General features: G+C 41.5%; 11 protein-coding genes, 1 long non-coding RNA gene and 5 pseudogenes across 12 annotated transcripts; all 17 read left to right on the forward strand.

The window, feature by feature from the left end:
- Nucleotides 1–2,526: 2,526 nt before the first annotated feature.
- On the forward strand, nt 2,527–4,561 carry LOC147157987 (uncharacterized). Its single transcript, XR_015091438.1, has 4 exons — nt 2,527–2,680; nt 2,786–2,874; nt 3,028–3,128; nt 3,296–4,561. It is a non-coding gene; the product is annotated as an uncharacterized LOC147157987 (long non-coding RNA).
- Nucleotides 4,562–9,615: 5,054 nt separating this feature from the next.
- Nucleotides 9,616–12,753, forward strand: LOC147157988 (uncharacterized). Its single transcript, XM_086063420.1, has 2 exons — nt 9,616–10,211; nt 10,597–12,753. Exons 1-2 carry the CDS (start codon nt 10,088–10,090, stop codon nt 12,531–12,533), a joined length of 2,061 nt encoding a protein of 686 aa, XP_085919546.1. The 5' UTR covers nt 9,616–10,087; the 3' UTR covers nt 12,534–12,753.
- A 7,244-nt stretch (nt 12,754–19,997) lies between these two features.
- On the forward strand, nt 19,998–22,992 carry LOC147157989 (uncharacterized; annotated as a pseudogene).
- LOC147157990 (uncharacterized) lies at nt 22,922–26,029 on the forward strand. Its single transcript, XM_086063424.1, has 2 exons — nt 22,922–23,418; nt 23,771–26,029. Exons 1-2 carry the CDS (start codon nt 23,295–23,297, stop codon nt 25,795–25,797), a joined length of 2,151 nt encoding a protein of 716 aa, XP_085919550.1. The 5' UTR covers nt 22,922–23,294; the 3' UTR covers nt 25,798–26,029.
- An 892-nt stretch (nt 26,030–26,921) lies between these two features.
- LOC147157991 (uncharacterized) lies at nt 26,922–37,818 on the forward strand. The gene is made up of 3 exons (XM_086063333.1): nt 26,922–26,991; nt 36,491–37,602; nt 37,672–37,818. The coding sequence occupies exons 1-3, from the start codon at nt 26,922–26,924 to the stop codon at nt 37,759–37,761; spliced, it is 1,272 nt and encodes a 423-aa protein (XP_085919459.1). The 3' UTR covers nt 37,762–37,818.
- Nucleotides 37,819–39,387: 1,569 nt separating this feature from the next.
- Nucleotides 39,388–54,123, forward strand: LOC147157992 (uncharacterized). Its single transcript, XM_086063334.1, has 4 exons — nt 39,388–39,511; nt 40,421–40,426; nt 40,534–41,032; nt 53,754–54,123. The coding sequence occupies exons 1-4, from the start codon at nt 39,388–39,390 to the stop codon at nt 54,121–54,123; spliced, it is 999 nt and encodes a 332-aa protein (XP_085919460.1).
- LOC147157993 (uncharacterized) lies at nt 50,456–53,276 on the forward strand (annotated as a pseudogene).
- A 725-nt stretch (nt 54,124–54,848) lies between the features above and the next one.
- On the forward strand, nt 54,849–58,799 carry LOC147157994 (uncharacterized; annotated as a pseudogene).
- A 1,598-nt stretch (nt 58,800–60,397) lies between these two features.
- Nucleotides 60,398–62,527, forward strand: LOC147157995 (uncharacterized). Its single transcript, XM_086063425.1, has 2 exons — nt 60,398–60,533; nt 60,932–62,527. Exons 1-2 carry the CDS (start codon nt 60,398–60,400, stop codon nt 62,353–62,355), a joined length of 1,560 nt encoding a protein of 519 aa, XP_085919551.1. The 3' UTR covers nt 62,356–62,527.
- A 25,549-nt stretch (nt 62,528–88,076) lies between these two features.
- On the forward strand, nt 88,077–89,710 carry LOC147157996 (uncharacterized; annotated as a pseudogene).
- A 633-nt stretch (nt 89,711–90,343) lies between these two features.
- On the forward strand, nt 90,344–91,870 carry LOC147157997 (uncharacterized). The gene is made up of 2 exons (XM_086063423.1): nt 90,344–90,476; nt 90,886–91,870. The coding sequence occupies exons 1-2, from the start codon at nt 90,353–90,355 to the stop codon at nt 91,857–91,859; spliced, it is 1,098 nt and encodes a 365-aa protein (XP_085919549.1). The 5' UTR covers nt 90,344–90,352; the 3' UTR covers nt 91,860–91,870.
- Nucleotides 91,871–93,200: 1,330 nt separating this feature from the next.
- LOC147157998 (uncharacterized) lies at nt 93,201–101,643 on the forward strand. Its single transcript, XM_086063335.1, has 4 exons — nt 93,201–93,242; nt 99,085–99,226; nt 99,626–100,521; nt 100,942–101,643. The coding sequence occupies exons 1-4, from the start codon at nt 93,201–93,203 to the stop codon at nt 101,641–101,643; spliced, it is 1,782 nt and encodes a 593-aa protein (XP_085919461.1).
- A 3,664-nt stretch (nt 101,644–105,307) lies between these two features.
- On the forward strand, nt 105,308–107,499 carry LOC147157999 (uncharacterized). Its single transcript, XM_086063427.1, has 2 exons — nt 105,308–105,757; nt 106,144–107,499. The coding sequence occupies exons 1-2, from the start codon at nt 105,634–105,636 to the stop codon at nt 107,334–107,336; spliced, it is 1,317 nt and encodes a 438-aa protein (XP_085919553.1). The 5' UTR covers nt 105,308–105,633; the 3' UTR covers nt 107,337–107,499.
- Nucleotides 107,500–109,249: 1,750 nt separating this feature from the next.
- LOC147158000 (uncharacterized) lies at nt 109,250–110,670 on the forward strand (annotated as a pseudogene).
- An 8,543-nt stretch (nt 110,671–119,213) lies between these two features.
- On the forward strand, nt 119,214–121,854 carry LOC147158001 (uncharacterized). The gene is made up of 2 exons (XM_086063336.1): nt 119,214–119,337; nt 121,088–121,854. Exons 1-2 carry the CDS (start codon nt 119,214–119,216, stop codon nt 121,852–121,854), a joined length of 891 nt encoding a protein of 296 aa, XP_085919462.1.
- A 1,688-nt stretch (nt 121,855–123,542) lies between these two features.
- Nucleotides 123,543–127,109, forward strand: LOC147158002 (uncharacterized). Its single transcript, XM_086063337.1, has 3 exons — nt 123,543–123,666; nt 125,479–126,086; nt 127,080–127,109. The coding sequence occupies exons 1-3, from the start codon at nt 123,543–123,545 to the stop codon at nt 127,107–127,109; spliced, it is 762 nt and encodes a 253-aa protein (XP_085919463.1).
- Nucleotides 127,055–130,104, forward strand: LOC147158003 (uncharacterized). The gene is given in 3 exon segments (XM_086063417.1): nt 127,055–127,493; nt 127,875–129,874; nt 129,876–130,104. Coding segments are annotated over 3 exon segments (2,205 nt in total). The 5' UTR covers nt 127,055–127,369; the 3' UTR covers nt 129,957–130,104.
- Nucleotides 130,105–142,796: the final 12,692 nt, after the last annotated feature.

Genomic DNA, 142,796 nt, shown 5'->3' on the forward strand with positions numbered 1-142,796 from the left:
GGCAAGGGGCCCCACGAAGGAAACGAAGCAGCAAAAGGCGAAGGCGTCCCTCAGGGAAGAAGCGCGTCGCAGCTTTTTAACAGCTTGATCTTAAAGCACCTCGCTCTGTCTGGCCTAGGTCCAGCTTACGGCTGGCTTTGTCTTCCCCTGGCTTCGCTCAGCCACTTTGCCCGAGTGGCAAAAAGTCATTGTCTGCAAATCCTCCTCCTGAAGCCTTTAGCGCTTCCCATCGCATCTCTCCACTGAGATGTACTTATGTGAGGCGGCGTGGCTTCAGTCTGACAAAATCTCAACTTCCCACTGAGCCAAGATTAAACTCTAAAGTGACCACACTGACAACTTCTCTCTCTCTCTCTCTCTCTCGTTCGTCCCAAAGCAACATTTAACTGGCATCCCGACGTGCCATCAAGTGGTACAGAGACAGCAAGAGGACGTTTAGGCAGCGCCACAGTGCCACCTAGTGGACGTTTAAAGAAGTACAACACATGAATAGAATCATATTTCAACGTCGTACGTTCAAAAGGAAAACTTACTGTTTAGTGCATAAAACTCGAACAATCATGTCATATTGTTTGAAGTTTTGGGAAATGTACCTATATTAAAAAATAAAATAAAAAGATAGAAACCCAAGTATTAAATTCCAGGGGGGAAACGATTAGAATAATTAATAAGGCTGCCTACAGAGAATCAACTAATCAATGATTTATAGGAATACATTTGTCATTCATCAAATGTATTATAATTATAATATGACTGTATTTATTTTTGCTATGTTCTAATTCTGACTGTATTGGATAGGCAATAATAAGTCTGGTGCTTCAGACTATTCCCTTGTCGGTTAATTGATTTGTTGAAAGGGATATGTTTGTGTTGTCTTTTCTGCACAACATGTATGAGAGCAAAATAAACCATTCATTCATTCATAAGTAACACTTGCATAATACAATAAGACCGTAATAAAAATTACTGTATTACTTGGATCCGGGCATCAGAGAGGGCAGGCTCGTACTGCTGCCGCCATCTTGTGGCCAGTAAGAGAAGTTCTGTTGGTGACAACTTCCGGGAATTCAAAACAAATAACTTTAGGATATGTGTCTCGTGCTATTCTATTTTCTTTTTGGAAATGAAAACGTCAAATCAAACTGTTCTTCGGCTTTTCCTTACTTGTTCCATTCAGCCATCAAACTATATAATGGAGCTGCATTTCAATTATTGTGTTTCTATCGTAAAACGGAAATCAAATAACGAAAGTTTTTGTCTTTTTCTATTTTTTATATATGTTATCAAACGTAATATATATTTAACGGAAGGCACGTCACGCGGGTCAGTGTCTCCTTTGATTATTGGATATAACGTTTGGAAACAGATATTAAAAATACCAAAACGACTCATTAGATAGTCGTTTTAAAATAGAAACACAAAAGATTGTTGTCTGGAACGAGTAAGAAAAAGTCTAATAAACAGGTAGATTTTCAAGGTTTATTTTTTATTATTTTAAACGAAAATAGGAACTAACACGAGGCGCAAACAGAAACGCGGTTCGTTGATTTGTTTAGGATTCCCAGAAGTAGCTTACCTCCGACAGCATTTCTCATACTGACCAGAAGATGGCGACAACGTGTAGGCTGAAGACCATCTCGTCTTCTGGAATGATCAGACTCCAGCCCACAGTCGCTAACTGCAAAACAGGAGAAAATTGTTGCTACCGCTCTGATAAAGAAAGAAAAAAATAAAAGTAATAATGAATCTAACAAAAAATGAAATCGAATTTGACTTTTGGAGACAAATTACATTAATTATTATTATTCTAGAGTTGGGGGCGGTGCATGTCAGGTGACCCGCAACCATCAGAACCTTAAAGTAGAACTCAACACGAAGTCAGACTCTTGCTCCACCCCTCACTAAGATTTGAAATTGGCGCTCAACGGGGGGTGTTTCCTGGAGCACCGTTGGGTTGCGAATGGGGAGAGGGTTGGGCGTGGTCTGGCTGTGATTGACAACAGCAACTCGCAAAGAAGCCGTTTAAGGAGGCGTGTACGAGAATCAGCCGGTGGGTGGCGGGGGCGACTACGTCATGCAGAACAAGTGACGTAGGACGTATTGTCTCGTGTAACGAGAGGACAAACAGCCACATTGAGTTTACCTCAGTGTGTTACCTGAAGATGGGGCCGAACACATGGTTTCAAATTCAAGCTTACAACAAACATGCACTAAATTGTCAAAGTAATGACCAGGACACGGAGACAGCATTTGTAGAAACCAGTTTGTATAGTTTATCAGAAAAAAAGAAAAGAAAAAAAAGTTGATTTGATGTTTATGATGAAAATGGGAAACCCTTTATACGAAATCCAAGACCTTTGAAAATCACTTTGAAAAGCAACAATTTCCGAGGTACACCAAAGCAGTCATCATTAGTCACCAGGTGGCGCTAGTGTGCAGAGCACCATTCAACAAGCAGAAGAAGAAGGTTGGATTTGATAGGCGTTTGGTGATCAACCCTGCAGGTTATATTAGAGACAGGTGTGCACAAGGACATTCATCAAGTGCAGTTCACATGTGCGGCGGAATGGCGACCGTCAGCACACCAGCAAATGTTTGTTTGTGGTTTGTTCCCGTTTCTCACCACCGTATTTTCTTTGATGCAGGATTTTCGCACTTGAGGCACACGACGGCGTTTGAGGTTTGAGCAAAGCACGTCACAACTCAGTTTCCGTTTTGTTCTTTGTTTTAGTGGTATTTAATTTTTTTGGTGTGTTTGTTTTTAATGCTCTACCTTCCATTCTAGGTTGTACTTGAACTACACCACTGCACCGACATCCCTTGTCAGGAAGCTATTAGTAACAGATACTGTAGAAAATTGGAAGGCTCCTCCACGTGAGTTTTGTAGATATTGCGTTAACAATGTATTTTCAGAATATAACCAAAAACATCTAAAGTACCCTATACATTAAATGTTTTATTTTAATGAGGACAAATATTGACAAAGGTGTAATTTTTGTAATATTTTTTTTCTATTGCCTTTACTAGAAAATTTACAGGACATACTGAGATGGTCAGGTGGGAGGCATTTGATGAAACTACACGGATCTGCTGCCGTGGTCAGAAATGTTGTTTCCCTCAAATCGGAGGTATTGCAGCTGTAATTTTTCTTTCCTCTTACCATTGATTAATTTTACTTGTTTTTCAAACTTGTTAACATGTTATTGTTGTGTGTAATGAGAGGTCAAGATGGATTTGCCTGAAATGTACAAATGAAGTTGCAGCACACAATTAATCTGGCGTTTGCGTTTTGCAGACTGGAAAAGGAGCCAAATTGGAATGAGCAAAATGAAAAATTCCACAAGTCAAGGATCAAGCGATACACAAATACTATGCTGTGTGGGGAACGTGTCAACAGAAGGGGACAGAATGTTGCTCTCAGAGATGAGCCCCCCAAAAAGTCAGCACATGGCTAACATTACATTTCCAAAGTATAATTTACAGCTTGTGTAGTTTTTAGAACGTGCTTTATTGAACATACAGTCTAAACGCATAAGATATGAAAGTTGAATAGATGTTATAGGAAGTAGTGTTGCCTCCTGTGAATAGGCTGTTTGTAATCAATAATGTATCAAAAAACAAAAAGGAGACATACTTACATACATATATATTTTTAAAAAGCGTCTTTATACACATGGGAAAACTTTTTAAAAAAATGTAACTTTTTTTTTTTTTTTAACAACTTTCTTCTTCTTCACGACACAGCAGGGATTATCTGTTATATTTAAGTGGGATGATGGCCACTTCAGAATCTTCCAGCACTTTGTCTGCATCCAAACAGAGATCTGGAGGCATGTTTTGGAATTGTTGTCTTGTTGGAAGGTCCAACATCTCCCAAGCTTCAACTTTATCAACGTCTTTATCATCATTGGCTGTATCTGAACAAGCAAAGGTTTACTTTTCTTTACAGGACTCGTTGTTCATTCTCCAGACATTGTTGATCAACCAAAGAGTTTAAATTGTAGTCTGGTTGCCCTTGGAGAAGAAAATTCCACAACCTTTGTTTTGTCCACGTGGGTTTTAACTAGACTCTTCTTGTACTTTGAAGTCAGTAGGGGGGAGTACTTACGATTCTTGCATGGAAGGCTAGAGCTCACACTGTGCACCTTTTTATTGTCTCGGCTGAAAGTTGAATGCATTCCTGACAAGTCCTATCAGTTGCTCAGCTGTCATCAGGGGATATTTCCCCCACCTTTAGTCTTTTGGTAGAGGTATGGAAAAGTAGTCCTCGACTGCATCCTCTTTATGCCACGCCCAGGTAGCGTTTCCAGTGTGCCTTTTTAAACTTGCCAGTTATGCCTCAAAGTCTCTCTTGAAATGTTTCTTTGCTATCTTTTCATTTTCATATCCTTGCTTATGAAGGAAAATGAGCTCCCATCTTGACTTCTTTGACCATTACCTGGACTTCACCATTTAGCAAAGACACAATAGACTGGAAAGACGAAGAATATCACATTTCATTTACATAAGCTAAATATTTTTATTTAATTGGTTGTAAAGAATAAAAGTTTATGGTAGTGAATCTTTTTTTATGTCTGATTTAGTCACTAAGTGGACATTTATAGATATATTACAAAAAATATATATATTTTTAGTAATTAAATTCATGTTTGTGTGTTTGAAAAGTAATTAGATGTGATTATAAATGGTGCAAAAACACGAGCAGAGGGAGTTGAATAATGGAGAACACAACTTTACAGTATATTCATGTGAATAACATGTTTATTTTTGCAACACATGTTAAAAACAAAAAAAATATAGGAAGCACATAAACATGTTTTCAATTTAATAATAATTCCACAAAATTAACCCCTTTAACAAGAACACATTAAATGTTTGTCATAGATTTCAGTTATTGCATGTAGTGTTGAATATTGTACAGTGCCTTACTTTATTGATTTGTGTAAAATTTGGCACTCTTGCTGCCTCGGTAAAAAAAAAAAAAGATTTTGTTCATGTGATCTGTGTTGCATCTGGGTGCATCAAGAACTAGCGACCAGCACCAAACTAATCTGGGTTTTGTTTTACCTTACGGATGAGCCGGCTGAAACACAAAACCAGGTAACACTAGTTCACACAACAAAGAGGAAAGAAAAGAAAAAAAACTTTCCTACATTAGTCCTGGCTCCATTCCCTGTGTTGACGGGTGGAAAAGGCACAGATTTTTGCGGCTGGCCTGTTTGCCAGTCGGTCAGCAGTGCCTTTTCCACCCGTCTTCACGCGGGGAATGGAGCTAACCTAGTGTTAGAGTAGACAATATTAAGTATTGTACTCTTTGCGTGTTCAATTAACTGAATGGTGAGATCCTGGTGAAGAAGTCCCTTTGCAAAGGTATCAAAAGCTTTTGATGACAACAATTGAACTCTCAAGCGGTTTGTTCAGAATTGTGTGATCGGCTCCCCGTCACATCATCATTTATTCAAAAGTGGGTGAATAGAATAGTCTCCACCCATCAGCCCACAGCACACTTGGTTACAACTCAGTGAATACAAAAAAATCTGTTCCCATGGGTATAAATCAGATTAGAGAAAAACAATAATAATAAGCCTGTGACTCCCTTCCGACCGGCAGAGACCGGCCCTCCCATTAGAGATAGCAAATGTACAAACCCGTTGCCCTTTCTCATGAAAGTAACACAGATAAGAATACAATTCTATTCATTGAGCCATACTGAGTTAACATAATTATACCTACATCTACACAGCTATAACTAAATACAAAATGGTTAAAATATAAAATAAAACAGTAAAAATGTTAACAAAGTTAACATTAGCTTAGCTAACCTAGCTTAGCTAGCTTGCCAACCAGCTAGTTAGCCAGGAGGTTAACTAGACTGCTGCCTAGTTGCAGAGTAAATGGGGGACAGGAGGTTTAAAACTACTAGTGTAGTGTTTTTTTATTTTGTTGCTGTGATCTGTGTAACTGCTACTGTAATTAGTTTTTGTGATGTATTTTGCAAGGCAAATGGGTTGATCAAAAACTAGCGACCAGCACCAAAGTAACCTGGGTTTTGTTCTGACTTGCGGCTAATGAGTCTGCTGAGACACGAGAGCAGGTAACACTAGTTCACACGACCCCCAAAAAATTCTTTCCCACATTTGTCCTGGCTCCATTCCATGTGACGGGTGGAAAGGCACTGCTGGCTGGCCGGCTGGCAAGCAGGTCAGTCGCCTCCCTTCCTTCGCGGCTGACCTGTTGGTCAGCGGTGTCTTTTCCACTTGTCGCCACACAAGGAATGGAGCTAGCTAGCTAAAATAAGCTGAGCAAGTTAGCTAGCCTGCTAACGAGCGAGTTAGTGCTACCTAATTGTGGAGTAAATGGGGGACAGGAGATTTTTAACTGTAGTTTTTGTTTTATTTTGTAGTAGTGGTCTGTGTTACTACTAGTGTAGTCCCGATACTGTGATATCGGTGAGTACTAACGAGTAAAATGCCAAGACCATTAATTCTGATGCTAATGTAGGACTTTGGATGCAGCATCTTGTGTCTTGCTCGGCACGGCATTCACTGATGTGTGACAAGTTGACTGCATGCCGAGCCAAGATATCCTATTGGCCCTTGAATGCTCTGAACCAATGGCAGGACAGCTTTTTCCATGTAGAGGAAAAAAAACAACTTGGTTATCGGTATGGCACTGACTGATATAGCAAAGCTGGGAATCTGTATCGGGGTGCCAAAAAAACGGTCATTTATTTTGCAGGGCAAATGAGTTGATCAAGAACTAACAACCAGCACCAAACTAACATGGGTTTTGTTTTACCTTACGGATGATGAGCTGGCTGAGGCACGAAGACCAGGTAACACTAGTTCACATGACAAAAACAAACAAACCTTCTTTCCCACATTTTGTCCTGTGACTGGTGGAAAGGCATAGCTGACCAACTGGCAAGCAGGTCAATGGCCTCCCTCCCCTTGCAGCTAACCCATTTCAGTTTGTTCTGTCGAGGGTTGATTCATGCTGGGCTGCTGTACAATTACCTGTGTGCCATTATTGCCTTCCTCTGGTGGCTCCTGGTGCCTCTCCACCCTTTCTGCAGCAAAAGAGGGATTCAGGCCTGGGGAATAGACAAGGGGGGGGGGGGGGGGGTTATGGGAGAAACTGCATGTGAATTCTGGGGCTATTGCAGTCGTGTGCGGTTTTTGTGTATACTTCTCTCATCAGACTCTTCCACCTTGCTAAGGGCACCCAGTCCACATGGGAAGGGGGGTGTTAAGGACCTAAAACCAGAAGTCTATTGTGGCACTGTGCTCCAACACTCCTGCAAATAACTGGGTGTCATCATTACAACATTTGCTGCTATGCTCGCTTACCTGGCAGTCAGCCTTCTGCACACCTGTCTTCTAATCACCTGCTGGCAGATTGCAGGTGACGGTCAGGTGTGTACCGCCACCTGCTGGACAAAAGTAGCTGTAGCCTGGACAGGTTACTGGCTTTTGTGCGCCTGTTGTGAGGATTTTTTGGTGGTTAATGAGACACTATCAAATGGGAAAGCCGTAGGGGGGCAGATCTTTACACTTTACTCGTCATCCGCATCACTTCCTGACCCCTGTCAGCTGACTGACGCTAACCAATCAGAAGCTAGAATACTTTGGGTAAATGGCTGGCAACAGCAGATTCTACTATTCTATTTGGCTACGTATGCAATAAATGACAAAATGTTCTTATGTGTGCTAAATAGTTTGGGGAATATACATGCTCATGCATGTATAATCCCACTAATTTCATTCGGGATTTTTTTTTTCCTCAGTGTGTCGTCCCCCTTTTATCACCTGCAATACCCAATACTTCAAAGTGTGACTGCTTATTTTGATGTGGTTGGTCTCTGCTAACGCAATAACCATCTCCTTATTTGGAAGCCCGACGGAAAAGCATTGGCGCTGCATTTATTTATTTCTCGCCCGGGTTTCTGTTTCTCCCCCCTCATAAATGTGCCGCGTTCTCGCAGATTCCCCGCTTCATGTTGCAAGCCTGCTACTCCCCCCAACACTATTTTGCTACTTTAAAATGTCACTATTTGACTGCTTTCACTCAAATTATTACATTTGGCCATAGCCATAATACCATCATGTTTGCCTGACCTTTGCCATCTGGCACAATCCTGTTAGACATATCGTCGTTTCCTGCTGCTTTGCCAAAAATGTCACGTTCTTTTTCATACATTAATGAATAATTCCATTAGTTGCCGCGCTTGTAACATATTGTGCTTGTTATTGAATATTTGGTTGCAAACGTTTTCCCTTTTTGAACAGCTGCTTGTGATATGGGAAGAGCAAAGTTCCCGCCCTGAGGCTTCAACGTCTTGCGCGGAGGGGCATGTGTGGGCTGTCGGCTATACAGTCATGTTTAGGCCAGTTAATTTTTTTATTTTTTGGGCAACATTCGGCGGCCGTGTTTGCATTAAACGCGCATCGCAACAGAAATGCCTCGGTGCTGTTTGCAGGGCATCAAACGGTGGCACAATCAACACCGGTTCTCTTGTGTGGTGATTGCAAATGACACACAACCCTGCTATCTTAGCTGGTTTCAAATGTCAAGGCGCAGGCGACAGACAAGAGGGTGGCGCAATTTAGCTGTGTCGGTTATATCTCAATAGGCAAAGATCACACAGCTAACAATTCTTTAACAGATTCACGCAGCAAACAAAATTATTCCCTCGCGGCAGACCCAGACTGGGTGTCGGCCACATCTATATTGCACTTTGCCCTATAAAGTCTTTATTGAATATGTTTGCTGAGAGTTGGAAATCAGTAAAAGGCCAATTACATAAAACAAAGACAAACATTGTCTCTTGCATTGTGTAACTGAATGAATGCATCCATCCATCAATCTTCTACCGCTTATCCCATTATTATAATACTTAAATAATAATAATGAAGGTAAATATAGATAAAAGACTCTGGATAGGAGAATTGTATTCAATTAAGTAAACAGGTCATACCTTTTGGACAATGCTCCCTCCCAAATGCTACCTTGCTTCCAGGGTGTTGCGCAGGTGCCGGTAGGCTGAAATGGAGCCCTAATTGTATGTGAGAAATATCAGCGGGTAGTAAATTTATGACAGGTAATTGTATTATATGCTTACCGTCTTGACGGATTCCCTGCTACTTCGAGCAGCTTATTCGACAGGCGTCTAGATTCTCTTGTGCAATATATTGGGCGTCCTCGTGTCTGTGGCTATGTGGCCACATGCGCACCTGCAGCAATCAATGTGGGATCTCACGGGCGCCACTCCTTCCTTTCCCCAGGTCCCAGAGCCCCTATAATGTTCCCCCGGGTCCTCAAGCCCACAAATTTACACACACACACACACACACACACACACACACACACACACACACACACACACACACACACACACACACACACACACACACACACACACACACACACACCTATATTTGGAGGTCATCAAACTGTTGTAACTCTTTATGTTTTCGCTTCAGGAATACAGCTTTATTTTTACGTGTCATAAGTGCTCAGGTTCGTGGATGCGCTGCTCTGCGCTCATTAGAAATTTTGTTGAGGAGCACGACTTTACACCTTTAAAACAACGCTGTACAGGTACTACACGTGCTTCTTATTCGTCCAAATGCAGTTTTAATGTGTTCCTTTTGTTCTCCTGGTAAATATATAGTTCCGCGTGATATTTTCGTTTATTATTACATCATGGTTTTCCCCAGCAATGAGATTTGTCCAGCTGGAGTTGCCGTAGGTTTCACGTGACTATGATACTCCGTTCCAGGCCGCTTTGGCGTAGACACGCACGCTTTCGTGCTTCGCTATATAATCCTTCTTGATTTCTGACTGAATGGACTTAAACATCGACACTGTGCGTGCGTCGCTACTTTAGAGAAGTCAAACATAATTGCTACATTTCGTGTCTGCTTACATTCGTATCAGGCGGTGCTCGTCAACATCTCTCGGCCCTGTTTTGCTTAGCTTTGCTTAGCTTGCTAGCCACCACAAAAAAAGGAGACGCGTTTTGTTAGCGACTAATTGGCTCAGCAGACGCCAAGTGTGAGCATAGAGTGTCGCCGATATCGTGACTATGTGTGCTGCAACGAACGTGACGTGCGAAAAAGAGCTTTGTGGAGCACAGGAGGAGAATGAGCGACAACGTCAGCTGCTGGACGCTGTGTGCAAGCAGCCTCGTGTTGTGTTGAACAGAGCAGGTTTGTCGCTTGCTTAATCAATACTTTTCAACAATATGTATGTATTTATTTTGAGAGGAATCTTCATCCGGCCACTTTGTTACCTTACGTTTACAGTTTTTGTCTGTCGCTTTGGTACTTTACTTAGATCTTAATTGAATTTCTCAGAACTGCTTTTTTAAATTTTCACATCGCTGTCACTTGTACACAGCACTAAGCAATTGCTCCTTTTTTTTTAACAAGCTGAGGCAAATCAGTTGTTTCTACACACATACATACACTTATACACACATGTACGTTTTCCCGGCTTTGTTATTACTGCGTTCACGTTGCCCATGTGATAATCTTAAATATAAAATACATAACCTCACAATAAAGTGAATTTACCAAACCTTGTGTCCCGCAGGCGTCGGTGAAATATATCTTCAGGAGTCAGACTTCCCTGGCGTGAAAGAGGAGGACAACCTGGAGCCTCTGCAGGTTAAAGAAGAGGAGCAGCCACACCCTCCCAACATAAATAAAGAGGAGCAGCTGCCACTATACATTAAAGAGGAGGAGGAGGAGGAGGAGTTCACAGAGTTGCCCGGGACTGATGTCCATTTGAAGACTAAAGATGAATGTCTATATGAAAACTACAAAGGGGCGGAGCCTTCAAGCAGCAGCTCAAGACAACTGATAACAACTGAAGATGATGAGGACCACCGTGGAGGATCACAAGCAGACAGCCGGTTAGCTCTAATGTCAGATGCTGAAGACGCGTCACACTCTTCTCACACTGATGGCGAACAGTCTGACGGTGACGTGACATGTCACACTGGCAGCAAATGTTGGAAATGTTCTCTATGTAAACAAACTTTTGGCAGCAACTTTCATTTGAGAAGACATATGATTTGCCACACTGGTGAAAAACCTTTTCCCTGCTCAGTTTGTGGCCGACGTTTCTCTTGCAAATCAAGCTTAAAAGTTCACACAAGAACCCACACTGGAGAGAAGCCTTTTGCTTGCTCAATTTGTGGTCACAAGTTTGCTCGCAAGGGACACTTAAGCACACACACAAAAACCCACACTGGAGAGAAGCCTTTTGCTTGCTCGGTTTGTGGTCAATGTTTTACTCGAAAAGGAACCTTAAAAACACACACAAGAACCCACACTGGAGAGAAGCCTTTTGCTTGCTCGGTTTGTGGTCAATGTTTTACTCTGAAAGGACACTTTAAAATGCACATGATAACCCACACTGAAGAGAAACCTTTTCCCTGCTCAGTTTGTGGCCGACGTTTCTCTTACAAAGCAAGCTTAAAAGTGCACACAAGAACCCACACTGGAGAGAAGCCTTTTGCTTGCTCGGTTTGTGGTCAATGTTTTACTCAAAAAGAACACTTAAAAGTGCACACAAGAACCCACACTGGAGAGAAGCCTTTTGCTTGCTCAATGTGTGGTCAATGTTTTACTCTAAAAGGACACTTTATAATGCACACGATAACCCACACTGGAGAGAAACCTTTTCCCTGCTCAGTTTGTGGCCGACGTTTCTCTTACAAAGCAAGCTTAAAAGTGCACACAAGAACCCACACTGGAGAAAAGCCTTTTGCGTGCTCGGTTTGTGGTCAATGGTTTACTCTAAAAGGACACTTAAAAATGCACACAAGAACCCACACTGGAGAGAAGCCTTTTGCCTGCTCCGTTTGTGGTCAATGTTTTACTCTAAAAGGACACTTAAAAATGCACACAAGAACCCACACTGGAGAGAAGCCTTTTGCCTGCTCCGTTTGTGGTCAATGTTTTACTCAAAAAGGAGACTTAAAGAAACACACAAGAACCCACACTGGAGAGAAGCCTTTTGCCTGCTCAGTTTGTGGCCAATGTTTCTCTCACAAAATAAGCTTAAAAGCGCACACAATAACCCACACTGGAGAGAAGCCGTTTGCCTGCTCGGTTTGTGGTCACAAGTTTGCTCACATGGGACACTTAAGCCAACACACAAGAACCCACACTGGAGAGAAGCCTTTTGCCTGCTCAGTTTGTGGTCAATGTTTTACTCAAAAAGGACACTTAAAAATGCACACAAGAACCCACACTGGAGAGAAGCCTTTTGCTTGCTCGGTTTGTGGTCAATGTTTTACTCAAAAAGGACACTTAAAAATGCACACAATAACCCACACTGGAGAGAAGCCTTTTGCTTGCTCAGTTTGTGGTCACAAGTTTGCTCGCAAGGGAGACTTAAGCCAACACACAATAACCCACACTGGAGAGAAGCCTTTTGCCTGCTCAGTTTGTGGTCAAATATATTCAAGTAATGCCAAAGCTAAGAGGCACAGGTGTGCTGGTGAGAATAGCCGTGATTAATGAAGCTTGATATGAACTCATTTATGCATTGACTTTTAAAATGGTGCAGAAATCCTGTCTACCGCTGAATGAACGAAGGATCTGTGTACTTGCGTTGTATATTGTATGTGTCTTGACTTAACCCTGTTATAAGCGTATATTTTTCTTCATGTGCTGGGTCTGCTACAGACATCAGTGATCATGGCCCTCCATGCCTCTCTGTCATCCGTTTCCCTAATAAATTCGCTAATAGGGTTCTTCTTCCGTGTTGCAAAGTTATTTAAGTTGTCTGTATATTTTGCCGCCTTCTGTTTTTTTTACTCCACATATCTTGCCACGTTTAATTTGTTTTGCCATGATATTCTTTGCAAAAATATACCTATAGTAGGCTGCAATTACTTTGTATAGGGGCAAACAATTCTTTAAATGATTCACACAGCAAACAATCATATTTCTTCACGGCAGCCACTAAACTCTGACAGAGCCAGACTAGAAGCCGGCCACTTTGAAATTGCACTTTGCCCGATAAAACCTTTTAAAAAATAGATACAAGTTATAATTTGCTAAAAAGAGTAAATAAGTAAAAGGCCAATTAAATACATCTAGTCAGGGGGCTCAACAGTGACACAGAGCTCCTTATTGGGCACTCCTACCGCTGTACAGGTACTACACGAGTTTCTTATTCGTCCAAATGCAGATTTAATATGTCTCTTTTGTTCTCCTGGTAAATATATCGTTCAGCGTGATATTTTTGTATATTATAAAATTTTGATTTTCCCCGGACATGAGATTTGTCCAACTGGAGTTGCCGTAGGTTTCACGTGACGATGATACTCCCTTCCAGGCCGCTTTTGCATAGACACGCACGCTGTCGGGCTTCACTAAATGATTCTTCTTGATCTCGGACTGAATGGACTTAAACCTCGACACTGTGCGTGTGTCGCTACTTTATAGAAGTCAAACATATTGTTAGAAATCATTCTTTAGATTTCCTGCATGTTCGAAATAAAACTCAAAGTTGAGATCTCGTGAAGAAGTTTTCTGGCCAGCTTTTATTATTCAGAAATTTCCAAGCCACTTTGGATCCTTGCTCAATCAGCAGTGACCACAAAGTGTGCCTGTCGCTCTCTGCTCCTCCACACTTATACAAAAACAGTGATTAGGAAGAATACCCCCCCCCCCCCCCCCCTGTCATCTTGTCCTGTCAGCAGAGTGAAATACACAACTTAGAATCCTACACCAGTTCCTATCTCAGTCCACTCCAGATGTGGGTAAACAATTGGATCCCCGGCACCTCCTTGCACCAGGAAATTTATGCACAGACCTCTGCTTATACTTTCAAACATCCACTCATTTAGATAAATCAGAAACCTTACTTTCCCAGGGAAGAGAACAAAGACTATAGATTGACTAACATATATGAATTGTCTTATTATTACACAGCTCTAACTAATATCAAAAACGGTTAAAATATAAATTGAAACAGAAAAACAATGTTAATAATCTAACATTCCCTCATTTGGGCTCTACAGAGCCCAACACATTTTAACATTTTTTCCCTTTCTTTTTCAAAAGAAAATACCAACTGGATCTTCATAATCGCAAACGGCAACGCAACATTAAGCAATGGTTGTGTGGGGGAAGTAGTTATCATTAAAACATCCCTTCAGCAGGAGAGGAGGTAGTTTAGCAGTCATATGGCATTAAAGAACAATTTGATACATTAAAAGATTTTTTAGTGGAATAAGCATTGCATGTGTGAGGCTTAACACAAAATGTTGTTGTTCAAGAAATAGTGTCGCAATGTATCGGCAGATGCGTTCCCACTCTGAAGCCATCTTGTGATGAAGTTCTTTGTTGAATGAAAAGAGTGTCGTGTTAGTTTTTTTTTCTTTAAGAACCTCAGGGTCGACTGCCCAAGGTCCTTCGATTTGTCACCGGGATTATTCTGCCCGCAAATGTGACTCTTCGTGGAATGATTGCCCAGGAAAAGGCACTTGACTCGATCTCCGTTGCATGATGTCCTCATAGGGGCATCTGGACACTGGATCAGTAGATGTTGTTTTCCCAGTCGGGGGTGGTGAGATTGATGATCATCAGGTGGTGAGATTGCTGAGCCTGGGACGTTTCCGGCAGCCTTGTCTCCCCGTCCTTTGAACTCCGGATAACCTCTCCCTCACCTCCTGAGAGCCCAGTTCTCCTGAGTGCAGAACATTTTCATTTAGTCTCTCATAAACTCACATAAATTTTATTTGGAGAAAAAAACCCTCACTGTTTTTGTTAGTTGGGATTAGTAAATGTTATTTGATTACGATCCGTAGGTCCTGCGCTGTTGGAACAGGAAAATATATATTCTTGTAACATTGAAATAGAGCCCAGTCTTTGATTGAGTTGAATGACATCCACCCATTCATTAATACAACAGACAGAGCTTGTAAATATTTATTTTTCAAATGGGTTTCATATAATAGTAGGTAATGTTTTACCACGATATTTACTGTTCTAAATTTGCATGAATGTGCCTTTAACCATCCTGAAAGGAATAATTTTACGAGCATATCATATGACCTCAACCCAGAACCTCACGACCGGCCGGACCGTGAACATCCTGGGGAGAGACTCATATATATTCATATCATATATAATCTTTTGCAAACACTGGGCTCCAAACATTACATTCTTCAATTGTTTCTGAGATAAAAGATATCATATAATATAATTACCTTCATTTGGCGATATGCTTCATCTTTTGTCTCCTCTGCCCAAACTTACTTTGTTTCTGTGCATGACTTGATTTCCTCCTGTAGATTTCTCACTTTCAGACTGTGGATTATCACTTCAAAACCTTTTCATTTTTTAATCTACTAATTCGTCTACATTAATTAATTTCTTAAACATGAACTTTCCTGTGTTCACTCACCCTCCTTTTGACAAAGATAAACACTGATCTATTCAAACACGTATGGTATATTAAAGGGAGGACACACCAAGACTCCGTAGCTCATAAATAAGGAATACCAGACTATAGCTTTCCGCAAAAGACGTCGTAAATAACACAACCCTCTAAATCAGGCGATTGTGAGGTAAACGAGAGAGCTGCAGGTCACTGCAATAAAAATGAGCACAAGCAGATACAATTTGAGACACTGGTATGTGAGGACTTTGGGGTCATGAAAAAATAGAGGTAACCACATTAATCTAATTCAGGATACGAATTACACAAAACCTACAAATATCTACCTTCTCAACGAGTAAAACAAACGTTTTATAATCAAAAGCAAAAAATAAATAAAAAATAAAAATACTCCTAGATTTAACCCGTGGGCGTTATTTTTTTTGGATTAAATTCTTGTAATTGTTGCCAAAATCTGGCATTTCCTTTGAAGTGTGATAACTTAGTCATTTATGAATATTTTTTTCACTTTCAACCGCTCAAAATGTTCACTGGCATCAGACCTATCTATACATATATAGTTAAAAAAAAAATTTTTTAATGCCCTCTATGGACAATAATAGCAGTATTTTGCTAACAGCAAAATTAACTATGCTGTATATACATGTAAAATAAAGGTCTAATTTGAATATTTTATGACATATTTAGAGGCTTGAATAAGTCCATAAGTCATAACAATATAATTTTTTTATGCATGCCCAGTTTTTCACAATGGCATTTTTCTGAATAGCACAAAACTCTATACATATATAGTTTTTATTTTATTTTATTTTTTTAATGCCCCCTATGGACAATAATAGCAGTATTATGCTAATAGCAAGACTAACTATGCTGTATATATATATAAAATAAAAGACTAATTTGAATATTTCATATGACATAGTTAGAGGCTCAAACAAGGTCATAAATCATAACAATATAATTTTTTTATGCATGCCCAGTTTTTACACAATGGCATTTTTCAAAACTCTTGTAATTTTGCCAAAATCAGGCATTTCCTTTGAAGTGAGATAACTTAAGTCATTTATGAATATTTTTTTCACTTTCAACCGCTCAAAATGTTCAGTGGCATCAGACCTATCTACACATATATAATTTTTATTATTTTTTATTTTTTTAATGCCCCCTATGGACAACAATAGCAGTATTATGCTAATAGCAAGACTAACTATGCTGTATATATATATAAAATAAAATAATAATTTGAATATTTCATATGACATAGTTAGAGGCTCAAACAAGTCCATAAGTCATAACAATAGATTTTTTTTATGCATGCATTTTGTATTCATTAATTAGCCTTTGGCGCCACCTAGTGGATTTTTGTGTTAACACTCTCAACACACAAATTCCTCTATTTTCATGTTTATGACTCGTCAAAGAAGCGATTGCATCAGTAATCACGGAAAATGCATTATAACACATCAGGTTTACAGCATATCAAAAACTGTGATTTATAATGGGAGTCAATGAGCCAAAATCGGGCATTATTACAACAATTTAGTGTGAATCTCTCCCTCCTGTTTGGTAATAATTATAAATTACAGCATGGCGCCAATTTGAACTTCTACATTTTTAAACAATCCTGGTAAAATGTCAGGTCCCTAGTGTATTTTTTTTCAAATGCTTTTTCTTTGATAAAAAACAGAAAAACAGAAAAAAGCCAGAAAATGGACAAATAATGCCCACGGGTTAAGCAAACTAAAAATTATTCTCAAACTGCTAATCAACCTCACCTCTTGTACAGATTAGCAGGGCTTGTAAAAACAGAGGAAAAAAATATCTCTGGGATTCATAAATCACAGTGCTGTGAAAAAAAATCTAAAATTAACCAACAAACTCGCTGTTATTTGTTAAATTCCCATTGTACCAATTCAGAAACTGATTCTCTCAAGAAAATAGGTAACAATTTAGTAGGCTAAACCTAATAATAAAATAGAGTAATTAAGATTGAAATAAATTTTCCCAATCATCCCATTTCAAATTCACATGTCGTTTTAAATTTCCTGAAATACCTTGCTATAGATCACATTTCCCCATCCAACACATTAAAAATGCCTTGCATACAACCAGTGTAGCATATCAATGATCGAAGAGTCGCATCCCAGTCGGACCACCAGCTTTTAGTAGTCAATGTTCAGTCCTGGCCAGCAGGTGGCAGGGCGGCGGATGTCAGGCAATGTTCAAAGCAGGCATTGAGACATTCACTGGAGTCAAAACAGCCGTAGGGGAGATGTCTCTGTAATGAAGCTTGCACACAGTCACTGGGCATTGTGGAATTTGAGCACCATGTTAGTCTGTAGGCACAGGGAAATGACTTTGCTGCGGCGTGAAGCTCTTTGACCTCTGCCATGTCCACCCAGACGCTGGAGGTTGCTGTCTGCAATCGTGGACCCGATGACACATTTCGGCCCTCCCAGGCGCTCACCTGACCAATGAATGCACCCGCCTGATCCAATGCACTTCAAATGACAGACTGAGGAAGATGGGATCATAGCAAGATAGTTCACTTCCTGCTTCCTCAAAAATGTTTCAACTATACCATAGCTTGTTTTTTGGGAATGCCCTTCAAAATAGCCACTAGAAATACTTGCAAATACAACGTATCAGCAGCTGGGGCGCATCCCGTTCGCAGATTGTCATCAAACCCCCATCTGCTTTGGAACTTAAGCATCAGTTTCTGAAATGACACACTCAGAGAAAAAACAAATATTAAAAATCATTATTATTATTTCGACTTCAAAAACATTTATAACTTCTCATTCAACTATCTTAAATCTAGCCACAGCTGTACAGATGTAGGTATAATTATGTTAACTCAATATAGCTCAATACAAAATGCTATTATTCTTTCATTATTCTTTATTCATTTGCCCAGAAAAGAGAAAGTTAACAAGTTTATTTTCTGTATCAAAAGTAGTATACTGTAAAAGACTTTCTATCCAGTCACTAAAAAAAAAACTAATCTAATATTCTTCTACAAGAACTCAGCAATATCCTTCAAATACCGTTCTATTTTTTTATTTTTTTTTTTATCATTCTTCTCTTACCCTAAAAAAGAGAAAAACTTACATCACGAGGACACATACTCTAACCCCCATCTCATACACACACAGCCCCACCCCTCTTTTTTCTTCTGTTTTTTAGAGACGGGGGGAGCGGAAAAAGAAAAAATCTTAGCATTATCACATCGCAAAACCTATTTTACTACATTCCCATTCGAAAAACAAACGCCATAATCACACCAGTCTTAACTACTCAAAACAACACCAAACATACAGTCAAAGATATTGAAGAAAAACAAATAAAATATCCATACGCACATTTCTCACTCACAATCACAACCCACCAGGGTTGCCCCCAGCTTTGGTATCTAGGTCACACACGGTTACTCAACAAGTCTCCCAAACTCTCAAACTTTTGCAAGCACATACGCACACACACTTCATTCATTTAAAAATAATAAACGAGTTTGTTCTGCCAATTCGTCGTCTGCAAATCTTGCAGCATTTGAACCACAGTTTTTTACGGTGATTCAGTAAACGGGTTAATAGCTTCAAACAAATCTCCCGTGAGCGGCTAAACATATACATGCGGAGCCGTTATATTAGCATCAAAATCAGCCACTGTATCATCACCAGCTTCTATCAAATTCCCCCGAGCGATTTTAACGGAACTGCCCAAAGCCAACATTCTAGCATTTCTCATCATTCGATCCACTTTTTTACACTTTCGTCCGACTCTTCTACCATTCAAAGAAAATACAAAAGTCCCTTGTACCATTTAGTCCAGCGACAGCCATTCATTCAAACAATTAAAAGTTTTTTTTCGTCGACGTTTTTTTGGCATGGCTCCGACTGCAACCTCGGAAGCATTCTTAACTTGTGCATCCAAGAATAAGTTCCCACTATGAACCGGAAGCACTTTTAGGTCAAACCATTCGGTGTCGTGGTCAAAACCGCCCTCCATTATTTATTTTAATTATTCACCACTACAGTTAATATTGTATTCAAGTCGTATTAATATTCATCAATGCAGTGACGTCTCACTTGTAGTAAGATAGTTCAATGGGTTAAATTTATTCGACAACGTTAACAATTTCACAAAAACAACACAGACGCCCACAAAAACGTACACACACAACAGACCTTGAACATACATAAATAACGAATCACGTGATCTCTCGATCGAACAAACAGCGGTACAAACCCAATCCCCGCTGCGTCAACCTGTCCAACCTCAATACTGCATAATTTATACAGGGCGCGCATATTTAAAATAACTCATCACGTGCTAGCGGACTCTTATCAGAGGTAAAATTAAACACTCTCGAGCGGTCCTGACCCAAAGAACTGTTAAAAAAACAGACGCGCCTACCATAACCTCTAGAATCCTTAGTGGAAGAAAAAATCTCCACGTCACTCCGTAGCCCTATCAAAATTCATAAAATAACCGTTATGGTCTAGCGATTTCTTCATAACGGGACGGAATAAAACAAAATAAAAACCGCTACTTCAACCTGTGATCCAAAAATGGCTTCTTCAGCCGCGCATAACCTTCCCGGGCCAGCACTTCCGTCACCTAGTGCTCCACCCCACGTACGTGGACAGTTCAATGTCGTGGTAAAAATCCCAAATCAAGGACTCCGTCCCTCTGTTAATTGAACGACATCAAACTACAACTTGTTCACACAGACCTCATGTAAAAATTTAGAAGACGAAAACCAGTTGCAGCGGACCCAAACAGACAGAACTTCCCTACGTGGATAAAAGTCTCCACCTACCGTAATTATTTATTTAGGCCTAGAAGTTCCGCCCGTAAGTGAACGCCGCAGCTTGTAAATCGTCAAAAACGTCGGGGTCACCAATTGTTAGAAATCATTCTTTAGATTTCCTGCGTGTTCAAAATAAAACTCAAAGTTGAGATCTCGTGAAGACGTTTTCTGGCCAGCTTTTATTATTCAGAAATTTCCAAGCCACTTTGGATCCTTGCTCAATCAGCAGTGACCACAAAGTGTGCCTCTCGCTCTCTGCTCCTCCACACTTATACAAAAACAGTGATTAGGAAGAAAACTCCCCCCCTGTCATCTTGTCCTGTCAGCAGAGTGAAATACACAACTTAGAATCCTACACCAGTTCCTATCTCAGTCCACTCCAGATGTGGGTAAACAATTGGATCCCCGGCACCTCCTTGCACCAGGAAATTTATGGACAGACCTCTGCTTGCACTTTCAAACATCCCCTCATTTAGATAAATCAGAAACCTTACTTTCCCAGGGAAGAGAACAAAGACTATAGATTGACTAACATATGAATTAACTGTTGTCTTATTATTACACAGCTCTAACTAATATCAAAAACGGTTAAAATATAAATTGAAACAGAAAAACAATGTTAATAATCTAACAATATTTACTACATTTCGTGTCTGCTTACATTGGTATCAGGCGGTGCTCGTCAACATCTCTCGGCCCGGTTTAGCTTAGCTTTGCTTAGCTTGCTAGCCACCAAAAAAAAAAAAGGAGACGCGTTTTGTTAGCGATTCATTGGCTCAGCAGACGCCAAGTGTGAGCATAGAGTGTCGCCGATATCGTGAATATGTGTGCTGCAACGAACGTGACGTGCGAAAAAGAGCTTTGTGGAGCACAGGAGGTGAATGAGCGACAACGTCAGCTGCTGGACGCTGTGTGCAAGCAGCCTCGTGTTGTGTTGAACAGAGCAGGTTTGTCGCTTGCTTAATCAATACTTTTCAACAATATGTATGTATTTATTTTGAGAGGAATCTTCATCCGGCCACTTTGTTACCTTACGTTTACAGTTTTTGTCTGTCGCTTTGGTACTTTACTTAGATCTTAATTGAATTTCTCAGAACTGCTTTTTTAAATTTTCACATCGCTGTCACTTGTACACAGCACTAAGCAATTGCTCCTTTTTTTTTAACAAGCTGAGGCAAATCAGTTGTTTCTACACACATACATACATGTACGTTTTCCCGCTCACGTGGCCCATGTGATAATCTTAAATATAAAATACATAACCTCACAATAAAGTGAATTTACCAAACCTTGTTTCTCTTGTGTCCCGCAGGCGGCGGTGAAATATATCTTTGTCCTGAGCGGCAGGCAGGAGTCAGACTTCCCTGGCGTGAAAGAGGAGGACAACCTGGAGCCTCTGCAGGTTAAAGAAGAGGAGCAGCCACATCCTCCCAACATAAATAAAGAGGAGCAGCTGCCACTTTACATTAAAGAGGAGGAGGAGAAGTTCAGAGTTGCCCAGGACTGATGTCCATTTGAAGACTAAAGATGAATGTCTATATGAAAACAACAAAGGGGCGGAGCCTTCAAGCAGCAGCTCAAGACAACTGATAACAACTGAAGATGATGAGGACCACCGTGGAGGATCACAAGCAGACAGCCGGTTAGCTCTAATGTCAGATGCTGAAGACGCGTCACACTCTTCTCACACTGATGGCGAACAGTCTGACGGTGACGTGACATGTCACACTGGCAGCAAACGTTGGAAATGTTCTCTATGTAAACAAACTTTTAGCAGCAACTTTCATTTGAGAAGACATATGATTAGCCACACTAGTGAAAAACCTTTTGCTTGCTCGGTTTGTGGTCACAAGTTTGCTCACAAGGGACACTTAAACAAACACACAAGAACCCAGACCGGAGAGAAGCCTTTTGCTTGCTCAGTTTGTGGTCAAATATATTCAAGTAATGCCAAAGCAAAGAGGCACAGGTGTGCTGGTGAGAATAGCCGTGATTAATGAAGCTTGATATGAACTATGGATCGACTTAAAATGGTGCTATATGCGTATATTTTTTCTTCATGTGCCGGGTCTGCTACAGACATCAGTGATCATGGCCCTCCATGCCTCTCTGTCATCCGTTTCCCTAATAAATTCGCTAATAGGGTTCTTTTTCCGTGTTGCAAAGTTATTTAAGTTGTCTGTATATTTTGCCGCCTTCTGTTTTTTTTACTCCACATATCTTGCCACGTTTAATTTGTTTTGCCATGATATTCTTTGCAAAAATATACCTATAGTAGGCTGCAATTACTTTGTATAGGGGCAAACAATTATTTAAATGATTCACACAGCAAACAATAATATTTCTCCTCGGCAGCCACTAAACTCTGACAGAGCCAGACTAGATGCCGGCCACTTCGAAATAGCACTTTGCCCGATTAAACCTTTTAAAAAATAGATACAAGTTATAATTTGCTAAAAAGAGTAAATAAGCAAAAGGCCAATTAAATACGTCTGGTCAGGGGGCTCAACAGTGACACAGAGCTCCTTATTGGGCACTCCTACCGCTGTACAGGTACTACACGTGTTTCTTATTTGTCCAAATGCAGATTTAATATGTCTCTTTTGTTCTCCTGGAAAAAAATATATCTTTCGGCGTGACATTTTTTGTAAATTATTATCTTTTGTTTTTTACCGGACATGAGATTTGTCCAACTGGAGTGGCCGTAGGTTTCACGTGACGATTATACTTCCTTCCAGGCCACTTTGGCATAGACACGCACGCTTTCGCGCTTCGCTATATAATCCTTCTTGATTTCTGACTGAATGGACTTAAACATCGACACTGTGCGTGCGTCGCTACTTTAGAGAAGTCAAAAATAATTACTACATTTCGTGTCTGGTTACATTCGTATCAGGCGGTGCTCGTCGACATCTCTCGGCCCTGTTTAGCTTTTTTTAGCTTAGCTTAGCTTAGCTTGCTAGCCACCACAAAAAAAAGGAGACGCGTTTTGTTAGCGACTAATTGGCTCAGCAGACGCCAAGTGTGAGCATAGAGTGTCGCCGATATCGTGAATATGTGTGCTGCAACGAACGTGACGTGCGAAAAAGAGCTTTGTGGAGCACAGGAGGAGAATGAGCGGCAACGTCAGCTGCTGGACGCTGTGTGCAAGCAGCCTCGTGTTGTGTTGAACAGAGCAGGTTTGTCGCTTGCTTAATCAATACTTTTCAACAATATGTATGTATTCATTTATTTTGAGAGGAATCTTCATCCGGCCACTTTGTTACCTTACGTTTACAGTTTTTGTCTGTCGCTTTGGTACTTTACTTAGATCTTAATTGAATTTCTCAGAACTGCTTTTTTAAAATTTCACATCGCTGTCACTTGTACACAGCACTAAGCTATTGCTCCTTTTTTTTAACAAGCTGAGGCAAATCAGTTGTTTCTACACATATACACACACGTACGTTTTCCCGGCTTTGTTATTATTGCGCTCGTGTGGCCCCACAATAAAGTAAATTTACCAAACCTTGTGTCTCTTGTGTCCCGCAGACGTCTGTGAAATATATCTTTGTCCTCAGCGGCAGGAGTCAGACTTCCCTGGCGTGAAAGAGGAGGACAACCTGGAGTCTCTGCAGGTTAAAGAAGAGGAGCAGCCACACCCTCCCAACATAAATAAAGAGGAGCAGCTGCCACTATACATTAAAGAGGAGGAGGAGGAGTTCACAGAGTTGCCCGGGACTGATGTCCATTTGAAGACTAAAGATGAATGTCTATATGAAAACAACAAAGGGGCAAAGCCTTCAAGCAGCAGCTCAAGACAACTAATAACAACTGAAGATGATGAGGACCACCGTGGAGGATCACAAGCAGACAGCCGGTTAGCTCTAATGTCAGATGCTGAAGACGCGTCACACTCTTCTCACACTGATGGCGAACAGTCTGACGGTGACGTGACATGTCACACTGGCAGCAAACGTTGGAAATGTTCTCTATGTAAACAAACTTTTAGCAGCAACTTTCATTTGAGAAGACATATGATTAGCCACACTAGTGAAAAACCTTTTCCCTGCTCAGTTTGTGGCCGACGTTTCTCTTACAAAGGAAGCCTAAAAGTGCACCAAAGAACCCACACTGGAGAGAAGCCTTTTGCTTGCTCGGTTTGTGGTCAATGTTTTACTCTAAAAGGACACTTAAAAATGCACACAGTAACCCACACTGGAGAGAAAGCCTTTCCCTGCTCAGTTTGTGGCCGACGTTTCTCTTACAAAATAAGTTTAAAAGTGCACACAAGAACCCACACTGGAGAGAAGCCTTTTGCTTGCTCGGTTTGTGGTCACAAGTTTGCTCACAAGGGACACTTAAGCAGACACACAAGAACCCACACTGGAGAGAAACCCTTTCCCTGCTCAGTTTGTGGCCGACGTTTCTCTCACAAAATAAGTTTAAAAGTGCACACAAGAACCCACACTGGAGAGAAGCCTTTTGCCTGCTCCGTTTGTGGTCAATGTTTTACTCAAAAAGGAAGCTTAAAAACGCACTCAAGAACCCACACTGGAGAGAAGGCTTTTGCTTGCTCGGTTTGTGGTCAATGTTTTACTCAAAAAGGACACCTAAAAATGCACACAACAACCCACACTGGAGAGAAGCCTTTTGCTTGCTCGGTTTGTGGTCAATGTTTTACTCAAAAAGGACACTTACAAAGGCACACAACAACCCACACTGGAGAGAAGCCCTTTGCTTGCTCGGTTTGTGGTCAATGTTTTACTCAAAAAGGAATCTTAAAAATGCACACAACAACCCACACTGGAGAGAAGCCTTTTGCTTGCTCAGTTTGTGCTCACAAGTTTGCTCACAAGGGAAACTTAAACAAACACACAAGAAGACACACTGGAGAGAAGCCTTTTGCTTGCTCGGTTTGTGGTCAATGTTTTACTCAAAAACAACACTTAAAAATGCACACAACAACCCACACTGGAGAGAAGCCTTTTGCCTGCTCCGTTTGTGGTCAATGTTTTACTCAAAAAGGAAGCTTAAAAACGCACTCAAGAACCCACACTGGAGAGAAGCCTTTTGCTTGCTCGGTTTGTGGTCACAAGTTTGTTCACAAGGGAAACTTAAACAAACACACAAGAACACACACTGGAGAGAAGCCTTTTGCTTGCTCGGTTTGTGGTCAATGTTTTACTCAAAAAGGAGACTTAAAAATGCACAAAAGAACCCACACTGGAGAGAAGCCTTTTGCCTGCTCAGTTTGTGGTCAATGTTTTACTCGAAAAGAACACCTAAAAAGGCACACAAGAACCCACACCGGAGAGAAGCCTTTTGCTTGCTCGGTTTGTGGTCAATGTTTTACTCGAAAAGGAGTCTTAAAAATGCACACAAGAACCCACACTGGAGAGAAGCCTTTTGCTTGCTCGGTTTGTGGTCAATGTTTTACTCGAAAAGGACACCTAAAAATGCACACAAGAACCCACACTGGAGAGAAGCCTTTTGCCTGCTCAGTTTGTGGTCAAATATATTCAAGTAATGCCAAAGCTAAGAGGCACAGGTGTGCTGGTGAGAATAGCTGTGATTAATGAAGCTTGATATGAACTCATTTATGGATCGACTTAAAATGGTGCAGAAATCCTGTCTACCGCTGAATGAACGAAGGATCTGTGTACTTGCATTGTATATTGTATGTGTCTTGACTTAACCCTGTTATATGCGTATATTTTTCTTCATGTGCTGGGTCTGCTACAGACATCAGTGATCATGGCCCTCCATGCCTCTCTGTCATCCGTTTCCCTAATAAATTCGCTAATGGGGTTCTTCCGTGTTGCAAAGTTATTTAAGTTGTCTGTATATTTTGCCGCCTTCTGTTTTTTTTACTCCACATATCTTGCCACGTTTAATTTGTTTTGCCATGATATTCTTTGCAGAAATATACCTATAGTAGGCTGCAATTACTTTGTATAGGGGCAAACAATTCTTTAAATGATTCACACAGCAAACAATCATATTTCTCCTCGGCAGCCACTAAACTCTGACAGAGCCAGACTAGATGCCGGCCACTTCGAAATAGCACTTTGCCCGATTAAACCTTTTAAAAAATAGATACAAGTTATAATTTGCTAAAAAGAGTAAATAAGCAAAAGGCCAATTAAATACGTCTGGTCAGGGGGCTCAACAGTGACACAGACCTCCTGATTGGGCACTCCTACTGCTGTTCAGGTACTACACGTGTTTCTTATTCGTCCAAATGCAGATTTAATATGTCTCTTTTGTTCTCCTGTTAAATATATCTTTCAGCGTGATATTTTTGTAAATTATTATCTTTTGTTTTTTCCCGGACATGAGATTTGTCTAGCTGGAGTTGCCGTAGGTTTCACGTGACAATGATACTCCCTTCCAGGCCGCTTTTGCGTAGACACGCACGCTGTCGCGCTTCACTAAATGATTCTTCTTGATCTCGGATTGAATGGACTTAAATCTCGACACTGTGCGTGCGTCGCTACTTTATAGAAGTCAAACATATTCACTACATTTTGTGTCTGTTTACATTCGGATCAGACAGTGCTCGTCGAAATCTCTCGGCCCTGTTTTGCTTAGCTTTGCTTAGCTTGCTAGCCACCAAAAAAAAAGGAGACGCGTTTTGTTAGCGACTAATAGGCTCAGCAGACGCCAAGTGTGAGCATAGAGTGTCGCCGATATCGTGAATATGTGTGCTGCAACGAACGTGACGTGCGAAAAAGAGCTTTGTGGAGCACAGGAGGAGAATCAGCGACAACGTCAGCTGCTGGACGCTGTGTGCAAGCAGCCTCGTGTTGTTGAACAGAGCAGGTTTGTCGCTTGCTTAATCAATACTTTTCAACAATATGTATGTATTTATTTTGAGAGGAATCTTCATCCGGCCACTTTGTTACCTTACGTTTACAGTTTTTGTCTGTCGCTTTGGTACTGATGAGTTATTAACATTGTTTTTCAGTTTCAATTTATATTTTAGCCGTTTTGGATTTAGTTATAGCAGTATGGCTCAATGAATAGAATTGTATTCTTATCTGTGTTACTTTCATGAGAAAGGGCAACGGGTTTGTGTTTGCTATCTGTTTTTTTTTTATTTATTTTTTTATTTTTTTTATTTATTTTTTTTTTCCTGCTTTTTTTTTATAGAGCTCAGTATTGTTCATTCGGAAATGTCATCATCATTGCTCTTTTTTTTTTTTTTTTTTTTTTTTTTTTTTTAAATATATATATATATATATATACACATACATACATACATATATACATATATACATACATACATACATACATTTTTTTTTTTTTGTGTGTGTGGGTGAGTATGTGTGTGTGCGTGCGTGCGTGCGTGCGTGCGTGTGTTTGTTAGCTCACCAGAAAACCTATTAGAAAAAAAAAATCTCATACCGTTCACCTAAATCGAACACCAGGAGACCCGAGGGGACCGAAGAAAACCAAGGAAGGTGAAATCCAGCACCGACCAGACACCCCCCACCAGAACTCCTCCCCAGCCCAAGAAACATCCAGACCCCAACAAATCCAAAAAAACATAAAATCAGGGAGGCCTCAAGAGACCAACGGAGAGACCGAGAAAAGGAAGGAAGGACAGACGAAGCCGCGTGAGATCCGAGACACCAGCCTCCACCGATTCAATAACCTGAGGAGGAAACAGATTGTGTCTGAGTTTCGGTAGATGCTGGTGTGGTGGATCTGGCATGCATGAAAATCTCCACCAAAGAGGGGAGCCGTCGACCCCCGCCGGAACAGAGCAAGCGCAACACCTCAGGGCCCCCCAGGCCGCGGCAGCGCCAAAGGACGACCCCCGGGCCCCACCAGGGCCACCGGCCGGAGAGCAAACCCAGGAGCAGGAGCACCCCCCGCCCCAACCCGGCCCGCGCCCCCGGCCCAACGCAGCAGGACGGGGCACTGCAGGCCCACCAGGCACCCCACCGGCCCCCAACCCCCGCCCCCCCCACAACCCCCCGCCCCCCATCCACCCCCGCCACCCACCCCAACCCAGCCCCAGCCGCCCCCATGCCCCCAATCCCCCAGACACCCCCCACCCCCAGCACCCCCCCACCCCGCAACCCCCACCACCGCCCCCCCCCCCCAACAAAACCGCCCCCCCCCCGACCCCACCCCGACCAACCGGCAGCCCCCCAACCCCCGACCCCCAGCCCCCGGGGACCACCCGCACCCAGGCACCGGCGCCGAAGAGGGGCCGGGCAGCGGAACGGAGAGGGCAGCCGCGCCCACCCCACCCCCCGCCGTGTGGAAGGACGGAACACCGGGGGCAGAAGGGGGAGATGGGGGCACCGGAGGGCGGCCGACACCCCCGAACCCCAGGCCCAGCGGGGGAAGGCCCCGGTCGTCACCCCAGCGTTCTTTGTGAAAATTAACCCCTGTTACTGAGTCCGCCAGCTCGCGGACTGGCGAACTCTACCCCTAAACCGTGAATGTGACCCCACCCAGTGTATATACAAGTGTGTGTGTGTGGTGCATTAAAATTAGGAGCAGGTGAACCGGAGCCGATGGAAATGATATTCCCACGCTCCGATCCACCCGCCACCCAAGCATGTTGCTGAGTGTATGTGGTGCATTAAAAAAAAATAGATAGGGCGGGGGGGGGGGGGGGCGGGTGGCGACACGGACAGGGGACCGCAGCACTGCTCTATACTGCGGCCCCCAACCGATGGCACCCCCACAAGCCCCCCCCCCCCACCCACAAGTTGTGTGGTGTATTAAAATTGGAGGGGAGTTGTAGGGTGAAGACGGTGTTTCCACTCTACCCCACCCCCCAAAGTGTGTTATGTGCCCTATATGTCTATAAAAGTGTATTGTGCAAACCTGTGTTTGCTATCTTTAATGGGAGGGCCGGTCTCTGCCGGTCGGAAGAAGGGAGTCACAGGCTTATTATTATTGTTTTTCTCTAATCTGATTTATACCTATGGGAACTTGCTGAACTTGCTGATGGGAGGAGAAGGGGGATTTTCTTGTATTCACTGAGTTGCAAATAAATGTACTGTGGGCTGAAGGAGGAGCACACTTTTGAACAGAACACTGCTTGGGTGACTTCAATTGTGTGATCAGAAGCTTCTGTTATAACTATACCTTTGCAAAGGGACTTCTTCACCAGGATCTCACCATTCAGTTAATTGAACACGCAAAGAGTACAATACTTAATATTGTCTACTCTAACAAATGGTGATCCCCGACGCTGAATTATAACGAATGGTCTCCTCCGCTGAATTCTAACGGATGGTGGTATTTTGACGTGGAGCAAGATGCGGCGTTCACGGACGGGCGGAACTTCTAGGCCTAAATAAATAAAGTACGGTAAGTGGAGACTTTTATCCACGTAGAGAGGTTCTGTCTGTTTGGGTCCGCTGCAACTGGTTTTTCGTCTTCCAAATTGTCTAAATTTTAAATGAGATCTGTGTGAACAAGTTGTAGTTTGATGTCGTTAGAGAGTTGGGATAATTCCGACGATATTGAACTAAACACGTCGTGGGGTGGTGCATTTAGAAGTGACGTGAATGCAGACTCAAAGAGATGAAGCTTTTTTTGTACAGGAAGAAATAGCGGTAAATTTTTTGATTTGTTTTGTTTCTCGTCACGCTATGAAGAATCCTTAGACCATAATATATATTGAATAAAAGGGTTTGCCGGATGACGTAAAAAGTCTTTCTTTTTACTAGGGATCGCGAAGATTATGGTATGCGCTTCTGTTTTTTAAGCAGTTTTGGCCGAATTGGAGGACTAGTATCATAATTGTTCATGGCTCTTGGTGTGAAAGTTCTCGTACACGTAATATGTTTTTTGAAAAAGCGCCTGTTTGAAATTGAACAGTATTGAGGGGTTCAGGTTGATTACAGTAATAATTGGATTTATGTTACTGTATTTGCAATCGAGAGATTACGTGATTTATTTTATTTTTGGCGTTCCTACGATTGTAGTTTTGGGGTCAGGATTACCGTATGAATTCCTTTTGTTCTACGGTTGATTCGTTAGCGCGTGACAATTTAGTTTGAAAATGAGCGCCTTGCAAAAATTTTGCAATATATGGAGAACAGTTTAGCTCAGCGGGATTGGATAACCGCTGTGTATAAACGAGAGGTCACGTGATTCTTATGTGTGTCTGTTGTGTGGCCATATGTGTTAACCTATTGAACTATTATATTAAAAGTGAGACGTCACTGTATTGAAACCGAAAGTAAAATAGCCTATAAACAAAATGGAGGCGATTTCGACCCGGATACAGAATGGTTTGTCCTGAATGCGCTTCCGGTTTATAGACGTGTGAGTCGCAGCCATGTGGAAAAAATAAAAAAAAAGCGTCGATGAAAAATGAAAGAACAAACTATGGATCGATTGTATGAAAAGCTTTCGCTGGACAAAATGGTACGTCAGACTTTTGTATTTTCTTTGTTGGTAATGATGTAGTGGCTGAATTTGATGCTAAAATGACTCCAGCATTTGTGGAGCAGTTTACGGGTGGTTTGTTCGAAGTTAACCCGTTTATTGAAATCACCGTACAAAACTGCGGTTTAAATGCCATAAGATTTGTAGACAACGAATTGATAGAATAAAACCGTTTATTATTTTCTAATGATTAAAGAGTGTGTGCGTATGTATTTGAGTGTGTGACCTAGCTTCTAAAAGGTGGGGGTTTGTGAGTGAGAAATGTGCATATGGGGATTTTGTTTGTTTTTCTTCAATATTTTTAACTAAGTTTGGTGTTGTTTTGTGTGAGATGAGACTGTTGTGATAGTGGCGTTTGTTTTATTAATGGGAATGTGATAAAATGGGTTTTGCGATGTATAATGTTAAGATTACTCCCCCCCCCCCCATTTCTAGGTTAGAAGAAAAGTGCGTTAGAGCATAATGTGTCCTCGTAATGGGACTTTTTCTTTGTCAAAATGGTAAGAGAGGAATGATAAACAATATAAAATAAGTAATAGTATTTGAAAGATATTGTTGAGTTTTTGTAGAAGAATATTAAATTAGTGTTTTTTTTTTGTTTTTTTTTGTTTTTTTTTAGTGACTGAGCCAATAGTCTTTACACTTTAATGATTGATGAAGATGGTTAATTTGTTAACTTTCCCTTTTCGGGACAAATGATTAAAGAATAATGATAAAATAAGGATATTTTGTTTGAGCTGTGTTGAGTTGACATAATTATGCCTACATCTGTATAGCTGTGGCTGGAAGTAAGATAGTTGAATAAGGAGTTATAAATGTTTTTGAAATTGACATAATGATAAGGATTTTTAATATTAGTTTTTTCTCTGAGTGTGTCATTTCAGAAACTGATGTTTGAGTTCCAAGGCAGATGAGGGTTTGATGGCCTTCACTGATTACAAACTGCGAACGGGATGCGCCCCAGCTGCTGATACGTTGTATTTGCAAGTATTGCTAGTAGCTTTTTGGAAGGGGTATTAAAATTTAAAAAAAAGAGGCTGTTTTTTTACGAAACATTTTTGAGAAAGCAGGAAGTGAACTGTCTTGCTATGATCCCATATCCTCAATCTGGCATTTTTAATGCATTGTATCAACGAGTGTGCATTTTTTGGTCAGGTGAGCTCTCAGAAAGAAAATGTGTCATCGGATCCACATTGCAGACAGCGTCTGAATGGATGTGGCAGAGATCAAAGGTCAAAAGCCCAGAGCAACAGTCTTCTCCTCCTGTGCCTAAAAAAACATGATGCTCAACTTCCACAATGCCCAGTGACTGTGTACAAGCCTCATTACAGATGTCTCCTCTCATCGAACTTTGTCTGACACAGCCCCGCCCTGAACATTGACAACAGCTGCCGTCCTGCCTTCTGCTGGGGGACTGGACTAAGAAAGTTGGTGGTCGGAATGGGATGTGTTCCTTGTTCAGAGATATGCTGCACGGTGTATGCAAGGCATTTTTAATGTGTTGAGTGGGGAACTGTGATCTATAGCAAGATATTTCAGGAAATTGAAAACGACATATGTAAATTTGAAATGAGGGATTGAGAAAATTTATTTCAATCTATAGCCTACTAAATTTGTGCCTATATTTTTGGGAGAATCAGTTTCTGAATTGGTACAATGGGAATTTTATTAATATGATATGATACGATATATTTTTATTTCCCCCGTGAGGAACTTTTTTGGACTTCGTCCAGCTGCAGCTATAGTATAAAATAAATTATAGAATAACATGAGTGGTAACACGTAAAAGACTAACTAAGAGTTTGATGGCTAAGTTTGATTTTTTTTTTCACAGCACTGTGATTTATGAATCCCAGAAATATTTTGTGTGCTGTGTTTTTTATGAGCCCCGCTAATATGTAAAAGATTAGCAGTTTGAAGATAATTTTTAGTTTGATTAAATCAAGGAAATGGTAGATATTTGTAAATTTTGTGTAATTTTATCCTCAGCCCCACTAATCTGTAAAAGAGGTGAGGTTGATTAGCAGTTTAAATAATTTTTAGTTTGCTTAACTCTAGGAGAATTAGATTAATATGGTTACCTCTATTTTTATGGTCCCAAAGTCATCATATATTAGTGTCTTAAATTGTATCTGCTTGTGTTCATTTTTATAGTGTTTTGTGCTCTTTTGTTTATCTCATAGCCTGATTTAGAGGGTTGTGTTATTTATGACGTCTTTTGAGTTATGAGGTCTCTATTTTTATCCTCCCTTTATCTTGACGTGTTTGAAAAAATCAGTGGATCTTTGTCAAATGTTTATGTTTAAGAAATTAACCAATGTAGACGAATTAGAAAATTAAATACAAAATTAAAAAGGTTGTGGGGTATCGGCCTACACTCCAATTGACAGGATGAGTTTGAATGGGATAATTCACAGTTTGAGTTTGAAGAAATCTACAGGGAACAAAACAAGAGCGGAACAAAGGTAAGCTTGCAGCGGGAAAGAGGACAATAATGCATATTCGCCGGATAAAGGTAATTATATTATATTATATCTTTTATCTCAAGATCACATTTGAAAAATGTAATGTTTGGAGCCCAGTGTTTGCAAAAGAGTATAGATAATATGAATATATGTGAGCTTTTTCCAGGATCATCATGATTCGGCCGGTCATGGGATTCTGGGAAGAGAATATATGATATGCTAGTAAAATGATTACTTTCAGGATGGTGAAAGGCACAGTTATGCAAATTTAGAACAAATTTAGTCGTGGTAAAAAATTACCTATTATTAAACAAAACCTATTTGAAAAATAAATATTTACAAGCTCTGTCTTATATTAATGAATGAGCGAATGTCATTCAACTCAATCAAAGGCTGGGCTCTATTTTAATGTCACAAAAATAGATATTTTCCTGTTCCAACAGCACAGTACCTACGGATCTTAACCAAATAACATTTACTAATCCCAACTAACAAAACTATCAGGGTTTTTCCTCCAAATAAAATTTATGTGGGTTTATGAGAAGACTAAAAACATATTACGCTCTCAGGTTGAAAGGAGAGACGCTCTCAGGTTGAAAGGAGAGACGAAATTCCACAACTGGTCTACAAGGCTTCCGGAGACGTGCCAGGCTCAGCTATCTCATCAACTGATGATCATCAATCTTATCACCTCCGACCTGGGAGCCACGTCAGCTGACCCAGTGTTCGTTCTGGAGCGGCCGTTTCGACATCATTCGACATCGTTTTGACATCATTCAACGGATCAAGTCAAGTGTCTTTTTTTTGGGCAATAATTCCACGAAGAGTCACATTTTCGGGCAGAATAATCCCGGTGACAAATCGAAGAATTTGGGTAGTCTACCCCAGATTCTTAAAGAAGAGAAAAACTATTGCGTCACTTTTTTCATTCAACAAAGAACTTCATCACGAGATGGCTTCAAAGAACACATATTCGTCTGCCGATACATTGCGACACTTTTTAATGAACAACATTTTATGTTAAGCCTCACATATGCTATGCTTATTCAACTAAAAATCTTTTAAATGTATCAAATTGTTTTTTAATGTCATATGATTGCTAAACTACCTCCTCTTTTGCTAAAGGGATGTTTTAAGGATAATTAGTTTTACCACACAACCATTGAAAAAAATGTTTTAATGTGTTGAGCTCTCAAGAGCTCAAATGAGGGAATGATGAGTTATTAACATTGTTTTTCAGTTTCAATTTATATTTTAGCCGTTTTGGATTTAGTTATAGCAGTATGGCTCAATGAATAGAATCGTATTCTTATCTGTGTTACTTTCATGAGAAAGGGCAACGGGTTTGTGTTTGCTATCTTTAATGGGAGGGCCGGTCTCTGCCGGTCGGAAGAAGGGAGTCACAGGCTTATTATTATTGTTTTTCTCTAATCTGATTTATACCTATGGGAACTTGCTGAACTTGCTGATGGGAGGAGAAGGGGGATTTTCTTGTATTCACTGAGTTGCAAATAAATGTACTGTGGGCTGAAGGAGGAGCACACTTTTGAACAGAACACTGCTTGGGTGACTTCAATTGTGTGATCAGAAGCTTCTGTTATAACTATACCTTTGCAAAGGGACTTCTTCACCAGGATCTCACCATTCAGTTAATTGAACACGCAAAGAGTACAATACTTAATATTGTCTACTCTAACAGTGCTTTACTTAGATCTTAATTGAATTTCTCAGAACTGCTTTTTTAAATTTTCACATCGCTGTCACTTGTACACAGCACTAAGCAATTGCTCCTTTTTTTAACAAGCTGAGGCAAATCAGTTGTTTCTACACACATACATACACTTATACACACATGTACGTTTTCCCGGCTTTGTTATTATTGCGCTCACGTGGCCCATGTGATAATCTTAACTCTTTGACCGCCAAAAACGTTTAGTAAAATCCAAATGAGTGCCGCCAAAGACGTTAAAAGACGTTCACTATGGGTTTTTTTTTTGGAAACGGGTGGAGGAAACCCTTGGCAAGCTCTGCTGAAAGTATCAAGCAGCTCGAGTTCGTATGACTATTTTTGGGCACTAGATGGCAGCGATGACTCTGGACAAGATCGGGTAGGAGTCAGTAGAAGACGTGAGGCGGAGCTAGAGTGTTGAGGGGAGAATGGCTAAGGAAGCAAAAATGGTGACCGGTTGCAAGCAGCTCACGCTTGAGCATTTTTCTCAAAGACGAAAAGCATCGGCCAATGCTAAAGAGCACATTGATGATGATGATGATGGTGACTCCGAGGTTGACGCGGCGGCTTCGATCACGTCGTAAAGCCTCACCGGCTAGCGATGCTAACGCCGGAAAACGTGGTGCACAACCGAGCACTTCTGCACAGGCGGACGTTCAATCGGACGATGAAGAGTACCCCGAGTCCAATGCATATTCATCGGAGGAGTGGGTACAGTCTGATCACGGAGAAGACACTGGTTCTGGACTACGATGCCACCATGAATGGAGTGGATAAGATGGATCAGAACATCTCTTACCACCCGGTATAGGAACTGAAGGACATGAGGAAGCCAGACGTAACACCAGATCACCGTATCATGATCCTGAGAGTAGACTTGATGACAACATGGCCAAACACACACTGCAGTGTATAAACCTGCTACTCCCCGGAAGAAAAGGCCGGCAAGAAAGTGCACTCGAAGGGGCAATCACAGTGAAACTAATCTGTGGTGCAAATCCTGCTGCGTCCCCTTGCACGCAGGGGAGTTTTACACAATATACTTCACAAAAAGAAAAACGGTGTAGTTGAAACATTCACACAATTGTAAATAGTACCACAGTTGCAAACATTTGTAAATAGTTTGCCAAATTGTTTTGTCAAATTGTTACACTGTTGAATGTAAATAAACGTATTTTGCTATCAAAAAACACTTTTTCATTGTTGGTGGTAGTGTTTTATTGAAGTAAAGCACTGTTTAGGTGTTTGTGGCATCATTCATGGATAAAAAGGGTGTCAAATTCACTAGAGTGCATGAAATAATATCGTTTCACAAAAAGCTTGATTTCTCCGTATTTTGGTCCAAAACAGAGCATTTGAGGAAAATAACCTATTTTCTATTGTTGATTACTGAAAAACGGAATAAGGTAGAAACTAACTTTTTTTTCTGATGAAAGATGAGTGTTTAATCTTTCATTTGGTAGTATCTGTGTTTCCATAGTCCAAACACAAAATGTTCTGTGGACCTTGAAAGATCAGTCAAAATGCTTAAATCAGCTGGCACCCACATGTTCTCTTTTCTGAAAATGCTTGGCAGTCAAAGAGTTATATATAAAATACATAACCTCACAATAAAGTGATTTTACCAAACCTTGTGTCTCTTGTGTCCCGCAGGCGTCGGTGAAATATATCTTTGTCCTGAGCGGCAGGAATCAGACTTCCCTAGCGTGAAAGAGGAGGACAACCTGGAGCCTCTGCAGGTTAAAGAAGAGGAGCAGCCACATCCTCCCAACATAAATAAAGAGGGGCAGCTGCCACTATACATTAAAGAGGAGGAGGAGGAGTTCACAGAGTTGCCCGGGACTGATGTCCATTTGAAGACTAAAGATGAATGTCTATATGAAAACAACAAAGGGGCGGAGCCTTCAAGCAGCAGCTCAAGACAACTGATAACAACTGAAGATGATGAGGACCACCGTGGAGGATCACAAGCAGACAGCCGGTTAGCTCTAATGTCAGATGCTGAAGACGCGTCACACTCTTCTCACACTGATGGCGAACAGTCTGACGGTGACGTGACATGTCACACTGGCAGCAAACGTTGGAAATATTCTCTATGTAAACAAACTTTTGGCAGCAACTTTCATTTGAGAAGACACATGATTAGCCACACTGGTGAAAAACCTTTTCCCTGCTCAGTTTGTGGCCGACGTTTCTCTTACAAAGCAAGCTTAAAAGTGCACACAAGAACCCACACTGGAGAGAAGCCATTTGCTTGCTCGGTTTGTGGTCAAAGTTTTGCTCAAAGAAAAAACTTAACATCGCACACTAGAACCCACACTGGAGAGAAGCCTTTTGCCTGCTCAGTTTGTGGCCAATGTTTCTCTCACAAAATAAGCTTAAAAGCGCACACAAGAACCCACACTGGAGAGAAGCCGTTTGCCTGCTCGGTTTGTGGTCAATGTTTTACTCAAAAAGGAGACTTAAAAATGCACACAAGAACCCACACTGGAGAGAAGCCTTTTGCTTGCTCGGTTTGTGGTCAATGTTTTACTCGAAAAGGAGACTTAAAAATGCACACAAGAACCCACACTGGAGAGAAGCCTTTTGCTTGCTCGGTTTGTGGTCAATGTTTTACTCAAAAAGAAAGCTTAAAAATGCACACAAGAACCCAAACTGGAGAGAAGCCTTTTGCCTGCTCAGTTTGTGGTCAATGTTTTACTCGAAAAGGACACCTAAAAAGGCACACAAGAACCCACACCGGAGAGAAGCCTTTTGCCTTCTCGGTTTGTGGTCAATGTTTTACTCAAAAAGAAAGCTTAAAAACGCACACAATAACCCACACTGGAGAGAAGCCTTTTGCCTGCTCAGTTTGTGGTCAAATATATTCAAGTAATGCCAAAGCTAAGAGGCACAGGTGTGCTGGTGAGAATAGCCGTGATTAATGAAGCTTGATATGAACTCATTTATGGATTGACTTTTAAAATGGTGCAGAAATCATGTCTACCGCTGAATGAACAAAGGATCTGTGTACTTGCATTGTATATTGTATGTGTCTTGACTTAACCCTGTTATATGCGTATATTTCTTCTTCATGTGCTGGGTCTGCTACAGACATCAGTGATCATGGCCCTCCATGCCTCTCTGTCATCCGTTTCCCTAATAAATTCGCTAATGGGGTTCTTCCGTGTTGCAAAGTTATTTAAGTTGTCTGTATATTTTGCCGCCTTCTGTTTTTTTTACTCCACATATCTTGCCACGTTTAATTTGTTTTGCCATGATATTCTTTGCAAAAATATACCTATAGTAGGCTGCAATTACTTTGTATAGGGGCAAACAATTATTTAAATGATTCACACAGCAAACAATCATATTTCTCCTCGGCAGCCACTAAACTCTGACAGAGCCAGACTAGATGCCAGCCACTTTGAAATAGCACTTTGCCCGATTAAACCTTTTTAAAAATAGATACAAGTTATAATTTGCTAAAAAGAGTAAATAAGTAAAAGGCCAATTAAATATATCTAGTCAGGGGGGCTCAACAGTGACACAGATCTCCTGATTGGGCACTCCTACCGCTGTACAGGTACTACACGTGTTTCTTATTAGTCCAAATGCAGATTTAATATGTCATTTGTTCTCCTGGTAAATATATCGTTTAGCGTGAAATTTTTGTATATTATTAAATTTTGGTTTTCCCCGCACATGAGATTTGTCCAACTGGAATTGCCGTAGGTTTCACGTGACGATGATACTCCCTTCCAGGCCGCTTTGGCATAGACACGCACGCTTTCGCGCTTCGCTATATAATCCTTCTTGATTTCTGACTGAATGGACTTAAACATCATCACTGTGCGTGCGTCGCTACTTTAGAGAAGTCAAAAATAATTGCTACATTTCGTGTCTGCTTACATTCGTATCAGGCGTTGCTCGTCAACATCTCTCGGCCCTGTTTAGCTTAGCTTTGCTTAGCTTGCTAGTCTTAAGTTATTAACATTGTTTTTCAGTTTCAATTTATATTTTAGCCGTTTTGGATTTAGTTATAGCTGTGGAGCTCAATGAATGGGATTGTCTATTGTATCTGTCTCACTCTCCTGAGAAAATAAGGGAGTGTATGTAGTCTGGTACCTGTCTCTGTCGGAAGAGACAGGCGGATGTATGATTGTTTTTCTCTAATCTGATTTATACCTATGGGAACTCGGAGAGGGAGTAGAGAGGGATTTTCTGGTATTTACTGAGTTGTAAACAAATGTACTGTGGGCTAAGGGAGGAGACTTTTCGTATTCACCCACTTTTCAATAAATAATGATGTGCCGGAGGAGAGAAGACACACAATCTGAACACACTGCTTGAGAGAGTTCAATTGTTGTCATCAAAAGCTTTTGATACCTTTGCAAAGGGACTTCTTCACCAGAATCTCACCATTCAGTTAATTGAACAGGCAAAGAGTACAATATAAATATTGATTACTCTAACACTAGCCACCACAAAAAAGGAGACGCGTTTTGTTAGCGACTAATTGGCTCAGCAGACGCCAAGTGTGAGCATAGAGTGTCGCCGATATCGTGAATATGTGTGCTGCAACGAACGTGACGTGCGAAAAAGAGCTTTGTGGAGCACAGGAGGAGAACGAGCGACAACGTCAGCTGCTGGACGCTGTGTGCAAGCAGCCTCGTGTTGTGTTGAACAGAGCAGGTTTGTCACTTGCTTAATCAATACTTTTCAACAATATGTATTCTTTTTTTTCTTTTTTCTTTTAAGTAATCTTCATCCGGCCACTCCGTTACTTTACATTTACAGTTTTTGTCTGTCGCTTTGGTACTTTACTCAGATCTGAATTGAATTTCTCCGAACTGCTTTTTCAATTTTCACGTTGTCGTGTCACTTGTACACAGCACTAAGCGATTGTTCCTTTTTTTCTTTTCTTTTTTTACACGCTGAGGCAAATCGGTTGTTTCTACACACAAATATGTACATACTGAAGAGGGTCTTCTGCCCAGATTTAGTCATAACTGTTTTAATTTATTTATTTCCTCAGTAGAACTTTTATCTGCGGATGTGTCTTTGTGAGTGATGTCGCAATTTCTGCCAAGTGTCTGTAATCAATTATGTGTTTAAAATCTTATCGTCATGACTGGGATCTCATCAATTTCCACAACAATGGGCCATTGTCTGTGGTTCAAGTGTCTGTAATCAATGATGTTTTTAAAGTCTTATCTCATGTCCGGTGAACTCCAGGTGGACTGTTTGGAACCGCCCTTCAAGATAGTATAAAAAAGTTCTAAGTGTCTGTAATCGACACACTTGCGAGAGACTCCCACCATTGCTGGGAGCTCGCTTGTGTCCGGAATATTCTGTAAAATAAATCCTTCGAAGGACCTGTTCACCGATCTCCAGTCTGTATTCAGAAAATCAACATTCTCTCTACCCAAAAAACAACATACACGCGGAAGACAAAGGAGTCTTCTAACAATCCATACACATACGTTTTCCCGGCTTTGTTATTACTGCGCTCACGTGGCCCATGTGATAATCCTAAATATAAAATACATAACCTCACAATAAAGTGAATTTACCAAACCTTGTGTCTCTTGCGTCCCGCAGGCGTCGGTGAAATATATCTTCAGGAGTCAGACTTCCTCTCCAGGTTAAAGAAGAGGAGCAGCCACACCCTCCCAACAAAAATAAAGAGGAGCAGCTGCCACTATACATTAAAGAGGAGGAGGAAGAGTTCACAGAGTTGCCCGGGACTGATGTCCATTTGAAGTCTAAAGATGAATGTCTATATGAAAACAACAAAGGGGCGGAGCCTTCAAGCAGCAGCTCAAGACAACTGATAACAACTGAAGATGATGAGGACCACCGTGGAGGATCACAAGCAGACAGCCGGTTAGCTCTAATGTCAGATGCTGAAGACGCGTCACACTCTTCTCACACTGATGGCGAACAGTCTGACGGTGACGTGACATGTCACACTGGCAGCAAACGTTGGAAATGTTCTCTATGTAAACAAACTTTTGGCAGCAACTTTCATTTGAGAAGACATATGATTAGCCACACTGGTGAAAAACCTTTTCCCTGCTCAGTTTGTGGTCAAAGTTTCTCTGACAGGCAGAAATTAAAAATGCACACAATAACCCACACCGGAGAGAAGCCTTTTGCCTGCTCAGTTTGTGGTCAAATATATTCAAGTAATGCCAATACTAAGAGGCACAGGTGTGCTGGTGAGAATAGCCGTGATTAATGAAGCTTGATATGAACTCATTTATGCATTGACTTTTAAAATGGTGCAGAAATCCTGTCTACCGCTGAATGAACGAAGGATCTGTGTACTTGCATTGTATATTGTATGTGTCTTGACTTAACCCTGTTATATGCGTATATTTCTTCTTCTTGTGCCGGGTCTGCTACAGACATCAGTGATCATGGCCCTCCATGCCTCTCTGTCATCCGTTTTCCTAATAAATTCGCTAATGGGGTTCTTCCGTGTTGCAAAGTTATTTAAGTTGTCTGTATATTTTGCCGCCTTCTGTTTTTTTTACTCCACATATCTTGCCACGTTTAATTTGTTTTGCCATGATATTCTTTGCAGAGATATACCTATAGTAGGCTGCAATTACTTTGTATAGGGGCAAACAATTCTTTAACAGATTCATGTAGGCAAACAATATTATTCTCTCGCGGCAGCCACTAAGCTGGCAGAGCCAGACTGGATGCCGGCCACATCTATATTGCACTTTGCCCTATAAAGCCTTTATTAAATAGGGATGCTGAGGGGTGGAAATCAGTAAAAGGCCAATTAAATAAAACGGGTCAGGGGGATAAACAGTGGCACAGAGCTCCTGGTTGGGCCCTCCTACAAAGACAAACATTGTTTCTTGCATTGTGTAACTGAATGCATCCATCCATCTACCGCTCATCCCATTATTATAATACTTAAATAATAATAATGAAGGTAAATATAGATAAAAGACTCTTGATAGGAGAATTGTATTCAATTAAGTAAACAGATCATATCTTTTGGACAATGTTCCCTCCCAAATGCTACCTTGCTTCCGGGGTGTTGCGCAGGTGCCGGTAGGCTGAAATGGAGCCCTAATTGTATGTGAGAGATATCAGCGGGTAGTAAACTTATGACAGGTAATTTTATTATATGCTTACAGTCTTGACGGATTCCCTGCTACTTTGAGCAGCTTACTCGACAGGCGTCTAGATTCTCTTGTGCAATATGTTGGGCGTCCTCGTGTCTGTGGCTATGTGGCCACATGCGCACCTGCAGCAATCAATGTGGGATCTCACGAGCGCCACTCCTTCCTTTCCCCAGGTCCCAGAGCCCCTATAATGTTCCCCCGGGTCCTCAAGCCCACCATTTTACGCACGCACACACACACCTATATTTAGAGGTCATCAAACTGTTGTAACTCTTCTTGTTTTCGCTTCAGGAATACAGCTTTATTTTTACGTGTCATAAGTGCTCAGGTTCGTGGATGCGCTGCTCTGCGCTGATTAGCAATTTTGTTGAGCACGATTTTACAGCTTTAAAACAACGCTGTACAGGTACTACACGTGTTTCTTATTCGTCCAAATGCAGTTTTGATGTGTCCCTTTTGTTCTCCTGGTAAATATATCGTTCCGCGTGATATTTTTGTTTATTATTACATCATGGTTTTCCCCGGCAATGAGATTTGTCCAGCTGGAGTTGCCGTAGGTTTCACGTGACTTTGATACTCCGTTCCAGGCCGCTTTGGCGTAGACACGCACGCTTTCGCGCTTCGCTATATAATCCTTCTTGATTTCTGACTGAATGGACTTAAACATCGACACTGTGCGTGCGTCGCTACTTTAGAGAAGTCAAACATAATTGCTACATTTCGTGTCCGCTTACATTCGTATCAGGCGGTGCTCATCAACATCTCTCGGCCCTGTTTTGCTTAGCTTGCTAGTGTTAACATTGTGAAAAAATTTTACTGTTTCAATTTATATCTTAACCGTTTTGATTTTAGTTAGAGCTGTGTAAAAATAAGAAAACAGTTTATTCAATTTTACTCATGTATAGTGCCTTTGTTTAGTCCCTGGGAAATACATGTCTAATAAGGTTTCTTTTCTTATCTAAAGGAGTATATGTCTGAAAATGTACGCAGAGTTCTGTCCATAAATTATCCGGTCCAGGAGGTGCCGGGACCAATCATTTTCCTACATCTGGAGTGGACTAAGATACGAGCTGAAGATTTATTATCTGTTTTTGTATTTCACTCTTACCACAAGGACAGGAGACAGGAGGGGGAGACTATTTTCTGTAAACATTGTTTTTGTATAAGTTGGGATGAGTCCAGAAGGAGGACATATTTGGAGACCACTTCTGATTCAGTAAGGGTCCTGAATGACTTTAGAAATTTCTAAATAAAATCTCTTGCAAGAAAGCCTCTTCACTTGATCTCAACTTTGAGTTTTATTTCAACACGCAAGAAAACAGAGAATGTCTTCTATCAGATGGTGACGCCCGACATTTTGACGATTACAGGCTGCGGCGTTCACGGACGGGCGGAACTTCTAGGCGCCTAAATAATTAATTACGGTAAGTAGAGACGTTTATCCACGTAGGGAAGTTCTGTCTGTTTGGGACCGCTGCAACCGGTTTTCGTCTTCTAAATTGTCTAAATTTTACATGAGGTCTGAGTGAACAGGTATTAGTAGAGTTTGAAGTAGTTCGCTTAACGAAGGGACGCGAAGTCCTTGATTTGGGATTTTACTACGACATTGAACTATACACGTACGTGGTGACGAGGTCATTGTTTACGGAAGTACCGTCACGTTGGTTTATGTGCAGCTGAAGAAGCATTAAGAATTTTAAGATATACAGGTTGAAGCAAGCGGTTTTATTTTGTTTTTGGGACGGGAGTCTCACCGCTGTGAAGAAATTGATGGATCATGATGGTTATTTTATGAATTTTGAGAGGAAAACGGATAGACGCGGAGGTTTATTACGCTGCCGCTAAGAAATCTAGAGATCATGATGGTTATTTTATGAATTTTAAGAGGTACAGGTTGACATAGGGCTTTATTACGCTACTACTAAGAAATCGCTGGATCCGGATATAAGTTATTTTTTATTATTTTTAACGAAGGCACGTTGTATTTTGTGAAGTGTGTCCGTGCGCTTCGGAGGTATTTCCTGTTTCGTACTGTACTTGTTACGTGTGTCCGTGTTCTTCGGAGGCGTTTCATGTTTGTCTGTATTTGTTAAATGTGTCAGGGTTTTTTTCGGAGTTATTTCTTTTATCTGTGGTTAATTTTATTAGTTTGTTTATTTTTTGAGGGGAGGAACGAGTAACGTTGTCGAATAAATTTAACCTATTGAACTATCATACTACAAGTGAGACGTCACTGAATTGATAAATATTAATACGACTTGGATATAATAATAACTAAAGAGGTGAATAATTAAAATAAATAATGGAGGGCGGTTTTGACCGCGACACCGAATGGTTTGACCTAAAAGTACTTCCGGTTCATAGTCGGAACTTATTCTTGGATGTACAAGTTAAGAATGCTTCCGAGGTTTCAGTCGGAGCCATGCCCGAAAAACATCGACGTAAAATGAAAGTACTATTGAATGATTGGATGACGGCTTGCTGTGAAAAAGGTTGGTTTCCACCGTTGACATCCGCGGTTTGCTTGATATCTTTGATGAAAGCGGTGGAATTGGCATGCGTGAAAAAACGGCAATCGCTGGACGAAATGGTACGAGAGACTTTTGTATTTTCTTTAAATGGTAGAAGAGTCAGAGGAAATTGTAAAAAAGTTGATCGAATGATGATTAATGCTAGAATGTTGGCTTTGGGCAGTTCCGTTAAAATCGCTCGGATGGCTATGATAGAAGCTGGTGATGACAAAGTGGCTGATTTTGATGCTAAACTAACAGCTATATTGGCTGTAAATGGCGGTAATCTCAATGTGGATTGGAATGGTGAAAATTGTGATGCGAATCCTCGACCGCATCGATCTATTTTGCAGGCCGCGGCTGACGGCTTGGCAGCTAGCGTAAACGCCTCTGTGAAACAATTGGAGGAAAAATTAGACGAAATATTGGCTATGAAGGATGACCCGCAGAAAAAATTTAACCAGGCTAGAGCTTTCGGTTTGGAACTGACTAGACACGCTGAAGTGCCCCAGGTAGTTTGCAGCAAATGGCGTACAATTCTTTCTCGCTTTGAAAAAGCTGCAGACGACGAATTGACAGAACAAAACCGTTTATAAAAAGGCGGAACGAGACGAATTGTTTCGGCAACGTGAACGTGACATGACTAATGAAGCTTCTAATGCATTGGCGAATAGCTATCAAATTGTAGAAATTCAAAAAAAGCTAGCTGATCTAACATGTGCCGTTGGGGATGTTATGGGAATACGTGACACTAGTGCGACCGACAGACTCCCAGACAGTACTCCTAAAAAACCTGCGACTCGTTCTAAAGTAGGTTTGCAAGCACCCATGTTAGCGAAAGTTGATCCAGCCACCGGGAATTCGGCTACCGTGTATAAGCCTTATTTGCCTTCTGACTTGAGCGTACTTTTGCATAATCTTCCCCCACTGCCAGCGGGGGGTGAAAACTGGCTGAGGTCTCTGCAGAGAGAGTTGACAGGTCAGATTTTAACTGCGGGAGATGTGCGTGCACTCTTAACGCAGGCATGCCCTCTCTCTCAACTTGAAGTGCTGATGACGAATTCAGGAATATCATCTTTAATGGATGGTGAGGCACTATCACGTGACAATTATTTAACGCTGTTTGAAGCGCTTGGCGGGTTGTTCCCACTCCCGGAAGTTGTCATATCTGACTTGGATGTTTGCTCCAAAAGCTGATGAGGAGGCTGCGGCGTTTATTGACCGAGCTCTTGTGGAATATTCGTTGAAAACTGAAAGGAGTCCCTAGGTCTGTTGTGCAGGCCATGGAGGTGAATCCCGATTTGCCCGATCTGATCACGCCAGGTGGTTGTCTCATCTTAAACATCATCTGAGAAGGTATGCGAAAGATATTGATTCAAAAACTGAAAAACATAGGAATACTGAATTACAATTGGCAACTAGAAACATTTCCGCGGAAATTTTGAATGGGCCTGCTGACTCTTTTAAATGAGCTGAACAGTTTAAAATTTAAACCATAGAAATCGGTCAAGAAATGTGGAAGTTAACCATAATCAACAAAGTATTACTACCCCTTTAAGAAACATGCACATTCACGCACACACATTTGATTTGAACTAACATTGAAATGAGCTGAACAGTTTAAAATTTAAACCATTGAAATCGGTCAAGAAATGTGGAAGTTAACCATAATCAACTAAAAGTATTACTGCCCCTTTAAGAAACATTCACGCACACACATTTGATTTGAACTAACATTGAAATGAGCTGAACAGTTTAAAATTTAAACCATTGAAATCGGTCAAGAAATGTGGAAGTTAACCATAATCAACATCAACTAAAAGTATCTTACTGTCCCTTTAAGAACGCATACACATTTGATTAACTTGAGTGTTGGGAGACGTCACGCACCAACATTCCATTGATTTTGTATAGGATACGCACACCTCAAACAAAAGCCTCTCACGACTTAACGGTTAAAGATGCAGATTCCAGAAATGGCTCGTTAGAACGGCAAGGGTTTGGGGAACGCGAGCATGTTCTCAGTTTTTTAATCGGATGAAAAATGACCAAATGAGAGCAGGTTGAAAACTTATGATTGATCGAAAAGGAAGAGGGAAAAACGCCAAAATTAACATGGAAAAAGAGGCGAAATAGTCCGACTTCTCCTCGCTTAAAGTGAAAATAAAGGTACTAAATGACACCTTAGCCAAATAATGTCAGAAACTAGACACTTGTGGCTACAAAATGTGCGAATTTGATGTCTAGTGAGCAAAGATTGTGGCCATGGTGACGAGTTGAAGTGAAACTTGGAAATCAATTTTTTCCCTGTCTACACTCTGATTCTTAATTGGTCCGCTCAAGCCGATCCAATACACACAATGTTATAAGGCTATTTCACTCACTGTCTTTGAACCCGCACAGGGGGGAGAGCTTTCATTCCTTAAAATTTTTGACACTGAGCTAAAGATGAGAAAAATTGCAACAAAATTAGCTAAAATTCATATCGGTCGGTTAACGTATGTGTGTCTTGGAAAAAGGTGCTTGATTGGAGTTGATCTCTTTCGGTTTCCCATTCATTACTATGGGACTTTTTTTGGGACTTTTTTGGGAATAGCGTCGCCATGGTAACTGGGAATTCCTAGAAAAATAATAGCGCAGCGAGTCAGATCGAGCCACATCGTTTGATACCTCATTTGTCCCGGTGCGATCTACGGTACGGGCCGCATTTTTGCGGAAAAATCCGTGGAATAAAATAGGTGTAAAATAATAAACCCAGTTTTTCTAGGATAGTTTTCTGTTAATCTGACTGAAGAACAATCTCGGTGGTATGAGATGGCGGAACCACCTGGTGAATCTGTGCTGGCATGGCATCTTCATATTTCACTGATGGTGTCATCCCAGCACACGGCAAAAGATTTGGGTCCATTTGTCCTGGCCTGCACAAGAGCAACGGATTGGCAACATTCTATACATACAGATTTACTATATTCCAAATCTCTTGATGCTTATTGGATTAAATCTGATTTGTTTATTTCCATGTCTGTTTTAGAACATCAGCTTTTGGACCGACATCATGGACGAGAGACATCTGACAGCGAGCTTGCTGGTGACATGTTACAATCCTTGCCTGCTGCACTGTGGTCTACTGACCCGACTGATGTGGGCCTGTGTAAAGTTGCTCCAGTAACTTTTGAATTAAAACCCGACTCCATTTGGGTGCCACAGTACCCAATGAAAAATGAAGGGCGACTTGGCATCTCAGTAACAATTGATGGTTTGCCAAAAGCAGGGGTTCTTTGTAAAATTGATCGGTCTAGCTACAATACTCCTATTCTCCCAGTAGTAAAGAAAAATACTGGTGAATTTCGTATGGTGCATGATCTCAGAGCTATTAATGCTAAAGTTTTGACACCAGCACTCCCGGTGCCAAATCCGCATTCTGCGCTGTCACAAATTACTCCATTGCATACGCATTTTACCTGCATTGATCTTGCAAATGCATTTTTTTGCATCCCTCTTGACCTGTCTGTGCAGAAGTATTTTGCATTTACGTGGAATAATGAGTGTTACTCCTACACCCGGCTTCCTCAGTGTTTTGTGTTGTCTCCTGGAGTTTTCAACGCTTCCCTTCGACAGCTGCTGTCACCTCTCCAACTTCCTCCTGATGTTCTTTTAGTGCAGTATGTGGATGATCTACTCCTAGCTGCACCATCGGAGGAGTCCTGCCTTCAAGCTACACAGCTCCTTTTGAGCCACCTGGCTTCGGTGGGTTTGAAGTGCTCCAAAGGCAAATTCCAAATTGCCCGACCTCAGGTTTCATTCCTGGGTCGACTTATCGAGGCATGGAACAGGTATTTCTCCATCATACAAAGATGACATTTTGCACCATCCCAAACCGACAAATGTTAAACAAATGTTGGCTTTTCTGGGTCTGTGCAACTATTCCAGACATCATGTTCCAGATTTCGCGGAACTGACTCATTCTCTCAGACAATTAGTGAATGAAAAAGGAACGAGAAACCTGTCACATGCTCTTAATTGGACTCCAGCTGCTGAGAACTCTTTTGTTCTGCTGAAACAGTTTTTGTCATCAGCTGCGGCTCTTGTCGTCCCTGATTACACTAAAATGTTCTTCCTGGATGTTTCTGAAAAATCCATCAGTGTTTCGGCTGTTCTTTTTCAGAAGGGGGAAAATGGTAATAGACATGTTTGCCTTTATGCATCAACACCTCTTGAAAAATATGAACAACGTCATCCTCTGTGTGCAGCTTTTGCTTCAAAGAACAGAAATAGTGGCTGTGACAACGGCATTAAAAATAGCAAAAGATAAGATTGTGAACATTTACACGGTTATGCGTATGTAGTGATACATACAGCCATAAAAGAATGGCAAAGAAATGACTTCATGACTGCTTCAGGGACGCCTATCAAACACCATCAAGACATCTTTGATTTGAAAGACGCCTTACTACTGCCTAAAGCAGTAGCTGTGATAAAATGTAAAGGACATTCAAAAAATAATGATTTTGTGTCAGTAGGAAATGATTCGGCAGACAAGGCGGCAAAACAAGCAGCGGGTTACAGCCCAACATTACAATTGATGGTGAGTGAAGGTGAATTAGGACAAGAAATAACCACAGAAACAATTAAGCTGTGGCAGGAGAAGGCCAGTCCGGAAGAACAAAGTGTGTGGCTGTCAAAAGGAGGTCAAAAGGATGGAGCAGGTATATGGCAGAAACAAGGTAAATATATCCCATCGCAGAAACAATTAAAAAAACTGATTTCTGAAGCCCATGGACTGTGCCATGTTGGTACAGAGGAAATATTGAGACGACTGCGCAATTGCTGGCATCCTTACATGAGACAAATTGTTAAAAGTGAACTGCAGGACTGCAGTGTTTGCAATAAATTTAACAGTATGCCTACATCTAAACCTACTCCGGGCACTCACGATCCAGAAGTGACTGCCCCGGGACAGGTAATTTCAATGGATTTTACTGACATGATAAGACCAGTGGAAGGATACCGATAATTGTTGTTAATTGTGGACTCCTTTTCCAGATGGCCTGAGGCATATCAATGCAAATCTGAAACAGCAGAGGTCGTGGTAAAACATTTGATTAATCATTACATACCATCACATGGGTTTCCCAGAAAAATTAGATCAGACAATGGAACGCATTTCAAAAACAAACATCTACAGGAAGTAGAAAAAGCATCGGGGCCAAGACATACATTCGGGTCAGTTTATCATCCCCAATCCCAAAGACAGGTTGAGCGAATGAATAGAAATATTAAAGAAAAATTTGCTAAAGCACTGGCCTCGTCAAATTTGAATTGGCTACAAGCTCTTCCTATTGCATTAATGAATGTGTGAATGTCACTAAACTCAGCCAAAGGCCGGACTCCGTTTGAAGGTCACAAAAACAGACCATTTCCGGCTCCTGTTGCACCGCTGGGTGAGTCGCACATTGCAGGACCTCCAGTACTCAAACAGTTAGCATCTATGTTCTCCAAGCTAACAAAAAAGTGTCCAGATGCGCCTTTAGAAATAAATGATTGTGAATATGTGTGGTTAAAAGTGACTAAAAGAAAATGGTCTGCTCCTAGATGGACCGGACCCCACAAGGTCACGGAGAGAACGTCTTGTGCAGTGCGCTTGCATAAAAAGGGGGACACCTGGTACCACATCTCGTCTACCAGGCCCGCCGGATCCGCCTCTGGCTCAGCGATCCCACCACCTGCGGACCAACGGACGACCCGACCTGAGGGCCACGTCTGCTGATCCAGTGATCCAGTGCCCGGTTGTCGAGCTGCCGTTTCAGAGGACATCATTCAACGGAGATTGAGTCAAGTGCCCTTTTTCTGGGCATCATTCCACGAAGAGTCACATTTGCGGGCAGAATAATCCCGGTGACCAATCCTTGCATCCCTGGCAGTTGACCAGGATCCTGACAAAAAACTAACACGCCACTCTTTTCATTCAACAAAGAACTTCATCACGAGATGGCTTCGAGGCGGTAACACATCTCCAAACGCTGTTACATCACGACACTTTTTCTCATGTTGATGTTGATGCTGATATGGTATTTCTGTAACCCCCTTGCTCCAACTTTGAGCGTAACTGCAACACATCGTATTAAGCGAGGTATTGATTCTCCACGCATTCCCTGGATCATATCCTGGACTTATGATAACTCAATTGCTGTGATAGTGGCTCCAAACACAAACACCTCTGTTAAAATTCCAATTAAATCTTTGAAGGGATTTAGGAGAGGGAAGCAGACAAAAGGGGGGGACTGGGTGAAATACTGGTGGTGTTTGACAGGACATTTACGGCGAGACTGGAGTGCTTTGATAACCACCCAGAACGGACGATACTGGCCTCCGGGAACTAGCAAGGAGGCAATTTTCTTTAGCAAAAGGATAACATTGCGTAAAATGGGAGGTTGACTCGATTTGACCTTTGCTCTTCCTGATGGAAATATACGGCCGCCTAATGCAACTCTATATAACACCTCCTGTTTTGGGCTATTGTTATGGGCATGGTTTTCCGGACCTGATCCATATTTTCCCATTTTAGTTTGTGTAAATAAGACTATGAGTAAGTTAGAACAACCAAAAATGACTAAATACACGATGGAGACCGGGGTGGAGGCTGTCAGCGTACCGATTGATGGTGTAGTTGAGTGGTTCCGTGTTATGACAGGATTGTCCGGCAGCAGTAAGAATTGGCTACTGCTGGCTCGTGCCTCTGAAAAAAACTGTGTGGTATGCGTGGGACCACGACCTTTACTGAGAGTAATCCCTGCTAATATAGAGGATCACTGTGTAATGGAACTTATGAATAAGACTGTCCCCGATGTCAAATGCTCTCAATGGGATAAGGTGTATCCCCTTGTAAATTGGCAGACAACTAAACCAATATTTTCAAACAAAGTTGCGAATGGTAATTTTTCATGTATTAAAATGACGGGTACTGGAGAACAATTGGGAGAACTAAATCACATCACTCGCTGCATTTCGGCAATAGATGTGGGACAAAAGTTCCAACCGCGATCCAGGGCGGATATTTGGTGGTGGTGTGGTGATAGCAGAATATTTGATAAGTTGCCTTTGAATACAAGAGGATATTGTGCTCTCATCACCCTCCTCCTGCCAGTACAAATCTACCCCACCTCTGTTGATAACCTTCTACAAATGATTGATAATTGTGAACCAAAATCTCCTCCTCCTTTTCAGAGAACCAAACGGTATTCTTGGCAAGAGCAGAATGTCCCCACCTACATTGATGCAATTGGAGTACCAAGAGGTGTGCCAGATGAGTACATATTAATTAAAATCGAATTGCACTAGATATGTTGCTGGCAGAAAAGGGCGGAGTTTGCTCAATGTTTGGAGATCAGTGTTGCACTTTTATTCCTAACAACACTGCACCAGATGGAAGTTTAACCATTGCAATTGAAGGACTGCGGACACTCAATAAGAAAATGAAAGAGCATTCCGGTGTGGATACTTCTGTATGGGATAATTGGATGGAAGTATTTGGGCGCTATAAAGCTTTAGTTTCCTCAATTTTGATATCTGTTGCTGTTTCCGCTGCTTTGTTAACCACGTGCGGGTGTTGCTGTATTCCATGTATTCGTTCTCTTTGCCAAAGAATTATTACCACTGCTATTGAAAAACAGGACGTACAAAATAAGTCGTCTTATATGATGGTTGATTCTGCTAACCCATTCATGCCCACTATTGCATCCAATGTGGGGGATGAAGATCCTGCTGGTATTTTCCTCGAAAAAAAAAAAAGTTTAAATGTTTATTGTGGGCTCTTTCGAGCCCAATTGAAGGAATGTTAACATTGTGAAAATATTTTACTGTTTCAATTTATATCTTAACCGTTTTGATTTTAGTTAGAGCTGTGTAAGAAAACAGTTTATTCAATTTTACTCATGTATAGTGCCTTTGTTTAGTCCCTGGGAAAGAAATGTCTAATAAGGTTTCTGTCCTTATCTAAAGGAGTATATGTCTGAAAATGTACGCAGAGTTCTGTCCATAAATTATCCGGTCCGGAAATCCGGAAATTTCTAAATAAAATCTCTTGCTAGAAAGCCTCTTCACTTGATCTCAACTTTGAGTTTTATTTCAACACGCAAGAAAACAGAGAACGTTTTCTATCACTAGCCACCACAAAAAAAGGAGACGCGTTTTGTTAGCGACTAATTGGCTCAGCAGACGCCAAGTGTGAAAATAGAGTGTCGCCGATATCGTGAATATGTGTGCTGCAACGAACGTGACGTGCGAAAAAGAGCTTTGTGGAGCACAGGAGGTGAACGAGCGACAACGTCAGCTGCTGGACGCTGTGTGCAAGCAGCCTCGTGTTGTGTTGAACAGAGCAGGTTTGTCTCTTGCTTAATCAATACTTTTAAACAATATTTATTCATTTATTTTGAGAGGAATCTTCATCCGGCCACTTTGTTACCTTACGTTTACAGTTTTTGTCTGTCGCTTTGGTACATTACTTAGATTTTAATTGAATTTCTCAGAACTGCTTTTTCAATTTTCACATCGCTGTGTCACTTGTACACAGCACAAAGCCATTGCTTTTTTTCTTTTTTTTTACTAACTGAGGCAAATCTGTTGTTTCTACACACACACACGTACATACATACATACACATCTACACACGTATGTTTTCCCGGCTTTGTTATTATTGCGCTCGCGTGGCCCATGTGATAATCTTAAATATAAAATACATAACCCCACAATAAAGTAAATTTACCAAACCTTGTGTCTCTTGTGTCCCGCAGACGTCTGTGAAATATATCTTTGTCCTGAGCGGCAGGAGTCAGACTTCCCTGGCGTGAAAGAGGAGGACAAACTGGAGCCTCTGCAGGTTAAAGAAGAGGAGCAGCCACACCCTCCCAACATAAATAAAGAGGAGCAGCTGCCACTATACATTAAAGAGGAGGAGGAGGAGGAGGAGTTCACAGAGTTGCCTGGGACTGATGTCCATTTGAAGACTAAAGATGAATGTCTATATGAAAACAACAAAGGGGCGGAACCTTCAAGCAGCAGCTCAAGACAACTGATAACAACTGAAGATGATGAGGACCACCGTGGAGGATCACAAGCAGACAGCCGGTTAGCTCTAATGTCCGATGCTGAAGACGCGTCACACTCTTCTCGCACTGATGACAAACAATCTGACGGTGACGTGACATGTCACACTGGCAACAAATGTTGGAAATGTTCTCTATGTAAAAAATCTTTTGGCTGCAACTTTCATTTGAGAAGACGTATGATTAGCCACACTGGTGAAAAACCTTTTGCCTGCTCAGTCTGTGGCCGACGTTTCTCGTACAAATCAAGCTTAAAAGTGCACACAAGAACCCACACTGGAGATAAGCCTTTTACCTGCTCCGTTTGTGGTCAATGTTTTACTCAAAAAGGAATCTTAAAAATGCACACAAGAACCCACACTGGAGAGAAGACTTTTGCTTGCTTGGTTTGTGGTCAAAGTTTCTCTGACAGGCAGAAATTAAAAAGGCACACAAGAACCCACACCGGAGAGAAGCCTTTTGCCTGCTCCGTTTGTGGTCAAAGATATTCAAGTAATGCCAAAGCAAAGAGGCACAGGTGTGCTGGTGAGAATAGCCGTGATTAATGAAGCTTGATATGAACTATGGATCGACTTAAAATGGTGCTATATGCGTATATTTTTTCTTCATGTGCCGGGTCTGCTACAGACATCAGTGATCATGGCCCTCCATGCCTCTCTGTCATCCGTTTCCCTAATAAATTCGCTAATGGGGTTCTTCCGTGTTGCAAAGTTATTTAAGTTGTCTGTATATTTTGCCGCCTTCTGTTTTTTTTACTCCACATATCTTGCCACGTTTAATTTGTTTTGCCATGATATTCTTTGCAAAAATATACCTATAGTAGGCTGCAATTACTTTGTATAGGGGCAAACAATTCTTTAAATGATTCACACAGCAAACAATCATATTTCTTCACGGCAGCCACTAAACTCTGACAGAGCCAGACTAGAAGCCGGCCACTTTGAAATTGCACTTTGCCCGATAAAACCTTTTAAAAAATAGATATAAGTTATAATTTGCTAAAAAGAGTAAATAAGAAAAAGGCCAATTAAATACATCTAGTCAGGGGGCTCAACAGTGACACAGAGCTCCTTATTGGGCACTCCTACCGCTGTACAGGTACTACACGAGTTTCTTATTCGTCCAAATGCAGATTTAATATGTCTCTTTTGTTCTCCTGTTAAATATATCTTTCGGCGTGACATTTTTTGTATATTATTATCTTTTGTTTTTTACCGGACATGAGATTTGTCCAACTGGAGTTGCCGTAGGTTTCACGTGACGACGATACTTCCTTCCAGGCCACTTTGGCATAGACACGCACGCTTTCGCGCTTCGCTATATAATCCTTCTTGATTTCTGACTGAATGGACTTAAACATCGACACTGTGCGTGCGTCGCTACTTTAGAGAAGTCAAAAATAATTACTACATTTCGTGTCTGGTTACATTCGTATCAGGCGGTGCTCGTCGACATCTCTCGGCCCTGTTTAGCTTTTTTTAGCTTAGCTTAGTTTAGCTTGCTAGCCACCACAAAAAAAAGGAGACGCGTTTTGTTAGCGACTAATTGGCTCAGCAGACGCCAAGTGTGAGCATAGAGTGTCGCCGATATCGTGAATATGTGTGCTGCAACGAACGTGACGTGCGAAAAAGAGCTTTGTGGAGCACAGGAGGAGAATGAGCGGCAACGTCAGCTGCTGGACGCTGTGTGCAAGCAGCCTCGTGTTGTGTTGAACAGAGCAGGTTTGTCGCTTGCTTAATCAATACTTTTCAACAATATGTATGTATTTATTTTGAGAGGAATCTTCATCCGGCCACTTTGTTACCTTACGTTTACAGTTTTTGTCTGTCGCTTTGGTACTTTACTTAGATCTTAATTGAATTTCTCAGAACTGCTTTTTTAAATTTTCACATCGCTGTCACTTGTACACAGCACTAAGCAATTGCTCCTTTTTTTTAACAAGCTGAGGCAAATCAGTTGTTTCTACACACATACATACACTTATACACACATGTACGTTTTCCCGGCTTTGTTATTATTGCGCTCACGTGGCCCATGTGATAATCTTAACTCTTTGACCGCCAAAAACGTTTAGTAAAATCCAAATGAGTGCCGCCAAAGACGTTAAAAGACGTTCACTATGTTTTTTTTTTTTGGAAACGGGTGGAGGAAAGCCTTGGCAAGCTCTGCTGAAAGTATCAAGCAGCTCGAGTTCGTATGACTATTTTTGGGCACTAGATGGCAGCGATGACTCTGGACAAGATCGGGTAGGAGTCAGTAGAAGACGTGAGGCGGAGCTAGAGTGTTGAGGGGAGAATGGCTAAGGAAGCGAAAATGGTGACCGGTTGCAAGCAGCTCACGCTTGAGCATTTTTCTCAAAGACGAAAAGCATCGGCCAATGCTAAAGAGCACATTGATGATGATGATGATGGTGACTCCGAGGTTGACGCGGCGGCTTCGATCACGTCGTAAAGCCTCACCGGCTAGCGATGCTAACGCCGGAAAACGTGGTGCACAACCGAGCACTTCTGCACAGGCGGACGTTCAATCGGACGATGAAGAGTACCCCGAGTCCAATGCATATTCATCGGAGGAGTGGGTACAGTCTGATCACGGAGAAGACACTGGTTCTGGACTACGATGCCACCATGAATGGAGTGGATAAGATGGATCAGAACATCTCTTACCACCCGGTATAGGAACTGAAGGACATGAGGAAGCCAGACGTAACACCAGATCACCGTATCATGATCCTGAGAGTAGACTTGATGACAACATGGCCAAACACACACTGCAGTGTATAAACCTGCTACTCCCCGGAAGAAAAGGCCGGCAAGAAAGTGCACTCGAAGGGGCAATCACAGTGAAACTAATCTGTGGTGCAAATCCTGCTGCGTCCCCTTGCACGCAGGGGAGTTTTACACAATATACTTCACAAAAAGAAAAACGGTGTAGTTGAAACATCCACACAATTGTAAATAGTACCACAGTTGCACACATTTGTAAATAGTTTGCCAAATTGTTTTGTCAAATTGTTACACTGTTGAATTTAAATAAACGTATTTTGCTATCAAAAAACACTTTCTCATTGTTGGTGGTAGTGTTTTATTGAAGTAAAGCACTGTTTAGGTGTGTGTGGCATCATTCATGGATAAAAAGGGTGTCAAATTCACTAGAGTGCATGAAATAATATCGTTTCACAAAAAGCTTGATTTCTCAGTATTTTGGTCCAAAACAGAGCATTTGAGGTGAAACTAACCTATTTTCTATTGTTGATTACTGAAAAACGGAATAAGGTAGAAACTAACTTTTTCTTCTGATGAAAGATGAGTGTTTAATCTTTCATTTGGTAGTATCTGTGTTTCCACAGTCAAACACAAAATGTTCTGTGGACCTTGAAAGATCAGTCAAAATGCTTAAATCAGCTGGCACCCACATGTTCTCTTTTCTGAAAATGCTTGGCAGTCAGAGTTATATATAAAATACATAACCTCACAATAAAGTGATTTTACCAAACCTTGTGTCTCTTGTGTCCCCGCAGGCGTCGGTGAAATATATCTTTGTCCTGAGCGGCAGGAGTCAGACTTTCCTAGCGTGAAAGAGGAGGACAACCTGGAGCCTCTGCAGGTTAAAGAAGAGGAGCAGCCACATCCTCCCAACATAAATAAAGAGGGGCAGCTGCCACTATACATTAAAGAGGAGGAGGAGGAGTTCACAGAGTTGCCCGGGACTGATGTCCATTTGAAGACTAAAGATGAATGTCTATATGAAAACAACAAAGGGGCGGAGCTTTCAAGCAGCAGCTCAAGACAACTGATAACAACTGAAGATGATGAGGACCACCGTGGAGGATCACAAGCAGACAGCCGGTTAGCTCTAATGTCAGATGCTGAAGACGCGTCACACTCTTCTCACACTGATGGCGAACAGTCTGACGGTGACGTGACATGTCACACTGGCAGCAAACGTTGGAAATGTTCTCTATGTAAACAAACTTTTGGCAGCAACTTTCATTTGAGAAGACATATGATTAGCCACACTGGTGAAAAACCTTTTGCCTGCTCAGTTTGTGGCCAATGTTTCTCTCACAAAATAAGCTTAAAAGCACACACAAGAACCCACACTGGAGAGAAGCCTTTTGCTTGCTCGGTTTGTGGTCAAAGTTTTGCTCAAAGAAAAAACTTAACATCGCACACGAGAACCCACACTGGAGAGAAGCCTTTTGCCTGCTCGGTTTGTGGTCAATGTTTTACTCAAAAAGGAAGCTTAAAAACGCACTCAAGAACCCACACTGGAGAGAAGCCTTTTGCCTGCTCAGTTTGTGGCCAATGTTTCTCTTACAAAATAAACTTAAAAGCACACACAAGCACCCACACTGGAGAGAAGCCTTTTGCTTGCTCGGTTTGTGGTCAAAGTTTTGCTCAAAGAAAAAACTTAACATCGCACACTAGAACCCACACTGGAGAGAAGCCTTTTGCCTGCTCGGTTTGTGGTCAATGTTTTACTCAAAAAGAAAGCTTAAAAACGCACTCAAGAACCCACACTGGAGAGAAGCCTTTTGCCTGCTCAGTTTGTGGCCAATGTTTCTCTCACAAAATAAACATAAAAGCGCACACAAGAACCCACACTGGAGAGAAGCCTTTTGCTTGCTCGGTTTGTGGTCGATGTTTTACTCAAAAAGGAGACTTAAAAATGCACACAAGAACCCACACTGGAGAGAAGCCTTTTGCCTGCTCAGTTTGTGGCCAATGTTTCTCTCACAAAATAAGCTTAAAAGCGCACACAAGAACCCACACTGGAGAGAAGCCTTTTGCTTGCTCGGTTTGTGGTCAATGTTTTACTCGAAAAGGAGTCTTAAAAATGCACACAAGAACCCACACTGGAGAGAAGCCTTTTGCTTGCTCGGTTTGTGGTCAATGTTTTACTCGAAAAGGAGACTTAAAAATGCACACAAGAACCCACACTGGAGAGAAGCCTTTTGCCTGCTCAGTTTGTGGTCAATGTTTTACTCGAAAAGAACACCTAAAAAGGCACACAAGAACCCACACCGGAGAGAAGCCTTTTGCTTGCTCGGTTTGTGGTCAATGTTTTACTCGAAAAGGACACCTAAAAAGGCACACAAGAACCCACACTGGAGAGAAGCCTTTTGCCTGCTCAGTTTGTGGTCAAATATATTCAAGTAATGCCAAAGCTAAGAGGCACAGGTGTGCTGGTGAGAATAGCTGTGATTAATGAAGCTTGATATGAACTCATTTATGGATCGACTTAAAATGGTGCAGAAATCCTGTCTACCGCTGAATGAACGAAGGATCTGTGTACTTGCATTGTATATTGTATGTGTCTTGACTTAATTCTGTTATATGCGTATATTTCTTCTTCATGTGCCGGGTCTGCTACAGACATCAGTGATCATGGCCCTCCATGCCTCTCTGTCATCCGTTTCCCTAATAAATTCGCTAATAGGGTTCTTCTTCCGTGTTGCAAAGTTATTTAAGTTGTCTGCCACGTTTAATTTGTTTTGCCATGATATTCTTTGCAAAAATATACCTATAGTAGGCTGCAATTACTTTGTGTAGGGGCAAACAATTCTTTAAATGATTCACACAGCAAACAATCATATTTCTCCTCGGCAGCCACTAAACTCTGACAGAGCCAGACTAGATGCCGGCCACTTCGAAATAGCACTTTGCCCGATTAAACTTTTTAAGAAAATAGATACAAGTTATAATTTGCTAAAAAGAGTAAATAAGCAAAAGGCCAATTAAATACGTCTGGTCAGGGGGCTCAACAGTGACACAGAGCTCCTTATTGGGCACTCCTACCGCTGTACAGGTACTACACGTGTTTCTTATTTGTCCAAATGCAGATTTAATATGTCTCCTTTGTTCTCCTGTTAAAAATATAACTTTCGGCGTGACATTTTCTGTAAATTATTATCTTTTGTTTTTTCCCGGACATGAGATTTGTCTAGCTGGAGTTGCCGTAGGTTTCACGTGACGATGATACTTCCTTCCAGGCCACTTTGGCATAGACACGCACGCTTTGGCGTAGACACGCACGCTTTCGCGCTTCGCTATATAATCCTTCTTGATTTCTGACTGAATGGACTTAAACATCGACACTGTGCGTGCGTCGCTACTATAGAGAAATCAAAAATAATTGCTACATTTCGTGTCTGCTTACATTCGTATCAGGCGGTTCTCGTCGACAGCTCTCGGCCCTGTTTAGCTTAGCTTTGCTTAGCTTGCTAGTGTTAAGTTATTAACATTGTTTTTCAGTTTCAATTTATATTTTAGCCGTTTTGGATTTAGTTATAGCTGTGGAGCTCAATGAATGGGATTGTCTATTGTATCTGTCTCACTCTCCTGAGAAAATAAGGGAGTGTATGTAGTCTGGTACCTGTCTGTCGGAAGAGACAGGCGGATGTATGATTGTTTTTCTCTAATCTGATTTATACCTATGGGAACTCGGAGAGGGAGTAGAGAGGGATTTTCTGGTATTTACTGAGTTGTAAACAAATGTACTGTGGGCTAAGGGAGGAGACTTTTCGTATTCACCCACTTTTCAATAAATAATGATGTGCCGGAGGAGAGAAGACACACAATCTGAACACACTGCTTGAGAGAGTTCAATTGTTGTCATCAAAAGCTTTTGATACCTTTGCAAAGGGACTTCTTCACCAGAATCTCACCATTCAGTTAATTGAACACGCAAAGAGTACAATATAAATATTGATTACTCTAACACTAGCCACCAAAAAAAAGGAGACGCGTTTTGTTAGCGACTAATTGGCTCAGCAGACGCCAAGTGTGAGCATAGAGTGTCGCCGATATCGTGAATATGTGTGCTGCAACGAACGTGACGTGCGAAAAAGAGCTTTGTGGAGCACAGGAGGTGAACGAGCGACAACGTCAGCTGCTGGACGCTGTGTGCAAGCAGCCTCGTGTTGTGTTGAACAGAGCAGGTTTGTCGCTTGCTTAATCAATACTTTTCAACAATATGTATGTATTTATTTTGAGAGGAATCTTCATCCGGCCACTTTGTTACCTTACGTTTACAGTTTTTGTCTGTCGCTTTGGTACATTACTCAGATCTTAATTGAATTTCTCAGAACTGCTTTTTCCATTTTCACATCGCTGTGTCACTTGTACACAGCACTAAACAATTGCTCTTTTTTTTCCTTTTTTTTTTTTACAAGCTGAGGCAAATCTGTTGTTTCTACACACATACATACACGTATACACACGTACGTTTTCCCGGCTTTGTTATTATTGCGCTCACGTGGCCCATGTGATAATCTTATATATAAAATACATAACCTCACAATAAAGTGATTTTACCAAACCTTGTGTCCCGCAGGCGTCGGTGAAATATATCTTTGTCCTGAGCGGCAGGAGTCAGACTTCCCTAGCGTGAAAGAGGAGGACAACCTGGAGCCTCTGCAGGTTAAAGAAGAGGAACAGCCACATCCTCCCAACATAAATAAAGAGGGGCAGCTGCCACTATACATTAAAGAGGAGGAGGAGGAGTTCACAGAGTTTCCCGGGACTGATGTCCATTTGAAGACTAAAGATGAATGTCTATATGGAAACAACAAAGGGGCGGAGCCTTCAAGCAGCAGCTCAAGACAACTGATAACAACTGAAGATGATGAGGACCACCGTGGAGGATCACAAGCAGACAGCCGGTTAGCTCTAATGTCAGATGCTGAAGACGCGTCACACTCTTCTCACACTGATGGCGAACAGTCTGACGGTGACGTGACATGTCACACTGGCAGCAAACGTTGGAAATGTTCTCTATGTAAACAAACTTTTGGCAGCAACTTTCATTTGAGAAGACATATGATTAGCCACACTGGTGAAAAAACTTTTCCCTGCTCAGTTTGTGGCCGACGTTTCTCTTACAAAGCAAGCTTAAAAGTGCACACAAGAACCCACACTGGAGAGAAGCCTTTTGCGTGCTCGGTTTGTGGTCAATGTTTTACTCGAAAAGGACACCTAAAAATGCACACAAGAACCCACACTGGAGAGAAGCCTTTTGCCTGCTCAGTTTGTGGCCAATGTTTCTCTCACAAAATAAGCTTAAAAGCGCACACAAGAACCCACACTGGAGAGAAGCCTTTTGCCTGCTCAGTTTGTGGCCAATGTTTCTCTCACAAAATAAACTTAAAAGCGCACACAAGAACCCACACTGGAGAGAAGCCTTTTGCTTGCTCGGTTTGTGGTCAAAGTTTTGCTCTAAGAAAAAACTTAACATCGCACACTAGAACCCACACTGGAGAGAAGCCTTTTGCCTGCTCAGTTTGTGGCCAATGTTTCTCTCACCAAATAAGCTTAAAAGCGCACACAAGAACCCACACTGGAGAGAAGCCTTTTGCTTGCTCGGTTTGTGGTCAATGTTTTACTCGAAAACAACACCTAAAAAGGCACACAAGAACCCACACCGGAGAGAAGCCTTTTGCCTTCTCAGTTTGTGGTCAATGTTTTACTCGAAAAGAACACCTAAAAATGCACACAAGAACCCACACTGGAGAGAAGCCTTTTGCCTGCTCAGTTTGTGGTCAATGTTTTACTCGAAAAGAACACCTAAAAATGCACACAATAACCCACACCGGAGAGAAGCCTTTTGCTTGCTCGGTTTGTGGTCAATGTTTTACTCAAAAAGGACACCTAAAAATGCACACAATAACCCACACTGGAGAGAAGCCTTTTGCCTGCTCAGTTTGTGGTCAAATATATTCAAGTAATGCCAAAGCTAAGAGGCACAGGTGTGCTGGTGAGAATAGCTGTGATTAATGAAGCTTGATATGAACTCATTTATGGATCGACTTAAAATGGTGCAGAAATCCTGTCTACCGCTGAATGAACGAAGGATCTGTGTACTTGCATTGTATATTGTATGTGTCTTGACTTAACCCTGTTATATGCGTATATTTTTCTTCATGTGCTGGGTCTGCTACAGACATCAGTGATCATGGCCCTCCATGCCTCTCTGTCATCCGTTTCCCTAATAAATTCTCTAATGGGGTTCTTCCGTGTTGCAAAGTTATTTAAGTTGTCTGTATATTTTGCCGCCTTCTGTTTTTTTTACTCCACATATCTTGCCACGTTTAATTTGTTTTGCCATGATATTCTTTGCAGAAATATACCTATAGTAGGCTGCAATTACTTTGTATAGGGGCAAACAATTCTTTAAATGATTCACACAGCAAACAATCATATTTCTCCTCGGCAGCCACTAAACTCTGACAGAGCCAGACTAGATGCCGGCCACTTCGAAATAGCACTTTGCCCGATTAAACTTTTTAAAAAAATAGATACAAGTTATAATTTGCTAAAAAGAGTAAATAAGCAAAAGGCCAATTAAATACGTCTGGTCAGGGGGCTCAACAGTGACACAGACCTCCTGATTGGGCACTCCTACCGCTGTACAGGTACTACACGTGTTTCTTATTCGTCCAAATGCAGATTTAATATGTCTCTTTTGTTCTCCTGTTAAATATATCTTTCAGCGTGATATTTTTGTAAATTATTATCTTTTGTTTTTTCCCGGACATGAGATTTGTCTAGCTGGAGTTGCCGTAGGTTTCACGTGACAATGATACTCCCTTCCAGGCCGCTTTTGCGTAGACACGCACGCTGTCGCGCTTCACTAAATGATTCTTCTTGATCTCGGATTGAATGGACTTAAATCTCGACACTGTGCGTGCGTCGCTACTTTATAGAAGTCAAACATATTTACTACATTTTGTGTCTGGTTACATTCGGATCAGACAGTGCTCGTCGAAATCTCTCGGCCCTGTTTTGCTTAGCTTTGCTTAGCTTGCTAGTGTTAACTCTGTTAACATTTTTACTGTTTTACTTTATATTTTAACCATTTTGTATTTAGTTATAGCTGTGTAGATGTAGGTATAATTATGTTAACTCAGTATGGCTCAAAGAATAGAATGGCATTCTTATCTGTCTTAGATTTATGAGAGGAGAAGGGCAAACGGGGTCTTTCCATCCGCTATTTGGAGGATAGTATATGGTGTCTGGTACCTGTCTCTGTCGAAAGAGACAGGCTGATGTATGATTGTTTTTCTCTAATCTGATTTATACCTATGGGAACTCGGAGAGGGAGTAGAGAGGGATTTTTCTGGTATTTACTGATGTCAACAAATGTACTGTGGGCTGACTTTTCTATGAACCCTCTTTTGAATAAATAATGATGTGGGCTGGAGAGAAGACACACATTTGAACAGAGCACTGCTTGGGTGACTTCAATTGTGTGATCAGAAGCTTCTGAAAACATTTACCTTTGCAAGGGGACTTCTTCACCAGGATCTCACCATTCAGTTAATTGAACACGCAAAGAGTACAATACTTAATATTGTCTACTCTAACAAATGGTGACCGCCGACGCTGAATTATAAACGGATGGTGTTATTGACGTAGAGCAGGCTGCGGCGTTCCCCGACGGGCGGAATTTCTGGCGCCATATTAATTCCGGTAAGTGGAGATCTTTATCCACGTAGAGAAATTCTGTCTGTTTGGTGGCGCTACAGCTGGTTTTTCGTCTTCCAAATTGTCTAAATTTTAAATGAGATCTGTGTGAACAAGTTATAGTTTGATGTCGTTAGAGAGTTGATAATTCCGACGATATTGAACTAAACACGTCGTGGAGTGGTGCGTTTAAAAGTGACGTAAATGCAGACTCAAAGTGATGAAGCTTTTTTGTACAGGAAGAAATAGCGGTTAATTTTTTGATTTGTTTTGTTTCTCGTCAACGCTATGAAGAATCCTTAGACCATAATGTATATTGAATAAAAGGGTTTGCCGGATGACGTAACAAGTCTTTCTTGTTTACTAAGGATCGCGAAGATTATGGTGAGCGTTTCTGTTTATATAACAGTTTTGACCGGATTGGGGGAATAGTATCATATTTGTTCATGGCTCATATTGAAAAATTCCTCGTTACACGTAATATGTTTTTTATTTGAAAAAGCGCCTGTTTGAAATTGAACAGTATTGAGGGGTCCAGGTTGATTACAGTAATAATTGGATTTATCTTACTGTATTTGCAATCGAGAGATTACGTGTCTTTTATTTGATTTTCTGGCATTCCTACTTTTGTAGTTTTGGGGTCAGGATTACCGTATGAATTCCTTTTGTTCTACGGTTGAATTTGATGGTGCGTGACAATTTATTTTGAAAATGAGCGCCTTGCAAAAATTTTGCAATATAGGGAGAACAGTTTAGCTCAGCGGGATTGGGTAACCGCTGTGTATAAACGAGAGGTCACGTAATTCTTATGTCTGTCTGTTGTGTGGCCGTATGTGTTAACATATTGAACTATTAATACTAAAAGTGAGACATCACTGTATTGATAAATATTAATATTACTTGCGTGGGATAGAAACCGGAAGTAAACATAAAAAACTACAAACAAAATGGAGGGCGTTTTTGACCGGGATACAGAATGGTTTGACCTGAATACGCTTCCGGTCCATAGCGGAAATCTGTGTCTAGATATGCAAGTTAAGACCGCATTTGATGTTGCTGCAGAAGCAATGCCCGAGAAACATCGACGGAAAATGAAAAAGCTGATAATGGATTGGACAATGGCAGGCTGTGACAAAGGTTGGTTTCCACCTTTGACATCCACTGTTTGTTTGGTAGCTTTGATGAAAGCAGTGGAATTGGCATGCGTGAAAAAACGGCTTTCGCTGGACAAAATGGTACGTCAGACTTTTGTATTTTCTTTGAATGGACGGAGAGTTAGACAAAATCGGAAAAAAGTGGATAAATTGATGTGCAATGCTAGACTGTTGGCTTTGGGTAGTTCTGTAAAACCCGCTCGGGGGGCCTTAGCAAATGCTGCTAATGATGCTAAAATGACTCCAGCTCCTGTGGAAGCTATCAACCCGTTTACTGAATTACCGTACAAAACTGCGGTTCAAATGCCATAGAATTTGCAAGCGCCGATTTTAAAGGTGAATGGTGGTAATCTCGATGTGGATTGGAATGGTGGAAAATGTGATATAAATTCTCGGCCAATTCGATCTACTTTACAGGCCGCGGCTGACGGCTTAGCAGCTGGCGTAAGTGCTTCTGTGACACGATTGGAGAGTAAATTAAACGAAATATTGATGATGAAAGATGTTCCGCAAGCAAAATTGAACCAAGCGGGTGCTTTTCAATTGGAACTGTCTAGACACGCTGAAGTGCCCCAGGTTATTCGTAACAAATGGCGTGTGATTCTTTCTCGCTTTGTGGAGGCTGCGAACGAACAATTGACAGAAGAAGAACGCTTATTAAGGGCGCAACGCGATGAATTGTTTCAACGACATGAACTTGATATGACTAATGAAATTTCTGATGCATTGACAAAGAGCTGTCAAATTGTAGAGATTCGACAACAGTTAGCTGATCTGACATGTGCTGTTGGTGACGTCGTGAGACAACGTGGCTTTAGTGCATCCGATAACCCCCTAGAGGCTCCTCCTGAACAAATTATAACCCGATCGAAAGGGGCGTTGCAAGCGCCCATGTTGACGAAGGTGGATCCAGCCACCGGTAATTCAGCTACTGTATACAGACCCTATTTGCCATCTGATTTGTGCGTGCTTGTAAAAAAACTTCCCTCCAATGCAAACGGGGGGGGGGGGGGGGGGTGGAGAACTGGCTGAGGGCGCTTCAAAGGGAGGTCACAGGGCAGATTTTAACTGCAGGAGATATACGTACACTTTTGACACAAGCATGTCCTCTGTCTCAACTCGAAGTGTTGTTGACTAATTCAGGAATGTCGTCTTTGTGTGACGGTGAGGCATTATCACGTGATACTTATTTAACGCTGTTTGGAGCGCTTGGCGAATTGTTTCCACTCCCTGAAGTTGTTATCTCTGACTTGATATTTGCTCCCAAAGTTGACGAAGAGGCAGCGGCGTTTATTGACCGTGCTCTTGTGGACTTTTCTTTAAAGACTGGCCACTTGCCAAATGATTCTGCACTGTATTCGTAAATATTTCGAGCTGCGGTGTTAAGGGGTGTGCCTAAGTCTGTTGTGCAGGCTATGGACGCGAATCCGGATTTGCCTGGAACCGACCATGACAGGTGGTTGTCTCATCTGAAACACCATTTGAGGAGGTATGCAAAAGATGTCGAATCAAAAACTGAAAAACATTTAAGTACTGAAAAACAATTGGCGATTTTACAATTGCAGACTTTAAAAAAACAGGAGGATTTTGTTCCTCCGGCTTCTTTTTTTTTTTTTTTTTTTTTTTTTTTTTTTTTTTTTTTTTTTTTTTTTTTTTCTTTAAGAGCTCAGTATTGTTCATTCGGAAATGTCATCATCATTGCTCTTTTTTTTTTTTTTTTTTTTTTTTTTTTTTTTAAATATATATATATATATATATACACATATATACATACATATATACATATATACATACATACATACATACTTTTTTTTTTTTTTTTTTTGTGTGTGTGGGTGAGTATGTGTGTGTGCGTGCGTGCGTGCGTGCGTGCGTGTGTTTGTTAGCTCACCAGAAAACCTATTAGAAAAAAAAATCTTATACCGTTCACCTAAATCGAACACCAGGAGACCCGAGGGGACCGAAGAAAACCAAGGAAGGTGAAATCCAGCACCGACCAGACACCCCCCACCAGAACTCCTCCCCAGCCCAAGAAACATCCAGACCCCAACAAATCCAAAAAACATAAAGTCAGGGAGGCCTCAAGAGACCAACGGAGAGACCGAGAAAAGGAAGGAAGGACAGACGAAGCCGCGTGAGATCCGAGACACCAGCCTCCACCGATTCAATAACCTGAGGAGGAAACAGATTGTGTCTGAGTTTCGGTAGATGCTGGTGTGGTGGATCTGGCATGCATGAAAATCTCCACCAAAGAGGGGAGCCGTCGACCCCCGCCGGAACAGAGCAAGCGCAACACCTCAGGGCCCCCCAGGCCGCGGCAGCGCCAAAGGACGACCCCCGGGCCCCACCAGGGCCACCGGCCGGAGAGCAAACCCAGGAGCAGGAGCGCCCCCCGCCCCAACACGGCCCGCGCCCCCGGCCCAACGCAGCAGGACGGGGCACTGCAGGCCCACCAGGCACCCCACCGGCCCCCAACCCCCGCCCCCCCACCACCCCCCGCCCCCCATCCACCCCCCGCCACCCACCCCAACCCAGCCCCAGCCGCCCCCATGCCCCCAATCCCCCAGACACCCCCCACCCCCAGCACCCCCCCACCCCGCAACCCCCACCACCGCCCCCCCCCAACAAAGCCGCCCCCCCCCCCGACCCCACCCCGACCAACCGGCAGCCCCCCAACCCCCGACCCCCAGCCCCCGGGGACCACCCGCACCCAGGCACCGGCGCCGAAGAGGGGCCGGACAGCGGAGCGGAGAGGGCAGCCGCGCCCACCCCACCCCCCGCCGTGTGGAAGGACGGAACACCGGGGGCAGAAGGGGGAGATGGGGGCACCGGAGGGCGGCCGACACCCCCGAACCCCAGGCCCAGCGGGGGAAGGCCCCGGTCGTCACCCCAGCGTTCTTTGTGAAAATTAACCCCTGTTACTGAGTCCGCCAGCTCGCGGACTGGCGAACTCTACCCCTAAACCGTGAATGTGACCCCACCCAGTGTATATACAAGTGTGTGTGTGTGGTGCATTAAAATTAGGAGCAGGTGAACCGGAGCCGATGGAAATGATATTCCCACGCTCCGATCCACCCGCCACCCAAGCATGTTGCTGAGTGTATGTGGTGCATTAAAAAAAATAGATAGGGCGGGGGGGGGGGGGGGGGGCGGGTGGCGACACGGACAGGGGACCGCAGCACTGCTCTATACTGCGGCCCCCAACCGATGGCACCCCCACAAGCCCCCAAGCCCCCCCCCCACCCACAAGTTGTGTGGTGTATTAAAATTGGAGGGGAGTTGTAGGGTGAAGACGGTGTTTCCACCCTACCCCACCCCCCAAAGTGTGTTATGTGCCCTATATGTCTATAAAAGTGTATTGTGCAAACCTAGTGTAGTGAGTTAAGAGGTGTGACCAGCGGGGCCCCCCCCAACCGGGCGGGGGCAGGAGGCGCACCGGCCCACCAAGCCCCCACCCACCCCACCAGGACCCCGGCGGGCATATGGGACCCGTCCGGCGGGGCGATAGGGCTCGCCCCCCGGATACTGGGTCCCGCCCGAGGTGTCAGGACGCCCACCGGAGCGGGGCGGGCACGACACCAAACCCCAGCCACCCCCGCCGGCCCCCATAGCACCGAGACCCGGGCCATGGATGGAGCCCCCGGCCCAGGGGAGGGGAAGGAAGGCGTACCGGGGAAGGGGAAGGGAGGAGGGAAGGGGACGACAAGAAGGGCAGGGGGCAGCGGCAGGGACGCAAGGAGAGGGGGAGAGGAGGAGGAAGGGCGACGAGGGAGAGGGGACAGGGAGGCGGAGGACGGGCGGGGAGAGGCGAGGAGGGAGAGGCAGCAAGGGGGAGGAAGGGGGAGGGGAGAGGGAACCACCGGGCACCCCGGCGGCCCACAGGCCCCGAACCGCGTCGCCGGGCCCAGAGCGACGGACCGCGCCGGAACGGCGCCGCCCCCGACACCAGGGAAAGCCCCGCAACGCAGCACCCCCCAAGAGACCCAGGGAACGGCCAAGACGCAGCCGCCACCCAGCAGCCAACAGAGGGGGAGACCCGCCCACTCCCCGCCAGGGGGGACAGCACCCACAGAATTAACCCACTGGCATGCCGTGAATCCGAATATCAACCCCTGGTGCCCATCGGAGGTGAATCCGCTCGATCCCGCTGGCAGCAGCCGGGTTCCTGACTATGGAAACACAACCATTAGTTACAAATTGCCTAATACAGAAACATCAATGCCAGTTATAACGCTGCTGTGGCTCTCGCTAACAGGCAGAATTAAAATCCAAGTTTAGGTTAAAAAATTCTATATACGTAGACCATGTTTCTTTAAATTTTGACATTTGGTTTTTATTTGAGGCAGATATTTTTTCCATTAAAATATGATTTATGAGGAGGTTAGACCATTGGTCGATATTCAAAGTTTGTTTATTTTTCCAGTTAACAAGAATTGTTTTTTTTGCGATAGTAAGGGCTACAAGTATAGATTGAAATTGTTTATGTGGTAAGTCAATTGTTGTTAAGTCACCTAGCAAACACAGGTTTGGAGAGAACGGTATCCTACAGTCCAAGACAGCGGAAAGTTTTTCTAAGACTTTAGTCCAGAAACACATAACCGGAGTACATAACCATAAAGCATGAAAATAAGTGTCTGTAGTGTTTTGTAAACACTGGAGACAAATGTCGGAGTCTGAGAGTCCCATTTTCTTCATCATATATTGAGTAATGTATGTTCTGTGAATAATTTTATATTGGATAAGTTGTAAATTTGTGTGTTTTGTCATTTTAAAAACATTTTCAGAAACTTGAATCCAAAAGACAGATTCCGGAGCTATAGACAAGTCTGTTTCCCATTTTGAGATGGGTAAAGACGTTTTATCAGTATATGAAAGTAACTTATATATTTTTGAGAGTTTTTTTGTTGTTGTTGGAGAAAGCTTGGTAATATCTTTAGCTAAAACAGGCGGTTGGAGCGTACCCTGGAGTGTTGGAATTTGTTTCTTTATCATACTTTTAACTTGCAAATAATGTAAAAAGTTTCCGTTTTTTATTTTATATTTTTGGAGCAAGGATGTATATGATATAAACATATTATCTGAGAAGAGATGGTGGAGATGTGTAATTCCTTTCTGCTCCCACACATTCAAATAAAACGATTGGTTGTTAATTTGAAAGTCGGGGTTATGCCATAGGGGAGAAAGCCCGCTGGGCTCCACTTTGGCTTTTGTCATTTCTAGTGCCTTCCACCAGGCAGTCAGGGTGGCGGAAATCATTGGATTTTTAAAGCAGTTATGGCGCTTAATCGATGTTGTAATAAAGAGTAAATCTAGGAGTCTGAGGTTATTACAATCCTTCTGTTCTAGTTCCAGCCAACAGTTAGTATCTCTATTGGGTTGTGCCCATAAAATAATATATTGTAGCTGGTTGGCTATATAATAGTGCATAAAATTTGGTGCCTCTAGACCTCCTTTGGATTTATTTTTCTGAAGAGTAGATAGACTAATCTTTGCTTTTTTTTTTTTCCAGTAAAATTTTGTAACGGCTGAGTCCAACAACTGGAACCAGTTAGCCGTAGGTTTAAATGGAATCATTGAGAAAAAATAGTTTATTTTGGGTAAAACTTTCATTTTAATAGTGGCTATTCGTCCTATTAGAGAAATAGGAAGATTATTCCAGCGCTCCAAGTCACTATAAATGCTATCCAGAAGTGGAGTGAAATTTAAATGAACTAAATCAGTTAATTTAGGTGAGATTTTTATGCCTAAGTATTTTAAATTACCTATAGGAAATGAGTAGTATGGGTCCTGGCTTGCAGGGTTCCATGAATTTTCTGTAATAGGTAGAAGTGTTGATTTTGTCCAGTTAATAGAATAGTCTGATAACTGTGAGAATTTAGTTATTAAGTTAAATACTTCCCCTAATGAAATAGCAGGCTTTTCTAAATAAAGTAAAATATCATCGGCATATAGATTAATTTTATGTTCTGTTACCCCAGAGTGAATTCCTTGAATCATTCTTTCCTGGCGTATGGCTAATGCAAGCGGTTCAATAAATATTGCAAATAATAAAGGCGACAGTGGGCATCCCTGTCTTGTGCCTCTCTGTAGAGTAAAACTCTTAGATATAATCCCATTAGTAGTAACAGTAGCTTTAGGAGAATCATATAATACTGACACCCAGTGAATAAATGACTTCCCAAAGCCAAATTTATTTAAAACAGCAAAGAGGAAGGACCAGTTAACTTTATCAAAAGCTTTTTCTGCATCCAATGATATAATAACTGCCTTTTTATCATGCCGCTGTGACATACTAATAAGGTTAAAGAGCCTTCTAATATTATTAGTAGAGTGACGCTCTTTAATAAAGCCTGTTTGGTCGCTATGAATGATTGTCGGGATTACTGTTTCTAATCTAGATGTAAAAGCCTTAGTGATAATTTTAATATCAGTGTTAATTAGTGAAATCGGACGGTAACTTGATGGAAGGGTGGGGTCTTTTTCTGGCTTTAATAAAAGTTTAATTGCTGCTGTATTCATGTGTGGGCGTATGTGACCATTAGTTTTAATTTCTGTTACTACTCTTAAGAATAGTGGAGCAAGCATTGACCAGAAGTGCTTTAGAAATATAGCCGGATAACCATCAGGGCCGGGTGCTTTGCCATTTGGCATACTATCTAGAGCACTGTACAACTCGTTTATAGTAAGTGGTGCATCTAACATATCTTTATATTCAGTAGTTACCTGAGGTATACTTAAGCTACTGAGGAATGCCTCAATATGCTCTGGGTTAGGTTTATTAGTTTCTGAGTATAAATTGTGATAATAATTATAAAAAATTTGATTAATTTCTTCTGGTGATTGTGTACATTCACCAGTTGTACCTTTAATAGCCGTTATAAGCGATTTTTCCCGATTACGTTGAAGTTGGTTTGCAAGAAATTTACCTGATTTGTTATTATATTCAAAGTTGTTGTATCTCAATTGTTGTATTATAAACTCTGTCTTTTTAGTTAACATATCGTCTAACTGTATTTTTGTATTTTGTAAGTCAGTCCATATTTGGTTATTTGGGTTTATTGCGTACTCATCCGTCAGTTGTTTAATTTTATCTTCCAAGTCTTTTTCTAATTTTTGATCCTGTTTCTTTTTATAAGATGAATATGATATAATTTTACCTCTAATTACTGCTTTCCCGGTTTCCCAGAGAAGAGCTGGAGATAGGTCTGGAGAGTCATTTATTTCCAAAAAGTCCGCCCATTCTTTTCTTATAATTTTGTCAAATTCTGCGTCGTTTAGTAGTGAGATGTTAAAACGCCATGTAGGTGGTGGTTTAAAGGTATAATCAACTTGTAGGGAAAGGGAGACTGGTGCATGGTCGCTAATAATAATAGGATGTATTTTTGTAACGGTTTTATCAGCAATAGAATTATTTGTAAGAAAAAAATCAATTCTTGAAAAGGACCGGTGCACAGCGGAAAAGAAGGTAAATTCCTTCTTATTTGGGTTTTTAAGTCTCCAGCTGTCGACGAGGCCAAAGTCATCCATATATTCCCCTATTACTTTTGTGGATTGTGATCGCCTTATACATGTTGTTTTATTAGAACGATCTATTAATGGATTTAAGGTTGTGTTAAAGTCTCCTCCAATAATAATAGTAGAGTTCGCTGCTAATTCAAACAGTTTAGAGAAAAATTCATGGAAAAAGGCCGGATCATCATTATTAGGGGCATATAAATTACCGAATGTATATATTTTATTAAATATAGTCACCTGAATAATAATGTATCGGCCCTCTGGGTCTGTTATTGTATTATTTAGAGTAAAGAGTAAATTATTATGTATGAGTATACAGACTCCCCTTTGTCTACTGTTATAAGGGGCAGAGTACGCTTGGCTAAAATTTTTATCAATAAGTAATTTTTCTTCAGATTTTTGTAGGTGGGTTTCTTGTAGGAGGCAAATATCTGCTTTTAATTTTAAGAGATGGTCTAAAGTTTTTATTCTTTTTGCCTGTGAGCGAGCGCCACAAACATTCCAGGAAACCAAAACTAATTTATGCATACAAATAATATAAACACAGTCCTATGTATATATCTGTATAGGCCATTTGCCACCACTGGCATGTTATAGGATAGAATCAAAGTGGTTAGGTGATTTATATAGTTTGTATAAAATATGAGGTAACGTATAAGGCAACATGTAAGGTAATGTGTAAGGTAACGTGTAAGGTAACGTGTAAGGTAACGTGTAAGGTAACGTGTAAGGTAACGTGTAAGGTAACGTGTAAGGTAACGTGTAAGTAAATAAAACCGTGCAAAAACGAGTAGGGCGGTGAAAGTGAGGGAAATTAACAGGGGATTAAACATAACAATACACCAGTAACCCCAGCGAGATTTTTTTTTATTTTATTTTTTATAAATATACTTTAGATATAGTTGTGTATTAATATTATATTTATAATATAGCCTAAACATAATAAGTATTCATGTTTTTGGTTTTATAACCACATATACAGTATATGTATACACCTAGTAATCAAACTAAGTTTAGTTCCACCAATGCTAATTAGAACAGCCAGGGAGTGGAATTGGGGTTCCGGAATAGTTGGCCATCGATATATAACTTATCAACGGCTATCGTAGTCCGCTTACCCTCCTGCCTATTTTGTTTCATTATAGGAAACAGTACCTTTCGCCGCTCATTGATCTCTCTCGGGAATTGATCATTCATTCCAAATGAGGTCCCTTTAAGCTCCCGTCCTTTACTTTTAACAAATAATTTCTGTTTAAAATGTTCAAACTTTGCAATAATAGGACGGGGTTTGTTGCCTCTACGGGCTCCAAGCCGATGTACCCGGTCAAAAGAGATGTTATTTACCGTCTCCTGAGGAATTTTTAATGAATTCGTCATAAATTTTTTTATCTCAACCTCTGGGTTATCAGAGGTATTCTCAGATATACCTGAGAATATTAAATTCTCCCGCATACTGCGGGATTGTACATCTAAAACTGTTTCTTTTAGCGTTTTATTTTCTTTTTTCATAGTTTCCAGCTCGGCTGAAACAGTCGTGAGTGTAGAATGTAACTCGGCATTTTCCTGTTTAAGGACACTTACCTGCTGACTGATAAATTCCATACTTACTTTTAATTCTTTGACGTCCTCGAGGATGAGGCCGAGGACGTCAAGTTTTTTATTTATGGACTCCAGCACACTGACCGAAACGTCCGTAGTGGTGGTGGTTAGGTCGTCCGTGTCCGTCGCTGAATCGTTTTTCCTCTTCTTCGAAGAGGGTTTCTTTGATGGTTTCTCGACGGCAGGATCCTCCATCGCGCAGCTGTAAAAATATCCGTCGATGAAACGTTCAAGGTCCTCCACGTTGGGTGGTATTTCAGATCTGCCGGATGAAAAAGAGAGAAGAGAAAATGCAAGATATATGATGGTTAAATTTGGATTAGTTTAGTATATTAGAGCTAGTTCTATCTTAGCAGCAGGACGCCGCCATGTTAGGGTTTCTGGTCTCGCTGTAGGTCTCGCGATAGTCACAGCATCTCGTGAGCCCTCCGGCTTCTGCTGAAATGTCATCATCTGGAAATGTCATGGGAGGGTGTGTTTTGTATCAGTCAGAGCCTTTTCCTCACCAAGACCAGTGTTTCAGTTGTGGCCGTTCTGGACACTGGGCAAATGCCTGCCGGCAGTTCCCACGTGTGCGTGGGCGGGGGAGGCGTCAACAGAGAGGACGAGGCTCCTACCGGCAAAGGGGACGTGGCTCATGGGGCCCTTCCACACGCCCGGCTGCGTCACAACAACATTACGCTCCTGTGCCTTACCAACAGCTCCTGCCGCCACCTGGTGGACAGTTTCCGCAATGACTGGATCCTGAATTCACATGTCATGGCATGCAGGAGCCAATGATTGACATGACGGTAGGCGGGACTGTTTTTTCATTTATGGTAGATACTGGAGCTCGACATTCTACCATTATGAAATTGCCACCTGACAGTACGCTCACCACGGATGGTATTTCGCTCGTTGGATTTAAGGGAGAACAGACTGTTTTGCATATGACATCTCCGATTCACACACAGTGCTTCTCACAGACTTTTTTGCACGAATTTGTCTATGCTCCGAATTGTCCTGTGAATCTTTTGGGAAGGGATCTTCTCATAAAAACTGCTCCATTGATCCAGTGTGGACCGGACGGAATTACACTTCAGTTCCCAGACGGACACACTCATCACTGTAATGATGAATCCGCATCCAACGTCTCCACCCAGCTTGCAGTGATGCCTCAAAACGCCATGACATGCACCCCTGCTGACATCTACTGGGCAAAGGTTGACACTGATTCTTCCGGCTGGAGGGACGCTGAGAACTTTTGGAAGCTATGGTCTTCTTGGATGGACGGGCCCTCACCGGGTAACTGAAAGAACGTCTTGTGCAGTGCGCTTGCATAAGAAGGGGGACACCTGGTACCACCTGTCATCTACCAGGCCGGCCGGGACACCTGCTGGCTCAGCAATCCGACCTGCGATCACCGGATGTCCTGACCTGGGAGCCACGTCAGCTGAATCCGTGCCCGGTTCCGGAGCTGCCGTTTGAGGACATCAGTCAACGAAGATCAAGATCAAGTGCCTTTTCTTGGGCAATCATTCCATGAACAGTCACATTTTCGGGCAGAATAATCCCAGGTGACAAATCGAAGAATTTGGGTAGTCTACCCCAAATTCTTAAAGAAGAGACGAACTATTGCGACACTCTTCATTCAACAAAGACCTTCAAAGAACTTTATCACGAGATGGCTTCAAAGCAGAAACATATATCCGTCTGCTGTATCGCGACATTTCTTTTCATGTTGACTTGGTATTTTTGTCAGCCTTTTGACACAACTTTGAACGCAATTACAACGTATCGTATTAAGCGAAGTATTAAGTCTACATATAATCCCTGGGTCACATTCTGGACTTATGATAAATCAATTGCTGTGACAGTTGCTCCAAATACAAACACTTCTGTTAAAATTCCTATTAAATCCTTAAAGGGATTTGGTAGGGGGAGACAGACTAAGGGGGAAGATTGGATAAATTACTGGTGGTATCTGACAGGTCATGTACAACGAGATTGGAATGCTCTAATAACAACACAGGATGGAAGATACTGGCGTCCGGGAACTAGTGAGGAGGCAGTCTTCTTTAGCAAAAGAATAACATTGCGTAATATGGGGGGGGCGACTCTATATGAACTTCATTTTTCCAGAAGGTAAATTACGGTCGCCTAACACAACAATTGATAACGCCTCCTGTTTTGGATTTCTGTTGTGGGCCTGGTTCTCCGGACATGACCCATATTTCCCCATTTTAGTATGCGTAAATAAAACAATGAGTAATTTAGAACAGCCAAAAATGACTAACTACACAATGGAGAGCGGAGTGAAGGCGGTCAGCGTACCAACTGAGGGAATAGTTGAGAGGTTTCGGGTTACAAAAGGATTTTCCGGGGGCAGTAACAATTGGCTATTATTGGCGAACGAAGCGGCTCGAGCCTCTGATAAAAACAACTGTGGTATGTGTAGGTCCGCGTCCTTTATTGAGAATCATTCCGGCTAAAATAGATGATCACTGTGTAATGGAACTAATGAATAAGGCTGTCCCCAATGTCAAATGCTCGAAATGGGATAAGGTGTATCCCCTCGTCGATTGGCAGAAAACTAAACCAGTATTTTCAAACACAGTTGCAAATGGTAATTTTACATGTATTAAAATGACAGGTACTGGAGAACAGTTGGGGGGACTAAATTACATCACTCAGTGCGTGGCAATAGTAGATGTGGGACAGAAGTTCCAACCACGATCCAGGGCGGACATATACTGGTGGTGCGGTGATAACAGAATATTTGATAAGTTGCCTTTAAATACAAAAGGATATTGTGCCCTCATAACCCTTCTCATGCCAGTACAAATCTACCCCATCTCTATTGATAACCTGTTACAAATGATTGATAATTGGGAACCAAAACCTCCTTCTTTTCAGAGGACCAAACGACAGTCTTGGCAAGAGCAGAATGTTCCCACCTACATTGATGCAATTGGAGTACCAAGAGGTGTGCCAGATGAATACAAATTAACTGATCAAGTACTCTCAGGATTCGAATCTGTAATTTGCTGGTGGTGCACCATAAACAAAAATGTAGATAGAATTAATTATATACATTATAATGTACAAAGGCTAGGAAATTGGACTCAGTCTGGCTTTGAGGCTGTACGCGGCCAGTTAGCCGCCACATCTTTGATGACATTCCAAAATCGAATTGCACTAGATATGTTACTGGCAGAAAAGGGCGGAGTTTGCTCAATGTTTGGAGATCAGTGTTGCACTTTTATTCCTAACAATACTGCTCCAGATGGAAGTCTGACAATTGCAATTGAAGGACTGCGAACACTCAATAAGAAAATGAAAGAGCAATCCGGTGTAGATACTTCTATATGGGATAATTGGATGAATGTGTTTGGCCGCTATAAAGCTTTGATTTCCTCAATTTTGATATCTGCGGCTGTTTTCACTGCATTATTAACGATTTGTGGATGTTGCTTAATACCGTGTATTCGTTCTCTCTGCCAAAGACTTATTACCACTGCTATTGAAAAACATGATGTACAAAATAAGTCCTCTCATATGATGGTGGCTTCTGCTAAACCATACGTGTCTTCTATCGCATCCAATGAGAGGGACGAGGATCCTGCTGGCATCTTTTTGTAAATTTTTTTGTTTTGGGCTCTTTTGAGAGCCCAATTGAAGGAATGTTAACTCTGTTAACATTTTTACTGTTTTACTTTATATTTTAACCATTTTGTATTTAGTTATAGCTGTGTAGATGTAGGTATAATTATGTTAACTCAGTATGGCTCAAAGAATAGAATGGCATTCTTATCTGTCTTAGATTTATGAGAGGAGAAGGGCAAACGGGGTCTTTCCATCCGCTATTTGGAGGATAGTATATGGTGTCTGGTACCTGTCTCTGTCGAAAGAGACAGGCTGATGTATGATTGTTTTTCTCTAATCTGATTTATACCTATGGGAACTCGGAGAGGGAGTAGAGAGGGATTTTTCTGGTATTTACTGATGTCAACAAATGTACTGTGGGCTGACTTTTCTATGAACCCTCTTTTGAATAAATAATGATGTGGGCTGGAGAGAAGACACACATTTGAACAGAGCACTGCTTGGGTGACTTCAATTGTGTGATCAGAAGCTTCTGAAAACATTTACCTTTGCAAGGGGACTTCTTCACCAGGATCTCACCATTCAGTTAATTGAACACGCAAAGAGTACAATACTTAATATTGTCTACTCTAACACTAGCCACCACAAAAAAGGAGACGCGTTTTGTTAGCGACTAATAGGCTCAGCAGACGCCAAGTGTGAGCATAGTGTGTCGCCGATATCGTGAATATGTGTGCTGCAACGAACGTGACGTGCGAAAAAGAGCTTTGTGGAGCACAGGAGGTGAACGAGCGACAACGTCAGCTGCTGGACGCTGTGTGCAAGAGGAGCAGCCACATCCTCCCAACATAAATAAAGAGGGGCAGCTGCCACTATACATTAAAGAGGAGGAGGAGGAGTTCACAGAGTTGCCCGGGACTGTTCAGTCACTTGTACACAGCACTAAGCGATTGTTCCTTTTTTTCTTTTTCTTTTTTACACGCTGAGGCAAATCGGTTGTTTCTACACACAAATATGTACATACTGAAGAGGGTCTTCTGCCCAGATTTAGTCATAACTGTTTTAATTTATTTATTTCCTCAGTAGAACTTTTATCTGCGGATGTGTCTTTGTGAGTGATGTCGCAATTTCTGCCAAGTGTCTGTAATCAATTATGTGTTTAAAATCTTATCGTCATGACTGGGATCTCATCAATTTCCACAACAATGGGCCATTGTCTGTGGTTCAAGTGTCTGTAATCAATGATGTTTTTAAAGTCTTATCTCATGTCCGGTGAACTCCAGGTGGACTGTTTGGAACCGCCCTTCAAGATAGTATAAAAAAGTTCTAAGTGTCTGTAATCGACACACTTGCGAGAGACTCCCACCATTGCTGGGAGCTCGCTTGTGTCCGGAATATTCTGTAAAATAAATCCTTCGAAGGACCTGTTCACCGATCTCCAGTCTGTATTCAGAAAATCAACATTCTCTCTACCCAAAAAACAACATACACGCGGAAGACAAAGGAGTCTTCTAACAATCCATACACATACGTTTTCCCGGCTTTGTTATTACTGCGCTCACGTGGCCCATGTGATAATCCTAAATATAAAATACATAACCTCACAATAAAGTGAATTTACCAAACCTTGTGTCTCTTGTGTCCCGCAGGCGTCGGTGAAATATATCTTCAGGAGTCAGACTTCCTCTCCAGGTTAAAGAAGAGGAGCAGCCACACCCTCCCAACAAAAATAAAGAGGAGCAGCTGCCACTATACATTAAAGAGGAGGAGGAGGAGTTCACAGAGTTGCCCGGGACTGATGTCCATTTGAAGTCTAAAGATGAATGTCTATATGAAAACAACAAAGGGGCGGAGCCTTCAAGCAGCAGCTCAAGACAACTGATAACAACTGAAGATGATGAGGACCACCGTGGAGGATCACAAGCAGACAGCCGGTTAGCTCTAATGTCAGATGCTGAAGACGCGTCACACTCTTCTCACACTGATGGCGAACAGTCTGACGGTGACATGACATGTAACACTGACAGCAAACGTTGGAAATGTTCTCTATGTAAACAAACTTTTGGCAGCAACTTTCATTTGAGAAGACATATGATTAGCCACACTGGTGAAAAACCTTTTCCCTGCTCAGTTTGTGGTCAAAGTTTCTCTGACAGGCAGAAATTAAAAATGCACACAATAACCCACACCGGAGAGAAGCCTTTTGCCTGCTCAGTTTGTGGTCAAATATATTCAAGTAATGCCAAAGCTAAGAGGCACAGGTGTGCTGGTGAGAATAGCCGTGATGAATGAAGCTTGATATTAACTCATTTATGGATCGACTTAAAATGGTGCAGAAATCCTGTCTACCGCTGAATGAACGAAGGATCTGTGTACTTGCATTGTATATTGTATGTGTCTTGACTTAACCCTGTTATATGCGTATATTTCTTCTTCTTGTGCTGGGTCTGCTACAGACATCAGTGATCATGGCCCTCCATGCCTCTCTGTCATCCGTTTTCCTAATAAATTCGCTAATGGGGTTCTTCCGTGTTGCAAAGTTATTTAAGTTGTCTGTATATTTTGCCGCCTTCTGTTTTTTTTTTACTCCACATATCTTGCCACGTTTAATTTGTTTTGCCATGATATTCTTTGCAGAAATATACCTATAGTAGGCTGCAATTACTTTATATAGGGGCAAACAATTCTTTAACAGATTCATGCAGGCAATTAATATTATTCTCTCGCGGCAGCCACTAAGCTGGCAGAGCCAGACTGGATGCCGGCCACATCTATATTGCACTTTGCCCTATAAAGCCTTTATTAAATAGGGATGCTGAGGGGTGGAAATCAGTAAAAGGCCAATTAAATAAAATGGGTCAGGGGGATAAACAGTGGCACAGAGCTCCTGGTTGGGCCCTCCTACAAAGACAAACATTGTTTCTTGCATTGTGTAACTGAATGCATCCATCCATCTACCGCTTATCCCATTATTATAATACTTAAATAATAATAATGAAGGTAAATATAGATAAAAGACTCTTGATAGGAGAATTGTATTCAATTAAGTAAACAGGTCATACCTTTTGGACAATGCTCCCTCCCAAATGCTACCTTGCTTCCGGGGTGTTGCGCAGATGCCGGTAGGCTGAAATGGAGCCCTAATTGTATGTGAGAGATATCAGCGGGTAGTAAACTTATGACAGGTAATTTTATTATATGCTTACCGTCTTGACGGATTCCCTGCTACTTTGAGCAGCTTACTCGACAGGCGTCTAGATTCTCTTGTGCAATATGTTGGGCGTCTTCGTGTCTGTGGCTATGTGGCCACATGCGCACCTGCAGCAATCAATGTGGGATCTCACGGGCGCCACTCCTTCCTTTCCCCAGGTCCCAGAGCCCCTATAATGTTCCCTCGGGTCCTCAAGCCCACCATTTTACGCACGCACACACACACCTATATTTAGAGGTCATGAAACTGTTGTAACTCTTCTTGTTTTCGCTTTAGGAATACAGCTTTATTTTTACGTGTCATAAGTGCTCAGGTTCGTGGATGCGCTGCTCTTGCGCTGATTAGCAATTTTGTTGAGGTGCACGATTTTACAGCTTTAAAACAACGCTGTACAGGTACTACACGTGTTTCTTATTCGTCCAAATGCAGTTTTGATGTGTCCCTTTTGTTCTCCTGGTAAATATATCGTTCCGCGTGATATTTTTGTTTATTATTACATCATGGTTTTCCCCGGCAATGAGATTTGTCCAGCTGGAGTTGCCGTAGGTTTCACGTGACTTTGATACTCCGTTCCAGGCCGCTTTGGCGTAGACACGCACGCTTTCGCGCTTCGCTATATAATCCTTCTTGATTTCTGACTGAATGGACTTAAACATCGACACTGTGCGTGCGTCGCTACTTTAGAGAAGTCAAACATAATTGCTACATTTCGTGTCTGCTTACATTCGTATCAGGCGGTGCTCGTCAACATCTCTCAGCCCTGTTTTGCTTAGCTTGCTAGTGTTAACATTGTGAAAAAATTTTACTTTTTCAATTTATATCTTAACCGTTTTGATTTTAGTTAGAGCTGTGTAAAAATAAGAAAACAGTTTATTAAATTTTACTCATGTATAGTGCCTTTGTTTAGTCCCTGGGAAATACATGTCTAATAAGGTTTATTTTCTTATCTAAAGGAGTATATGTCTGAAAACGTACGCAGAGTTCTGTCCATAAATTATCCGGTCCAGGAGGTGCCGGGACCAATCATTTTCCTACATCTGGAGTGGACTAAGATACGAGCTGAAGATTTATTATCTGTTTTTGTATTTCACTGTTACCACAAGGACAGGAGACAGGAGGGGGAGACTATTTTCTGTAAACATTGTTTTTGTATAAGTTGGGATGAGTCCAGAAGGAGGACATATTTCAAGACCACTTCTGATTCAGTAAGGGTCCTGAATGACTTTAGAAATTTCTAAATAAAATCTCTTGCAAGAAAGCCTCTTCACTTGATCTCAACTTTGAATTTTATTTCAACACGCAAGAAAACAGAGAATGTTTTCTATCAGATGGTGACGCCCGACATTTTGACGATTACAGGCTGCGGCGTTCACGGACGGGCGGAACTTCTAGGCGCCTAAATAATTAATTACGGTAAGTAGAGACGTTTATCCACGTAGGGAAGTTCTGTCTGTTTGGGACCGCTGCAACCGGTTTTCGTCTTCTAAATTGTCTAAATTTTACATGAGGTCTGAGTGAACAGGTATTAGTAGAGTTTGAAGTAGTTCGCTTAACGAAGGGACGCGAAGTCCTTGATTTGGGATTTTACTACGACATTGAACTATACACGTACGTGGTGACGAGGTCATTGTTTACGGAAGTACCGTCACGTTGGTTTATGTGCAGCTGAAGAAGCATTAAGAATTTTAAGATATACAGGTTGAAGCAAGCGGTTTTATTTTGTTTTTGGGACGGGAGTCTCACCGCTGTGAAGAAATTGATGGCTCATGATGGTTATTTTATGAATTTTGAGAGGAAAACGGATAGACGCGGGGGTTTATTACGCTGCCGCTAAGAAATCTAGAGATCATGATGGTTATTTTATGAATTTTAAGAGGTACAGGTTGACATAGGGCTTTATTACGCTACTACTAAGAAATCGCTGGATCCGGATATAAGTTATTTTTTATTATTTTTAACGAAGGCACGTTGTATTTTGTGAAGTGTGTCCGTGCGCTTCGGAGGTATTTCCTGTTTCGTACTGTACTTGTTATGTGTGTCCGTGTTCTTCGGAGGCGTTTCATGTTTGTCTGTATTTGTTAAATGTGTCAGGGTTTTTTTCGGAGTTATTTCTTTTATCTGTGGTTAATTTTATTAGTTTGTTTATTTTTTGAGGGGAGGAACGAGTAACGTTGTCAAATAAATTTAACCTATTGAACTATCATACTACAAGTGAGACGTCACTGAATTGATAAATATTAATACGACTTGGATATAATAATAACTAAAGAGGTGAATAATTAAAATAAATAATGGAGGGCGGTTTTGACCGCGACACCGAATGGTTTGACCTAAAAGTACTTCCGGTTCATAGTCGGAACTTATTCTTGGATGTACAAGTTAAGAATGCTTCCGAGGTTTCAGTCGGAGCCATGCCCGAAAAACATCGACGTAAAATGAAAGTACTATTGAATGATTGGATGACGGCTTGCTGTGAAAAAGGTTGGTTTCCACCGTTGACATCCGCGGTTTGCTTGATATCTTTGATGAAAGCGGTGGAATTGGCATGCGTGAAAAAATGGCAATCGCTGGACGAAATGGTACGAGAGACTTTTGTATTTTCTTTAAATGGTAGAAGAGTCAGACGAAATTGTAAAAAAGTTGATCGAATGATGATTAATGCTAGCATGTTGGCTTTGGGCAGTTCCGTTAAAATCGCTCGGATGGCTATGATAGAAGCTGGTGATGACAAAGTGGCTGATTTTGATGCTAAACTAACAGCTCCACCGGCGTATGCTGAGCCGCTCACGGGAAATATGTTTGAAGCTATAAACCCGTTTACTGAATCACCATACAAGACTGCTATTCAGACGTTGCAAAATTTGCAGGCGCCTATATTGACTGTAAATGGCGGTAATCTCAATGTGGATTGGAATGGTGAAAATTGTGATGCGAATCCTCGACCGCATCGATCTGTTTTGCAGGCCGCGGCTGACGGCTTGGCAGCTAGCGTAAACGCCTCTGTGAAACAATTGGAGGAAAAATTCAACGAAATATTGGCTATGAAGGATGACCCGCAGAAAAAAATTTAACCAGGCTAGAGCTTTCGGTATGGAACTGACTAGACACGCTGAAGTGCCCCAGGTAGTTTGCAGCAAATGGCGTACAATTCTTTCTTGCTTTGAAAAAGCTGCAGACGACGAATTGACAGAACAAAACCGTTTATAAAAAGGCGGAACGAGACGAATTGTTTCGGCAACGTGAACGTGACATGACTAATGAAGCTTCTAATGCATTGGCGAATAGCTATCAAATTGTAGAAATTCAAAAAAAGCTAGCTGATCTAACATGTGCCGTTGGGGATGTTATGGGAATACGTGACACTAGTGCGACCGACAGACTCCCAGACAGTACTCCTAAAAAACCTGCGACTCGTTCTAAAGTAGGTTTGCAAGCACCCATGTTAGCGAAAGTTGATCCAGCCACCGGGAATTCGGCTACCGTGTATAAGCCTTATTTGCCTTCTGACTTGAGCGTACTTTTGCATAATCTTCCCCCACTGCCAGCGGGGGGTGAAAACTGGCTGAGGTCTCTGCAGAGAGAGGTGACAGGTCAGATTTTAACTGCGGGAGATGTGCGTGCACTCTTAACGCAGGCATGCCCTCTCTCTCAACTTGAAGTGCTGATGACAAATTCAGGAATATCATCTTTAATGGATGGTGAGGCACTATCACGTGACAATTATTTAACGCTGTTTGAAGCGCTTGGCGGGTTGTTCCCACTCCCGGAAGTTGTCATATCTGACTTGGATGTTTGCTCCAAAAGCTGATGAGGAGGCTGCGGCGTTTATTGACCGAGCTCTTGTGGAATATTCGTTGAAAACTGAAAGGAGTCCCTAGGTCTGTTGTGCAGGCCATGGAGGTGAATCCCGATTTGCTTGATCTGATCACGCCAGGTGGTTGTCTCATCTTAAACATCATCTGAGAAGGTATGCGAAAGATATTGATTCAAAAACTGAAAAACATAGGAATACTGAATTACAATTGGCAACTAGAAACATTTCCGCGGAAATTTTGAATGGGCCTGCTGACTCTTTTAAATGAGCTGAACAGTTTAAAATTTAAACCATTGAAATTGGTCAAGAAATGTGGAAGTTAACCATAATCAACAAAGTATTACTACCCCTTTAAGAAACATGCATATTCACGCACACACATTTGATTTGAACTAACATTGAAATGAGCTGAACAGTTTAAAATTTAAACCATTGAAATCGGTCAAGAAATGTGGAAGTTAACCATAATCAACTAAAAGTATTACTGCCCCTTTAAGAAACATTCACGCACACACATTTGATTTGAACTAACATTGAAATGAGCTGAACAGTTTAAAATTTAAACCATTGAAATCGGTCAAGAAATGTGGAAGTTAACCATAATCAACATCAACTAAAAGTATCTTACTGTCCCTTTAAGAACGCATACACATTTGATTAACTTGAGTGTTGGGAGACGTCACGCACCAACATTCCATTGATTTTGTATAGGATACGCACACCTCAAACAAAAGCCTCTCACGACTTAACGGTTAAAGATGCAGATTCCAGAAATGGCTCGTTAGAACGGCAAGGGTTTGGGGAACGCGAGCATGTTCTCAGTTTTTTAATCGGATGAAAAATGACCAAATGAGAGCAGGTTGAAAACTTATGATTGATCGAAAAGGAAGAGGGAAAAACGCCAAAATTAACATGGAAAAAGAGGCGAAATAGTCCGACTTCTCCTCGCTTAAAGTGAAAATAAAGTTACTAAATGACACCTTAGCCAAATAATGTCAGAAACTAGACACTTGTGGCTACAAAATGTGCGAATTTGATGTCTAGTGAGCAAAGATTGTGGCCATGGTGACGAGTTGAAGTGAAACTTGGAAATGCAACTATTCCAGACATCATGTTCCAGATTTCGCGGAACTGACTCATTCTCTCAGACAATTAGTGAATGAAAAAGGAATGAGAAACCTGTCACATGCTCTTAATTGGACTCCAGCTGCTGAGAACTCTTTTGTTCTGCTGAAACAGTTTTTGTCATCAGCTGCGGCTCTTGTCGTCCCTGATTACACTAAAATGTTCTTCCTGGATGTTTCTGAAAAATCCATCAGTGTTTCGGCTGTTCTTTTTCAGAAGGGGGAAAATGGTAATAGACATGTTTGCCTTTATGCATCAACACCTCTTGAAAAATATGAACAACGTCATCCTCTGTGTGCAGCTTTTGCTTCAAAGAACAGAAATAGTGGCTGTGACAACGGCATTAAAAATAGCAAAAGATAAGATTGTGAACATTTACACGGTTATGCGTATGTAGTGATACATACAGCCATAAAAGAATGGCAAAGAAATGACTTCATGACTGCTTCAGGGACGCCTATCAAACACCATCAAGACATCTTTGATTTGAAAGACGCCTTACTACTGCCTAAAGCAGTAGCTGTGATAAAATGTAAAGGACATTCAAAAAATAATGATTTTGTGTCAGTAGGAAATGATTCGGCAGACAAGGCGGCAAAACAAGCAGCGGGTTACAGCCCAACATTACAATTGATGGTGAGTGAAGGTGAATTAGGACAAGAAATAACCACAGAAACAATTAAGCTGTGGCAGGAGAAGGCCAGTCCGGAAGAACAAAGTGTGTGGCTGTCAAAAGGAGGTCAAAAGGATGGAGCAGGTATATGGCAGAAACAAGGTAAATATATCCCATCGCAGAAACAATTAAAAAAACTGATTTCTGAAGCCCATGGACTGTGCCATGTTGGTACAGAGGAAATATTGAGACGACTGCGCAATTGCTGGCATCCTTACATGAGACAAATTGTTAAAAGTGAACTGCAGGACTGCAGTGTTTGCAATAAATTTAACAGTATGCCTACATCTAAACCTACTCCGGGCACTCACGATCCAGAAGTGACTGCCCCGGGACAGGTAATTTCAATGGATTTTACTGACATGATAAGACCAGTGGAAGGATACCGATAATTGTTGTTAATTGTGGACTCCTTTTCCAGATGGCCTGAGGCATATCAATGCAAATCTGAAACAGCAGAGGTCGTGGTAAAACATTTGATTAATCATTACATACCATCACATGGGTTTCCCAGAAAAATTAGATCAGACAATGGAACGCATTTCAAAAACAAACATCTACAGGAAGTAGAAAAAGCATCGGGGCCAAGACATACATTCGGGTCAGTTTATCATCCCCAATCCCAAAGACAGGTTGAGCGAATGAATAGAAATATTAAAGAAAAATTTGCTTAAGCACTGGCCTCGTCAAATTTGAATTGGCTACAAGCTCTTCCTATTGCATTAATGAATGTGTGAATGTCACTAAACTCAGCCAAAGGCCGGACTCCGTTTGAAGGTCACAAAAACAGACCATTTCCGGCTCCTGTTGCACCGCTGGGTGAGTCGCACATTGCAGGACCTCCAGTACTCAAACAGTTAGCATCTATGTTCTCCAAGCTAACAAAAAAGTGTCCAGATGCGCCTTTAGAAATAAATGATTGTGAATATGTGTGGTTAAAAGTGACTAAAAGAAAATGGTCTGCTCCTAGATGGACCGGACCCCACAAGGTCACGGAGAGAACGTCTTGTGCAGTGCGCTTGCATAAAAAGGGGGACACCTGGTACCACATCTCGTCTACCAGGCCCGCCGGATCCGCCTCTGGCTCAGCGATCCCACCACCTGCGGACCAACGGACGACCCGACCTGAGGGCCACGTCTGCTGATCCAGTGATCCAGTGCCCGGTTGTCGAGCTGCCGTTTCAGAGGACATCATTCAACGGAGATTGAGTCAAGTGCCCTTTTTCTGGGCATCATTCCACGAAGAGTCACATTTGCGGGCAGAATAATCCCGGTGACCAATCCTTGCATCCCTGGCAGTTGACCAGGATCCTGACAAAAAACTAACACGCCACTCTTTTCATTCAACAAAGAACTTCATCACGAGATGGCTTCGAGGCGGTAACACATCTCCAAACGCTGTTACATCACGACACTTTTTCTCATGTTGATGTTGATGCTGATATGGTATTTCTGTAACCCCCTTGCTCCAACTTTGAGCGTAACTGCAACACATCGTATTAAGCGAGGTATTGATTCTCCACGCATTCCCTGGATCATATCCTGGACTTATGATAACTCAATTGCTGTGATAGTGGCTCCAAACACAAACACCTCTGTTAAAATTCCAATTAAATCTTTGAAGGGATTTAGGAGAGGGAAGCAGACAAAAGGGGGGGACTGGGTGAAATACTGGTGGTGTTTGACAGGACATTTACGGCGAGACTGGAGTGCTTTGATAACCACCCAGAACGGACGATACTGGCCTCCGGGAACTAGCGAGGAGGCAATTTTCTTTAGCAAAAGGATAACATTGCGTAAAATGGGAGGTTGACTCGATTTGACCTTTGCTCTTCCTGATGGAAATATATGGCCGCCTAATGCAACTCTATATAACACCTCCTGTTTTGGGCTATTGTTATGGGCATGGTTTTCCGGACCTGATCCATATTTTCCCATTTTTGTTTGTGTAAATAAGACTATGAGTAAGTTAGAACAACCAAAAATGACTAAATACACGATGGAAACCGGGGTAGAGGCTGTCAGCGTACCGATTGATGGTGTAGTTGAGTGGTTCCGTGTTATGACAGGATTGTCCGGCAGCAGTAACAATTGGCTACTGCTGGCTCGTGCCTCTGAAAAAAACTGTGTGGTATGCGTGGGACCACGACCTTTACTGAGAGTAATCCCTGCTAATATAGAGGATCACTGTGTAATGGAACTTATGAATAAGACTGTCCCCGATGTCAAATGCTCTCAATGGGATAAGGTGTATCCCCTCGTAAATTGGCAGACAACTAAACCAATATTTTCAAAAAAAGTTGCGAATGGTAATTTTTCATGTATTAAAGTGACGGGTACTGGAGAACAATTGGGAGAACTAAATCACATCACTCACTGCATTTCGGCAATAGATGTGGGACAAAAGTTCCAACCGCGATCCAGGGCGGATATTTGGTGGTGGTGTGGTGATAGCAGAATATTTGATAAGTTGCCTTTGAATACAAGAGGATATTGTGCTCTCATCACCCTCCTCCTGCCAGTACAAATCTACCCCACCTCTGTTGATAACCTTCTACAAATGATTGATAATTGGGAACCAAAATCTCCTCCTCCTTTTCAGAGAACCAAACGGTATTCTTGGCAAGAGCAGAATGTCCCCACCTACATTGATGCAATTGGAGTACCAAGAGGTGTGCCAGATGAGTACATATTAATTAAAATCGAATTGCACTAGATATGTTGCTGGCAGAAAAGGGCGGAGTTTGCTCAATGTTTGGAGATCAGTGTTGCACTTTTATTCCTAACAACACTGCACCAGATGGAAGTTTAACCATTGCAATTGAAGGACTGCGGACACTCAATAAGAAAATGAAAGAGCATTCCGGTGTGGATACTTCTGTATGGGATAATTGGATGGAAGTATTTGGGCGCTATAAAGCTTTAGTTTCCTCAATTTTGATATCTGTTGCTGTTTCCGCTGCTTTGTTAACCACGTGCGGGTGTTGCTGTATTCCATGTATTCGTTCTCTTTGCCAAAGAATTATTACCACTGCTATTGAAAAACAGGACGTACAAAATAAGTCGTCTTATATGATGGTTGATTCTGCTAACCCATTCATGCCCACTATTGCATCCAATGTGGGGGATGAAGATCCTGCTGGTATTTTCCTCGAAAAAAAAAAAAGTTAAAATGTTTATTGTGGGCTCTTTCGAGCCCAATTGAAGGAATGTTAACATTGTGAAAATATTTTACTGTTTCAATTTATATCTTAACCGTTTTGATTTTAGTTAGAGCTGTGTAAGAAAACAGTTTATTCAATTTTACTCATGTATAGTGCCTTTGTTTAGTCCCTGGGAAAGAAATGTCTAATAAGGTTTCTGTTCTTATCTAAAGGAGTATATGTCTGAAAATGTACGCAGAGTTCTGTCCATAAATTATCCGGTCCGGAAATCCGGAAATTTCCAAATAAAATCTCTTGCAAGAAAGCCTCTTCACTTGATCTCAACTTTGAGTTTTATTTCAACACGCAAGAAAACAGAGAACGTTTTCTATCACTAGCCACCACAAAAAAAGGAGACGCGTTTTGTTAGCGACTAATTGGCTCAGCAGACGCCAAGTGTGAAAATAGAGTGTCGCCGATATCGTGAATATGTGTGCTGCAACGAACGTGACGTGCGAAAAAGAGCTTTGTGGAGCACAGGAGGTGAACGAGCGACAACGTCAGCTGCTGGACGCTGTGTGCAAGCAGCCTCGTGTTGTGTTGAACAGAGCAGGTTTGTCTCTTGCTTAATCAATACTTTCAAACAATATTTATTCATTTATTTTGAGAGGAATCTTCATCCGGCCACTTTGTTACCTTACGTTTACAGTTTTTGTCTGTCGCTTTGGTACATTACTTAGATTTTAATTGAATTTCTCAGAACTGCTTTTTCAATTTTCACATCGCTGTGTCACTTGTACACAGCACAAAGCCATTGCTTTTTTTTTTTTTTTTTACTAGCTGAGGCAAATCTGTTGTTTCTACACACACACGTACATACATACATACACATCTACACACGTATGTTTTCCCGGCTTTGTTATTATTGCGCTCGCGTGGCCCATGTGATAATCTTAAATATAAAATACATAACCCCACAATAAAGTAAATTTACCAAACCTTGTGTCTCTTGTGTCCCGCAGACGTCTGTGAAATATATCTTTGTCCTGAGCGGCAGGAGTCAGACTTCCCTGGCGTGAAAGAGGAGGACAAACTGGAGCCTCTGCAGGTTAAAGAAGAGGAGCAGCCACACCCTCCCAACATAAATAAAGAGGAGCAGCTGCCACTATACATTAAAGAGGAGGAGGAGGAGGAGGAGGAGGAGGAGGAGGAGGAGGAGGAGGAGGAGGAGTTCACAGAGTTGCCTGGGACTGATGTCCATTTGAAGACTAAAGATGAATGTCTATATGAAAACAACAAAGGGGCGGAGCCTTCAAGCAGCAGCTCAAGACAACTGATAACAACTGAAGATGATGAGGACCACCGTGGAGGATCACAAGCAGACAGCCGGTTAGCTCTAATGTCAGATGCTGAAGACGCATCACACTCTTCTCGCACTGATGACAAACAGTCTGACGGTGACGTGACATGTCACACTGGCAACAAATGTTGGAAATGTTCTCTATGTAAAAAATCTTTTGGCTGCAACTTTCATTTGAGAAGACGTATGATTAGCCACACTGGTGAAAAACCTTTTGCCTGCTCAGTCTGTGGCCGACGTTTCTCGTACAAATCAAGCTTAAAAGTGCACACAAGAACCCACACTGGAGAGAAGCCTTTTGCCTGCTCCGTTTGTGGTCAATGTTTTACTCAAAAAGGAATCTTAAAAATGCACACAAGAACCCACACTGGAGAGAAGACTTTTGCTTGCTCGGTTTGTGGTCAAAGTTTCTCTGACAGGCAGAAATTAAAAAGGCACACAAGAACCCACACTGGAGAGAAGCCTTTTGCCTGCTCCGTTTGTGGTCAATGTTTTACTCAAAAAGGAATCTTAAAAATGCACACAAGAACCCACACTGGAGAGAAGCCTTTTGCCTGCTCCGTTTGTGGTCAAAGATATTCAAGTAATGCCAAAGCTAAGAGGCACAGGTGTGCTGGTGAGAATAGCCGTGATTAATGAAGCTTGATATGAACTCATTTATGGATCGACTTAAAATGGTGCAGAAATCCTGTCTACCGCTGAATGAACGAAGGATCTGTGTACTTGCATTGTATATTGTATGTGTCTTGACTTAACCCTGTTATATGCGTATATTTCTTCTTCTTGTGCCGGGTCTGCTACAGACATCAGTGATCATGGCCCTCCATGCCTCTCTGCCATCCGTTTCCCTAATAAATTTGCTAATGGGGTTCTTCTTCCGTGTTGCAAAGTTATTTAAGTTGTCTGTATATTTTGCCGCCTTCTGTTTTTTTTTACCCCACATATCTTGCCACGTATATTTTGTCTTGCCATGATATTCTTTGCAGAAATATACCCTTAGTAGGCTGCAATTACTTTGTATAGGGGCAAACAATTCTTTAACAGATTCACGCAGGCAAACAATATTATTCTCTCTCGGCAGCCACTAAGCTGGCAGAGCCAGACTGGATGCCGGCCACATCTATATTGCACTTTGCCCTATAAAGCCTTTATTAAATAGGGATGCTGAGGGGTGGAAATCAGTAAAAGGCCAATTAAATAAAACGGGTCAGGGGGATAAACAGTGGCACAGAGCTCCTGGTTGGGCCCTCCTAGAAAGACAAACATTGTTTCTTGCATTGTGTAACTGAATGCATCCATCCATCTACCATTTATCCCATTATTATAATACTTAAATAATAATAATGAAGGTAAATATAGATAAAAGACTCTTGATAGGAGAATTGTATTCAATTAAGTAAACAGGTCATATATTTTAGACAATGCTCCCTCCCAAATGCTACCTTGCTTCCGGGGTGTTGCGCAGGTGCCGGTAGGCTGGAATGGAGCCCTAATTTTATGTGAGAGATATCAGCGGGTAGTAAATTTCTGACAGGTAATTTTATTATATGCTTACCGTCTTGACGGATTCCCTGCTACTTTGAGCAGCTTACTCGACAGGCGTCTAGATTCTCTTGTGCAATATGTTGGGCGTCCTCGTGTCTGTGGCAATCAATGTGGGATCTCACGGGCGCCACTTCTTCCTTTCCCCAGGTCACAAACCCACTATTTTACGCACGCGCACACAAACACGTACACACATCTATATTTGGAGGTCATCAAACTGTTGTAACTCTTTATGTTTTCGCTTCAGGAATACAGCTTTATTTTTACGTGTCATAAGTTCTCAGGTTTGTGGATGCGCTGCTCTGCTCTGCGCTGATTAGCAATTTTGTTGAGGAGCACGACTTTACACCTTTAAATGCAGTTTTAATGGGTTCCTTTTGTTCTCGTGGTAAATATATCGTTCCGCGTGATATTTGTGTTTATTATTACATCATGGTTTTCCCCAGCAATGAGATTTGTCCAGCTGGAGTTGCCGTAGGTTTCACGTGACGATGATACTCCGTTCCAGGCCGCTTTGGCGTAGACACGCACGCTTTCGCGCTTCGCTATATAATCCTTCTTGATTTCTGACTGAATGGACTTAAACATCGACACTGTGCGTGCGTCGCTACTTTAGAGAAGTCAAACATAATTGCTACATTTCGTGTCTGCTTACATTCGTATCAGGCGGTGCTCATCAACATCTCTCGGCCCTGTTTTGCTTAGCTTTGCTTAGCTTGCTAGTGATGAGTTATTAACATTGTTTTTTAGTTTTAAATTATATTTTAGCCGTTTATAATTATGTTAACTCAATATGGCTGTATGAATAGACCTATATTTTTATCTGTGTTACTTTCATGAGAAAGAGCAACGGGTCTGTCTATTCATTCGTAATCTAAAGGGAGGTTCCGGGGATTCTGCTGTGTCGGAAGGGAGTCAGGCTTATTATTATTGTATTTTTTCTAATCTGATTTATAGCTATGGGAACTTGCTGAACTTGCAGAAGGGAGGAGAGAGGGATTCTCTTGTATTCAGTTGTAACCAGGTGTGTTGTGGGCTGACCTTTTTCTGAACCCTTTTTGTGAATAAATAACGATGTGAGCTGGAGAGAGGAGATCACATTTGAACAGAGCATCGCTTGGATGGTTTGTCTATGTGGACCAGAAGCTTCTGGTAATTAAAACCTTTGCAAAGGAACTTCTTCAACAGAATCTCACCATTCAGTTAATTGAACACGCAAAGAGTACAATACTTAATATTGTCTACTCTAACAAATGGTGACCGCCAACGCTGAATTATAACGAATGGTCTCCTCCGTTGAACCAAACGGATGGTGTTGTTGACGTTGAGCAGGCTGCGGCGTTCCCTGACGGGCGGAATTTCTGGCGCCATATTAATTCCGGTAAGTGGAGATCTTTATCCACGTAGAAGAAATTGTGTCTGTTGGGTGGCGTTGCAGCTGGTTTTTTCGTCTTCCAAAATTGTCTAAATTTTAAAAGAGATCTGTGTGAACGAGTGTAGTTTGATGTCGTTCTATTGTGAGTTGTGATAATTCCGACGATATTGAACTAAACACGTCGTGGAGTGGTGCATTTGAAGGTGACGTGATGCAGACTCGAAGTGATGAAGCTTTTTTTGTACAGGAAGAAATAGCGGTTAATTTTTTGATTTGTTTTGTTTTTCGTCAACGCTATGAAGAATCCTTAGACCATAATATATATTGAAGATTATGGTATGCGCTCTGCTTTTTAAGCAGTTTTGGCCGATTTGGGGACGAGTATCATATTTGTTCATGGCTCTTATTGAAAAAGTCCTATTTACACGTAATATGTTTTTTAAAAAAAGCGCCTGTTTGAAATTGAACAGAAAGGGGTCCAGGTTGATTACAGCGATGATTGGATTTTGTATCACTGTATTTGCAATCGAGAGATTACGTGATTTATTTTGTTGGCGCTTCTACAATATGTAGTTTTGAGGTCAGGATTCCCGTTTGAATTCCTTTTGTTCCACGGTTGAGTTCGTTAGTGCGTGACAAATTTCTTAAAAAATAAGCGCCTTGCAAAAATTTTGCAATAAAGGGAGAACAGTTTAGCTCAGCGGGATTGGGTAACCGCTGTGTATAAACGAGAGGTCACGTAATTCTTATGTCTGTCTATGTGTGGCCATATGTGTTAACATATTGAACTATTAATACTAAAAGTGAGACGTCACTGTATTAAAACCGAATGTATACATCAAAAACTACAAACAAAAATGGAGGCGATTTCGACCCGGATACAGAATGGTTTGTCCTGAATGCGCTTCCGGTTCAGGGAAAAATAAAAGCGTCGATGAACAATGAAAAAACGAACTATGGATCGATTGTATACAAAGCTTTCGCTGGACAAAATGGTATGTCAGACTTTTGTATTTTCTTTGTTGGTAATGGAAAAAGGCTGAATTTGATGCTAAAATGACTCAAGCATTTGTGGAGCAGTTTACGGATGGGTTGTTCAAAGTTACCCGTTTACTGAAATCACCGTATAAAACTGCAGTTTGAATGCTATAAGATTTGTAGACAACGAATTGAAGGAATAACACCGTTTATTTTTTTATAATGACTGAAGAGTGTGTGCGTATGCATTTGAGTGTGTGACCTAGCTTTTAAAAAAAAGGTGGGGGTTTGTAAGTGAGAATTGTGCATATGGGGATTTTGTTTGTTTTTCTTTAATATTTTAACTAAGTTTGGTGTTGTTTTGTGTGAGATGATACTGTTGTGATAGTGGCGTTTGTTTTATTAATGGGAATATGATAAAATAGGTTTTGCGATTTATAATGTTAAGATTCCTCCCCCCCCCCCTTCCCCCGTTTCTAGGTTAGAAAAAAAGGTGGGGGCTGAGCTGTGCGCTGTGAGCATAATGTGTCCTCGTAATGGGACTCTTTTTTTGTCAAAATGGTAAGAGAGGAATGATAAACAATATAAAATAAGTAATAGTATTTGATAGATATTGTTGAGTTTTTGAAAAAAGAATATTAAATTAGTGTTTTATTTTTATTTTTTATTTTTTATTTTTTTTAGTGACTGAGCTAATAAATCTTTACACTTTAATGATTGATGACGATGGTTAATTTGTTAACTTTCCCTTTTCGGGACAAATGAATAAAGAGTAATGATAAAATAATGGCATTTTGTTTGAGAGTTGATATAATTATGCCTACATCTTTATAGCTGTGGCTGGAAGTAAGATAGTTGAATAAGGAGTTATGAATGTTTTTGGAATTGACATGTTGATAATGATTTTTAATATTTGTTTTTTCTCTGAGTGTGTCATTTCAGAAACTGATGTTTGAGTTCCAAGACAGATGAGGGTTTGATGGCCTTCACTGATGCGCCCCAGCTGCTGATACGTTGTATGGCTAGTAGCTATTTGAAGGGGTATTGAGAAAAAAAAAGAAAAAAAAAAAAAAAAAGAAATGAATAAAGAGGCTGTGTTTTTTACGAAACATTTTTGAGAAAGCAGGGAGTGAACTGTCTTGCTATGATCCCATATCCTCAGTCTGGCATTTTTAAAGCATTGTATCAACGAGTGTGCATTTTTTGATCAGGTGAGCTCTCATAAAGACTGTGTGTCATCGGATCCACATTGCAGACAGCGTCTGAATGGATGTGGCAGAGATCAAAGGTCAAAAGCCGCAGCGCAACGGTCTTCTCGTCCTGTGCCTAAGAAAAACATGATGTTCAAATTCCTCAATGCCCAGTGACTGTGTATACGCCTCATTCTAGTGACTTCTCCCCTATGGCTGTTTTGCATCCAGAGGAAATCTAAATGCCTGCTCTGAACATTGCTGCCACAGCAGCCGCCATGCTGGCCAGGACTGAACATTGACAACAGCTGCCGTCCTGCCTTTTGCTGGGGGTCTGGACAAAGAAAGTTGGTGGTCGGAATGAGATGTGATCCATTCAGTAAAATGCTACATAGTGATATGCAAGGCATTTTAATGTGTTGAGTGGGGAACTGTGATCTATAGCAAGATATTTCAGGAAATTGAAAACGACATATGTAAATTTGAAATGAGGGATTGAGAAAATTTATTTCAATCTATAGCCTACTAAATTTTTGCATATATTTTTGGGAGAATCAGTTTCTGATTTGGTACAATGGGAATTCTATTAATATGTTATGATATGATATATTTTTATTTTCCCCGTGAGGAACTTTTTTGGACTTCGTCCAGCTCCAGCTATAGTATAAAATAAATAACAGAATAGAATGAGTAGTAACGAGTAAAAGACTAACTAAGAGTTTGATGGCTAAATTAGATTTTTTTTTTTTATATAGCACTGTGATTTATAAATCCCAGAAATATTTTGTGTGAATTAGAGTAATATGGTTACCTCTATTTTTATGGCCCCAAAGTCATCATATATTAGTGTCTTAAGTTGTATCTGCTTATGCTCAGTTTTATAGTGTTTTGTAGCTCTTTTGTTTATCTCATAGCCTGATTTAGAGGGTTGAGTTATTTATGACGTCTTTTGAGTCATGAGGTCTCTATTTTGTCCTCCCTTTATCTTGACATGTTTGAAAAAATCAGTGGATCTTTGTCAAATGAGGGAGTTTATGTTTAAGAATTTAACCAATGTAGACGAGTTAGAAAATTAAAATCAAACTTAAAAACGAAATTAAAAAGGTTGTGGGGTATCGGCCTACACTCCAATTGACAGGATGAGTTTGAAAATGATAATCCACAGTTTGAATATGAAGAAATCTATCAGAGGAAATCGATCGCAAAGTAAGTCTGAAGCAAGCAAGGACAATAATGCATATTCGCCGAATGAAGGTAATTATATTATATTATATCTTTTATCTCAGAATCATATTTGAAAAATGTAATGTTTGGAGCCCAGTGTTTGCAAAAGAGTATAGATAATATGAATATATGTGAGTTTTTCCCAGCATGCCAGGATTCGGCCGGTCATGGGATTCTGGGAAGAGAATAAGAGATATGAAAGGCACAGTTATGCAAATTTAGAACAAATTTAGTCATGGTAAAAAATTACCTATTATTGAACAAAACCTATTTGAAAGATAAATATTTACAAGCTCTGTCTTATATTAATGAATGAGCGAATGTCATTCAACTCAATCAAGGGCTGGGCTCTATTTTAATGTCACAAAAATAGATCTTTTCCTGTTCCAACAGCACAGGACCTACGGATCTTAATCAAATAACATTTACTAATCCCAACTAACAAAAACTATCAGGGTTTTTTCCTCCAAATAAAATTTATGTGAGTTTATGAGAAACTAAAAATGAAAAGTTTCTGCACTCAGGAGAACGGCCCCAGGGGGTTGATGAGGAGAAATTCCACAACTGGAAAGGAGACGTGCCAGGCTTGGCCATCTCATCAACTGATGCTCTCAGGTTGAAAGGAGAGACGAAATTCCACAACTGGAGCATCAATCTTATCACCTCCGACCTGGAGCCACGTCAGCTGACCCAGTGATCGTTCTGGAGCGGCCGTTCCGGAGCTGCCGTTTGAGGACATCAGTCAACGGATCAAGAGCAAGTGCCTTTTCTTGGGCAATCATTCCTTTGATCAGTCACATTTTGGGCAGAATAATCCCAGGTGACAAATCGAAGAATTTGGGTAGTCTACCCCAAATTCTTAAAGAAGAGACGAACTATTGCGACACTCTTTTCATTAAAAAAATACCTTCAAAGAACTTCATCACAAGATGGCTTCAAAGAACACATATTCGTCTGCCAATACATTGCGACACTTTTTAATGAACAACATTTTATGTTAAGCCTCACATATGCTATGCTTATTCCACTAAAAATCTTTTAAATGTATCAAATTGTTTTTTAATGTCATATGATTGCTAAACTACCTCCTCTTCTGCTAAAGGGATGTTTTAAGGATAATTATTTTTACCACACAACCATTGAAAAAAAATGTTTTAATGTGTTGAGCTCTCAAGAGCTCAAATGAGGGAATGATGAGTTATTAACATTGTTTTTTAGTTTTAAATTATATTTTAGCCGTTTATAATTATGTTAACTCAATATGGCTGTATGAATAGACCTATATTTTTATCTGTGTTACTTTCATGAGAAAGAGCAACGGGTCTGTCTATTCATTCGTAATCTAAAGGGAGGTTCCGGGGATTCTGCTGTGTCGGAAGGGAGTCAGGCTTATTATTATTGTATTTTTTCTAATCTGATTTATAGCTATGGGAACTTGCTGAACTTGCAGAAGGGAGGAGAGAGGGATTCTCTTGTATTCAGTTGTAACCAGGTGTGTTGTGGGCTGACCTTTTTCTGAACCCTTTTTGTGAATAAATAACGATGTGAGCTGGAGAGAGGAGATCACATTTGTGCTGCAACGAACGTGACGTGCGAAAAAGAGCTTTGTGGAGCACAGGAGGAGAATGAGCGGCAGCGTCAGCTGCTGGACGCTGTGTGCAAGCAGCCTCGTGTTGTGTTGAACAGAGCAGGTTTGTCGCTTGCTTTATCAACACTTTTCAACAATATGTATGTATTCATTTATTTTGAGAGGAATCTTCATCCGGCCACTTTGTTACCTTACGTTTACAGTTTTTGTCTGTCGCTTTGGTACTTTACTTAGATCTTAATTGAATTTCTCAGAACTGCTTTTTTTAAATTTTCACATCGCTGTCACTTGTACACAGCACTAAGCAATTGCTCCTTTTTTTTAACAAGCTGAGGCAAATCAGTTGTTTCTACACACATACATACACTTATACACACATGTACGTTTTCCCCGGCTTTGTTATTACTGCGTTCACGTTGCCCATGTGATAATCTTAAATATAAAATACATAACCTCACAATAAAGTGAATTTACCAAACCTCGTGTCTCTTGTGTCCCGCAGGCGTCGGTGAAATATATCTTCAGAAGTCAGACTTCCCTGGCGTGAAAGAGGAGGACAACCTGGAGCCTCTGCAGGTTAAAGAAGAGGAGCAGCCACACCCTCCCAACATAAATAAAGAGGAGCAGCTGCCACTATACATTAAAGAGGAGGAGGAGGAGGAGTTCACAGAGTTGCCTGGGACTGATGTCCATTTGAAGACTAAAGATGAATGTCTATATGAAAACTACAAAGGGGCGGAGCCTTCAAGCAGCAGCTCAAGACAACTGATAACAACTGAAGATGATGAGGACCACCGTGGAGGATCACAAGCAGACAGCCGGTTAGCTCTAATGTCAGATGCTGAAGACGCGTCACACTCTTCTCACACTGATGGCGAACTGTCTGACGGTGACGTGACATGTCACACTGGCAGCAAATGTTGGAAATGTTCTCTATGTAAACAAACTTTTGGCAGCAACTTTCATTTGAGAAGACATATGATTTGCCACACTGGTGAAAAACCTTTTCCCTGCTCAGTTTGTGGCCGACGTTTCTCTTGCAAATCAAGCTTAAAAGTTCACACAAGAACCCACACTGGAGAGAAGCCTTTTGCTTGCTCGGTTTGTGGTCACAAGTTTGCTCGCAAGGGAGACTTAAGCACACACACAAAAACCCACACTGGACAGAAGCCTTTTGCTTGCTCGGTTTGTGGTCAAAAGTTTGCTCGCAAGGGAGACTTAAGCACACACACAAAAACCCACACTGGAGAGAAGCCTTTTGCTTGCTCGGTTTGTGGTCAATGTTTTACTCGAAAAGGAAACTTAAAAACACACACAAGAACCCACACTGGAGAGAAGCCTTTTGCATGCTCGGTTTGTGGTCAATGTTTTACTCTGAAAGGACACTTTAAAATGCACATGATAACCCACACTGAAGAGAAACCTTTTCCCTGCTCAGTTTATGGCCGACGTTTCTCTTACAAAGCAAGCTTAAAAGTGCACACAAGAACCCACACTGGAGAGAAGCCTTTTGCTTGCTCGGTTTGTGGTCAATGTTTTACTCAAAAAGAACACTTAAAAGTGCACACAAGAACCCACACTGGAGAGAAGCTTTTTGCTTGCTCAATTTGTGGCCAATGTTTTACTCTAAAAGGACACTTTATAATGCACACGATAACCCACACTGGAGAGAAACCTTTTCCCTGCTCAGTTTGTGGCCGACGTTTCTCTTACAAAGCAAGCTTAAAAGTGCACACAAGAACCCACACTGGAGAGAAGCCTTTTGCGTGCTCTGTTTGTGGTCAATGTTTTACTCTAAAAGGACACTTAAAAATGCACACAAGAACCCACACTGGAGAGAAGCCTTTTGCCTGCTCGGTTTGTGGTCAATGTTTTACTCTAAAAGGACACTTAAAAATGCACACAAGAACCCACACTGGAGAGAAGCCTTTTGCCTGCTCTGTTTGTGGTCAATGTTTTACTCAAAAAGGAGACTTAAAGAAACACACAAGAACCCACACTGGAGAGAAGCCTTTTGCCTGCTCAGTTTGTGGCCAATGTTTCTCTCACAAAATAAGCTTAAAAGCGCACACAAGAACCCACACTGGAGAGAAGCCTTTTGCTTGCTCGGTTTGTGGTCACAAGTTTGCTCACATGGGACACTTAAGCCAACACACAAGAACCCACACTGGAGAGAAGCCTTTTGCCTGCTCAGTTTGTGGTCAATGTTTTACTCAAAAAGGACACTTAAAAATGCACACAAGAACCCACACTGGAGAGAAGCCTTTTGCTTGCTCGGTTTGTGGTCAATGTTTTACTCAAAAAGGACACTTAAAAATGCACACAATAACCCACACTAGAGAGAAGCCTTTTGCTTGCTCAGTTTGTGGTCACAAGTTTGCTCGCAAGGGAGACTTAAGCCAACACACAAGAACCCACACTGGACAGAAGCCTTTTGCCTGCTCAGTTTGTGGTCAAATATATTCAAGTAATGCCAATGCTAAGAGGCACAGGTGTGCTGGTGAGAATAGCCGTGATTAATGAAGCTTGATATGAACTCATTTATGCATTGACTTTTAAAATGGTGCAGAAATCCTGTCTACCGCTGAATGAACGAAGGATCTGTGTACTTGCATTGTATATTGTATGTGTCTTGACTTAACCCTGTTATATGCGTATATTTTTCTTCATGTGCTGGGTCTGCTACAGACATCAGTGATCATGGCCCTCCATGCCTCTCTGTCATCCGTTTCCCTAATAAATTCGCTAATAGGGTTCTTCTTCCGTGTTGCAAAGTTATTTAAGTTGTCTGTATATTTTGCCGCCTTCTGTTTTTTTTACTCCACATATCTTGCCACGTTTAATTTGTTTTGCCATGATATTCTTTGCAGAAATATACCCTTAGTAGGCTGTAATTACTTTGTATAGGGGCAAACAATTCTTTAAATGATTCACACAGCAAACAATCATATTTCTTCACGGCAGCCACTAAACTCTGACAATGCCAGACTAGAAGCCGGCCACTTTGAAATTGCACTTTGCCCGATAAAACCTTTTAAAAAAATAGATACAAGTTATAATTTGCTAAAAAGAGTAAATAAGTAAAAGGCCAATTAAATACATCTAGTCAGGGGGCTCAACAGTGACACAGAGCTCCTTATTGGGCACTCCTACCTCTGTACAGGTACTACACGAGTTTCTTATTCGTCCAAATGCAGATTTAATATGTCTCTTTTGTTCTCCTGGTAAATATATCGTTCAGCGTGATATTTTTGTATATTAAAACATTTTGGTTTTCCCCGGACATGAGATTTGTCCAACTGGAGTTGCCGTAGGTTTCACGTGACGATGATACTCCCTTTCAGGCCGCTTTTGCGTAGACACACACGCTGTCGGGCTTCACTAAATGATTCTTCTTGATCTCGGACTGAATGGACTTAAACCTCGACACTGTGCGTGTGTCGCTACTTTATAGAAGTCAAACATATTGTTAGAAATCATTCTTTAGATTTCCTGCGTGTTCAAAATAAAACTCAAAGTTGAGATCTCGTGAAGAAGTTTTCTGGCCAGCTTTTATTATTCAGAAATTTCCAAGCCACTTTGGATCCTTGCTCAATCAGCAGTGACCACAAAGTGTGCCTCTCGCGCTCTGCTCCTCCACACTTATACAAAAACAGTGATTAGGAAGAATACTCCCCCCCTGTCATCTTGTCCTGTCAGCAGAGTGAAATACACAACTTAGAATCCTACACCAGTTCCTATCTCAGTCCACTCCAGATGTGGGTAAACAATTGGATCCCCGGCACCTCCTTGCACCAGGAAATTTATGGACAGACCTCTGCTTGCACTTTCAAACATCCCCTCATTTAGATAAATCAGAAACCTTACTTTCCCAGAGAAGAGAACAAAGACTATAGATTGACTAACATATGAATTAACTGTTGTCTTATTATTACACAGCTCTAACTAATATCAAAAACGGTTAAAATATAAATTGAAACAGAAAAACAATGTTAATAATCTAACAATATTTACTACATTTCGTGTCTGCTTACATTGGTATCAGGCGGTGCTCGTCAACATCTCTCGGCCCGGTTTAGCTTAGCTTTGCTTAGCTTGCTAGCCACCAAAAAAAAAAAAAGGGAGACGCGTTTTGTTAGCGATTCATTGGCTCAGCAGACGCCAAGTGTGAGCATAGAGTGTCGCCGATATCGTGAATATGTGTGCTGCAACGAACGTGACGTGCGAAAAAGAGCTTTGTGGAGCACAGGAGGTGAATGAGCGACAACGTCAGCTGCTGGACGCTGTGTGCAAGCAGCCTCGTGTTGTGTTGAACAGAGCAGGTTTGTCGCTTGCTTAATCAATACTTTTCAACAATATGTATGTGTTTATTTTGAGAGGAATCTTCATCCGGCCACTTTGTTACCTTACATTTACAGTTTTTGTCTGTCGCTTTGGTACTTTACTTAGATCTTAATTGAATTTCTCAGAACTGCTTTTTTAAATTTTCACATCACTGTCACTTGTACACAGCACTAAGCAATTGCTCCTTTTTTTTTAACAAGCTGAGAAAAATCAGTTGTTTCTACACACATACATACATGTACGTTTTCCCGCTCACGTGGCCCATGTGATAATCTTAAATATAAAATACATAACCTCACAATAAAGTGAATTTACCAAACCTTGTTTCTCTTGTGTCCCGCAGGCGGCGGTGAAATATATCTTTGTCCTGAGCGGCAGGCAGGAGTCAGACTTCCCTGGCGTGAAAGAGGAGGACAACCTGGAGCCTCTGCAGGTTAAAGAAGAGGAGCAGCCACATCCTCCCAACATAAATAAAGAGGAGCAGCTGCCACTTTACATTAAAGAGGAGGAGGAGAAGTTCAGAGTTGCCCAGGACTGATGTCCATTTGAAGACTAAAGATGAATGTCTATATGAAAACAACAAAGGGGCGGAGCCTTCAAGCAGCAGCTCAAGACAACTGATAACAACTGAAGATGATGAGGACCACCGTGGAGGATCACAAGCAGACAGCCGGTTAGCTCTAATGTCAGATGCTGAAGACGCGTCACACTCTTCTCACACTGATGGCGAACAGTCTGTCGGTGACGTGACATGTCACACTGGCAGCAAACGTTGGAAATGTTCTCTATGTAAACAAACTTTTAGCAGCAACTTTCATTTGAGAAGACATATGATTAGCCACACTAGTGAAAAACCGTTAGCTTGCTCGGTTTGTGGTCACAAGTTTGCTCACAAGGGACACTTAAACAAACACACAAGAACCCACACCGGAGAGAAGCCTTTTGCTTGCTCAGTTTGTGGTCAAATATATTCAAGTAATGCCAAAGCAAAGAGGCACAGGTGTGCTGGTGAGAATAGCCGTGATTAATGAAGCTTGATATGAACTCATTTATGGATCGACTTAAAATGGTGCAGAAATCCTGTCTACCGCTGAATGAACGAAGGATCTGTGTACTTGCATTGTATATTGTATGTGTCTTGACTTAACCCTGTTATATGCGTATATTTCTTCTTCATGTGCCGGGTCTGCTACAGACATCAGTGATCATGGCCCTCCATGCCTCTCTGTCATCCGTTTCCCTAATAAATTCGCTAATAGGGTTCTTTTTCCGTGTTGCAAAGTTATTTAAGTTGTCTGTATATTTTGCCACCTTCTGTTTTTTTTACTCCACATATCTTGCCACGTTTAATTTGTTTTGCCATGATATTCTTTGCAAAAATATACCTATAGTAGGCTGCAATTACTTTGTATAGGGGCAAACAATTCTTTAAATGATTCACACAGCAAACAATAATATTTCTCCTCGGCAGCCACTAAACTCTGACAGAGCCAGACTAGATGCCGGCCACTTCGAAATAGCACTTTGCCCGATTAAACCTTTTAAAAAATAGATACAAGTTATAATTTGCTAAAAAGAGTAAATAAGCAAAAGGCCAATTAAATATGTCTGGTCAGGGGGCTCAACAGTGACACAGAGCTCCTTATTGGGCACTCCTACCGCTGTACAGGTACTACACGTGTTTCTTATTTGTCCAAATGCAGATTTAATATGTCTCTTTTGTTCTCCTGGAAAAAATATATCTTTCGGCGTGACATTTTTTGTAAATTATTATCTTTTGTTTTTTCCCGGACATGAGATTTGTCCAACTGGAGTTGCCGTAGGTTTCACGTGACGATGATACTTCCTTCCAGGCCACTTTGGCATAGACACGCACGCTTTCGCGCTTCGCTATATAATCCTTCTTGATTTCTGACTGAATGGACTTAAACATCGACACTGTGCGTGCGTCGCTACTTTAGAGAAGTCAAAAATAATTACTACATTTCGTGTCTGGTTACATTCGTATCAGGCGGTGCTCGTCGACATCTCTCGGCCCTGTTTATCTTTTTTTTAGCTTAGCTTAGCTTGCTAGCCACCACAAAAAAAAGGAGACGCGTTTTGTTAGCGACTAATTGGCTCAGCAGACGCCAAGTGTGAGCATAGAGTGTCGCCGATATCGTGAATATGTGTGCTGCAACGAACGTGACGTGCGAAAAAGAGCTTTGTGGAGCACAGGAGGAGAATGAGCGGCAACGTCAGCTGCTGGACGCTGTGTGCAAGCAGCCTCGTGTTGTGTTGAACAGAGCAGGTTTGTCGCTTGCTTTATCAATACTTTTCAACAATATGTATGTATTCATTTATTTTGAGAGGAATCTTCATCCGGCCACTTTGTTACCTTACGTTTACATATTTTGTCTGTCGCTTTGGTACTTTACTTAGATCTTAATTGAATTTCTCAGAACTGCTTTTTTAAAATTTCACATCGCTGTCACTTGTACACAGTACTAAGCAATTGCTCCTTTTTTTTTAACAAGCTGAGGAAAATCAGTTGTTTCTACACATATACACACACGTACGTTTTCCCGGCTTTGTTATTATTGCGCTCGTGTGGCCCATGTGATACTCTTAAATATAAAATACATAACCCCACAATAAAGTAAATTTACCAAACCTTGTGTCTCTTGTGTCCCGCAGACGTCTGTGAAATATATCTTTGTCCTCAGCGGCAGGAGTCAGACTTCCCTGGCGTGAAAGAGGAGGACAACCTGGAGCCTCTGCAGGTTAAAGAAGAGGAGCAGCCACATCCTCCCAACATAAATAAAGAGGGGCAGCTGCCACTATACATTAAAGAGGAGGAGGAGGAGGAGGAGTTCACAGAGTTGCCCGGGACTGATGTCCATTTGAAGACTAAAGGTGAATGTCTATATGAAAACAACAAAGGGGCGAAGCCTTCAAGCAGCAGCTCAAGACAACTGATAACAACTGAAGATGATGAGGACCACCGTGGAGGATCACAAGCAGACAGCCGGTTAGCTCTAATGTCAGATGCTGAAGACGCGTCACACTCTTCTCACACTGATGGCGAACAGTCTGACGGTGACGTGACATGTCACACTGGCAACAAATGTTGGAAATGTTCTCTATGTAAAAAATCTTTTGGCAGCAACTTTCATTTGAGAAGACACATGATTAGCCACACTGGTGAAAAACCTTTTCCTTGCTCAGTTTGTGGCCGACGTTTCTCTTACAAAGCAAGCTTAAAAGTGCACACAAGAACCCACACTGGAGAGAAGCCTTTTGCCTGCTCAGTTTGTGGCCAATGTTTCTCTCACAAAATAAACTTAAAAGCGCACACAAGAACCCACACTGGAGAGAAGCCTTTTGCTTGCTCAGTTTGTGGCCAATGTTTCTCTCACAAAATAAACTTAAAAATGCACACAAGAACCCACACTGGAGAGAAGCCTTTTGCCTGCTCGGTTTGTGGTCAATGTTTTACTCAAAAAGGAAGCTTAAAAACGCACTCAAGAACCCACACTGGAGAGAAGCCTTTTGCCTGCTCGGTTTGTGGTCAATGTTTTACTCAAAAAGGAAGCTTAAAAACGCACTCAAGAACCCACACTGGAGAGAAGCCTTTTGCTTGCTCGGTTTGTGGTCAATGTTTTACTCAAAAAGGAGACTTAAAAATGCACACAAGAACCCACACTGGAGAGAAGCCTTTTGCTTGCTCGGTTTGTGGTCAATGTTTTACTCGAAAAGGAGTCTTAAAAATGCACACAAGAACCCACACTGGAGAGAAGCCTTTTGCCTGCTCAGTTTGTGGTCAAATATATTCAAGTAATGCCAAAGCTAAGAGGCACAGGTGTGCTGGTGAGAATAGCTGTGATTAATGAAGCTTGATATGAACTCATTTATGGATAGACTTAAAATGGTGCAGAAATCCTGTCTACCGCTGAATGAACGAAGGATCTGTGTACTTGCATTGTATATTGTATGTGTCTTGACTTAACCCTGTTATATGCGTATATTTTTTCTTCATGTGCCGGGTCTGCTACAGACATCAGTGATCATGGCCCTCCATGCCTCTCTGTCATCCGTTTCCCTAATAAATTCGCTAATAGGGTTCTTTTTCCGTGTTGCAAAGTTATTTAAGTTGTCTGTATATTTTGCCGCCTTCTGTTTTTTTTACTCCACATATCTTGCCACGTTTAATTTGTTTTGCCATGATATTCTTTGCAAAAATATACCTATAGTAGGCTGCAATTACTTTGTATAGGGGCAAACAATTCTTTAAATGATTCACACAGCAAACAATCATATTTCTCCTCGGCAGCCACTAAACTCTGACAGAGCCAGACTAGATGCCGGCCACTTCGAAATAGCACTTTGCCCGATTAAACTTTTTAAAAAAATAGATACAAGTTATAATTTGCTAAAAAGAGTAAATAAGCAAAAGGCCAATTAAATACGTCTGGTCAGGGGGCTCAACAGTGACACAGACCTCCTGATTGGGCACTCCTACCGCTGTACAGGTACTACACGTGTTTCTTATTTGTCCAAATGCAGATTTAATATGTCTCCTTTGTTCTCCTGTTAAAAATATAACTTTCGGCGTGACATTTTCTGTAAATTATTATCTTTTGTTTTTTCCCGGACATGAGATTTGTCTAGCTGGAGTTGCCGTAGGTTTCACGTGACGATGAGAACTTCCTTCCAGGCCACTTTGGCATAGACACGCACGCTTTGGCGTAGACACCCACGCTTTCGCGCTTCGCTATATAATCCTTCTTGATTTCTGACTGAATGGACTTAAACATCGACACTGTGCGTGCGTCGCTACTATAGAGAAATCAAAAATAATTGCTACATTTCGTGTCTGCTTACATTCGTATCAGGCGGTGCTCGTCGACAGCTCTCGGCCCTGTTTAGCTTTGCTTAGCTTAGTTTAGCTTAGCTTGCTAGCCACCACAAAAAAAAAAGGAGACGCGTTTTGTTAGCGACTAATAGGCTCAGCAGACGCCAAGTGTGAGCATAGAGTGTCGCCGATATCGTGAATATGTGTGCTGCAACGAACGTGACGTGCGAAAAAGAGCTTTGTGGAGCACAGGAGGAGAATGAGCGACAACGTCAGCTGCTGGACGCTGTGTGCAAGCAGCCTCGTGTTGTGTTGAACAGAGCAGGTTTGTCGCTTGCTTAATCAATACTTTTCAACAATATGTATGTATTCATTTATTTTGAGAGGAATCTTCATCCGGCCACTTTGTTACCTTACGTTTACAGTTTTTGTCTGTCGCTTTGGTACATTACTCAGATCTTAATTGAATTTCTCAGAACTGCTTTTTCCATTTTCACATCGCTGTGTCACTTGTACACAGCACTAAACAATTGCTCCTTTTTTTCCTTCTTTTTTTTTTTACAAGCTGAGGCAAATCTGTTGTTTCTACACACATACATACACATATACACACGTACGTTTTCCCGGCTTTGTTATTATTGCGCTCACGTGGCCCATGTGATAATCTTATATATAAAATACATAACCTCACAATAAAGTGATTTTACCAAACCTTGTGTCCCGCAGGCGTCGGTGAAATATATCTTTGTCCTGAGCGGCAGGAATCAGACTTCCCTGGCGTGAAAGAGGAGGACAATCTGGAGCCTCTGCAGGTTAAAGAAGAGGAGCAGCCACATCCTCCCAACATAAATAAAGAGGGGCAGCTGCCACTATACATTAAAGAGGAGGAGGAGGAGTTCACAGAGTTGCCCGGGACTGATGTCCATTTGAAGACTAAAGATGAATGTCTATATGAAAACAACAAAGGGGCGGAGCCTTCAAGCAGCAGCTCAAGACAACTGATAACAACTGAAGATGATGAGGACCACCGTGGAGGATCACAAGCAGACAGCCGGTTAGCTCTAATGTCAGATGCTGAAGACGCGTCACACTCTTCTCACACTGATGGCGAACAGTCTGACGGTGACGTGACATGTCACACTGGCAGCAAACGTTGGAAATGTTCTCTATGTAAACAAACTTTTGGCAGCAACTTTCATTTGAGAAGACATATGATTAGCCACACTGGTGAAAAACCTTTTCCCTGCTCAGTTTGTGGCCGACGTTTCTCTTACAAAGCAAGCTTAAAAGTGCACACAAGAACCCACACTGGAGAGAAGCCTTTTGCGTGCTCTGTTTGTGGTCAATGTTTTACTCGAAAAGGACACCTAAAAATGCACACAAGAACCCACACTGGAGAGAAGCCTTTTGCCTGCTCGGTTTGTGGTCAATGTTTTACTCAAAAAGCAAGCTTAAAAGTGCACACAAGAACCCACACTGGAGAGAAGCCTTTTGCGTGCTCGGTTTGTGGTCAATGTTTTACTCGAAAAGGACACCTAAAAATGCACACAAGAACCCACACTGGAGAGAAGCCTTTTGCCTGCTCAGTTTGTGGCCAATGTTTCTCTCACAAAATAAGCTTAAAAGCGCATACAAGAACCCACACTGGAGAGAAGCCTTTTGCCTGCTCAGTTTGTGGCCAATGTTTCTCTCACAAAATAAACTTAAAAGCGCACACAAGAACCCACACTGGAGAGAAGCCTTTTGCTTGCTCGGTTTGTGGTCAATGTTTTACTCAAAAAGGAGACTTAAAAATGCACACAAGAACCCACACTGGAGAGAAGCCTTTTGCTTGCTCGGTTTGTGGTCAAAGTTTTGCTCTAAGAAAAAACTTAACATCGCACACTAGAACCCACACTGGAGAGAAGCCTTTTGCCTGCTCAGTTTGTGGCCAATGTTTCTCTCACCAAATAAGCTTAAAAGCGCACACAAGAACCCACACTGGAGAGAAGCCTTTTGCCTGCTCAGTTTGTGGCCAATGTTTCTCTCACAAAATAAACTTAAAAGCGCACACAAGAACCCACACTGGAGAGAAGCCTTTTGCTTGCTCGGTTTGTGGTCAATGTTTTACTCAAAAAGGAGACTTAAAAATGCACACAAGAACCCACACTGGAGAGAAGCCTTTTGCCTGCTCAGTTTGTGGTCAATGTTTTACTCGAAAAGAACACCTAAAAAGGCACACAAGAACCCACACCGGAGAGAAGCCTTTTGCCTGCTCAGTTTGTGGTCAATGTTTTACTCGAAAAGAACACCTAAAAATGCACACAAGAACCCACACTGGAGAGAAGCCTTTTGCCTGCTCAGTTTGTGGTCAATGTTTAACTCGAAAAGAACACCTAAAAATGCACACAATAACCCACACCGGAGAGAAGCCTTTTGCTTGCTCCGTTTGTGGTCAATGTTTTACTCGAAAAGAACACCTAAAAATGCACACAATAACCCACACTGGAGAGAAGCCTTTTGCCTGCTCAGTTTGTGGTCAAATATATTCAAGTAATGCCAAAGCTAAGAGGCACAGGTGTGCTGGTGAGAATAGCTGTGATTAATGAAGCTTGATATGAACTCATTTATGGATAGACTTAAAATGGTGCAGAAATCCTGTCTACCGCTGAATGAACGAAGGATCTGTGTACTTGCATTGTATATTGTATGTGTCTTGACTTAACCCTGTTATATGCGTATATTTTTCTTCATGTGCCGGGTCTACTACAGACATCAGTGATCATGGCCCTCCATGCCTCTCTGTCATCCGTTTTCCTAATAAATTCGCTAATGGGGTTCTTCCGTGTTGCAAAGTTATTTAAGTTGTCTGTATATTTTGCCGCCTTCTGTTTTTTTTACTCCACATATCTTGCCACGTTTAATTTGTTTTGCCATGATATTCTTTGCAGAAATATACCTATAGTAGGCTGCAATTACTTTGTATAGGGGCAAACAATTCTTTAAATGATTCACACAGCAAACAATCATATTTCTCCTCGGCAGCCACTAAACTCTGACAGAGCCAGACTAGATGCCGGCCACTTCGAAATAGCACTTTGCCCGATTAAACCTTTTAAAAAATAGATACAAGTTATAATTTGCTAAAAAGAGTAAATAAGCAAAAGGCCAATTAAATACGTCTGGTCAGGGGGCTCAACAGTGACACAGACCTCCTGATTGGGCACTCCTACCGCTGTACAGGTACTACACGTGTTTCTTATTCGTCCAAATGCAGATTTAATATGTCTCTTTTGTTCTCCTGTTAAATATATCTTTCAGCGTGATATTTTTGTAAATTATTATCTTTTGTTTTTTCCCGGACATGAGATTTGTCTAGCTGGAGTTGCCGTAGGTTTCACGTGACAATGATACTCCCTTCCAGGCCGCTTTTGCGTAGACACGCACGCTGTCGCGCTTCACTAAATGATTCTTCTTGATCTCGGATTGAATGGACTTAAATCTCGACACTGTGCGTGCGTCGCTACTTTATAGAAGTCAAACATATTTACTACATTTTGTGTCTGGTTACATTCGGATCAGACAGTGCTCGTCGAAATCTCTCGGCCCTGTTTTGCTTAGCTTTGCTTAGCTTGCTAGTGTTAACTCTGTTAACATTTTTACTGTTTTACTTTATATTTTAACCATTTTGTATTTAGTTATAGCTGTGTAGATGTAGGTATAATTATGTTAACTCAGTATGGCTCAAAGAATAGAATGGCATTCTTATCTGTCTTAGATTTATGAGAGGAGAAGGGCAAACGGGGTCTTTCCATCCGCTATTTGGAGGATAGTATATGGTGTCTGGTACCTGTCTCTGTCGAAAGAGACAGGCTGATGTATGATTGTTTTTCTCTAATCTGATTTATACCTATGGGAACTCGGAGAGGGAGTAGAGAGGGATTTTTCTGGTATTTACTGATGTCAACAAATGTACTGTGGGCTGACTTTTCTATGAACCCTCTTTTGAATAAATAATGATGTGGGCTGGAGAGAAGACACACATTTGAACAGAGCACTGCTTGGGTGACTTCAATTGTGTGATCAGAAGCTTCTGAAAACATTTACCTTTGCAAGGGGACTTCTTCACCAGGATCTCACCATTCAGTTAATTGAACACGCAAAGAGTACAATACTTAATATTGTCTACTCTAACAAATGGTGACCGCCGACGCTGAATTATAAACGGATGGTGTTATTGACATAGAGCAGGCTGTGGCGTTCCCCGACGGGCGGAATTTCTGGCGCCATATTAATTCCGGTAAGTGGAGATCTTTATCCACGTAGAGAAATTCTGTCTGTTTGGTGGCGCTACAACTGGTTTTTTGTCTTCCAAATTGTCTAAATTTTAAATGAGATCTGTGTGAACAAGTTATAGTTTGATGTCGTTAGAGAGTTGATAATTCCGACGATATTGAACTAAACACGTCGTGGAGTGGTGCGTTTAAAAGTGACGTAAATGCAGACTCAAAGTGATGAAGCTTTTTTGTACAGGAAGAAATAGCGGTTAATTTTTTGATTTGTTTTGTTTCTCGTCAACGCTATGAAGAATCCTTAGACCATAATGTATATTGAATAAAAGGGTTTGCCGGATGACGTAACAAGTCTTTCTTGTTTACTAAGGATCGCGAAGATTATGGTGAGCGTTTCTGTTTATATAACAGTTTTGACCGGATTGGGGGAATAGTATCATATTTGTTCATGGCTCATATTGAAAAATTCCTCGTTACACGTAATATGTTTTTTATTTGAAAAAGCGCCTGTTTGAAATTGAACAGTATTGAGGGGTCCAGGTTGATTACAGTAATAATTGGATTTATCTTACTGTATTTGCAATCGAGAGATTACGTGTCTTTTATTTGATTTTCTGGCGTTCCTACTTTTGTAGTTTTGGGGTCAGGATTACCGTATGAATTCCTTTTGTTCTAGGGTTGAATTTGATGGTGCGTGACAATTTATTTTGAAAATGAGCGCCTTGCAAAAATTTTGCAATATAGGGAGAACAGTTTAGCTCAGCGGGATTGGGTAACCGCTGTGTATAAACGAGAGGTCACGTAATTCTTATGTCTGTCTGTTGTGTGGCCGTATGTGTTAACATATTGAACTATTAATACTAAAAGTGAGACGTCACTGTATTGATAAATATTAATATTACTTGCGTGGGATAGAAACCGGAAGTAAACATAAAAAACTACAAACAAAATGGAGGGCGTTTTTGACCGGGATACAGAATGGTTTGACCTGAATACGCTTCCGGTCCATAGCGGAAATCTGTGTCTAGATATGCAAGTTAAGACCGCATTTGATGTTGCTGCAGAAGCAATGCCCGAGAAACATCGACGGAAAATGAAAAAGCTGATAATGGATTGGACAATGGCAGGCTGTGACAAAGGTTGGTTTCCACCTTTGACATCCACTGTTTGTTTGGTAGCTTTGATGAAATCAGTGGAATTGGCATGCGTGAAAAAACGGCTTTCGCTGGACAAAATGGTACGTCAGACTTTTGTATTTTCTTTGAATGGACGGAGAGTTAGACAAAATCGGAAAAAAGTGGATAAATTGATGTGCAATGCTAGACTGTTGGCTTTGGGTAGTTCTGTAAAACCCGCTCGGGGGGCCTTAGCAAATGCTGCTAATGATGCTAAAATGACTCCAGCTCCTGTGGAAGCTATCAACCCGTTTACTGAATTACCGTACAAAACTGCGGTTCAAATGCCATAGAATTTGCAAGCGCCGATTTTAAAGGTGAATGGTGGTAATCTCGATGTGGATTGGAATGGTGGAAAATGTGATATAAATTCTCGGCCAATTCGATCTACTTTACAGGCCGCGGCTGACGGCTTAGCAGCTGGCGTAAGTGCTTCTGTGACACGATTGGAGAGTAAATTAAACGAAATATTGATGATGAAAGATGTTCCGCAAGCAAAATTGAACCAAGCGGGTGCTTTTCAATTGGAACTGTCTAGACACGCTGAAGTGCCCCAGGTTATTCGTAACAAATGGCGTGTGATTCTTTCTCGCTTTGTGGAGGCTGCGAACGAACAATTGACAGAAGAAGAACGCTTATTAAGGGCGCAACGCGATGAATTGTTTCAACGACATGAACTTGATATGACTAATGAAATTTCTGATGCATTGACAAAGAGCTGTCAAATTGTAGAGATTCGACAACAGTTAGCTGATCTGACATGTGCTGTTGGTGACGTCGTGAGACAACGTGGCTTTAGTGCATCCGATAACCCCCTAGAGGCTCCTCCTGAACAAATTATAACCCGATCGAAAGGGGCGTTGCAAGCGCCCATGTTGACGAAGGTGGATCCAGCCACCGGTAATTCAGCTACTGTATACAGACCCTATTTGCCATCTGATTTGTGCGTGCTTGTAAAAAAACTTCCCCCAATGCAAACGGGGAGGGGGGGGGGGGGGAACTGGCTGAGGGCGCTTCAAAGGGAGGTCACAGGGCAGATTTTAACTGCAGGAGATATACGTACGCTTTTGACACAAGCATGTACTCTGTCTCAACTCGAAGTGTTGTTGACTAATTCAGGAATGTCGTCTTTGTGTGACGGTGAGGCATTATCACGTGATACTTATTTAACGCTGTTTGGAGCGCTTGGCGAATTGTTTCCACTCCCTGAAGTTGTTATCTCTGACTTGATATTTGCTCCCAAAGTTGACGAAGAGGCAGCGGCGTTTATTGACCGTGCTCTTGTGGACTTTTCTTTAAAGACTGGCCACTTGCCAAATGATTCTGCACTGTATTCACAAATATTTCGAGCTGCGGTGTTAAGGGGTGTGCCTAAGTCTGTTGTGCAGGCTATGGACGCGAATCCGGATTTGCCTGGAACCGACCATGACAGGTGGTTGTCTCATCTGAAACACCATTTGAGGAGGTATGCAAAAGATGTCGAATCAAAAACTGAAAAACATTTAAGTACTGAAAAACAATTGGCGATTTTACAATTGCAGACTTTAAAAAAACAGGAGGATTTTGTTCCTCCGGCTTCTGCTGAAATGTCATCATCTGGAAATGTCATGGGAGGGTGTGTTTTGTATCAGTCAGAGCCTTTTCCTCACCAAGACCAGTGTTTCAGTTGTGGCCGTTCTGGACACTGGGCAAATGCCTGCCGGCAGTTCCCACGTGTGCGTGGGCGGGGGAGGCGTCAACAGAGAGGACGAGGCTCCTACCGGCAAAGGGGACGTGGCTCATGGGGCCCTTCCACACGCCCGGCTGCGTCACAACAACATTACGCTCCTGTGCCTTACCAACATCTCCTGCCGCCACCTGGTGGACAGTTTCCGCAATGACTGGATCCTGAATTCACATGTCATGGCATGCAGGAGCCAATGATTGACATGACGGTAGGCGGGACTGTTTTTTCATTTATGGTAGATACTGGAGCTCGACATTCTACCATTATGAAATTGCCACCTGACAGTACGCTCACCACGGATGGTATTTCGCTCGTTGGATTTAAGGGAGAACAGACTGTTTTGCATATGACATCTCCGATTCACACACAGTGCTTCTCACAGACTTTTTTGCACGAATTTGTCTATGCTCCGAATTGTCCTGTGAATCTTTTGGGAAGGGATCTTCTCATGAAAACTGCTCCATTGATCCAGTGTGGACCGGACGGAATTACACTTCAGTTCCCAGACGGACACACTCATCACTGTAATGATGAATCCGCATCCAACGTCTCCACCCAGCTTGCAGTGATGCCTCAAAACGCCATGACATGCACCCCTGCTGACATCTACTGGGCAAAGGTTGACACTGATTCTTCCGGCTGGAGGGACGCTGAGAACTTTTGGAAGCTATGGTCTTCTTGGATGGACGGGCCCTCACCGGGTAACTGAAAGAACGTCTTGTGCAGTGCGCTTGCATAAGAAGGGGGACACCTGGTACCACCTGTCATCTACCAGGCCGGCCGGGACACCTGCTGGCTCAGCAATCCGACCTGCGATGACCGGATGTCCTGACCTGGGAGCCACGTCAGCTGAATCCGTGCCCGGTTCCGGAGCTGCCGTTTGAGGACATCAGTCAACGAAGATCAAGATCAAGTGCCTTTTCTTTGGCAATCATTCCATGAACAGTCACATTTTCGGGCAGAATAATCCCAGGTGACAAATTGAAGAATTTGGGTAGTCTACCCCAAATTCTTAAAGAAGAGACGAACTATTGCGACACTCTTTTCATTCAACAAAGACCTTCAAAGAACTTTATCACGAGATGGCTTCAAAGCAGAAACATATATCCGTCTGCTGTATCGCGACATTTCTTTTCATGTTGACTTGGTATTTTTGTCAGCCTTTTGACACAACTTTGAACGCAATTACAACGTATCGTATTAAGCGAAGTATTAAGTCTACATATAATCCCTGGGTCACATTCTGGACTTATGATAAATCAATTGCTGTGACAGTTGCTCCAAATACAAACACTTCTGTTAAAATTCCTATTAAATCCTTAAAGGGATTTGGTAGGGGGAGACAGACTAAGGGGGAAGATTGGATAAATTACTGGTGGTATCTGACAGGTCATGTACAACGAGATTGGAATGCTCTAATAACAACACAGGATGGAAGATACTGGCGTCCGGGAACTAGTGAGGAGGCAGTCTTCTTTAGCAAAAGAATAACATTGCGTAATATGGGGGGGGGGGGGCGACTCTATATGAACTTCATTTTTCCAAAAGGTAAATTACGGTCGCCTAACACAACAATTGATAACGCCTCCTGTTTTGGATTTCTGTTGTGGGCCTGGTTCTCCGGACATGACCCATATTTCCCCATTTTAGTATGCGTAAATAAAACAATGAGTAATTTAGAACAGCCAAAAATGACTAACTACACAATGGAGAGCGGAGTGAAGGCGGTCAGCGTACCAACTGAGGGAATAGTTGAGAGGTTTCGGGTTACAAAAGGATTTTCCGGGGGCAGTAACAATTGGCTATTATTGGCGAACGAAGCGGCTCGAGCCTCTGATAAAAACAACTGTGTGGTATGTGTAGGTCCGCGTCCTTTATTGAGAATCATTCCGGCTAAAATAGATGATCACTGTGTAATGGAACTAATGAATAAGGCTGTCCCCAATGTCAAATGCTCGAAATGGGATAAGGTGTATCCCCTCGTCGATTGGCAGAAAACTAAACCAGTATTTTCAAACACAGTTGCAAATGGTAATTTTACATGTATTAAAATGACAGGTACTGGAGAACAGTTGGGGGGACTAAATTACATCACTCAGTGCGTGGCAATAGTAGATGTGGGACAGAAGTTCCAACCACGATCCAGGGCGGACATATACTGGTGGTGCGGTGATAACAGAATATTTGATAAGTTGCCTTTAAATACAAAAGGATATTGTGCCCTCATAACCCTTCTCATGCCAGTACAAATCTACCCCATCTCTATTGATAACCTGTTACAAATGATTGATAATTGGGAACCAAAACCTCCTTCTTTTCAGAGGACCAAACGACAGTCTTGGCAAGAGCAGAATGTTCCCACCTACATTGATGCAATTGGAGTACCAAGAGGTGTGCCAGATGAATACAAATTAACTGATCAAGTACTCTCAGGATTCGAATCTGTAATTTGCTGGTGGTGCACCATAAACAAAAATGTAGATAGAATTAATTATATACATTATAATGTACAAAGGCTAGGAAATTGGACTCAGTCTGGCTTTGAGGCTGTACGCGGCCAGTTAGCCGCCACATCTTTGATGACATTCCAAAATCGAATTGCACTAGATATGTTACTGGCAGAAAAGGGCGGAGTTTGCTCTATGTTTGGAGATCAGTGTTGCACTTTTATTTCTAACAATACTGCTCCAGATGGAAGTCTGACAATTGCAATTGAAGGACTGCGAACACTCAATAAGAAAATGAAAGAGCAATCCGGTGTAGATACTTCTATATGGGATAATTGGATGAATGTGTTTGGCCGCTATAAAGCTTTGATTTCCTCAATTTTGATATCTGCGGCTGTTTTCACTGCATTATTAACGATTTGTGGATGTTGCTTAATACCGTGTATTCGTTCTCTCTGCCAAAGACTTATTACCACTGCTATTGAAAAACATGATGTACAAAATAAGTCCTCTCATATGATGGTGGCTTCTGCTAAACCATACGTGTCTTCTATCGCATCCAATGAGAGGGACGAGGATCCTGCTGGCATCTTTTTGTAAAAATGTTTGTTTTGGGCTCTTTTAAAAGCCCAATTGAAGGAATGTTAACTCTGTTAACATTTTTACTGTTTTACTTTATATTTTAACCATTTTGTATTTAGTTATAGCTGTGTAGATGTAGGTATAATTATGTTAACTCAGTATGGCTCAAAGAATAGAATGGCATTCTTATCTGTCTTAGATTTATGAGAGGAGAAGGGCAAACGGGGTCTTTCCATCCGCTATTTGGAGGATAGTATATGGTGTCTGGTACCTGTCTCTGTCGAAAGAGACAGGCTGATGTATGATTGTTTTTCTCTAATCTGATTTATACCTATGGGAACTCGGAGAGGGAGTAGAGAGGGATTTTTCTGGTATTTACTGATGTCAACAAATGTACTGTGGGCTGACTTTTCTATGAACCCTCTTTTGAATAAATAATGATGTGGGCTGGAGAGAAGACACACATTTGAACAGAGCACTGCTTGGGTGACTTCAATTGTGTGATCAGAAGCTTCTGAAAACATTTACCTTTGCAAGGGGACTTCTTCACCAGGATCTCACCATTCAGTTAATTGAACACGCAAAGAGTACAATACTTAATATTGTCTACTCTAACACTAGCCACCACAAAAAAGGAGACGCGTTTTGTTAGCGACTAATAGGCTCAGCAGACGCCAAGTGTGAGCATAGAGTGTCGCCGATATCGTGAATATGTGTGCTGCAACGAACGTGACGTGCGAAAAAGAGCTTTGTGGAGCACAGGAGGTGAACGAGCGACAACGTCAGCTGCTGGACGCTGTGTGCAAGCAGCCTCGTGTTGTGTGGAACAGAGCAGGTTTGTCGCTTGCTTAATCAATACTTTTCAACAATATGTATGTATTTATTTTGAGAGGAATCTTCATCCGGCCACTTTGTTACCTTACGTTTACAGTTTTTGTCTGTCGCTTTGGTACTTTACTTAGATCTTAATTGAATTTCTCAGAACTGCTTTTTTAAATTTTCACATCGCTGTCACTTGTACACAGCACTAAGCAATTGCTCCTTTTTTTTTAACAAGCTGAGGCAAATCAGTTGTTTCTACACACATACATACACTTATACACACATGTACGTTTTCCCGGCTTTGTTATTATTGCGCTCACGTGGCCCATGTGATAATCTTAACTCTTTGACCGCCAAAAACGTTTAGTAAAATCCAAATGAGTGCCGCCAAAGACGTTAAAAGACGTTCACTATGTTTTTTTTTTTTGGAAACGGGTGGAGGAAAGCCTTGGCAAGCTCTGCTGAAAGTATCAAGCAGCTCGAGTTCGTATGACTATTTTTGGGCACTAGATGGCAGCGATGACTCTGGACAAGATCGGGTAGGAGTCAGTAGAAGACGTGAGGCGGAGCTAGAGTGTTGAGGGGAGAATGGCTAAGGAAGCGAAAATGGTGACCGGTTGCAAGCAGCTCACGCTTGAGCATTTTTCTCAAAGACGAAAAGCATCGGCCAATGCTAAAGAGCACATTGATGATGATGATGATGCTGACTCCGAGGTTGACGCGGCGGCTTCGATCACGTCGCAAAGCCTCACCGGCTAGCGATGCTAACGCCGGAAAACCTGGTGCACAACCAAGCACTTCTGCACAGGCGGACGTTCAATCGGACGATGAAGAGTACCCCGAGTCCAATGCATATTCATCGGAGGAGTGGGTACAGTCTGATCACGGAGAAGACACTGGTTCTGGACTACGATGCCACCATGAATGGAGTGGATAAGATGGATCAGAACATCTCTTACCACCCGGTATAGGAACTGAAGAACATGAGGAAGCCAGACGTAACACCAGATCACCGTATCATGATCCTGAGAGTAGACTTGATGACAACATGGCCAAACACACACTGCAGTGTATAAACCTGCTACTCCTCGGAAGAAAAGGCCGGCAAGAAAGTGCACTCGAAGGGGCAATCACAGTGAAACTAATCTGTGGTGCAAATCCTGCTGCGTCCCCTTGCACGCATCCACACAATTGTAAATAGTACCACAGTTGCACACATTTGTAAATAGTTTGCCAAATTGTTTTGTCAAATTGTTACACTGTTGAATGTAAATAAACGTATTTTGCTATCAAAAAACACTTTTTCATTGTTGGTGGTAGTATTTTATTGAAGTAAAGCACTGTTTAGGTGTTTGTGGCATCATTCATGGATAAAAAAGGGTGTCAAATTCACTAGAGTGCATGAAATAATATCGTTTCACAAAAAGCTTGATTTCTCCGTATTTTGGTCCAAAACAGAGCATTTTGGGTGAAACTAACCTATTTTCTATTGTTGATTACTGAAAAACGGAATAAGGTAGAAACTAACTTTTTTTTCTGATGAAAGATGAGTGTTTAATCTTTCATTTGGTAGTATCTGTGTTTCCATAGTCCAAACACAAAATGTTCTGTGGACCTTGAAAGATCAGTCAAAATGCTTAAATCAGCTGGCACCCACATGTTCTCTTTTCTGAAAATGCTTGGCAGTCAAAGAGTTATATATAAAATACATAACCTCACAATAAAGTGATTTTACCAAACCTTGTGTCTCTTGTGTCCCGCAGGCGTCGGTGAAATATATCTTTGTCCTGAGCGGCAGGAATCAGACTTCCCTAGCGTGAAAGAGGAGGACAACCTGGAGCCTCTGCAGGTTAAAGAAGAGGAGCAGCCACATCCTCCCAACATAAATAAAGAGGGGCAGCTGCCACTATACATTAAAGAGGAGGAGGAGGAGTTCACAGAGTTGCCCGGGACTGATGTCCATTTGAAGACTAAAGATGAATGTCTATATGAAAACAACAAAGGGGCGGAGCCTTCAAGCAGCAGCTCAAGACAACTGATAACAACTGAAGATGATGAGGACCACCGTGGAGGATCTAAAGCAGACAGCCGGTTAGCTCTAATGTCAGATGCTGAAGACGCGTCACACTCTTCTCACACTGATGGCGAACAGTCTGACGGTGACGTGACATGTCACACTGGCAGCAAACGTTGGAAATGTTCTCTATGTAAACAAACTTTTGGCAGCAACTTTCATTTGAGAAGACATATGATTAGCCACACTGGTGAAAAACCTTTTCCCTGCTCAGTTTGTGGCCGACGTTTCTCTTACAAAGCAAGCTTAAAAGTGCACACAAGAACCCACACTGGAGAGAAGCCTTTTGCCTGCACAGTTTGTGGCCAATGTTTCTCTCACAAAATAAGCTTAAAAGCGCACACAAGAACCCACACTGGAGAGAAGCCTTTTGCCTGCTCGGTTTGTGGTCAAATATATTCAAGTAATGCCAAAGCTAAGAGGCACAGGTGTGCTGGTGAGAATAGCCGTGATTAATGAAGCTTGATATGAACTCATTTATGGATCGACTTAAAATGGTGCAGAAATCCTGTCTACCGCTGAATGAACGAAGGATCTGTGTACTTGCATTGTATATTGTATGTGTCTTGACTTAACCCTGTTATATGCGTGTATTTTTCTTCATGTGCCGGGTCTGCTACAAACATCAGTGATCATGGCCCTCCATGCCTCTCTGTCATCCGTTTTCCTCATAAATTCGCTAATGGGGTTCTTCCGTGTTGCAAAGTTATTTAAGTTGTCTGTATATTTTGCCGCCTTCTGTTTTTTTTACTTCACATATCTTGCCACGTTTAATTTGTTTTGCCATGATATTCTTTGCAGAAATATACCTATAGCAGGCTGCAATTACTTTGTATAGGGGCAAACAATTCTTTAAATGATTCACACAGCAAACAATCATATTTCTCCTCGGCAGCCACTAAACTCTGACAGAGCCAGACTAGATGCCGGCCACTTCGAAATAGCACTTTGCCCGATTAAACCTTTTAAAAAATAGATACAAGTTATAATTTGCTAAAAAGAGTAAATAAGTAAAAGGCCAATTAAATATATCTAGTCAGGGGGGCTCAACAGTGACACAGATCTCCTGATTGGGCACTCCTACCGCTGTACAGGTACTACACGTGTTTCTTATTCGTCCAAATGCAGATTTAATATGTCTCTTTTGTTCTCCTGTTAAATATATCTTTCAGCGTGATATTTTTGTAAATTATTATCTTTTGTTTTTTCCCGGACATGAGATTTGTCTAGCTGGAGTTGCCGTAGGTTTCACGTGACAATGATACTCCCTTCCAGGCCGCTTTTGCGTAGACACGCACGCTGTCGCGCTTCACTAAATGATTCTTCTTGATCTCGGATTGAATGGACTTAAATCTCGACACTGTGCGTGCGTCGCTACTTTATAGAAGTCAAACATATTTACTACATTTTGTGTCTGGTTACATTCGGATCAGACAGTGCTCGTCGAAATCTCTCGGCCCTGTTTTGCTTAGCTTTGCTTAGCTTGCTAGTGTTAACTCTGTTAACATTTTTACTGTTTTACTTTATATTTTAACCATTTTGTATTTAGTTATAGCTGTGTAGATGTAGGTATAATTATGTTAACTCAGTATGGCTCAAAGAATAGAATGGCATTCTTATCTGTCTTAGATTTATGAGAGGAGAAGGGCAAACGGGGTCTTTCCATCCGCTATTTGGAGGATAGTATATGGTGTCTGGTACCTGTCTCTGTCGAAAGAGACAGGCTGATGTATGATTGTTTTTCTCTAATCTGATTTATACCTATGGGAACTCGGAGAGGGAGTAGAGAGGGATTTTCTGGTATTTACTGAGTTGTAAACAAATGTACTGTGGGCTAAGGGAGGAGACTTTTCGTATTCACCCACTTTTCAATAAATAATGATGTGCCGGAGGAGAGAAGACACACAATCTGAACACACTGCTTGAGAGAGTTCAATTGTTGTCATCAAAAGCTTTTGATACCTTTGCAAAGGGACTTCTTCACCAGAATCTCACCATTCAGTTAATTGAACACGCAAAGAGTACAATATAAATATTGATTACTCTAACACTAGCCACCAAAAAAAAGGAGACGCGTTTTGTTAGCGACTAATTGGCTCAGCAGACGCCAAGTGTGAGCATAGAGTGTCGCCGATATCGTGAATATGTGTGCTGCAACGAACGTGACGTGCGAAAAAGAGCTTTGTGGAGCACAGGAGGAGAATGAGCGGCAACGTCAGCTGCTGGACGCTGTGTGCAAGCAGCCTCGTGTTGTGTTGAACAGAGCAGGTTTGTCGCTTGCTTAATCAATACTTTTCAACAATATGTATGTATTTATTTTGAGAGGAATCTTCATCCGGCCATTTTGTTACCTTACGTTTACAGTTTTTGTCTGTCGCTTTGGTACATTACTCAGATCTTAATTGAATTTTTCAGAACTGCTTTTTCCATTTTCACATCGCTGTGTCACTTGTACACAGCACTAAACAATTGCTCTCTTTTATTTTTTATTTTTACAAGCTGAGGCAAATCAGGTTGTTTCTACACACATGCATACACGTATACACACATGTACGTTTTCCCGGCTTTGTTATTATTGCGCTCACGTGGCCCATGTGATAATCTTAACTCTTTGACCGCCAAAAACGTTTAGTAAAATCCAAATGAGTGCCGCCAAAGACGTTAAAAGACGTTCACTATGTTTTTTTTTTTTGGAAACGGGTGGAGGAAAGCCTTGGCAAGCTCTGCTGAAAGTATCAAGCAGCTCGAGTTCGTATGACTATTTTTGGGCACTAGATGGCAGCGATGACTCTGGACAAGATCGGGTAGGAGTCAGTAGAAGACGTGAGGCGGAGCTAGAGTGTTGAGGGGAGAATGGCTAAGGAAGCGAAAATGGTGACCGGTTGCAAGCAGCTCACGCTTGAGCATTTTTCTCAAAGACGAAAAGCATCGGCCAATGCTAAAGAGCACATTGATGATGATGATGATGGTGACTCCGAGGTTGACGCGGCGGCTTCGATCACGTCGTAAAGCCTCACCGGCTAGCGATGCTAACGCCGGAAAACGTGGTGCACAACCGAGCACTTCTGTACATGCGGACGTTCAATCGGACGATGAAGAGTACCCCGAGTCCAATGCATATTCATCGGAGGAGTGGGTACAGTCTGATCACGGAGAAGACACTGGTTCTGGACTACGATGCCACCATGAATGGAGTGGATAAGATGGATCAGAACATCTCTTACCACCCGGTATAGGAACTGAAGGACATGAGGAAGCCAGACGTAACACCAGATCACCGTATCATGATCCTGAGAGTAGACTTGATGACAACATGGCCAAACACACACTGCAGTGTATAAACCTGCTACTCCCCGGAAGAAAAGGCCGGCAAGAAAGTGCACTCGAAGGGGCAATCACAGTGAAACTAATCTGTGGTGCAAATCCTGCTGCGTCCCCTTGCACGCAGGGAAGTTTTACACAATATACTTCACAAAAAGAAAAACGGTGTAGTTGAAACATCCACACAATTGTAAATAGTACCACAGTTGCACACATTTGTAAATAGTTTGCCAAATTGTTTTGTCAAATTGTTACACTGTTGAATGTAAATAAACGTATTTTGCTATCAAAAAACACTTTTTCATTGTTGGTGGTAGTGTTTTATTGAAGTAAAGCACTGTTTAGGTGTTTGTGGCATCATTCATGGATAAAAAGGGTGTCAAATTCACTAGAGTGCATGAAATAATATAGTTTCACAAAAAGCTTGATTTCTCCGTATTTTGGTCCAAAACAGAGCATTTTGGGTGAAACTAACCTATTTTCTATTGTTGATTACTGAAAAACGGAATAAGGTAGAAACTAACTTTTTTTTCTGATGAAAGATGAGTGTTTAATCTTTCATTTGGTAGTATCTGTGTTTCCATAGTCCAAACACAAAATGTTCTGTGGACCTTGAAAGATCAGTCAAAATGCTTAAATCAGCTGGCACCCACATGTTCTATTTTCTAAAAATGCTTGGCAGTCAAAGAGTTATATATAAAATACATAACCTCACAATAAAGTGATTTTAACAAACCTTGTGTCTCTTGTGTCCCGCAGGCGTCGGTGAAATATATCTTTGTCCTGAGCGGCAGGAGTCAGACTTCCCTAGCGTGAAAGAGGAGGACAACCTGGAGCCTCTGCAGGTTAAAGAAGAGGAGCAGCCACATCCTCCCAACATAAATAAAGAGGGGCAGCTGCCACTATACATTAAAGAGGAGGAGGAGGAGTTCACAGAGTTGCCCGGGACTGATGTCCATTTGAAGACTAAAGATGAATGTCTATATGAAAACAACAAAGGGGCGGAGCCTTCAAGCAGCAGCTCAAGACAACTGATAACAACTGAAGATGATGAGGACCACCGTGGAGGATCACAAGCAGACAGCCGGTTAGCTCTAATGTCAGATGCTGAAGACGCGTCACACTCTTCTCACACTGATGGCGAACAGTCTGACGGTGACGTGACATGTCACACTGGCAGCAAACGTTGGAAATGTTCTCTATGTAAACAAACTTTTGGCAGCAACTTTCATTTGAGAAGACATATGATTAGCCACACTGGTGAAAAACCTTTTCCCTGCTCAGTTTGTGGCCGACGTTTCTCTTACAAAGCAAGCTTAAAAGTGCACACAAGAACCCACACTGGAGAGAAGTCTTTTGCCTGCTCAGTTTGTGGCCAATGTTTCTCTCACAAAATAAGCTTAAAAGCGCACACAAGAACCCACACTGGAGAGAAGCCTTTTGCCTGCTCAGTTTGTGGTCAAATATATTCAAGTAATGCCAAAGCTAAGAGGCACAGGTGTGCTGGTGAGAATAGCCGTGATAAATGAAGCTTGATATGAACTCATTTATGGATTGACTTAAAATGGTGCAGAAATCCTGTCTACCGCTGAATGAACGAAGGATCTGTGTACTTGCATTGTATATTGTATGTGTCTTGACTTAACCCTGTTATATGCGTATATTTTTCTTCATGTGCCGGGTCTACTACAGACATCAGTGATCATGGCCCTCCATGCCTCTCTGTCATCCGTTTTCCTAATAAATTCGCTAATGGGGTTCTTCCGTGTTGCAAAGTTATTTAAGTTGTCTGTATATTTTGCCGCCTTCTGTTTTTTTTACTCCACATATCTTGCCACGTTTAATTTGTTTTGCCATGATATTCTTTGCAGAAATATACCTATAGTAGGCTGCAATTACTTTGTATAGGGGCAAACAATTCTTTAAATGATTCACACAGCAAACAATCATATTTCTCCTCGGCAGCCACTAAACTCTGACAGAGCCAGACTAGATGCCGGCCACTTCGAAATAGCACTTTGCCCGATTAAACTTTTTAAAAAATAGATACAAGTTATAATTTGCTAAAAAGAGTAAATAAGCAAAAGGCCAATTAAATACGTCTGGTCAGGGGGCTCAACAGTGACACAGACCTCCTGATTGGGCACTCCTACCGCTGTACAGGTACTACACGTGTTTCTTATTCGTCCAAATGCAGATTTAATATGTCTCTTTTGTTCTCCTGTTAAATATATCTTTCAGCGTGATATTTTTGTAAATTATTATCTTTTGTTTTTTCCCGGACATGAGATTTGTCTAGCTGGAGTTGCCGTAGGGTTTCACGTGACAATGATACTCCCTTCCAGGCCGCTTTTGCGTAGACACGCACGCTGTCGCGCTTCACTAAATGATTCTTCTTGATCTCGGATTGAATGGACTTAAATCTCGACACTGTGCGTGCGTCGCTACTTTATAGAAGTCAAACATATTTACTACATTTTGTGTCTGGTTACATTCGGATCAGGCGGTGCTCGTCGAAATCTCTCGGCCCTGTTTTGCTTAGCTTAGCTTAGCTTGCTAGCCACCACAAAAAAGGAGACGCGTTTTGTTAGCGACTAATAGGCTCAGCAGACGCCAAGTGTGAGCATAGAGTGTCGCCGATATCGTGAATATGTGTGCTGCAACGAACGTGACGTGCGAAAAAGAGCTTTGTGGAGCACAGGAGGAGAATGAGCGACAACGTCAGCTGCTGGACGCTGTGTGCAAGCAGCCTCGTGTTGTGTGGAACAGAGCAGGTTTGTCGCTTGCTTAATCAATACTTTTCAACAATATGTATGTATTTATTTTGAGAGGAATCTTCATCCGGCCACTTTGTTACCTTACGTTTACATATTTTGTCTGTCGCTTTGGTACTTTACTTAGATCTTAATTGAATTTCTCAGAACTGCTTTTTTAAAATTTCACATCGCTGTCACTTGTACACAGCACTAAGCAATTGCTCCTTTTTTTTAACAAGCTGAGGCAAATCAGTTGTTTCTACACATATACACACACGTACGTTTTCCCGGCTTTGTTATTATTGCGCTCGTGTGGCCCATGTGATACTCTTAAATATAAAATACATAACCCCACAATAAAGTAAATTTACCAAACCTTGTGTCTCTTGTGTCCCGCAGACGTCTGTGAAATATATCTTTGTCCTCAGCGGCAGGAGTCAGACTTCCCTGGCGTGAAAGAGGAGGACAACCTGGAGCCTCTGCAGGTTAAAGAAGAGGAGCAGCCACACCCTCCCAACATAAATAAAGAGGAGCAGTTGCCACTATACATTAAAGAGGAGGAGGAGGAGGAGGAGGAGTTAACAGAGTTGCCCGGGACTGATGTCCATTTGAAGACTAAAGATGAATGTCTATATGAAAACAACAAAGGGGCGGAGCCTTCAAGCAGCAGCTCAAGACAACTGATAACAACTGAAGATGATGAGGACCACCGTGGAGGATCACAAGCAGACAGCCGGTTAGCTCTAATGTCAGATGCTGAAGACGCGTCACACTCTTCTCACACTGATGGCGAACAGTCTGACGGTGACGTGACATGTCACACTGGCAGCAAACGTTGGAAATGTTCTCTATGTAAACAAACTTTTGGCAGCAACCTTCATTTGAGAAGACATATGATTTGCCACACTTGTGAAAAACCTTTTCCCTGCTCAGTTTGTGGCCGACGTTTCTCTTACAAAGGAAGCTTAAAAGTGCACCAAAGAACCCACACTGGAGAGAAGCCTTTTGCCTGCTCGGTTTGTGGTCAATGTTTTACTCTAAAAGGACACTTAAAAATGCACACAATAACCCACACAGGAGAGAAACCTTATCCCTGCTCAGTTTGTGGCCGACGTTTCTCTTACAAAATAAGTTTAAAAGTGCACACAAGAACCCACACTGGAGAGAAGCCTTTTGCCTGCTCGGTTTGTGGTCAATGTTTTACTCTAAAAGGACACTTAAAAATGCACACAATAACCCACACTGGAGAGAAACCTTATCCCTGCTCAGTTTGTGGCCGACGTTTCTCTTACAAAATAAGTTTAAAAGTGCACACAAGAACCCACACTGGAGAGAAGCCTTTTGCTTGCTCGGTTTGTGGTCACAAGTTTGCTCACAAGGGACACTTAAGCAGACACACAAGAACCCACACTGGAGAGAAGCCTTTTGCATGCTCGGTTTGTGGTCAATGTTTTACTCGAAAAGGAGTCTTAAAAATGCACACAAGAACCCACACTGGAGAGAAGCCTTTTGCCTGCTCAGTTTGTGGCCAATGTTTCTCTCACAAAATAAGCTTAAAAGCGCACACAAGAACCCACACTGGAGAGAAGCCTTTTGCCTGCTCAGTTTGTGGCCAATGTTTCTCTCACAAAATAAACTTAAAAGCGCACACAAGAACCCACACTGGAGAGAAGCCTTTTGCCTGCTCAGTTTGTGGCCAATGTTTCTCTCACAAAATAAACTTAAAAGCGCACACAAGAACCCACACTGGAGAGAAGCCTTTTGCCTGCTCGGTTTGTGGTCAATGTTTTACTCAAAAAGGAAGCTTAAAAACGCACTCAAGAACCCACACTGGAGAGAAGCCTTTTGCTTGCTCGGTTTGTGGTCAATGTTTTACTCAAAAAGGAAGCTTAAAAATGCACACAAGAACCCACACTGGAGAGAAGCCTTTTGCCTGCTCAGTTTGTGGCCAATGTTTCTCTCACAAAATAAGCTTAAAAGCGCACACAAGAACCCACACTGGAGAGAAGCCTTTTGCTTGCTCGGTTTGTGGTCAATGCTTTACTCAAAAAGGACACCTAAAAATGCACACAAGAACCCACACTGGAGAGAAGCCTTTTGCCTGCTCAGTTTGTGGTCAATGTTTTGCTCTAAGAAAAAACTTAACATCGCACACTAGAACCCACACTGGAGAGAAGCCTTTTGCCTGCTCAGTTTGTGGCCAATGTTTCTCTCACGAAATAAGCTTAAAAGCGCACACAAGAACCCACACTGGAGAGAAGCCTTTTGCCTGCTCAGTTTGTGGCCAATGTTTCTCTCACAAAATAAGCTTAAAAGCGCACACAAGAACCCACACTGGAGAGAAGCTTTTTGCTTGCTCGGTTTGTGGTCAATGTTTTACCCAAAAAGGAGACTTAAAAATGCACAAAAGAACCCACACTGGAGAGAAGCCTTTTGCCTGCTCAGTTTGTGGTCAATGTTTTACTCGAAAAGAACACCTAAAAAGGCACACAAGAGCCCACACCAGAGAGAAGCCTTTTGCTTGCTCGGTTTGTGGTCAATGTTTTACTCGAAAAGGACACCTAAAAATGCACACAAGAACCCACACTGGAGAGAAGCCTTTTGCCTGCTCAGTTTGTGGTCAAATATATTCAAGTAATGCCAAAGCTAAGAGGCACAGGTGTGCTGGTGAGAATAGCTGTGATTAATGAAGCTTGATATGAACTCATTTATGGATCGACTTAAAATGGTGCAGAAATCCTGTCTACCGCTGAATGAACGAAGGATCTGTGTACTTGCATTGTATATTGTATGTGTCTTGACTTAACCCTGTTATATGCGTATATTTTTCTTCATGTGCTGGGTCTGCTACAGACATCAGTGATCATGGCCCTCCATGCCTCTCTGTCATCCGTTTCCCTAATAAATTCGCTAATGGGGTTCTTCCGTGTTGCAAAGTTATTTAAGTTGTCTGTATATTTTGCCGCCTTCTGTTTTTTTTCGTGTTTCTTATTCGTCCAAATGCAGATTTAATATGTCTCTTTTGTTCTCCTGTTAAATATATCTTTCAGCGTGATATTTTTGTAAATTATTATCTTTTGTTTTTTCCCGGACATGAGATTTGTCCAGCTGGAGTTGCCGTAGGTTTCACGTGACTTTGATACTCCGTTCCAGGCCGCTTTGGCGTAGACACGCACGCTTTCGCGCTTCGCTATATAATCCTTCTTGATTTCTGACTGAATGGACTTAAACATCGACACTGTGCGTGCGTCGCTACTTTAGAGAAGTCAAACATAATTGCTACATTTCGTGTCCGCTTACATTCGTATCAGGCGGTGCTCATCAACATCTCTCGGCCCTGTTTTGCTTAGCTTGCTAGTGTTAACATTGTGAAAAAATTTTACTGTTTCAATTTATATCTTAACCGTTTTGATTTTAGTTAGAGCTGTGTAAAAATAAGAAAACAGTTTATTCAATTTTACTCATGTATAGTGCCTTTGTTTAGTCCCTGGGAAATACATGTCTAATAAGGTTTCTTTTCTTATCTAAAGGAGTATATGTCTGAAAATGTACGCAGAGTTCTGTCCATAAATTATCCGGTCCAGGAGGTGCCGGGACCAATCATTTTCCTACATCTGGAGTGGACTAAGATACGAGCTGAAGATTTATTATCTGTTTTTGTATTTCACTCTTACCACAAGGACAGGAGACAGGAGGGGGTGACTATTTTTTGTAAACATTGTTTTTGTATAAGTTGGGATGAGTCCAGAAGGAGGACATATTTGGAGACCACTTCTGATTCAGTAAGGGTCCTGAATGACTTTAGAAATTTCTAAATAAAATCTCTTGCAAGAAAGCCTCTTCACTTGATCTCAACTTTGAATTTTATTTCAACACGCAAGAAAACAGAGAATGTTTTCTATCAGATGGTGACGCCCGACATTTTGACGATTACAGGCTGCGGCGTTCACGGACGGGCGGAACTTCTAGGCGCCTAAATAATTAATTACGGTAAGTAGAGACGTTTATCCACGTAGGGAAGTTCTGTCTGTTTGGGACCGCTGCAACCGGTTTTCGTCTTCTAAATTGTCTAAATTTTACATGAGGTCTGAGTGAACAGGTATTAGTAGAGTTTGAAGTAGTTCGCTTAACGAAGGGACGCGAAGTCCTTGATTTGGGATTTTACTACGACATTGAACTATACACGTACGTGGTGACGAGGTCATTGTTTACGGAAGTACCGTCACGTTGGTTTATGTGCAGCTGAAGAAGCATTAAGAATTTTAAGATATACAGGTTGAAGCAAGCGGTTTTATTTTGTTTTTGGGACGGGAGTCTCACCGCTGTGAAGAAATTGATGGATCATGATGGTTATTTTATGAATTTTGAGAGGAAAACGGATAGACGCGGGGGTTTATTACGCTGCCGCTAAGAAATCTAGAGATCATGATGGTTATTTTATGAATTTTAAGAGGTACAGGTTGACATAGGGCTTTATTACGCTACTACTAAGAAATCGCTGGATCCGGATATAAGTTATTTTTTATTATTTTTAACGAAGGCACGTTGTATTTTGTGAAGTGTGTCCGTGCGCTTCGGAGGTATTTCCTGTTTCGTACTGTACTTGTTATGTGTGTCCGTGTTCTTCGGAGGCGTTTCATGTTTGTCTGTATTTGTTAAATGTGTCAGGGTTTTTTTCGGAGTTATTTCTTTTATCTGTGGTTAATTTTATTAGTTTGTTTATTTTTTGAGGGGAGGAACGAGTAACGTTGTCAAATAAATTTAACCTATTGAACTATCATACTACAAGTGAGACGTCACTGAATTGATAAATATTAATACGACTTGGATATAATAATAACTAAAGAGGTGAATAATTAAAATAAATAATGGAGGGCGGTTTTGACCGCGACACCGAATGGTTTGACCTAAAAGTACTTCCGGTTCATAGTCGGAACTTATTCTTGGATGTACAAGTTAAGAATGCTTCCGAGGTTTCAGTCGGAGCCATGCCCGAAAAACATCGACGTAAAATGAAAGTACTATTGAATGATTGGATGACGGCTTGCTGTGAAAAAGGTTGGTTTCCACCGTTGACATCCGCGGTTTGCTTGATATCTTTGATGAAAGCGGTGGAATTGGCATGCGTGAAAAAACGGCAATCGCTGGACGAAATGGTACGAGAGACTTTTGTATTTTCTTTAAATGGTAGAAGAGTCAGACGAAATTGTAAAAAAGTTGATCGAATGATGATTAATGCTAGCATGTTGGCTTTGGGCAGTTCCGTTAAAATCGCTCGGATGGCTATGATAGAAGCTGGTGATGACAAAGTGGCTGATTTTGATGCTAAACTAACAGCTCCACCGGCGTATGCTGAGCCGCTCACGGGAAATATGTTTGAAGCTATAAACCCGTTTACTGAATCACCATACAAGACTGCTATTCAGACGTTGCAAAATTTGCAGGCGCCTATATTGACTGTAAATGGCGGTAATCTCAATGTGGATTGGAATGGTGAAAATTGTGATGCGAATCCTCGACCGCATCGATCTGTTTTGCAGGCCGTGGCTGACGGCTTGGCAGCTAGCGTAAACGCCTCTGTGAAACAATTGGAGGAAAAATTAGACGAAATATTGGCTATGAAGGATGACCCGCAGAAAAAATTTAACCAGGCTAGAGCTTTCGGTATGGAACTGACTAGACACGCTGAAGTGCCCCAGGTAGTTTGCAGCAAATGGCGTACAATTCTTTCTCGCTTTGAAAAAGCTGCAGACGACGAATTGACAGAACAAAACCGTTTATAAAAAGGCGGAACGAGACGAATTGTTTCGGCAACGTGAACGTGACATGACTAATGAAGCTTCTAATGCATTGGCGAATAGCTATCAAATTGTAGAAATTCAAAAAAAGCTAGCTGATCTAACATGTGCCGTTGGGGATGTTATGGGAATACGTGACACTAGTGCGACCGACAGACTCCCAGACAGTACTCCTAAAAAACCTGCGACTCGTTCTAAAGTAGGTTTGCAAGCACCCATGTTAGCGAAAGTTGATCCAGCCACCGGGAATTCGGCTACCGTGTATAAGCCTTATTTGCCTTCTGACTTGAGCGTACTTTTGCATAATCTTCCCCCACTGCCAGCGGGGGGTGAAAACTGGCTGAGGTCTCTGCAGAGAGAGGTGACAGGTCAGATTTTAACTGCGGGAGATGTGCGTGCACTCTTAACGCAGGCATGCCCTCTCTCTCAACTTGAAGTGCTGATGACGAATTCAGGAATATCATCTTTAATGGATGGTGAGGCACTATCACGTGACAATTATTTAACGCTGTTTGAAGCGCTTGGCGGGTTGTTCCCACTCCCGGAAGTTGTCATATCTGACTTGGATGTTTGCTCCAAAAGCTGATGAGGAGGCTGCGGCGTTTATTGACCGAGCTCTTGTGGAATATTCGTTGAAAACTGAAAGGAGTCCCTAGGTCTGTTGTGCAGGCCATGGAGGTGAATCCCGATTTGCCCGATCTGATCACGCCAGGTGGTTGTCTCATCTTAAACATCATCTGAGAAGGTATGCGAAAGATATTGATTCAAAAACTGAAAAACATAGGAATACTGAATTACAATTGGCAACTAGAAACATTTCCGCGGAAATTTTGAATGGGCCTGCTGACTCTTTTAAATGAGCTGAACAGTTTAAAATTTAAACCATTGAAATCGGTCAAGAAATGTGGAAGTTAACCATAATCAACAAAGTATTACTACCCCTTTAAGAAACATGCACATTCACGCACACACATTTGATTTGAACTAACATTTCAATGAGCTGAACAGTTTAAAATTTAAACCATTGAAATCGGTCAAGAAATGTGGAAGTTAACCATAATCAACTAAAAGTATTACTGCCCCTTTAAGAAACATTCACGCACACACATTTGATTTGAACTAACATTAAAATGAGCTGAACAGTTTAAAATTTAAACCATTGAAATCGGTCAAGAAATGTGGAAGTTAACCATAATCAACATCAACTAAAAGTATCTTACTGTCCCTTTAAGAACGCATACACATTTGATTAACTTGAGTGTTGGGAGACGTCACGCACCAACATTCCATTGTTTTTGTATAGGATACGCACACCTCAAACAAAAGCCTCTCACGACTTAACGGTTAAAGATGCAGATTCCAGAAATGGCTCGTTAGAACGGCAAGGGTTTGGGGAACGCGAGCATGTTCTCAGTTTTTTAATCGGATGAAAAATGACCAAATGAGAGCAGGTTGAAAACTTATGATTGATCGAAAAAGGAAGAGGGAAAAACGCCAAAATTAACATGGAAAAAGAGGCGAAATAGTCCGACTTCTCCTCGCTTAAAGTGAAAATAAAGGTACTAAATGACACCTTAGCCAAATAATGTCAGAAACTAGACACAATACACACAATGTTATAAGGCTATTTCACTCACTGTCTTTGAACCCGCACAGGGGGGAGAGCTTTCCTTCCTTAAAATTTTTGACACTGAGCTAAAGATGAGAAAAATTGCAACAAAATTAGCTAAAATTCATATCGGTCGGTTAACGTATGTGTGTCTTGGAAAAAGGTGCTTGATTGGAGTTGATCTCTTTCGGTTTCCCATTCATTACTATGGGACTTTTTTTGGGACTTTTTTGGGAATAGCGTCGCCATGGTAACTGGGAATTCCTAGAAAAATAATAGCGCAGCGAGTCAGATCGAGCCACATCGTTTGATACCTCATTTGTCCCGGTGCGATCTACGGTACGGGCCGCATTTTTGCGGAAAAATCCGTGGAATAAAATAGGTGTAAAATAACTAGAAAAATTCCCGCGGAAATTTTGAATGGGCCTGCTAACTCTTGCAACTCTTTTCAATGAGCAGTTTAAAATTTCAACCATTGAAATCGCTCAAGAAATGTAAAAGTTAACCATAATCAACAGTATGTTACTGCCCCTTTAAGAAACATGCACATTCACGCAGACACATTTGATTTTAACCAACATTTCAATGAGCTGAAAAGTTTAAAATTTAAACCATTGAAATCGCTCAAGAAATGTAAAAGTTAACCATAATCAAGATCAAATAAAGTATCTTACTGTCCCTTTAAGAAATATGCACATTCACGCACACACATTTGATTTTAACCAACATTTCAATGAGCTGAACAGTTTAAAATTTAAACCATTGAAATCGCTCAAGAAATGTGCAAGTTAACCAAAATCAACAGTATGTTACTGCCCCTTTAAGAAACATGCACATTCACGCACACACATTTGATTTTAAGTAACATTTCAATGAGCTGAACAGTTTAAAATTCAAACCATTGAAATCGGTCAAGAAATGTGCAAGTTAACCAAAATCAACAGTATCTCACTGCCCCTTTACAAAACATGCACATTCACGCACACACATTTGATTTTAAGTTGTGAGGAGACGTCACGCACCAACACTCCATTGATTTGTATAGGATTACGCTCACCTCAAACAAAAGCCTCTCGCGACTTAACGGTTGAAGATGCAGATTCCAGAAATGGCTCGTTAGAACGGCAAGGGTTTGGGGAACGCGAGCATGTTCTCAGTTTTTTAATCGGATGAAAAATGACCAAATGAGAGCAGGTTGAAAACTTATGATTGATCGAAAATGAAGAGGGAAAAAACGGCGAAATTAACATGGAGGAGATAGGCGCCAAAGTCCGACTTCTCCTCGCTTAAAGTGAAAATAAAGGTACTAAATGACACCTTAGCCAAATAAAACTTAGTTTTTCAGAAAGCAGAGGCTTGTGGCTACAAAATGTGCGAATTTGAGGTCTAGTGAGCAAAGATTGTGGCCATGGTGACGAGTTGAAGTGAAACTTTTGGAAATAAGATTTTTTGGTTCCCGTCACTGAAGCCTTAATTGCATATCAGAGTGGCGATTACACTCACTGTCTTTGAACCCGCACAGGGGGAAGAGCTTTCATTCCTTAATATTTTTTTTGACACTGAGCTAAAGATGGGAAAAATTCCAACAAAATGAGCTAAAATTCATATCAATCGGTTAACGTATGCACGCGCAGCGTCTCTTTGAAAAAGGTGCTTGATGTGTGATTTTGTCTTTCCTTTTCCCATTCATTCCTATGGGACTTTTATTTGGGAGTTTTTTGGGAATAGCGTCGCCATGGTAACTGGGAATTCTTATAAAAATAATAGCGCAGCGAGTCAGAGCGAGCCGCATCGTTTGATACCTCATTTGTCCCGGTGCGATCTACGGTTCGGGCCGCATTTTAGCGGAAAAGTCGTGGAATAATAAAAAATAACTAGAAAAATTCCCGCGGAAATTTTGAATGGGCCTGCTAACTCTTGCAACTCTTTTCAATGAGCTGAACAGTTTAAAATTTCAACCGTTGAAATCGCTCAAGAAATGTGGAAGTTAACCATAATCTACTAAAAGTATTACTGCCCCTTTAAGAAACATGCACATTCACGCACATACATTTGATTTTAACTAACATTTCAATGAGCTGAACAGTTTAAAAATTCAACCATTGAAATCGCTCAAGAAATGTGCAAGTTAACCATAATCAAGATCAAATAAAGTATCTTACTGTCCCTTTAAGAAATATGCACATTCACGCACACACATTTTATTTTAACCAACATTTGAATGAGCTGAACAGTTTAAAATTTAAACCATTGAAATCGCTCAAGAAATGTAAAAGTTAACCATAATCAACAATATGTTACTGCCCCTTTAAGAAACATGCACATTCACGCACACACATTTGATTTTAAGTAACATTTCAATGAGCTGAACAGTTTAAAATTCAAACCATTGAAATCGGTCAAGAAATGTGGAATCTACCATAATTAACAGCATCTCACTGCCCCTTTACAAAACATGCACATTCACGCACACACATTTGATTTTAAGTTGTGAGGAGACGTCACGCACCAACACTCCATTGATTTGTATAGGATTACGCTCACCTCAAACAAAAGCCTCTCGCGACTTAACGGTTGAAGATGCAGATTCCAGAAATGGCTCGTTAGAACGGCAAGGGTTTGGGGAACGCGAGCATGTTCTCAGTTTTTTAATCGGATGAAAAATGACCAAATGAGAGCAGGTTGAAAACTTATGATTGATCGAAAATGAAGAGGCAAAAACGGCGAAAATTACATTGAAAAGAGATCAAAAATGTGCGACTTCTCCTCGCTTAAAGTGAAAATAAAGGTACTAAATGACACCTTAGCCAAATAAAACTTAGTTCTTCAGAAAGCAGAGGCTTGTGGCTACAAAATGTGCGAATTTGATGTCTAGTGAGCAAAGATTGTGGCCATGGTGACGAGTTGAAGTGAAACTTTTGGAAATAGATTTTTTGGTTCCCGTCACTGAAGCCTTAATTAGTCACACTCTAAATAGGCGACTTTTCCCCTTTGCTCACTGTCTTTGAACCCTCACAGGGGGGAGAGCTTTCATTCCTTAATTTTTTTTTTGACACTGAGCTAAAGATGACAAAAATTCCAACAAAATGAGCTAATTTTCATATCGGTCGGTTAACGTATGCGCGCGCAGCGTGTCTTTGAAAAAGGTGCTTGATTGGAGTTGATCTCTTTCGGATTCCCATTCATTCCTATGGGACTTTATTTGGGAGTTTTTTGGGAATAGCGTCGCCATGGTAACTGGGAATTCTTATAAAAATAATAGCGCAGCGAGTCAGATCGAGCCGCATCGTTTGATACCTCTTTTGTCCCGGTGCGATCTACGGTTCGGGCCGCATTTTTGCGGAAAAGTCGGTGGAAGAATAAAAAAGAAAAAAAATAACTAGAAAAATTCCCGCGGAAATTTTGAATGGGCCTGCTAACTCTTTTCAATGAGCTGAACAGTTTAAAATTTCAACCATTGAAATCGCTCAAGAAATGTGCAAGTTAACCAAAATCAACAGTATGTTACTGCCCCTTTAAGAAACATGCACATTCACGCACACACATTTGATTTTAACTAACATTTCAATGAGCTGAACAGTTTAAAATTTCAACCATTGAAATCGCTCAAGAAATGTGCAAGTTAACCATAATCAAGATCAAATAAAGTATCTTACTGTCCCTTTAAGAAATATGCACATTCACGCACACACATTTGATTTTAACCAACATTTCAATGAGCTGAACAGTTTAAAATTCAAACCATTGAAATCGCTCAAGAAATGTAAAAGTTAACCATAATCAACAATATGTTACTGCCCCTTTAAGAAACATGCACATTCACGCACACACATTTGATTTTAACTAACATTTCAATGAGCTGAACAGTTTAAAATTTCAACCATTGAAATCGCTCAAGAAATGTGCAAGTTAACCATAATCAAGATCAAATAAAGTATCTTACTGTCCCTTTAAGAAATATGCACATTCACGCACACACATTTGATTTTAACCAACATTTCAATGAGCTGAACAGTTTAAAATTCAAACCATTGAAATCGCTCAAGAAATGTAAAAGTTAACCATAATCAACAATATGTTACTGCCCCTTTAAGAAACATGCACATTCACGCACACACATTTGATTTTAAGTAACATTTCAATGAGCTGAACAGTTTAAAATTCAAACCATTGAAATCGGTCAAGAAATGTGGAATCTACCATAATTAACAGTATCTCACTGCCCCTTTACAAAACATGCACATTCACGCACACACATTTGATTTGAAGTTGTGAGGAGACGTCACGCACCAACACTCCATTGATTTGTATAGGATTACGCTCACCTCAAACAAAAGCCTCTCGCGACTTAACGGTTGAAGATGCAGATTCCAGAAATGGCTCGTTAGAACGGCAAGGGTTTGGGGAACGCGAGCATGTTCTCAGTTTTTTAATCGGATGAAAAATGACCAAATGAGAGCAGGTTGAAAACTTATGATTGATCGAAAATGAAGAGGGAAAAAACGGCGAAATTAACATGGAGGAGATAGGCGTCAAAGTCCGACTTCTCCTCGCTTAAAGTGAAAATAAAGGTACTAAATGACACCGTAGCCAAATAAAACTTAGTTCTTCAGAAAGCAGAGGCTTGTGGCTACAAAATGTGCGAATTTGAGGTCTAGTGAGCAAAGATTGTGGCCATGGTGACGAGTTGAAGTGAAACTTTTGGAAATAGATTTTTTGGTTCCCGTCACTGAAGCCTTAATTAGTCACACTCTAAATAGGCGACTTTTCCCCTTTGCTCACTGTCTTTGAACCCTCACAGGGGGGAGAGCTTTCATTCCTTAAAATTTTTTTTGACACTGAGCTAAAGATGACAAAAATTCCAACAAAATGAGCTAATTTTCATATCGGTCGGTTAATGTATGCGCGCGCAGCGTGTCTTTGAAAAAGGTGCTTGATTGGAGTTGATCTCTTTCGGATTCCCATTCATTCCTATGGGACTTTATTTGGGAGTTTTTTGGGAATAGCGTCGCCATGGTAACTGGGAATTCTTAGAAAAATAATGCCGCACCGAGTCAGATCGAGCCGCATCGTTTGATACCTCATTCGTGCCGGTGCGATCTACGGTACGGGCCGCATTTTTGCGGAAAAATCGTGGAAGATTAAAGAATAATAAGAAGAAAAAAAACTAGAAAAATTCCCGCGGAAATTTTGAATGGGCCTGCTAACTCTTTTCAATGAGCTGAACAGTTTAAACTTTCAACCATTGAAATCGCTCAAGAAATGTGGAAGTTAACCATAATCTACTAAAAGTATTACTGCCCCTTTAAGAAACATGCACATTCACGCACACACATTTGATTTTAAGTAACATTTCAATGAGCTGAACAGTTTAAAATTCAAACCATTGAAATCGGTCAAGAAATGTGGAATCTACCATAATTAACAGTATCTCACTGCCCCTTTACAAAACATGCACATTCACGCACACACATTTGATTTTAACTAACATTTCAATGAGCTGAACAGTTTAAAATTTAAACCATTGAAATCAGTCAAGAAATGTGGAAGTTCACCATAATCAACATCAACTAAAAGTATCTTACTGCCCCTTTACAAAACATGCACATTCACGCACACACATTTGATTTTAAGTAACATTTCAATGAGCTGAACAGTTTAAAATTTAAACCATTGAAATCGGTCAAGAAATGTGGAATCTACCATAATCAACAGAATGTTACTGCCCCTTTAAGAAACATGCACATTCACGCACACACATTTGATTTTAACTAACATTTCAATGAGATGAACAGTTTAAAATTTCAACCATTGAAATCGCTCAAGAAATGTAAAAGTTAACCATAATCAAGATCAAATAAAGTATCTTACTGTCCCTTTAAGAAACATGCACATTCACGCACACACATTTGATTTTAAGTAACATTTCAATGAGCTGAACAGTTTAAAATTCAAACCATTGAAATCGGTCAAGAAATGTGGAATCTACCATAATTAACAGTATCTCACTGCCCCTTTACAAAACATGCACATTCACGCACACACATTTGATTTTAAGTTGTGAGGAGACGTCACGCACCAACACTCCATTGATTTGTATAGGATTACGCTCACCTCAAACAAAAGCCTCTCGCGACTTAACGGTTGAAGATGCAGATTCCAGAAATGGCTCGTTAGAACGGCAAGGGTTTGGGGAACGCGAGCATGTTCTCAGTTTTTTAATCGGATGAAAAATGACCAAATGAGAGCAGGTTGAAAACTTATGATTGATCGAAAATGAAGAGGGAAAAAACGGCGAAATTAACATGGAGGAGATAGGCGTCAAAGTCCGACTTCTCCTCGCTTAAAGTGAAAATAAAGGTACTAAATGACACCGTAGCCAAATAAAACTTAGTTCTTCAGAAAGCAGAGGCTTGTGGCTACAAAATGTGCGAATTTGATGTCTAGTGAGCAAAGATTGTGGCCATGGTGACGAGTTGAAGTGAAACTTTTGGAAATAGATTTTTTGGTTCCCGTCACTGAAGCCTTAATTAGTCACACTCTAAATAGGCGACTTTTCCCCTTTGCTCACTGTCTTTGAACCCTCACAGGGGGGAGAGCTTTCATTCCTTAAATTTTTTTTTGACACTGAGCTAAAGATGACAAAAATTCCAACAAAATGAGCTAATTTTCATATCGGTCGGTTAATGTATGCGCGCGCAGCGTGTCTTTGAAAAAGGTGCTTGATTGGAGTTGATCTCTTTCGGATTCCCATTCATTCCTATGGGACTTTATTTGGGAGTTTTTTGGGAATAGCGTCGCCATGGTAGCTGGGAATTCTTATAAAAATAATAGCGCAGCGAGTCAGAGCGAGCCGCATCGTTTGATACCTCTTTTGTCCCGGTGCGATCTACGGTTCGGGCCGCATTTTTGCGGAAAAGTCGGTGGAAGAATAAAAAAGAAAAAAAATAACTAGAAAAATTCCCGCGGAAATTTTGAATGGGCCTGCTAACTCTTTTCAATGAGCTGAACAGTTTAAACTTTCAACCGTTGAAATCGGTCAAGAAATGTGCAAGTTAACCATAATCTACTAAAAGTATTACTGCCCCTTTAAGAAACATGCACATTCACGCACACACATTTGATTTTAACTAACATTTCAATGAGCTGAACAGTTTAAAATTCAAACCATTGAAATCAGTCAAGAAATGTGGAAGTTCACCATAATCAACATCAACTAAAAGTATCTTACTGCCCCTTTACAAAACATGCACATTCACGCACACACATTTGATTTTAAGTAACATTTCAATGAGCTGAACAGTTTAAAATTTAAACCATTGAAATCGGTCAAGAAATGTGGAATCTACCATAATCAACAGAATGTTACTGCCCCTTTAAGAAACATGCACATTCACGCACACACATTTGATTTTAAGTAACATTTCAATGAGCTGAACGGTTTAAACTTTCAACCATTGAAATGGGTCAAGAAATGTGGAAGTTAACCATAATCAACATTATGTTACTGCCCCTTTAAGAAACATGCACATTCACGCACACACATTTGATTTTAAGTAACATTTCAATGAGCTGAACAGTTTAAAATTCAAACCATTGAAATCGGTCAAGAAATGTGGAATCTACCATAATTAACAGTATCTCACTGCCCCTTTACAAAACATGCACATTCACGCACACACATTTGATTTTAAGTTGTGAGGAGACGTCACGCACCAACACTCCATTGATTTGTATAGGATTACGCTCACCTCAAACAAAAGCCTCTCGCGACTTAACGGTTGAAGATGCAGATTCCAGAAATGGCTCGTTAGAACGGCAAGGGTTTGGGGAACGCGAGCATGTTCTCAGTTTTTTAATCGGATGAAAAATGACCAAATGAGAGCAGGTTGAAAACTTATGATTGATCGAAAA

This window comes from Leptonotus elevatus, chromosome 19, assembly GCF_054856555.1.
Source record: "Leptonotus elevatus isolate MCC_2025b chromosome 19, RoL_Lele_1.0, whole genome shotgun sequence".
In the NCBI taxonomy this organism is placed as follows: Eukaryota; Metazoa; Chordata; class Actinopteri; order Syngnathiformes; family Syngnathidae; genus Leptonotus; species Leptonotus elevatus.

What these genes read in the sequence shown, in the direction of transcription:
- LOC147157998 (XM_086063335.1), top strand. Translation starts at nt 93,201, where the DNA reads ATGGTTTTCCCCAGCAATGAGATTTGTCCAGCTGGAGTTGCC. An exon ending in TTTGTCCAGCTGGAGTTGCC is followed by an intron (nt 93,243 to 99,084) that starts GTAGGTTTCACG and finishes TAACGATGTGAG; the next exon opens with CTGGAGAGAGGAGATCACAT. An exon ending in AAGGACACTTTAAAATGCAC is followed by an intron (nt 100,522 to 100,941) that starts ATGATAACCCAC and finishes TTAAAAATGCAC; the next exon opens with ACAAGAACCCACACTGGAGA.
- LOC147157990 (XM_086063424.1), top strand. Translation starts at nt 23,295, where the DNA reads ATGTGTGCTGCAACGAACGTGACGTGCGAAAAAGAGCTTTGTGGAGCA. An exon ending in TGTTGTGTTGAACAGAGCAG is followed by an intron (nt 23,419 to 23,770) that starts GTTTGTCGCTTG and finishes TGTGTCCCGCAG; the next exon opens with ACGTCTGTGAAATATATCTT.
- LOC147157995 (XM_086063425.1), top strand. Translation starts at nt 60,398, where the DNA reads ATGTGTGCTGCAACGAACGTGACGTGCGAAAAAGAGCTTTGTGGAGCA. An exon ending in CAGAGCAGGTTTGTCGCTTG is followed by an intron (nt 60,534 to 60,931) that starts CTTAATCAATAC and finishes TCGGTGAAATAT; the next exon opens with ATCTTTGTCCTGAGCGGCAG.
- LOC147157999 (XM_086063427.1), top strand. Translation starts at nt 105,634, where the DNA reads ATGTGTGCTGCAACGAACGTGACGTGCGAAAAAGAGCTTTGTGGAGCA. An exon ending in TGTTGTGTTGAACAGAGCAG is followed by an intron (nt 105,758 to 106,143) that starts GTTTGTCGCTTG and finishes TGTGTCCCGCAG; the next exon opens with ACGTCTGTGAAATATATCTT.
- LOC147158002 (XM_086063337.1), top strand. Translation starts at nt 123,543, where the DNA reads ATGTGTGCTGCAACGAACGTGACGTGCGAAAAAGAGCTTTGTGGAGCA. An exon ending in TGTTGTGTTGAACAGAGCAG is followed by an intron (nt 123,667 to 125,478) that starts GTTTGTCGCTTG and finishes TGTGTCCCGCAG; the next exon opens with GCGTCGGTGAAATATATCTT. An exon ending in AGAAGTCTTTTGCCTGCTCA is followed by an intron (nt 126,087 to 127,079) that starts GTTTGTGGCCAA and finishes GCTTTTGCGTAG; the next exon opens with ACACGCACGCTGTCGCGCTT.
- LOC147157988 (XM_086063420.1), top strand. Translation starts at nt 10,088, where the DNA reads ATGTGTGCTGCAACGAACGTGACGTGCGAAAAAGAGCTTTGTGGAGCA. An exon ending in TGTTGTGTTGAACAGAGCAG is followed by an intron (nt 10,212 to 10,596) that starts GTTTGTCGCTTG and finishes TGTGTCCCGCAG; the next exon opens with GCGTCGGTGAAATATATCTT.
- LOC147157991 (XM_086063333.1), top strand. Translation starts at nt 26,922, where the DNA reads ATGTGTGCTGCAACGAACGTGACGTGCGAAAAAGAGCTTTGTGGAGCA. An exon ending in GGAGGAGAATCAGCGACAAC is followed by an intron (nt 26,992 to 36,490) that starts GTCAGCTGCTGG and finishes TGTGTCCCGCAG; the next exon opens with GCGTCGGTGAAATATATCTT. An exon ending in AGAAGCCTTTTGCCTTCTCG is followed by an intron (nt 37,603 to 37,671) that starts GTTTGTGGTCAA and finishes ACTGGAGAGAAG; the next exon opens with CCTTTTGCCTGCTCAGTTTG.
- LOC147157997 (XM_086063423.1), top strand. Translation starts at nt 90,353, where the DNA reads ATGTGTGCTGCAACGAACGTGACGTGCGAAAAAGAGCTTTGTGGAGCA. An exon ending in TGTTGTGTTGAACAGAGCAG is followed by an intron (nt 90,477 to 90,885) that starts GTTTGTCTCTTG and finishes TGTGTCCCGCAG; the next exon opens with ACGTCTGTGAAATATATCTT.
- LOC147157992 (XM_086063334.1), top strand. Translation starts at nt 39,388, where the DNA reads ATGTGTGCTGCAACGAACGTGACGTGCGAAAAAGAGCTTTGTGGAGCA. An exon ending in GCCAATACTAAGAGGCACAG is followed by an intron (nt 41,033 to 53,753) that starts GTGTGCTGGTGA and finishes TCATTTGAGAAG; the next exon opens with ACGTATGATTAGCCACACTG.
- LOC147158001 (XM_086063336.1), top strand. Translation starts at nt 119,214, where the DNA reads ATGTGTGCTGCAACGAACGTGACGTGCGAAAAAGAGCTTTGTGGAGCA. An exon ending in TGTTGTGTGGAACAGAGCAG is followed by an intron (nt 119,338 to 121,087) that starts GTTTGTCGCTTG and finishes TGTGTCCCGCAG; the next exon opens with GCGTCGGTGAAATATATCTT.